Source organism: Balearica regulorum, chromosome 22, assembly GCF_011004875.1.
Source record: "Balearica regulorum gibbericeps isolate bBalReg1 chromosome 22, bBalReg1.pri, whole genome shotgun sequence".
Classification (NCBI taxonomy): Eukaryota; Metazoa; Chordata; class Aves; order Gruiformes; family Gruidae; genus Balearica; species Balearica regulorum.
In genome coordinates, this window is record NC_046205.1 from 4,070,592 (window position 1) to 4,192,487 (window position 121,896).

The following is a 121,896-nucleotide window of genomic DNA, read 5'->3' on the forward strand; positions in this document are numbered from 1 at the left end:
CCCAGGGAGGGTGGGAGCAGCTCTGGGCACCTAGACCTCTGCATGTGATGAGTTTAGGGGAACTCAGGCCATGCCCAGCTGCCTGACGCAGGCAGGGAAGGCTCCCTTGGGGGGATAAGGATGGGACCGGGGGGGCTGGCTCTCCCTGCCCACATGGGGTCTGTCCCCAAGCGATGCCACCACCCCTGCCCTCACCGTCCGTATCAGCCGTAAGGACACCAGCTCCTTGCTGTAGCCGCCCCACTGCCTCCAGTCCCGGTACTCCCCTTCCTCCAGCAGGTACTGGTGGCCGCGGAAGCCCTCCTTCTCGTAGCCGACCCAGCTGTGGCAGAGGCAGATGTGGGCAGTGAGGTCTCCAGAAGGTTTCCACATGCCGGAACACAGGGACATTATCCACGCCTCTCCAGTGCCACCCTCTCCAAGTTACCCGTGGCCATCCCACAGCCTCAGGCAGCTCCTCTGAGCCCTTTCCTGGGAGTGACTGTCACCTTCCCAGCCTGCTCCAGCCGGGATTGCCCACCCTGTGCCACTCACCAGCCGCCCAGGACGTGCAGGGACCCCACAGTGGTCAGCGCCGGCCCGGGCAGGCGCTTCAGGTCATAGACGTCTCGGTTGATGGCGAAGCTGCGGCCCTGGAAACCCGCGGCCTCGTAGATCAGCACCTGGAGACGCGGCAGGGTGAGCACGGTCCCATGGCTGTCCCGGCCCCACGGCCTCCCGGGGTGCTGGCCCAACGCTCACCTGCGGCTCACCGGGTCTCTCCACGACGGGGCAGCCCTGGAAGGAGAAAGACCCCCAGTGAGGCTGCGGTGGCAGGAGGGGACGTCGCTGAGACATCCAATTTCTCCCTTTAAAGCCTGAACTGTTTTTTGGGTCATTTTCATTCAAGAACAAGCTCTTTTGGGCTTTATTTTACCACTTTCCTTCACCACTAACCCACAGGAGCACTTCCCAGAGCCACGCTCAGCACGTTTCCACACCGAGCTCTCACTGATGTGAACCAGGAACCGTCGGGAGATGCTCTCGCCTGTCATGCCAGGGCTGGATACGGCCCCAGCACCACAGTAACCAGTAACGCTCCAGCAACCGGCACTCACCAGCCTAATGGGGTGCATGGAGCAGATAGATGGGTCCTTTGCTCCCCAAGCCTTTAAATTGGGGTACCCGCCAGGCTCCAAAACATAGGGGTCATCATCAAAGAAAGGCTTGGAGTAAACCAGCCACCTGAGGAAGAGGAGGAAAGCATCACGCCCCGCTCCAGCCTATGCTGGAGCCCACCCAGAGCCCACCCGGCCCCACGGTGCCACTCACAAGCCCGAGTGGACGATGATGGAGGCGGCGGCAAGCGCCTGACCCTGCGTGCGGGTGTCCTCGGCCGAGTCGGTGAACTTCAGCTGGGCGCCTTCGCCGTTCTCCTCTGCAAACAGGCTGATCTCAGGGGTGCGGTAATCCTGGCGTGGGGCAGAGCAGTGTTACGGGGGTCCGGCACCCCGGCTTGGCAGGTGCTGGGAAATATGGGGGGGGGGGGGGAACAGGAGGTTCGGGGGGGTCCCTGCACTCACCCGCACCACCCTCTTGAAGGAGCCGATGCGGAAGGGCCGGCTGCCGCGGGTCTGCCCGCTCTGCCCGTACGCCGTCCAGGGGTTGTCGATCTCCACGTCCCCTTCGGCCAGCACGCACTTGCGCCCATGAAACCGCGGCTTCTCGTACATCACCCACCTGGGAGCAGGGCGGGGGGGGAGCAAGGGGGGGAAAATCCTGCTTTTACCCACAGCCCCGCAGCCGTCGGCAGCCTCGGGGCAGAGCGTGGGTGGGGACGTCCTGCCACTGCCGCCGTGCTGGATTGCAGCCGCAGTAATTAGCACTGGCGGGATGGTCACTCCTGAACCCCAGGCTGGGATCCAACCGCCATCCCCAGCACTGAGAGCACGAGAGCCCCAGCTGAGCCCTCCCTCCGCGTCCTCGCCCTGCCGCTGTCCCCTACCCTCCTCGGATGACCCTGATGGAGATGGTGTGTGAGAGTTCCCAGGACGTGGCATCGGGGACATCGCCCCAGATCTCCCGTTTCTGTCCTGCGAAGCCAGCCTCGGAGAAGAGGATGATCTGGGAGAGGGTGACACAGCAGAGAGGTGCTACCATACCACACCGCACTGCACCGCACCGTGTCCCAGCTGGCCAGCCCAGCCCAGCCCCGCCATGCTCCCTGTACCTTGCCAGGTCTCGTGTTGATCTTCTCGAAGCCCTCCTTGTCCTCCTGCTGTGAACACCCAAGGGGACGGGTGCGTGAGGAGCGCAGAGGGACATCGGCTGCACCAGCCATCTCCCCGCAGCCCGAGGATGCCGCAGCCACAGCCTCGCGTCTGGCATCTGCTAATCCCTCCCACTGCCCCGAGCAGCCACACCTCGAGCATTCCTGCACCGCTGAGCATCAGCCTCCCCACCCTCCCTGGGACCCTCCCGTCACCCTCCCTGGGACCCTCCCATCATCCGTGGTGGCACCCTCCCATCACTTGACCTGGTACCCTCCCATCACCCATCCCGGTACCATCCCATCACCCATCCCGGTACCTCCCATCACTCATCCCGGTACCATCCCATCACCCATCCCGGTACCTCCCATCACTCATCCCGGTACCATCCCATCACCCATCCCGGTACCCTCCCATCACCCATCCCAGTACCATCCCATCACCCATCCCGGTACCCTCCCATTGCACCGTGGACTTTCACCCACAGCTTCTCTGATGGGAAGCACAAGCCACATGCTGGGAACAGGGCTCAGATCCCAACCCTGTCCCCACATGCCCAGGACAGAGCATCTCCCCTGGCACTGCGTTGCAGGATTTACTCACCAGGACATCAATGGGGCACAGGACCATGGCACTCTCTGGCTCGTCGGTGACAGGAGGGGTGCCGTCGGGACTTGGGGCTTCCAGCACAGCCATCTCAGGGCCAGGGTGGTCACCAGGGCCCAGCCCATTGTGGTCCCCAGGGGTGGGCGAGCCCATGCCCCCACCGTCCCGGCCGGGCAGCTCAAACGGGGCGGTACTGGGGGAGACGAAGCGGCTGTAGAGCACGCTGTTGTCCAGGCGCGAGTAGGGCTTTCCCTCATCGGCCGTGGCTGCCCGGTGCTCCAAGAAGTGGGAGAGCAGCGCCATGCCCTTGAGGACATTCCCTCGGAAGAGCACGCCCCGTTCGGCAGAGCCCCCGCCCGCCGGTTTGGCCTTTTCCTCTGCTCCCGCCTGCCTCAGTGTCCCCAGGAGCGAGCCCCCATCCGCCCGGTCATCGCTGGCCACGCCGTCCCTGGGCATCCCATGGAGGGTCCCCACCAGCGCCCGCTCATCGGGGCTCAGGTAGGGGTTCTCGATCTCCACCTCCTCCTCGGGGCTTTCCTCCTGCTGCCCCACCGGGCCCCGCGCCAGCAGCTCGTGCAGGGCATGGGGCAGGGAGACGGGGGCCCGGGGGGCCACGCGGTCCTCCTGGATGGGGGGCAGAGCGGCACAGCGGCCCAGCGATGACGGACGGGGCTGGCGCGGGGCCTTGGGCGCCTTCCGCATCTCCGAGGGCTCCATGTTGCGTAGCGTGTCCACGAAGATCTCCATGTCCACCAGCAGCTCGGGATCCTCCTCAGTCATGTCTGGGGGGCTCTCGGCTGGTGGGTCAGGGGCTGGGGGCTCGCTGGGGGGCTCCGGGCTGCTCTCTTGCTCTTGGGCTGTGCCCTGGGGGTCCCCTGTCATCTTGCCCCCCTCCAACTCCACCTCAGCCTTCGGAGATGCTGGTCCTTCAGATGAAGGCTCTGGACCGTTGCTCGCCTGCGAGAAGGGGTTTTCATGGGTGCCGCCAACTCCCGGGGGGCTCTCTGTCCTCGGCGGCGTGGCCGAAATGGCGCTGTCCCCGTCTGCCACGCTTCCCTCTCCCACACCAGCAGGATCAGCCTGGCTGCCGGCATCCTCCAAGGGACACTGCGGGGAGCTGGTTATACTGGTTTGCAGGTCCTCGGGCCTGTCGCCATCTCTTGGGGTTGTGTTTGCCGGCACGGCTTCGGCTTGCGGTGAGCAATTCTGCCCGGGGGATCCCTCGTCCAGGAGCGCGGTGGCCTCTGCGGTGCCCGGCGAGCTCTTGCTGCCTGCCGTAGCCTCAGCGAAGCCGCTGCCATCCTGCCCGTGGCTCTCCCGCTGCGGCGGGGCCGTCGTGGCGCTGGCGGCATCGTGCATCGTGTTTTGGGCTTCCCTTCCCTCGGCCAGCCCCGGCTCAGGCCCGGCTGTGTCCCTGCCCGTCCGCAGCACGGTGACATGCCTGGCCCTGGGCAGGGCAGGGACGCAGCCAGCCTTGGCCGCACACGGGGCACCAGGACCCTCGCCGGGACCCCCCGCAGGGTGCTCGGCAGGTCGGGTGGGGAGGAGGGTGCCGTGCACGTAGCTCTCCCTGTGCACGGGCACCTCATGGGAGGCACCCACCGGCGGGGGGACGCCGGCCACCGCCTTCCCCCTCTCGTCCTGCCGCCGGGGCTTCTGCGCGGGGGAGTAGACCTGCGAGAAGATGGGGCCGTGCGCGGTGAAGTCCTTGAGGAGGTTGACAGAAGACGAACGTTCCCGGTGTGTCAGGGTGGCGGGGCCGGACACCGTCTTCTCCACGATCTCCCTCTCCCAGGCCTGCAGCAGGAGGGAGACGCGGGAGGGACTCCCCTCCCGACCCCGCGTGCTCCCCGTGCTCTCCAGCCGCCGCGACACCAGCGAGACCTTTTGGAAGCGGGACCTGCCCTCGGGCCCTGGAGCACCCGCCGTCGCCTGCTTCATGTTCAGCTCCGCGCTGGAGACGAAGCCCCTGGCCTTGGCATGCCGGAACGGCGAATCCATGCCAGTGGGCTGGGGAGGGGGCTGCCGCGGCCCCGTAGCACCCCGTGCTGCCAGGCTCGTCCCCCACGGCTGCTGCGCTGGGGCTGGCGGAGCTGCGGGGAGAGAAGGAGACCCTGGGAGAGCTGAGCGGAAACCACCCTGCAGGGACCAGCCCTGGACCCTGAGCCGGACCCTAAAACCCCCTGGGCTTCCCTCTGATCCTGTGGGACATTTTGGGGGGGGGGTCCTGTGAGCACAGGAGGTGACCTTGGGGGCTCTCTGCAATTCTCGGGGTGCTCACGTCATCCCGTCCTGGCACGTGCAGGATGTGGGGGGCACCATGGGCCCCTCTGCCTACCTGTGCCAACACTTCTGCATCCACCAGAGATGGTGGGAAGCTCTGCCACGCCGCCGAGGTGGGCTCTGGCAGAGCCCGCTTGGCCGGCACGGAGCAAGTGAGTGTGCAGGATGCGGCCGGGCCATGCCGTGCCCTGAGCCGTGCCGTGCCCCAAGCTGTGGGATGAGTCAGGCGGGCAGCAGGGCTGTGCCGAGTCAGCGAATGCAGCAAACAAACAAGCACAAAAAGCAACAGGGAACCTGCTCTGCGGGGGAAAAGGGCTGGACCGGGGCCGGGGCTGGGGCTGGGGCAGCTGTGGGGTTCGCAGGAGAAGGTGGGGACCTGAGCAGCATCTTCCCGTGACCATTCCCTATTGCTGCTCGGCGAAGGCGGGATGGCGCCGTCCAACCTCTGCAGCCCCATCGGCACAAGAAAATGAGCTGCATTAATCGCCCGGCGCTTGCACCCTGATCCAAGCTGGTACCCAGTACTCGACGCCCGTGCCCTTGTGTTCGGTGCTGCAGGGTGGGCGTCACGGTGGTCCCCAGGGTGCAGGGCAGGGGACAGGGACACCTGCGCCGCCTTGGCTGGGGGGGGGATGCCGGCAGAGGCGTCGCTGTGCCGCGGCTGCGTCCCTGCCCCAGAAGGGTTTTATTGCTGGGTTTGGGTTTGCGAAGCAGCTGACGCAGCAGGTGCCGGGGAGGGAGCCGGAAGCGCGCCGGCATCTCAGCATCTCCCAATTAGGAGCTGTTGGGTGTCATCACCCGGCTACGGGGACAGCAGCAGGGACAGGGCTTTGGGCTCAGCCTGAGGACAGGCTGAGCTTGGGGTGTCCCGGCTGGGGACAGGGACACCTCCCTGCACAGCACCCAGGGCTGGTTTCCCCAGGGGACACCTCAGGAGAGGGACTCATCCTGCACCACCTGGGGCTGGGCTCCCTCCAACGGCTGCAGGTTGGGCTTTACCAGTCCCCAGTGGGGGAGGCTGGGGGCAGGCAGAAAAGCGCCTGGTGCAGGCAGCTGCCTGCCCCTTCTGCCAGCCCGCCATGCGCCCTCCGCGTCTTGCTCTCCCCGGCCCGGCAGGTCTTTCCAGTACAGATAGGAAGAGTTTGTGTCATTTTCCAGGAGGTGATGAGACCTCGTCTGGGACAGCCAGCACCGCTTGAGGCTGGGACCAGCCTGGGCAGGGTCGCACATCTGCATGGGCAAAGCCACAGCTGCATTGGCAAAATGACAGCTGGATCCCCAGGGCCACAGCTGGATCCCCAGGGTCACAGCTGGATCCCCAGGGTCACGGCAACCGCCAGTGGAAGAGGGATGGGTGCACTCAGCAGCGCAGAAGAAAAGCTGCTTAAACGTGCTGGGGACAAGACGGGTGTCAGAGCAAGCGGCCAAGGACAGGGTCAGGCTGGAGGGACCCCCAGCACCCCGAGCCGGGGGCTCTGCGGTGGCACACGGGGACCCCCACGCCAGGGAAGCTCCTGCCAGGGGTGGCGGTGCCAGGCCAGTGCGGTTTGCAGAGGGACGTGGCCCCTCTCTGCCCCGCAGTACTGCCGTCCCGCCGGAGCCGCCTGGCACCTGGTTGCACCCAGGGTTGCTTCAGCGCCGGTTTCTCAAGCGCTTGCTGGCGGTGCCCAGCCCCACCGTGCCCGTGGCCCTGGGGTGGCACCGGGACAGGGACACCAGCTCCGCACAGCACCGGGGTGCTGGGGGCAGGCGGGAGCTGCTGACTCAGCATCACGGCTGCCTCTCACCCAGATTTCCAAAGATGTCCAGGTCTTTCCCATCCCACCCCTGCAGCTGGATCCGGCACCTGGTGCCACCCTGGGCTGCCCGGTGCCCCACCGGCCCTGGGAAAGGAGCTCACCCCAGATTCCTGCTCTGCTCCAGCACCCCATTTTTTCCTAAAATATTTCCTACTGCAACAGTGGGTCAAGGACACAAGGACGTGAGGACACGAGGACACAAGAATAAGACCCTGCAGCCTCCCGGCTGCTCCTGCCAGCCATCCCTGCCCGCCAGGACATGCCGCGCTGGATCCCAGCGGTATTCCCACACCGGGACACCCGTGATTAAACCCCCCTCACCAAGCCAAGCCAACCCGCTTGGCTTGTTTGCTGCTTCCCTTCATCCCAAAGGGTCTCCCAGCACCCAGCCCGGGTCTCCCAGCACCCAAGTGAAAAGCGAAGGTCCCGTTTAATATTCAGAAGAGACAGAGGGGCCAAGGGCAGCGGCTGCGGCTGCCTTTAAGCCGGTCACCACAGATTAAGCCGAGCTTCCAGCCACATTGGGCTGAGCCCCGTTGCCGCGGGGTGAGAACGGACCTGCCGCCTTCAGGAAAATCAAGGATTTGGTTTGGGTGGCTGCTGCGCAGGCTGGGGTTCATGACGAGGGCAGGGGAACCGCCGTCTCCCCTCGCTGCCCCTGCCTCCCCCTTCCCAGCCGTGTGGTGGGCAGCCCTGCGGGGAGGAGGGGGACAGGGGTGGTGGGGAGCCCCGTTGTCTCCCCCAGACTGGGTCATGAGGCCACCAGAGGTGGAGGAGCCCCAGCTCGCTCCGGTGGCTCTGGGGATGCACTTTGGTGGCAGGAGCAGAGTTACAACCCCAGCAGCCCCCCCCAAATTCGGGGACTGAAGGTGAGAGGTGCAGAGCTGGGCTCAGCCCCCACCTCTCAGCCCTGTCCCTCCTCCCTGGCCCGTGCTGATCCCAGGAGAGCAGAGACCCATCCCAGCACCCACCAAGCTGGGGCACGGCTCCAAGCACCGGGCAGCCCCCATGGGTGGCAGCTGGGACGGGAGCACCGGTGCCCTCCAGCTCCCAGCACCGTGAAGCCTCCCTCACCGCCAGCACCCACACAAGCCGGGCCGGCCCAGGCGGCACCCGGAGCCTGGGGGCCCTCACCCTGCAACCCCACGTACCTACCGGCCGAGGGTCCCACCGTGCCGGCTGGGTGACGAGCGGGGTGCCGTGCCGAACGGGGCTGGGGGTGCTGCTCCCTGCACGCCACGGCTGGGCGGACCGGCGGAGTCACCCGCCGAGCACCCAGCCCTTGCTGAGCACCCAGCCCTGAGCACCCAGCCCTGGCGCAGCAGAGGTTTGGCATTCCTCAGGTGCTGACAGCCGGGGAGCCGGTCAGGCTGGTTCCCCAGCACCCAGCTCCTCCGTTTCCTCCGACTCAGCAGCGCCGGGAGGGAGCCCGGCCGGCCTGGGTGACTCTGAGCCCCCTGGACCCCTGCCCGGCCGCCCCCTCCCCACCACCCATCTCGGTGAGGGTGATCGTAACCCCGGAGGGGATCTCAGTGACCAGCTTTGTCACCGCACCTCCAGCCAGCCGAGGCACCGCGTCGGCCGCACTCGGCTGGGCGATGGGGCTGGAGGGGTCCGACACACCGCGGTGAGGGGCTGGGGGTCCCCGGGGCTGTGATTGCACCCGGATTAATTGGCTACGTGGGGTCCTACATGGAGCCCCCAACACTGCAGCACGTTCTCAGGAGGCTCCCAATGCTGGGAGGTGTTGGGAGAGCTGGGGGTCTCGAGGGGCTTTGCGCTGGCTTGGGGATGGAGCGGGGGTCACAGTAGCCCAGGGCCGCTACAGGAGACCTGACCCCGGGGCGCAGAGCCCTTTCCGGGCAGGGCTCGGAGTGACAACAGCAAAGCCAGCACCCGCCCTGTATCCTCGCCCTGCCCTCCCGCTCCGCCCCAGCACCCACGGGTGCCCCGCCATGGTGCCAGCCTCACCCCGGGGCAACCACTCCCGGCTGCCAGCCCAGCCCGGGAGCCTCCTAGGCCACCGCCAGCCCGGTGCGAGTGGCCACAGTTCAGCTCCGGTTGGGGTGCCTGGGGCCACCCAGCTCTGTGTGCCACCGCTCACACACCAGGGAAACTGAGGCACAGCGGAGCTCCCGCCACACCTGGTCAGCAGCGCTGGGGTCCGGCGGGGATGTGGAGCTCACGGCTCGGCCATCTTCCACCCGCCGCCGCGCCGGCTTTACCCGTCCTGGAGAAGTGCCGGGGCACGGCAGGGGCTGGAGCGAGTTGGCCGGACTCTGCCCCGTCCCTCCCCGCCGCAGCCGGCAGGACACGGTTGTGAAAGCCCCGGGAGGAGCTGTGCACTGGTGAGGACACCCGTGGGGGCTGTGTCCCCAACCCCACCTGGGGAAGGGTCTCTGAAGACCCCCTGTGCTGGTCCCCATTGGGGGATCAGCCTGTTGGCCCCCAGAACCAGGGGAGCGGGGGGCTCCGGGGAGCCCTGCCGGCCCCCAGCCCACAGAGCCGCAGTGGCAGGGCACCGAGCCGTGCTGCCTGCTGCCACCGCAGGAACCAGCTCCGGCCCCCACACCCCATGCCCTCCCAAAGGACGACCGTGGTGATGTCCTGGGGACCCCAGGGACCCTCTCCCTCCTCCCTGGGGAGCTGCACCGGGCTGGGGCTGGGCCCTGCCGAGGGCGGGTGAGCTGCAGAGGCAGAAATGTTTATTGAATAAAATCGCGGGAGGGATGCCACTCGCCGGCCCCAACCTTGGCAGCAGGCGAGGACAGCCAGGGCTGTCGTGTCCTTTGGGCATCTGCGAGGTGCTGGGGGTGCTGGCAGGATGCAGGGATGGGTGCTCTGGGGTTGTAGCAGCACCCAGAGGTACTGGAGATGGAGGAGACCCCCCCTCCATGGCACCCCAGACAGAGCCCCGGAAGGGTTCAGCGGCGGCACCAAGCAATGATGGACACGATGGACACGATGGACAGAGCCGTGTCCCCATGGCACCATGGTGGTGGCACACTGGGAGCTCGGGGGGGCACCTGAGATTGGGGGGAGGCTGAGAAATTAAAGCTTTTTCTGTGGAATGGGGGGGTTGTTGCACCCCGGGTGCAGTAACGCTGCAGGGTGGGGGCACGGCCGTGGCCTGGGACGTGGGGCTCGCCGGGAGGGTGCCCTCCCCGAGGGCTTTGGGGACAGGGGGCTGCTCAGCGCTTTGAGGGGACCCTCCTCCGTCCTTGTCCCCAAGGCTGGGGCAGTGCTGATGGAGCTGGGGGTTGCAGTGGATGATGGCGGTGGCTCCTCCTGGCCCTGAGGGTCTGGGGCTGGTGGGCAGCCTCTGCCCGCGCAGCCCCCAGGGCTGTCCCGGCTCAGACAGGCCCTGCCTGGGGACACCGTGACGGGTCCCCATGTCCACCCCTGCCCACCCGGGCAGCCCCTTCCCCACCTTCCCCAGCACGAAGCCTTGCAGCAGCGCCTTAGCCTGGCTGGGCTGGCTCCCTCCTTCCTCCTCATCCTCCTCCTCCTCCAGTCAGCCGGCATCCAGGCTGGAGCACCCACCGGCCGGGGCGAGGCAGCTGCGGGGGCCCAGGGGGTGGGCACCGGCGCTGGTGCAGGCGCCAGTGGAGCTGGAGGTGGATGTGCTGGGAGAAGCGGCTGTGGCACTGGTGGCACTGGAAGGGCTTCTCGCCCGAGTGCAGCCGCAGGTGGGTCTTCAGGTTGCTGCTGCTGCTGAAACGCTTGTGGCACGTCTGCAGGGATGAGGGGACGGGGGGCTCAGGGTGGGTGCTGCACCCTGGTTTGGGACCCCTCACCCGCTCTCCCGGCACCCAGCGGGCACCTACCGGACACTGGTGAGGCTTCTCGCCGGTGTGCACCAGCCGGTGCTTCTGCAGGTGTGCCAGCTGCCTGAAGCGCTTCTGGCAGATGGGGCACTGGAAGGGCCGCTCGCCGCTGTGCACCCTCAGGTGGACCTGCCGGGGGGGGCACAGGGCTACGGGGGGGCACCTGGGGAACCCAGGAGTTTGGGCCGCCCCAGCTGCCCCTTCCTGGGAGCATCCCGCAGCCCCAGGGCACGGCTGGAGCGCAGCGGGGTATATCCACAGCCCATCCCGGAGCTCTTCATGCCGATGGGCACTTTGCTGGGGGCGGGGGAAACTGAGGCACGAGGAGAGGCCCACGACCTGCCTGCACAGCTGGGACGAGCCACCGCTGTCCCTCGTCCCCAGCGTGGGCTGACCCGAGGGAAGCAGGAGGGGTGTGCTGCCGGGCTGGGGTGGGAGACCGAGCGTGGGGCACCCCAAGTACCTTGAGGTTGGAGAGCTGCCCGAAGCTCTTGGCGCAGATGTTGCACTCGTACTTGCTCCTGATAACGTCCTTCCTCAACCGGTACGGCCCGGTGCCGTCAGGCAGCTTGGCCACGCCGTGGCTGGGCATCTCCGGCTGCGGGGCAGAGCGGGGCATCTCCCCCCGCGACGGTGGGCACCCCCCTGCCCCGCAGCCGGGGAAGGGGAAAGGCCCTTGGAGGAGAGGGAGAAATCCCACCGGTGGTTTCAGCAGCCCCGGAGCACCCTGTGCGGGCGGCAGGAGGGTTCCGTACAGCCCCGGCCAGGGCGACAGACGGAGGAGGGCACCGCCGCACCTCTGTGAAGGTGACACCAGGGTCCCCATGTCACCCAGGCGGGTGGGGGGCGGCGAGGGCTGTGGGGCCGGCAGGAGCGGGGGACAGCCGCAGAGAGGGAGGCACAGCTGGGGCAGGAGGAGGGGGCACAGGCTGCCCAGGTGGACCCTCAGCTCCCTGGGCAGTGCGGGGGGCAGTCGGGCCCCCGCTGGCACCGGCTCTGCTTGGCTGAAGAGCTCCTTCCTCCAGCCCCCCGTGCTTCTATGCAGCTCTTCGGCCTCGGCTCTCGTCTCCTCCTCCTCCTCCATGCTGCTGGTGGGAACCTCTTCGGTGCAGAGCGGCCGCGCTGGCGAAGGGGACGTGTCCAGCCCCACGGCGGTCCCGTAGCTGGTGGCCCTGGTGGCATCGGGGTCTGCGGGCAGAGGAGCAGCCAAGGAGTCAGTGGGGAGCCTGGGGGGGTACAGGGGGAGCTTGGGGACCAGGGGCTGGCGGGGGGGGGACCCAACCCAGGCAGGAGCTGCGTCTGCAGGACAGGCAGGAGCACGCGCTGCCAGGCTTGTGGGGCCAGGGGTGCAGGCAGCTGGGGGGGGGGGGGGGGGGCTCTGCTGCCCGGGGGGGTCTGCCGAGCCCTCGGCCCTGGGCAGGAGCCCTTCGGGGGCAGCCGGCAGCTTGGCCCCAGCCCGGTGGGGGACCGGCCACATCCTCGGGACGGGAGGGAGGAGGCAGAGGAGGGCAGGGAGGAAGAGCAGGGGGAGGAAGGAACGCAGGAGGGTCCGAGCAGAGAGCACCATCCCCTTCCCGGCCGCGTCCTTACGGAGCCAGGGGGCCGCGGTGGCGGTGGTGGGTGCCGGTGGGTGCCGGGTGGGTGCCGGTGGGTGCCGGTGGGTGCCGGGGAGCTGGGGGCGGGCGGGGGCCGGGTACAGGCGGCACATCCGGGCGCCGCGGTGGGGGCCGGGGGGTGGCGGGGGTCCCCTCCGGGCAGGGGAGCTGCGGGAAGGGGGGGGACATGAGCAGAGTTATGGGGCCGGACCCTCTGGACATCAGCTCTCTGCACGGGGGGTTGGGTTCAAACCCCAGCCCTGCAGCTCGGCGGTGGTTTTGCAGGGCCCCCCCCTGTCCCCCCCGACCTGCAGAGCAGGTTCTTTAGCTGTCACCATCCTCCCACTGCCCCGCTGTGGTCGTGCCTCAGTTTCCCCCACTGCAGTGGTATGTGGGGAGGGCTGAGCTGTCCCCAGGGCTGCAGTGGGGAGGTCGGGGTGTCCCTGCGGGTGCTTGGAGGTGAGGGGGAGGTTGTGGGGTGACAGAGGACCACGGCGGTGGCAGCACGGTTGGTACTCACCCGCCAGGAGGGCTGACCTTTGGATGTCCCCTTCGGTGTAGATGTCCCCGAGTGGTGACCGGATCCGTGTGTCCTGCAGGATACACTCGCTGCTCCCCATGGCCAGTCTGGGGGGGCACTGGCCAATGTTCAGGAGGGACTGAGGGGTGCTGTGTTGCCTCCTCACCCCATCCCACACCCCCAGACCTGTCAGGCTGAACCCCTCAGCAGGGTGAGGCTGGGGAGCGGGGCAGGACCCCATCCTGGTGGTTCCACTCTGAGGGCGTGCTTGGGGCTGCGTGGAGCCCAGCCACATCCCGGTACCCTGGGGACAACGCTGGCACCCAGCCCCAGTGCCCTAGGGATGGTGCTGGCACCCAGCCGTGGCACCCCAGTATCGACCTCAACCCCAAGCATGAAAAGCCATCGCTGGGGGAAAAAAATGGCATTTACAGTGGTGCTGCCCAAACCCAGGGCCGGGCAGGGAGCAGAGCCAGGGCTGGGGCACATCCAGGCAGGGCAGTGCCCTCGGCTCAGCCCCACTTCCCCAGCCATTGCAAGGCAAACTGGCGTTTTTTTCCCCCCTTAGCTCATTTTTGGGGTAGCTAAACCCAAAGCGGTCAAGCCTAAAGACCAGGTTCGTGGCACAGGCTGGGGAAGCCAAAGCCCAGCGAGCAAAGCCCGGCATCGCCATGGCCTGGCACCGAAGGGCTCTGGTGTCCGTCCCCCCCCCCGCCAGCTGCTGCTGCACCCTGTAAAATGGCAAACGGCGACGGCAACCCTGAGCTGGAGCGATGGGAGCTGGGATCTCCAGGGGACGAGGAGGAAAAAGCAGTGCCAAGAGGGATGCCCACACGTGGGGCCGTGCCCTACAGGGATGTCCTGCAGGGCATGGCAGCGTGGTGGCACCTACCTGCTCCGCTCTGGTGCTGTGGCCGCTGATGAGCCCCGGCCGCCACCATGTTACGGCTCAGCGGCTGCCAGGAGTGTGAACAGGAAACCTCGGCGTTCTGAGGCCTGTGCTAAATTTGGAGAGGCGAGGTGAAGCCTCTTTGCGGGGAGGAAGAGGAGGAGGTGGGACCGGGTTGTGTCTAATAGACACAGCCCCACAGCCAGGGACTCGGTTCCCTCGCCAGGACGTGGCCTGGCACCAGGAGCCCACCCCCAGTGACGCTGCGATGGGGTCCCCCCCCCGGGGCACAAAATCCCCGGGAAAGCAGAGGGATGTCACCGTGTCATCCCCCCCCCGCCCCGGTGCTGAGGGCACTGGAGGCACCGGGAGCTGTGCAGGATGGGGACACAGCAGGGCCCCAAGCCCCACACAGTTGGGCTTTCCTGCCCCGGCCAGGGGTGGCAGAGGTGCCACCGCAGCCCACCACAGGGACAGCGGGACCTCGGCCACCTGCCAGATGGAACCACCGGCCCCAGCTGCACGGGGAGCCTGAAAGAAAGTGTCAGGAGCAGCAGCAGCTTTGGCTGGGGCTGGTCGACAGCCTGAGACCACATGAATGGCTCCCCTTAAACAGAGTGTTAACTCTGAAACCTACTGGTGGCTAACAACAGTCACTGCTTTGAAGAGAAGCACTCGGTGAGTGCACACAGCAGCTCCCGGCTGTGATGGCAGCCCCAGTGGGGACCCTGACCCACGGGGGCTGCTCTGCCTCTGTGGCAGTGGGGAGGGGACGAGTTCCACACCCACTCCAGCACCTCACTGGGGAAGATCAGAAAAAGCCAATTTCTCCTTCTCTGACAGGTTTCACCGGAGCCTCCAGCACCCTTCACAGGGAACGTAGTGGCTTGGGAAACCACATGCAAAACCCAACCAGGTGGGAGGTGGCAGGGGAAGGTTTTGGGGCAGAAACCTCCTTTCACACTGGTTTGCTTCGGGAGGAAAGTTTCCCGTGTGGGGTCCCGCAGCCGCAGCCCTTCCCTGGAGAAGGGGAATGCCGGCAGCTCCTGCCCGGCTGCCCCAGGGCCGCAGCCCTGCTTCCGCGGTGGTACCAGTGGTGGTACCAGTTGAGTCCCCTCGGGAACAGCCCCAGAGACAGAGGGGACACGGAGGGGTCCCCAGCGGCCCTGGGGAACCCAAGGGTGGCTGACCACCCACGCGGGGCCCGGCTGCCCGTCCTTGTGATCCCGGCACAGGAGCAGGATCCAGCGCCTGCATCCCTCCAGCGCCGTGGGCTCCTGCGAGGGGCAGCGATGGGGAGGTCCCGGGAGAAGTGGGGATGGCTGCAATGCGTGTGTGTGTGTGTGTGTGTGTGCGTGCAAGCATGTGCAAGCATGTGTACGTGCCAAACCAGCCAAGCCAGCTGGCTGTGGCTCTGTGGGAAGTGGGAGCACCCTGCCGCGTCCCCCAGCACCGCCAGGGCTGGCTGGGGAGGATTTAGTCAGTGCTGGGGAGGGTCCTCCCCAGGGCAAACCAGTTCCCCAGGCACTGGGGGAACTGGAGGGACACTGGGGCAAGCCCAGGCCTTGAGTCACTATGTGCAAAGGGAGGGACGAGGTACGGGGCAGGCTGCGGGGACAGAGACCGGCTCAGCCGTAGCACCCGGGGAGGAGACACGGGGTTGGGGGGAGCACTTGGGCAGGGGGGGCCTGTAGAGGGGTCCCCGCTGTCACCCTCCCCCCTGGGAGAGGGAAATGGAAAGGTGACAGAGAGAAAGGGAAGGGAAAAGAAAAGTGAGAGGAAGTTGAGAGAGAGGTCGAGACATGAGACCGAAATAGTGCCAGGTTGGTGGCGGGGGCAAGGCAGGGCTGGGACAGGGACGTGTGTCCTGGGACCCCAGAGCACCCCAGTGCCCCGGGGAGGGAGCCGGGGGCTGCAGAGCCTGGAGGGGATGGCAGGGTGCTGGGGGGGGGGTGACAGGGTGCCCACGGTGGGGATGGCAGGGTGCTGGGGGGGGCGATGGGGTGCCCAAGGGGCAGCTGCGTGGGTCTCTGGGTGCGTTACGAGCACCCAGGCGATGGTTAGCAGCCCGCCAGCAGGGAAGGAGCGAGGAGGAAGGGGAGTGCCGGGTGCTGGGGATGGGGAGGTTGAGACAACAAGTCCTCAGGGACCGCAGCGAGATGTCACCACTTCCTTCCTGCCAGCACTTCAAAAAGACAGTGGGCACCACCATCATCCCTGCCTGCACCCTGAACTCACAGCACCCACTCGGTGCTGCTCGGCACCTGAGCATCTCCCCCTCCAAAATTTCACACCTTCCCTTCCTGCCTGCGATGGCTCGAGATAAGCGTCCGTGGTGGCAGCAGCTCACCAGCACACAGCCAGACCTGAGAACTGACCTGCTCGTGCTATGTGTGACCGCACAACCCCCTCATATCCCCCACTCCCCACCCCACACTTTGACCCCCGCAGCACCCAGGGATGTTGCTGGCATCCTGACAGCACCATCCAGTGTCAGTCCCTGGACCATCCATGGAGCCGGGATACCTGGCAGCATAGGGTGCTGGTGGCATCCCCGTGCCCAGGGGTTGGGACAGGGGGTCCCCAAACCCCGCTCCCCGTGCTCCCCCTCGGCCTGTGGTTGCTCTCAGCGGGGGCGGCAGCTGGTGCTTTTCGGAAACAGCCCCCAGCCCTTCACAGTTCTTTCTCGTTTTGCTCAAGTTGGGTTTTCCTGGAAGGGCCTGAGAGCTTAAAGTAACCCGGGGTGTTGATACGAAACGGCTTCGGGTCTGGCCGCCCAGCTGGCACCCGGCGAGGAGAGCGGGGGCTTGCCGAGGTGCACTGAGTGCATCGGGTCTCTGCAGCAGCACATAGAGAGAGGGATGCTCCAACACCACCTGCCCAGGAGAGGCCTTTGCCCGTGTCCCCAGGGCTCTCGAGGCACCTGCGGTGGCAGGGACAGAGCCACCCCAGCCCCTGGGCTCCCTCGGGTGATGCAGGGCTGGGGACTGTCCCTGTGAAGGGGGCTGGCGTGGGGCATCTCCCCGCGGGTGGTCTCAAAGCACCAGAAAGCTGCTGAGCATGAGGCCCATTTTACGGGTAGGAAAACTGAGGCACAGCAGGAGCAGGGACATGAGAAGGGTCCATCTGGGCTGATCCAGACCCATACCACCCCCCCAGGCTGTATTTTTTTTTGGGGGGGAGGGTGTTGAGCCCCTGATGCCCATTTGCACCCATGGGTACACAAGGCTGTAGCGCCTGCAGGCAGAGCTCTCCCCTGGGTGAACCCTGGGTGCCCCCACCCCGTCCCCGTGGGACAGGCACCTGGAGGGTGCTGTTCCAGCCACACCTGCAACGAGTTTCCAGGTCTCAGCTCTGGGAAAAGACCTGAGCACAGAGCGGCGTTGGCCGCAGCTGCTGGCATTTGGGGGTGATGGGCTGTGGAGGTACCAGCCAGCTCGGCTTCCCCGGGGTCACCCTGCCCAGGACTTTGGGTGGGGGGGCCTCTAGCACTCTAAGAAGGAGGAAAACCCCCTTTGCCAGACCACTGGTGAGAGAAGGAAGATGATGCGGGGCAGGCTGATGCTTTGGGAGGTGAGATTCAGCCACAGGAGGAGAGGTTCTGCCTCCTCTCCCCAATGTCCTGCCATGTCCCGCCTGGGCCAGCTCCCCCAAAGCAATTTTCTCTCCCACTGGGTTTGCTGTCAGGGGAACAAGGCTTGAACCAGGGTGGGGGATTTAGGGGGCGAGGAAAGGCTCGTGAGCCCTGATCTGCTGAGGCTGCTGCCTCAGAGGAATATCTCTTTCAGCTATCGATTTCCCTTTATCAGAGAGCAGGAATATGTATGGGGCTGAAATCCTGATCAATCCCTGCTCTGCAGCTGATCGATCAGCTCCTGCCCAAGGGCTTTTATCGAAGGGAGCTGGGGATGCAAAGAGGAGCTGCCGAATTTGGGCACGACCCATCGCTCCAGGCCAAGACTGTCTCCACCCGCCTTTACCCCCTCCTGCCTTACCCAAAAAGCAGCGAAGCCGCGGGGGATCCTGACACCGGGCAGGTCACGCTCCTCACCCTTCCTTTATCAAGCGTCGATACCCGGGGGAGCCCCATCCCCACGCTCCATCCCCACGACAGGGACCCCAGAGCCCCAAAGCTGGAGGCGTGGGGCACCCGCCAACACCCTAAAGCTGGAAAGCAGCCTCAGGGGAGCACTTTTGGGGTGTCTGGAAGGAGGTGCCTGTTAGGACATCTCTTGGGAGCACGCCTGTGTCCCCAGTAGGTTGATGCACCCCCAGCCCTGTGTCCCCAGCACTGGGAGGTGCCGGAGCATCCCTCAATCCTGGCCAGGCTTGTTAGATGCACGGGACAAGCCGGGGGCCGGTGAGGGGGAGGAGCGGGACCGAGGCCTCCGTTATTGATTGCCTCGTAGCCAAAGGTCAGCGGTGAGCGTGCAAGGATGGGGAGGAGGGAGGCGGGTGGCGCTGGGACACGAGGGGATCGCTGCCAGCAGTGGGGCTGTGCGTGGGGGGCACTGAGCCAGCGTACCTGCCTGCCCCGGTATGGTCCCCACCACAGAGCTGCCCGCTAGCCATGGATGCCCCTCGTGCCTCAGTTTCCCTGCCAGCAGATGCAGTGCTCAGCAGCACCCTAGGCTGTGCAGGCAGGGAAGGAGGCGCTGGGGGCTGCAGGGAAGGGAGGTGGAGGTGGGTGCTGGGTTGGGGTGGGGTGGAGGAGGTTTGTGCGTGTCTGTGTGCAGCCAGGAGGGCCGTGTCTGTGGGATGGGCAGGGAATGGGGGATTCAGAGGCTGCTTTTGAGCTGGTGCCTACCTTTCTGGTGGTTAAATGGTGATGGTGACTGTGCTGGGAGATGGTGCTGGAGCCACAGCCCTGATAACACCGTTTCCAGGGCCCTTCAGCTCCCCAGAACCAGCCTCTGATGGGGTCTGCAGCACATTGAGGATACCAGTCACCATCTCTGACAGAGCTGTGACCCACATGCCTGGGTTTTTCACACCCCTGGAGCCTCATCCTGCTGGGCTCAGGACCTGGCTGGAGCCGGGCAGCCCCCAGACAGCACCGCGCTGTCTGCCTGGGGGTTCATGATGCCGGACCACGGGCAGCACCGCCGGCGTTGGGCTTCGGCAGAGCACTGCCTGCCCTCGCCGCGGCCGTGCCGTGAGGGGGAAGATTTACAGGCTGTCAGAGCTGGGGCCAGAGGTCAGCAGGGGTCAGAAAGTCCATTTTAGAGAGGTCACTGTCCACTTCTTTCAATCTAATGAAGCCATTATTTGTGAAAGCGGCCACTTTGCCGGCTATTCCCTTGAAGCCAAGCAGGGCACAGCGACTGGCTCTGAAAGAACAGGAAGGAGTCCCCTTCCCTTTTGCATTTGCCATTCAACAGGCCCCCAAAAAACAAATGCACCACACACAGAAATATGATGCGGGGCCGTCACCGCTGCGGGACTGTGTTGCCAGGGCCGGGGGAGATGAGGTTGGGACGTAAAGCGGCGCTGCCTGGAAGTGCCGTGCTCAGGGTTGTCACTTGGCTGGAAAGTCACTGAGGATGGGCAGAATCGGGGGATGCTGAGAAACTCGCTGCTGAGTTTAAGCAGAGTTAACAGGAAAGCATCTCCAGGAGCTGCTGGTCCCTCTTGTCCATCAGGAAGGGGCTGGCGGGGAGGAAGGTGGTGCACGGTGATGGATTATTTTCTGAAGGATTCATTTTGGAGGAAGCAAGGGCTGATTCCTTGCCACGTTCTTGCCCTGTACCCCCCACGCCTCTGTCCTGTCTGCCCCAGTACACAGTCCCCAGGCCGTGTGTCCACTGGCACTGGGGTGTCCCCTCCAGGGACAGAAGGGACAGAGCGGTTCCCCCGGGGCTGCTCTGCAAACCTTGGCCCCAGCCCTGCCCAGCGCCAGAGGCCCCTTATTCACCACGAGTGGGCTGGGGTCGCTCGTGGGTTTTTATTTTGCTTTCTGTTTTCCAGGGCTGACAGAGAAGCAAAAATGCAGGCAGTTGGCTGTGCCGTCCCCAAATCCCGGGCGGAAGCGGGAAAGGAGACGGGCTGGAAGGAGGGATGAGCCGAGATGAATGGAGCCAAGTGGAGGCGTCTCCCGCAAGTCTTGGGGTCCCCCGTCCCCCCCCCCTTTATTTCCTCTTGCTCCAGTTATCCTGCAAACAAGAGGAGAACGAGAATAAATGCGACCCGCGGACCTGGCCCTCGCTGGCCAGGAGAGGGTGCCAGATGCAGCCCAGCTCCCGCAGCCGCCGGGACGGTCCCGCAGCTGATCCCCACCCGTGGGTACCGGCAGGGAGAGGGAGAGCGTGAAGGCGAGAAAATGTAAACACACACCGTGGTTTCCCTCTTGCCGAGACTGTCCCCAGCCCGGCGTCCCCTCCGCCAGCCCCGTACCCTGCGCTGGGAGCTCTGCAGGCTGCCGGAGCCTGGTCACGAGTGGGAGTGGGGACCCCGGTCTGCGCCCGGGAAGCGCCCAGCCGGACTCTGCTCTCCTGCTGTCGCAGACGAGGGGCTGCTCGTCGGCTTTGGGGACTTGACTGAAGACCGATGTTAAGAAAAAGAGACTAATGGGAGTTTCCTCCCCCGCCCGGTCTATCCCCGTTAAAACGGGCATAAAGATGAGGTGACACCCTATGGGCGTCATGGAACTATTAACGCTGCTGTGTGCGCGTCACGGGCACCTTCTGCTCCACCCGTGCCTCGTGGGACCCTGGTTCACCTGCACTGCGGGAGGTGGCAGAGCCTTGATGGGCCGGGGGGGCAGGCTCGGGGGCAGCTCTGCCCCAGCCCCGGCCGCCTCTTCCCGAAGGCTCACTCGTCTCCCTGCCCTCGGGGTGCCCACGCAGAGAAAAACCACCATCCTCCTCCTCCTCTTCCTCCTCCTTCTCTGTTGTCCCCCCAGACCCGCGGGTGAAAGTCCCGTGGGGCTACTCAGCTTTGCGGGGAAGGGGCAACGCGGAGCACCAGGGTGTGGGGAGCCTCGGTGGCGAGCGGGGTGTGTGCGGGGAAGGAGGAGGAGGAAGGGCAGGAGGAGGAGGAGGAGGAGGAAGGGCAGGAGGAGGAGGAGGAAGGGCAGGAGGAGGAGGAGGAGGACGGGCAGGAGGAAGGCGGCAGCCGCCCAGGACCCTGGACAGGGCGGTTGCCGTTCAGCACCATGGCCAGCGCCGGCGGCGCGGCAGCCACGGGGGTGGCGGAGACCTCGCGCGGGGCTTCCCACGCGGGATTTTGCCGGCAGCGCCGGGCCGGGCCGGGCCGGGGGAGTCACCCCCGGGTGGGACCGCGGCCTCTGGCGTGAGCAGCCGCCGCACGGTGTGTGTCGTCGTGTCCGTCCCCCCCCCCCCCCCCCCCGCTGCTCTCAACGGTACCACGCGAGGCGAATCCCGCGTGGGGGGGCCGCGGTCAGCGCAAACGGACCCTCAGCTCTCCCTGCGGCGGGGGATGAGGGTCACTGCCAGCTCACCCCAATTTGGGGGCCTTGGCGGGCCCCCCCCCACCCTACGCACACCCCACACCGCCCGGGAGGGGCGGCGGGCGGCGCTGTGCCCCCACGGGCCGGGGCGGCAGCGGGGCATTGTCCGCCCGCCGGAAATGGAGCTGCTGGTCACTCGCCCTTTGTCCCCGCCCGGCCCGGGGGGCCACGGGCCCCCGCCCCCGCCGCGCCTCCCCGCCGCCGGCACCGCCTCGGCACCGCTCCCCCCGCCGGCGGGAGGGCAGCCTGTGCCGCCGGGCCAGGGGGGGAAGCACGACACGGGGGAGGGGGGGACACGGCCACGGGAGTTGCGTGTACCTGGGGATTGCACGGCCGCGGCAGTGCACGACCCACTCGCGGGACACGGGATGGGGCTGGAGGCGCGGGAAGACCTCAGTGTCCCGGAAAACCGGCCCTCCCCGCTCCCCAGTGCCTCGGCCCGGTGCCGGTTCCCCCGCCCCGCCGTGTCCCGAGGAACGGGCCGTGGCTCCCAGGTGGCTCCACTCGTGGGGGCAGCTGGGGGGGGGGGGGGGGCGCGGAGTAAACGACGTGGAAACTCCTCTCGGTCCTTGGGGGTCCCACCTCCTCACCCCCCCCCCCGGGGGTCACGTCTTCCCTTGACAGGTGGCCTCGCCCCTAAGTGTGTGGGGGGTCAACCCACCCCCCCCCCCCAAAATCCCTCCCGGAATGTGTCGCTATTACCGGGGGGGTGTTAATTAGGATCACGTGGGGGCGGGATGGCGGAGCGGGGCCCGGCGCCCCCCGGCCCCGCGGGTGGGTCCTGGGGGTTGGGGGGGGGGGGGGGGCGGGGGTGGCGGGGGCTGCTATTGTCTGCGAGAATTTGGGAGCCTTTGAAAAAACCCTCCCGCTCCCTCCCACCCCTATTGTTGGAGTGAAGATGGAGTCAAACCTCTCCCGGCTCCCTCCCGGCGGGGTCTAAGCTGGGGTTTTTGTTGAGGTTTTTTTTTTTTTTTCCTTTTTCCTTTTTTTTTTTTTTTTTTTTTTTTTTTTTTTTTTTTTTTTTTTGGCTGGGCTGATACCCTCAAAGCTGGCCGAGGAGGAGGAGGGAGGAGGAGGCGGTAACAGCCACAACTCGGAATTTGCAAGCGAGTGTCGGGATGGGGTCTGTTTCCAACCAGCAGTTTGCAGGTTAAGTTATATTATTGTCGCAGCCCGCCTCGGCTCCGCGATTATTAATAACGGCGGCAGAGCCCGGCCGGGGGGCGCAGGGGCCCCCCCAGCTCCCGGCCCCCCCCAGCCCCGTTGCACCCCAGCAGCGAGGCCGGGCCCGGCGTGGCCTCGCTCCCCCGCTGCAGCTCCGGGGAGTTCGGGGCGGGGGGGGGGGGGGGGGAATTTTTTTAATTTTTTTTTTTTTTTCCCTACCCCCCCAGCCCCAGGATGAGCCCAGAAGTTTGGGGCTGGTGGCGGCTGCTGGGGTTGTTTGGGAGCGGTGGTGTTGGGGGGGTCCCTGTGCAGTGGAGGGGGGGGATGCTAATGGTAGGGGAGAGACTTTCCCCAGCGTGGCTTGCTGGGGGTAGGGGGATTTCGGGTTGGTATTTTGGGGGAGTTTTCCCCCTTTTTTCTGGTTGTTTTTTTTTTTTTAACTTGACTTTTTTGTTTGGGGCTTTTTTTTTTTTTTTCATTTTTAACGTTTTTGAGGGAACAACGGATTTAGGGCCCCCACCCCACGCACCATCCGGGTTGTGCCGGCAGGAGCCGCCTTCATTTCCCCCCCCCGCTCCTGGGGTGATCCCCACGCACACGTGGAGGCCGAGCTGACCGCTCTGTTTGGAGTGGGTTTTCTGAGGTTTTTTTACCTTTTCCATCCTGGGGAACCCAAGCAAGCTTTGGGGCTCCAGCTGCGGGGGGCTGGGGGGAGGGCAGGGGACCCTCGGCTCCCCCAGCCCCTCGGCTCAGCGGCTCCGTGGGTCTTTCCCCAGGTGCGAAGCCGGGCGAGGAGCCGGCCGGAGACTCGCCCAAGGCTGAGAACGAGTCCCAGCCGCTGCACGGCTCCGGCATCTGTAAGTGGTTCAATGTCCGCATGGGCTTCGGCTTCCTCTCCATGACCGCCAAGGGCGGCGCGACCCTGGACTCGCCCGTCGATGTCTTCGTGCACCAGGTACGGGGGCCGGATCCCGCGTGGGGTCCTGGGGAAGGAAGGGGGTGCAGCCCCTGGCACCCCCTAAGGAGGATGTGAGGCGGGATGAGGACTCCCACGCCGCCTACACGCGAGGTCGTGGCTGCCCCCATCCCAGCTCGGTGTCTTGGGGGAGCCGGAGTCCCCCGGGTTCGTTTCCCCGGGGCGAGGCGGGTGGCGAAGGGCAGGCAGAGCCGCTCGGCCCGAGGAGCCCAGGGCTCCTCTCCGGGGACCGGCCCGTTAAGCTGATCCCCGCGTGATTTCATTTTCCCACCATGGTTCCCTGGGGAGCCCCCCGGGGCCGGATCCAGGGGAGCAGGTGCCTGCGGGACGTGCTGGACCGGGGATGCTGCGCACCCCACGGAGGGACCCGGGGACGAGCTGGTTTCCTCCTGGGAAAAGGATCCTGGGAGCCCTGAGTCAGGCAGGGATGCAGGATTGGGCTTTCCCCAGCCGGTGGCTCATCCTCGGGTGGGGGGTATCTCTGCCCGGGCCCCTTGTTTCGGCTGCGGCTGGCACAAAGGTGCGTGGGGTCGCGTACGTGCTCCTATGGATCCTGTATGGTAGTGACAGTCTCGCGTCTGGATTTGATCCGTACGCACCTCGCTGAATGGGGAAGCCCCGTGGGTGTCGGTGATCCTGCGCCGAGGGAAATCGTGGATTCGGGGCTGTGGCTGCTTGAAACCCCCCAGCTGGTGGGGGAGGATCTGCTGGGGGACCCCATTTAGGAGTTGGGGGAACGGGCTTGGTGCCCAAATGGGAGCCAGTGCTGAGAGGGAGATGTGGGGCTCGGCGCCGGCTTGGATGGAAAGAGGTCTGTGTGATGAGCGTGGCCCGTGCCCCCTTGTCCCGGGAAAGCAGCGGCCCTCAGGGTTGGGGAGCAGAGTGAGCATGAGGAAGGGAGGCACGGGCGTCTCTGGAGCAAACAGAGTGGTTTTGTGGGTATGGTTGGGAGCAGCCGCCCAGGATTGAGCCCAAGGCAGCGTGATGGTGCTGGCTCCGGGGAGCCCCTGGACCAGCCGGCTTCAGTGGCTGCTGCTCTCCATGGGCCCAAATTCCCCCAAACTGGAGACCATCCTGGGGTCTGCTGGCAGGCTGGGGGTGCAGGACTGAGCCCCTGGGCTGTGCACATCTCCTGGGACCTGGGGGTCTCTCACCCCCTGCCCGTGAGGCAGTGGCTGCTCCAGGCAGGGCTACAGTGACTTGGCAAGTGAATGGTGACCAGGGGAGAATTAAATCCCTTTTCCTTCGGCTGCGGTGCGGTGAAAGTGCCTTGGTAGGTGCTACCGTCCCAGGCCGTGGCTGGGTTTCCAGGCGAGGGCTCCAAATTAGTCTGCAAAACCCAAGATCATGGTGCAACGAGTAAGCAAACGGGTCTTTGCATCTCAGTGTAGCACGGTGGGACCCAGTGCCGGTGGGGGGGGAAGCCTCCCGCCTTCCCTCCCTTCTCCCCGAGGTTTATTGCCCCTAGACAGTCTGGTTTCCTGATTGCTCTTGCTCACATTCCTGCAGGAAAAGAGAATTAGCTGGGGTGTCTCTGCCAGGAGCATCCCACCGCCCGGGGAGAGGTGCAGCCTCCCGGCATCCCCCGTTTACCAGGGCCAGGGGAGCCGTGGGGTCCCGTGTGCAGGGTTTGCCGCGTTCGGGAAATAGGGTGAACGCTGGGTAAAAGTGGGTTATTTTGGGTAGCAGAGAGGCAGCGTGTGCGTGTGTGATTCTCCTGCGCAGCGACGGGCAGGGTGCTCCCAGTGCTGGGCTTGGCGTTGCCAGAAGCGAGGTGGCTTTGGGCTGATGTCGAGTCTTTCTCCTCCAGGTCAGGCTTCGCCTCCCGCCCTGCTTACCGGCGGCACAAAGTCGCCGCTGACCTGCACCGAAACAGCTGGGGCTGATGCTGGCGACTCTCCGACTGCGGAGCATCCTGGCACCGGCTCAGCCCCGGGCCCTCCTCGGAGAGGGACCAAACTCACGCTCCCACCCCAGCCCCGATGCTTTCGGGTGGCTTGCGGGGAAACGGGCCCTTCTGCCGATGGTCTCCCCATCCCAGCATCCAGGCGCTTCTGGAGAGCGGGTGCCGACTCTGTTCCCTGGGGAGGGAGTCAGGCCTGGGAGGGCAAAAGGCAGAACTGGCTTGGAAGGATACAGATGGGGCGGGAGGTGCTGGGCTCAGGGTGCTGGGCTCGGGGTGCTGTGCCCGGCGCCCACCACCCACACCACACACAGTACCCCAAACCAACCATTGGGCTTTAACACCCCAGAGCCCCCCGTAGCCCCCTCCCCTCTTCATTTACATATGTGAATGATGACCCACAGGAAGTAATTGTGGGAGAAAGAAGGGAATTGGCCTCTTTAGATCTATTAAATCACTTTATTACAGGAACCAGGTCTGAATGGCCCTTCTCTGCAGGGAGCGCGTCTCCATCTCCCTCTCCCTTTATCTGATCACAAAGAGATTAAAATCTCGGCAGGACAGGAGACTAACAGGGCTCCTCGGGGCTGCCTTTCCCTCGCATTGTGAGCTAAAAATGAGGCATTTGGGTTCAAATGCCTCCCCTGGACACTGGAGATGGATTCATTTGGGGGCTGTGAGGAGACAGTGGGGGATGAAGCACGGAGGAGCAGAGCAGGTCGTCCCGGGGAGGCGAAGGGCTGAGCAGCACCCATGAAAGGGTGGGGGGTCTTGAGGTGGCAGAAATCGGGCTGGTGCTGGGGAAGCCCCCCAAAGCTGCGGTGGTCCCCTGAGGATGCGGCCCCTGGGCTTGCGCCGCGACTCTGGGCATCGTTTACAGGGGTGCGGGGCTGCTGCAGAAGATAACATGGAAAAAGGGAGAGGAGAAAATCTGGGCACCCCATGGCCCCAGGGCTCGGTGCCGCTGGCTGGGGCGGAGGAGCGAGCGCAGCCCAGCAAGGCTGGGGTTTGCAGCCCGGCCCCAAACCTGGCCCAGTAGCCCCGGCTGAGAGCAGAGAGGAAGGGGCTGGGACCCCTGGGAACCGCTGCTCTGCACAGATCGGCTGTGTCTCCCAGCGTTTCTCCAAGCCGACAGGTCTAAATCACTGATAAAAGCAATGTTAGCTGGATTTTTTTGGTTTTTTTTCATGATTTTGGCAAGAAGAGCTTCTGGGCATTGCTGGGACCCCGTGGCTGCTGTGGCCACAGTGTTCGGTGGCATCTTGGTGACGTGGTCCCGGTGTCCTCGCAGGGACAAGGCTGTGCCTGAGGTTAGACCCGCTGGGATGTGGCACTCCTGCCCTGTCCGAGCGCTCAGCGCCATGTGGGCATGGCGGGGAGGGATACGGTCCCCCCCACGGTCCCCTGGGTGCCGCTGTCCCTGGGAGCGTTGCGGGGGGATGACGGTCGGGCAGGCAGGGGCCGGGGCAGACGGGGGTGGTGGCTGCTGCCCAGCCGTGGGTTTTGGCCAAGCCGACCTGGGTTGTTGCCCACCTGCGCTCGTGCCGTCCCCCTGTGTGCGGCCGGGGACGGAGCCAAGACGCGGGCATGATGTGAGCCTTTAAAAAAAAAAAAAAAAAAGCACATGTTTGGAGCAGCTCCATTCCTGAGCACACAGGAGAGCAAAAGCGGGAGCACAGGGGAGGATTTCCCCATTGGGGAGCAGGGTCCCCCCCTGCCTTTCCCTGGGCTGGGGCGCAGGGCAGGAGCGGTCGGGGGGATTTCATCTCTGCCGAGCCGGGGTAGCGGCAAAGGGAAGGGCGAACCTGGTCAGAGCAGCAGTTTGAGTTAGTCCGTGCCTTGGTCCACGATGCCTACAGGGGCGTGGGACGTATTTAATTTCTTGCTTTTTCTGCTTTCTCATGTGCATCGCTCCTGTGTTTGCTCTCTGCAACCCGGGTCACCCAGGAGCGCTGGGTGGGCACCCTGAGGCACCGGCATGGGTGGCTGCAGGACCCGGGAGCACCAGGGTTACGTGTGTCCCTGGGGAAGGAATCTCCTGGGGTGTAGAAACACAGGTCGGCATCCCCACCTTAGGGGTGAGGGGATAGTAGCAAATTCCTTTTCTTTTTTTTTTTTTTTTAATTTTTTAAACAACCGCTGGAATAAAATTGTATCGCACCGCTTGTGCGCCACGTCCTGATGGGAAATAGTGAAAGAGAGCGGCTTTATTCCACCCCTGAAACTCCCTCAAGATGCACACAAAAAAAGCCTCCTGTCTCTGTCTAAAGATTAACTGATGGCTGCAGGCACATCCCTTCCCCCCAGCTCCCCCTTCTCAGCCCCAGGGTGAGGGGCAGGGAGAGAAAACACCCTTAAATGGTCTCTCCCAGATAAAATGGCCCAAATGAATGGGATTGCTCCCGTTAAAGCCCGGGAGGAGGGCTGGGATGGAGCCGCTGGCTTGGCAAGCCCCTGTCCCTGCCACCGCCAGCTCCAGCATTTCTTTTTCCTCGTTTACTTGGTCCTAAGAATAAGTGGGATGAAGCCAAAAATCACTGATGGAAGGTGTGCTGCTGCTGCTCCTGGCCGTGCCCTTGCTTTAATAGGGGAGTATGAAATTAATATGCGGCCGCTGATCCCAATTAGCTGCACCCTGGGAAGCACGGGAGGGTTTGGCACCCTCAGGGTGGGGAAAATACAACTGAAGGAGCTGAAGGTGTGGATTCAGGGCAGGTAGCTGAGGTATTAAACTCCTTGGTGGATACTTTTTTCACCAGAATTAGCATCTAGCATTTCATTTTGCTGGCTTATGGTGGAAAATTAAGAGCAAGCGTAGTTACTTTGGCAGGGAAGTGGCTTTATTTTGGTTTTACTTGAATTGGGGGGAAAAAAAATCCTTGGGGATGTTGCTTTAGATGACAGTAGGGAGAGACCGGAAAGCCCTGGTAATATTTTGTTAAACCCCCTGTGCTCTCCCCATGGGTTCCCATAGGCATCACCATCTTTATCTCCGCACCGAGCCCCCGGAGCTGAGGGAGGACCCTCTTTCCCGAGCAGCACCCGCTGGCTGCTTGCACAGGGGCTGAGCCGCAGGAAGGGACCACGGGGCGATTCCTGCTCCGAGCCGTACGTGCACGAGCCTGAAAATAGCAGCAGCGCAGTCCGCCGGTGCTCGAGCTGCCGGCACCGCTGCGTGCTTGGGAGAGGGAAGGGCTTTGCTCGGGGACGGATCCAGGCGCCGGCCGTGAAGGCGAAGGGACGTTTTCCTGCTGGCGGTGGGGTGCTGAGCTGCGGCACGGGGGCTTGAGTCACCGCTCCGACTTGGCAGGGTCTGACCCTGCCGAAATCTGCTTTGGGGGCTGCTTGGTGTCAGGCGGTGCCCAGCTGAGGGGAGACCTGCGCTGCCGGAACAGGGCTGGGAGCTGGGCTGAGGCTGCCCGGTCCCAGCGGGATTGCGATGGCATCGCTCGGTGGCTGGTGGAGCCGGACCGATGTCGGCCGCGCAGGAATCGCTGATGGGCCAGCCCAGGCTGGGGCACGGGTCAGCCCAAACTGGGCGAGTGTTAGCCCCCGCACACCGGCTTATTCCTGGTGCAGGAGTCGAAGAAAGGGCTGGTCTGCACCGGCTGCACCAAGCCTGAGCGCTGCGGGGCCGGGGGTGGCTGAGGGCTGGGGCTGCTCCCCCAGGGATGGGAATCCCCCTTGGGACGGGCTGTGGTGGGGCGAAGGCGGCTGGGACGCGCGAGGCTCTGCCGGCCACCCTGCACCCCGGTCAGGCTGGCTGCTGCATCGACCGCAGCAGCGTGGGTCTGGCTGGCACAGAACGAGGGATCTGGGGGGGGACAGGGACGCTGCAGCTCTGGGGGACAGAGGCAAATGGGGCAGCACGGTGGCCAGGGTGCCCTGAGCACCGTTATGGGTGCAGGCTGAGCAGAGGCGACCGTAGTTGGGTTACCCCCAGCCTGCGGGCAAAGGTGGGGCGCAGTGACCTCCCTGGGGGCTCAGCAATCCCTGCGCCCAATGCCAGGACCTGCCGGGGGGTCCCATCTTCCCTGGCCCCTGCGGGCTGCTTCCCTTCTCTGGAGTGGGGGAAACTGAGGCACGGGCGTTGGCTGCAGTGGGGTCGGGCTGCCCAAAACACTTTGGGCATGGCCTGGCCATACCCTTGGCACAGCTCAGCGCTGCCACTCACGTTTCCGCAGCCACTCTTAACCCAGCGTCCCAACCCGGCTTGTTTTCCAAGGGATTTGAGTTTAAACGGCTGCAACGCTCCCGCGCTGGTGAGAGGCGAGGTGCAGCGGCCGCTCCGCCCCAGGCCCCTCCGGACACAAAGATGGTTTGATTGAGTGGCCGGGGCTGGCTGGGAATAAACGTCCCCTTGTGTCGCACTGGGGAGGCCGCAGGGACAATGGTGACCCCGGGGCCGGCCGAGCCCCTCCAGGGTCCGGCAGGGTGGGGGTGAACCGGAGCCTGGTGGTTTGGGGAGCAGTGGCTGGATTTGGGGTGTTCCATGGTGTCACCCCTCCGGGTGGGGAAACAGGTCTAATGCTGGGATCTGCGGTGAGGGATTTGCTGGGTGGGAGGAAGAGGAGGGATGAAGGCACCCACGTGCAGGTGGGGAAGGCGCGAGTGTGGGGGGCACCCAGTGCCGAGGGGACGGTGGGCAGTGCTCGGCCGCTCGCGTGCTGCGTCTTTGTCCGCCGTAAATAATTGCGGAGCTGCTGGGGTGCAGGATGGGTGGAAAGGCAGAGAGGTCCTGCCCGTGGCATCGCCCAGTGAGGGGGTACCCAGGGGGCTGCAGAGGGGGGTGAAGTGGCAGCACCTCTGCTGCTGATCCTTGTCCCACCGGTTAACTCTGGACCCTAATGATAACAAGTGCAAGCCTTGCTCTAGGATATGCTTTAAAGCAGTTTTATTATGAGGATGGCAATGCTTTGCGATCCAAGCCCAGGGTCATCCTGCACCCCCCGTACCAAAACCATCCCCCCAAGATGGAACCCTCAGCTCAGCCGTGGGACCCACATCCCAAAACCCCAGCACCCAATGGGCGAGACCCGGCTCTCCCGCAGCGGGCCAGTTGGGCGTGGGGCTGATGCGCGGAGGGGCCGCAGGGGGTCAGAGGGGCCACGGCCATGCCGGCCACCCTTCCTCCCCCCGCCGTGGCCTGGAACTCCTGGAATTTGGGCAGCGGGAGTGCGGCCGCCGCCGGCCCTTTGTTCTCGCTGGCCGGTGGCTCCCGGCCCTGGCCCTCCCCTGCGCTCCCCCTCATCCCCAGCATCCCCGGCTTGCTCCAATCCCCCCCTTCCTCTCTTTATTTTTTTGGGGGGGGGGTGTGTGTGTGGAGGCCTGGGAAGGCTCCGGCTTTGTGTGTGGTGTGGGACAGGGGCTCTGGGCCCCTTCCTTTCAGATGCAGGAGGTATGCAGCTAATTCAATGGGCTGCAGTTTGATTACCTATCTGATAACAGAGGAATGCCAGCAATGTGTGTGTTTTGGGAAGGGGGCAGGGGGGATGCGTAGGGACCACCAGCCACTCTGCAGCTCACATCAAAAGGCTGCAGCGGGGGGAGAGCTGGGGCGCCCCGGCCACTGTCCCCCCCTCCTTCCCCGGGGAGAGGGCGTTTCCTTTGGCCTTTTGGCGGAGGGGGCCGGGGAGGCGGTTGTCATCCTCACCCGCTCCTGGAAAATAAATCGCTTCCCCCGTCATGTTGCAGCAGCTTCTGCCCCAGCCCTCCTCTTCCTTGAAATGGGGGGGAACGGATGGCTCGGGGAGGGGGGGGGAACGAGCTGGACCCCCGGCACTGCCCATGGGTGATGGTGTCCAAGGCATGGGCTGAGCTGGGGGAGGGGGGGAGAGCCCAGCCTGTATGCCGGGGTCCCCCCTGCCATGGCTCGGCTTTGTCCCAAAGCTTGGGGCTGAGCGCCTGGGAGTTTTCATCTCCGCAGTGTAAACACAGCTGGCCAGGCTGGGGCTGTAAACACCCCCGATAAGGATCTCTGGCTCTCGTCCCCCAGCCTCTGGAGCTGCCACGGAGTGATGCTCGGCTCCTCCTTGCCCCCAAAATGCTGTGGCTGCTGCTGGAGTGGGGCAAATTCTCCATCTGTGGCAGCCCCCGTCACCCAAACTGCCTTGCACGGGGATTTGAGGGGACTGGTGGGGCAGCACGCTGGGGATGGGGCAGGGTTGGTGGCCGACCCTGAGGTGCCAAAGCCGAGCCGGGCACCTCCTGTGCTGTGCTGGCAGTTGCTTTGGACACAGAGCTTCTGCTTGGGCAATGCTCAGCACCCTCCTGGTGATACTCAGCGCTTGGGGAAAGCCAAGCTGGGGTTGGGGAGCAGTGTCTGGCCCTTGCGCTGAGCGTGGCAGGGTGCTTGCCAGTGGTAGGTGATGATGGGACTGCTCAGGTCAGCCCTGGATGGGCAGAGGTTGCTGCTGAGACCCTGTCGCGTCCTCCTTGTCATTGGGGACCTTGTAGCTCGTGGTTTGGCTCTTCCTTTTGGGTCCAGGAGTAGGTCAGAAAATGAAGGTTTCTGGCGATCCCACCCAGACCGCCCTGGACCCCGTCCCAGCAGATGAATGGACCAGGTGGGTCCGGGTGACCTGGCCCACCCGGGCCCCAGGGCACAGAAGGGGTGGAAAAGCAGCAGAAAAAGGGGCCTTGAGGGTTGTTCCTCGAGCTCTGCCACGTTCCCACTTCTCGTGTATGCCCATGGACACACGCAGGTCCTGCGAGACCCTGCTGAAACAAATTCACTCCTAAAACCCAACAGCTCCATCTCCTCCTCTCCTAAAAGCAGAGATGCTTTTATGTGGGATGTTTCCATGTGGGTCCTGATGAGAGTTGGGGTCGAAGATGGGAACCGACCATGCCTGCCCATCCCCGGGCAGCGTGTGCACGGAGGCTTGGTGCGGGAAGAATGGGCGGCCGCAGCCCACGTGACGGGAACTCGCTCGGCCATGAATGGGGGAGATGCTCCATTCATAAATGCAGAGTCCTGCTGCAGCCGCGCAGGCGTTGGCGCCGGCTCTGCCGGGAATCCCCAGCCCGCTGGAGCTGCTCCTCCCTCTGCCAGCATATCCCCCTTAACTCCTTGCTCACGCTCGTTTGGGCTCCGCTAATGAAGTCAAGCGAAAGCCCCGCTGGAATCGCTGCCTGGGATGCAGCGGTCCTCTGGCAGAGCAGGCAGCGTTGCTCGTGGCAGCGCTTGCTGGCACGGGGGACAAGACATGTCAGCTGCATTGCCCGGTTCGGCTCCTTAATGATTTTTTTTCTGCTAAAATGGATGGAGCTCATGGAAATGGAGTGGATTTTTCTATCATCTCACAACCCCCCTCCCCAGCCTGGGTCTGAACTCCCAAGTCTGATTGCACAGTGATGACTGATGTGGTAATCCTGGGAGGGACAGGAGATGCTTCCAGCAGTGACAATCCAGGGCCAAACGGCCTCTTAATTAATTATTGGGGACATTTATAGGGCTTGAACTGAGGTGAGCTGCAGTGCAGGGACTCAGGACCAGCAGTGCCAGCTTCCAGCCTCCTGGCCTTGCTGCAGATCCTGCCACGAGCGGGGTTGCACGTGCCTGTGCAAAGCCTCGAGATCCTTTTGCTTTTTTAAAATGATGTTTAGGATGTCCCTGCGAGCATCCCCAGCACAGGGTGTCAGGAGGTGCCGGGGCAGCTCTCGCTCCCCCGGGTGGGGCTGGGTGGGAGAAGGGGACTGTTTCGCAGCACTGAGAGCCAGCATTTTCCAGAAAATGCTGAAATTCAGGGCAGAGCTGACTCTGCTGGCCCTCTCTTGCCAAACCAGTGAGTCCCACTCAACCAGGCGCCTCAGCTCACCGGGGGCTCTGTTTTATCAAATCGGGCTCCAGAGATTTTGGGGAGATGAAGGTGCCCGGCTGAGCTCAGGCCCCTCACAAGGAGCAGGTACAGGGGACGTTGGCAGCTCCGGTGCCACGGGAGGCGTTTGCTGGGCTGGGGCTTGTCGTGTGCCCAGCAAACACCCCGGCTTGGTGCTGACCCCCGTCCTTTCCTTCTGCCCCCCGCCCCCCCCCCCCCCCCCCCCAGAGCAAACTCCACATGGAGGGTTTCCGCAGCCTGAAGGAGGGCGAAGCTGTCGAGTTCACCTTCAAGAAATCATCCAAAGGTTTGGAGTCCATCCGGGTGACCGGCCCGGGGGGCGTCTTCTGCATCGGCAGCGAAAGGAGACCCAAGGGCAAGAGCCTCCAGAAACGCAGATCGAAAGGAGACCGGTAAGGAGCGGCTGGGGCCTGATCCAGGGCAGGGTCTGAGCCCTGCGGGCACCAGGAGCCGCCCAGCACCCTGCCTGCGGCATGGGGACGGGCTCGGGTCCGGTGGGGCGGGCAGCGACCCTTCCTCTGGGAAAGCGGTTTCCTTCGGCGGTTAATGAGTGGCAGATGCAGCTTGGTGGGGAAAGGGCAGCAAACCAGCAGCAAAAGGGCAGAGGTCAGGGACACCCCGGGCGGCCGCTCCCCTCGTCTGGGGGAGCCGCGCTGGGCAGGGGTAATTTTCTTGAAGAGAAACCCTTCCTTGTGGGAAGGAAATGGCCGGACGTCCTGGCAGCATCTCCCATGGTGAGGCTTGGAGCCCTGGGGCAAGCTTCTGGCCAGCCCTTCATCCCCCCTCTCTTCTCCCATCCTCTCCATCCTGGCTGCCCAGGGATGCCGCATCCCAGCTTTCCCTGTGGATGCTGCCTGCCCCACCTGGATGTTCTCGCAAGTGGGTTTTAAAATTGGTCAGAAAGGAATTGGGAAGGAAAAGGAAAGAGAAAAGTGTTGTGGCTGTCCTAGAAGGATGCAGGATCCTAGATGGATGCAGGGGACGCTCCCTCTGCCCACACCACTCTGGTGTGAAGGTGGCACCTGAGGGGACGAGTGCTGCAAGGGTACAGCCGTGAGAGAAGCCACGTTTGAGGTTGTCCCCACACCAATGGCCACAGTCCCTGCAACCCTTCTCCCGGCTGGGGCTGTCAGTCGTCCAAGAGCCTTTTCCTGCTCTGCCACAGCCTTTTGGTCCATAGTGCGTAACCCTGGGTGCAGGGTCTGTAGATGCAGGAGCCAGAGGGGTGGCAGCCCCCGACGACCCTGATTTTTGTCCCTGAGCGCTTGGTTTCGGTGCGGGGGTTTGCTGCCATCTCCTGGGTACCAGCAGCACCACTGAGCCAAACTGGCCGTGCTGGAGCTGGGGCTCTGCAGGGACCAAACCCAGCACCACCACCCACCCCCAAAAAGCCGACCCCACATCCCCTCAGTGGCCAGGCCATTTTAAGCCCAGGTCTGTCTGCAAAGCCAGGTGGGTCCCAGTCACTGCCATGGCAGCTTCCCACCTCGTTTAATTTCTTCTCGAATCTTTCTCCTCACTCCCCCCACCCCCCCCACCTCCGCAGATGCTACAACTGCGGCGGGCTGGACCACCATGCCAAAGAGTGCAAGCTCCCGCCGCAGCCCAAGAAATGCCACTTCTGCCAGAGCATCAGCCACATGGTCGCCAACTGCCCCGCGAAAGCACAGCAGTCCCCCAGCTCCCAGGGAAAGCCTGCCTACTTCCGAGAGGAGGAGGACATGCACAGCTCGGCCCTCCTCCCCGAAACGCGGGAATGATGGCGGGTGGCAGGAAGGGGGGGCTTCCATCGGGATGAAAAGGCTTCGGCAAGGCAACGGGCAGTTGTGGGGGCTTGGAGGAGGGAGGGCAGGGTGAAGGACTGGGGAGGGAAGATGGCAGTGCTAACGGCGGGGGCCTGGTGTCCCTGCATGGACCTTTTCCCCCCTGCTCCCAGCCTGGGGAAAGCCCTGCTTTAATCGGGATGGCTCGTTCCAAAAATAGGGGGAGGCAGCACCTAACACACCTCATCCAGCTAAAAAAAAGCCCCACCATATTTGATTAATCTTTATTCTTTTCCTAAACGAAGCCAGGCAGTAGTGTCTCTGGGAGGAGGAGCAGAGAAGCAACATCTCAGGGAAGAGCTCACGGCTCCATGTTCTCCTGAGCTTCAAACAGGCTCCAGCACAGCCTGGGTGAGCTGTGGGGGACCCGCTCCTACGCCTGCCCCGTCCCTCTCTGCCCCAAGGAGGGAGGGCGAGGGGGGAAGGCTGGCTGCAGAGCACCGGGAAGATGCCCATGGGCCGGCCCCATGGGTCCATCTGCTCCTCGTGGCTTCTCACTTGCAGGTCGGTGCGAGGATTTGCAAGTTTTTTTTCTGTGGTCGTCCCATTGCTGAAAGCAGCGGAGCCCAGATTTGGGCTCGGTCTGGAAGGAAATGGCGTGTTTCTCGTGGCTGGGCTAACGCTCGCCACCTGCTTGTGGGCTTGGAGGAGATCAGGTCAAAAGAAAAACACTTTCCCCCCCCACCCACCCCAAGCCTTCCAAGTGCCAGCCCCGAGAGCACAAGGTGTTTTATGCAGCCAGCTCTTCCCCTCTAAGGCTTCTCCCCGCCTCCAAAATGCAGAGCCAGGGAGCGGGAGGGCTTCACAGCGTGGCAATACTCTGTTAAGTCTTGGGCACCAGACATGGGGCAGAGCCAGCTCCCAGGGATGTTGCTGGCAGCGTTTTCCTCGGAGGCTGTGTATGCAGCCCACCCGGGGCTCATGCAGATCCAACCGTGGCTTGATCCAGACATCCTGGCTCTCCCCACGGGCTCTGGATCAAACCCCCACAGGACAAAAACTTGCCTCTGCTCCTTCTGCCCATCCCAAGCTCCAGAAACCGATGGCTCCTGGGCTCAGCCTCCCCAGGGGCAGAGGAAAAGGGTGTCCCAGGTCGTTAGGGGCTGCTGTCCTCCCTCCCCGCTGGCCCCCCCAAGTCTTGCCTTTATTTATTGGCCCCAGTGGACGGCCCTTGTCCCGGGGCAGCCCCTCCATCCGTGCCGAAGCCAATGCCAAGTGAAACCTGCACTAGGACGTGCGTGAATGACGTATCTTTGGGTTTGTTTGTCGTCTTTGTTTTGGGGTTGGTTTTTTTTGTTTTTTTGTTTTTTTTTTTAATATAAATATTCTGGTTTTGTATTTTTGTATATTTTAATCTTTAAGAGAAAAAAAAAAAAAGAGAGAAAGGACATAATTCCTGCAACTTATTCTCAGGTATTCGAGCAATCTCAGGGATAAAATGCCTCTGTAGCCCAGTGCTGGACAGAGAGGAGGGTTTTTTCTAACAGCACAAAGACGTGATGAAGTTTGCATTGGAAGTGTAGATCTACCTCACTGGATGTTCGCTAGGTGGACTGACGTGTTGCCAAGCTTTTCTGTTGTGGGTTGTTTTTTTTTTTAATATGTTTGGGGCTTGTTTTCTTTTTAACTGTATTTTAATAGAGTCTCTTTCCCTTCCCCACTGGACTGAGGAGGAATTTGGGTCTGTAGATTTGTGTGCAGGGACGGAGAAGCCAGGCAGTGCCACGGGGCAGGGAACAGCTGCTAGAGCCTGTGTCGGCTCCCCAACTCCAGATTTTCTCCCAGCCTGGTGGCTTTTGCGGACTGTCCTCCATTTCTCTCTCCTGTTTACATTCACATGTCCCCTCCCCGTCATCCTGATGGGAATGTTCCAGTCCGCCCTGTGCCCGAGTCCTCCCATTGCCCACGGGTTGGGATGTCGCACAGGCTCCCAGCAGGCTGGTGCCATGTGGTTGGGGGGAGTCAAAAAGCCAGGATAGGGGTCCCAGCCCGTTCAGGGGGACATGGTAAGAGCTGACAGCGGCCAGGGAGGTTGTTGGGAGACGGAGGGTTATCCTTGATCCCCTGCCCTAACCTGCCCTCGAGCAAAGGGCTGGCTGGCTGCCCGTGACATCCTGGGATCAGGGACTTGGTGCCAAGGTGCACCCAAATCCAAGGGAGGTGCAACTGCTCCATCTTTCTTCTCCTTTCCTGGCTATCCCCAAATGCTGGTTCATGGTGGCCAAGGGAAACTCCTCTGGATCCCTGGTTTCGAGGGAAACTCTGGATCCCTGATTTTGGGGCATTAACACTCCACTTTGCAGCCCGGGGGCTGGCTGGAGCCTTCCCAGGGAAGGCATCTCACTGTGCTGGCGTGTCAGGACGTGGGCATGGTTTCTGCTGTTTGTTAGGTAGCGATAGGTTTAGATGTAGAGCGAGGCCGGAACAGACGGGGAGCAGCTACTCTGTCCCTGGGGGGGGGTCTTGCTGAGGCTGCTGGAGCCCAGTGACCCCTCTGAGGGTCACACAGGCACAGAGGGGGACAGAGTGCAGCTCCCCGGCTGTTTGCCTGCCCCCCCCTCCGGTAGTTTTTGTGGTGAGGTGGTGGTTTCTTTTCGGGAGGGTGCGGGGGGAAGGACTTTTAGTTCTTGACTAGCAATGGGATCTATACAAAACTACTTCAGGAAAACCGCTTTTGTCTGAACGGGGTAAATGCAATAGAGCGCACCGGGCTGCGCGTCTAAGCCTGGGCCTCAGTTCTGCTGCCACGTTGCAGAGGGCTGTTGGCCTTCCCCTGGCACCTCGGTTGTGCCAGGGAAACTGCTGCCCCCCCTAATTCTTGTATCTGTCTTCAAGAATCGTGTAGGACCTTTCCCTTCTCACCCCCTGGTTTGATGGTTTGGTGATTTTTTTCTGCTAGATGTCTAGTGTGTGTAAATACCTCTGTAAATCTTTCCATTTTCTCTCAGTATTCTCCTTGATTATTGTTTACAAAAGTAAGAGGGAAAAAAAAAAAAGGAAAAAAAAATAGCCAAAGCATCTAATAGGTTATGGACCAGGGAGACAGGATCTTCTCTGTGTACTCTGCCTTGCAACTCTGTGTGGGGATATGAGCTCTGTAACCATCCCTGTCCTAGGCTAAAGCAAATAGCAAATGACTTAGAGAATCACTCAGGTTTCCCCCGGGGCCAGTGTGGTACCGGGATCCAAGAAAACAGGGATTTTTATCTGTAAAGGGAAACCACGTTGGAGAAGATGGGATTGATTCTCATCTTCTCGTTTTTATTTGCCATTGTGGTTTTTCCCGTATCTTGACAATAATTAACTAAATTGCTGCATCATCACCCACCCTGCCCATGCTCAGCTTGCAGGCGCTGGGCACTATGCATTACGGGACAGTGAATCGCGGGCAGATGAGGCTGCACACTCAGGGCCCTGCTGTAACACGGGAGCGTTTGAATGTATAAGAAAAAGCTGTCCCTTGTGGGAGGGTGTCTCCCCTGGTGCGAAAGCCTTGAGTCACAAGATTGTCTAGGAGGAGACGGAAGAATGTAATCCATGTTTACTGCTAGCAACCAAAGCTTGTTTGTGTCAAACTCGTGAATTTTTATGAAGTAAGTGGGTGGGAGGGAGGGGATAATGGGGTGGCTGTGTGTTGCTCGGGTTACCTGAGCTGCGGTTTCCAAAGAGATTTCCTGCTGGAGTCCCTGCAGCGAGATCCCCAGTTCCTGTTGCTGCAGGTTTTCCCCCCTCCTTTCATTTTTTTTAATTTGTTTTTGTACCAACTATGTAAAATGTGGGTTTTTTTCTTTTCTGGAAAAAAACAAAAAATAAAGACCATGGGCAATGGCTGCTGGTGATGTTCTGTGTGTGGTTACTCTTTTTTTTTTTTTTTTTTTCCCTCCCTGGGGTTGAGAAGCCCAGACCCAAACTAGGTGCTGCCTGTGCAGAAAGGTAGGGAGTGTTGGGAGCTGGGGTACCCCACAGCTCGCAGCCGATAACCAGCCTGGCCGTGCCGCCAGCCCCCCATAACCTGCCTCACCACCAGCCTGCGGCCCCCTCTCCCCATACCCCACCTATGCTCACAGCCCCCCACCCCAGCCCCTCTGACAGCTTGCGGTGACCCGTGAACACCCCGGCTGCACCAGGCCTCCCGCCCAACTCTGGCACGGCCCTGTCAGCCCACAGCCCTCCCCAACCACCCCGGCGCTGCCATCGGCCTGCAGCCCCTCATAACCGCCCCGGCCCTGCCCTGCCAGGCTGCCTCAAAACCAAGCTGACCCCGCCGTCAGCCGCCCCAATACCACAACCCCACCGCTGACCCTGGCCCTTCTAGGCTGCCCGGGAACCGCCCTGGCCCCGCTGCTGGCTCTGGCCCCCCCCGTAACGACCCGGGCCTCGCCGCCCGTCCCCCTCCCTCCCTCCCTCCCTCCCTCACGGAGCCGCCGCTCCGTCGCCTCACACTGCCCTCTGCGCATGCGCGGGATCCACGCCTCTTGCTCCGCCCCGCTGCGCCTGCGCGCACCTCCCACCCTGGGCGCCGGCGGGTGACGCAGGCGGAAGGGCACGTCACCCTCTGCGGGAGGCTGAGGCGGCGCTGCCGGGAGAGGTAACGGGCGGCGGCGGGGCGGGCACCGGGGCCGCTGCTCACCGCACGCACCCGGGGGAGCCCCTCGGGAGTGGGGTGGGGGTGTCTTATTCCACTGGGTCTCTCCCACCGGCGTCCCTCGGTAGCCGCTTCCCTCCCCTCACGGAGCCGGGGGAGGCCTGAGGGACGCCCCGTCCCCACCGTGAGCGGGGAGATCCGGCGGCCGCTTCCCGCCTCCCCCGTGCCTGGCGGGGGAAGGCTGAGGAGAGCCTGTCTCGGGCCTGTCTCACCCAGAGGAGGTGGTTCGGGTGTCCTTCCTCCCCACCCCACCTCTGCGGTGGGTGGCAGCCCGGCTGTGGGGAGGGAGAGCTGCCTCCCGGAGGGAGAGCGCCCGGGGGACCGCGGGCTCTGCTGGGTGCACCCACCCGGCCGGGCGGGAGCGAGTCACGGCCTTTCTGGTGCTCTGTCTCTGCCTTGAAGACAAGGGGCTTCTTTGTGAAGCTTATTTTTGAAGATGAGTGTGTAAAATCGTATGTCAAAGATTGATTGCTGTTTACAGCCAAAGATGGTATTGGAAGAAGGCGTGTTTTCAGCCTGAGCTGTTCAAGGGGAACATTAAGAGCTTTAGTAATGGAGCCCGGGGTTCAGCAGTTCCTTGCCTTAATGTTTTGTGGCTGCATCTGTGGGTAGATATCCCTTCCTGTGGGAAGAGGCAGAGAAGGTCCATAGGGAAAATTAATGCAATCAGTGTAATTTGAATCTGCCTTAGTCCCTAGATGGGTACCAGGTGGTTGGATCTGGACTGTTGCCCCCGCAGCTCTTTCTTCCTGGCTGCCTTGCCCACATTTTTCAGGGTTCCTAGCTGACAGAATTGAATAATAATGTGGAAGTTCAGCAGACTCTTGTATCTTGTTAGCTCAAACCAGATCTTAATATTTGATGTGTGGATAATGTGGTAAAACCCCCAATATTTTTACAGCTCCAGAGGCTAAAGTTCTCTACTCATGAATGAAAAGAAATATCAGTTGGTGACACAAGTGCAGGGTAATTGGTGATGTAGATGGTTGCTTCATTTGAAGGATTTCCAACACAAAAGCATTGAAGGTCAGTTTGCTCTGCTGCCACCCTGTGACTCACCTGGTAGTAGCCCAAATTTTGGGTCTGTGTTAACTCACCAGCTAGTTCAGCTGGAAGACCTAGTAATGGTTTGTTGGTTTTGGTTTGGTGGTGGTGTTTTGTTTTTTGTTTTTTTTTTCTTGCTACCAGCTAATGCAGAATCTATTCTCATGACATACAGCTGGAAAACCCCAGAGCTCGTTTCTGGGCTCCCCCATTGTCTGCTTATTGAAGTACTTGTACAGATGATAAAAAGGGCCTCAAAGCAGCTAGTCAAAGCTCATTTTCCCAAGGTGATCGTTTGTAGCATTGCCTTGGGTTCAAACAGAATCTTCTGTACCTCTAACCCCTTTATTTTCATCTTCCCATTGAAGAAGAAAAGGAGCTCTCAGACATGTCGTGGATCAGAGAAGGAGAGCTGACCATCATAGAGAGATTTTGTGCCAACATCATCAAGGTAAGGAATGAATTTGGTTATCTGGGGTAAAGAATTTGTAGGTTCACCGTGGTCCAGAGTGGAACTGTCTCTGACTGCTCTGTTCTGCAACGATATTGTTGCTAGCAAGGCTGCATATTAATGCTGGCACTGGATGTACATCCCTAAACAGCATTTGAGGATGGAAAATTACTTAAGCTTAGTCTTGCAAATGAGCAGGCCTGTAGGCAGTGCTTGCCAGTAATGAGCTTACACTCCCAGGCTTCCATGTCTTGTGCCCTTGCTGATGAAGGCAGGGCATGGGAAGGAGGAAGAGAAGCAAGATGGTCGGATTAGGAGTCTAAGAAATGAAACTGAGTTTCTGCTGAGTAGAATAAAACCCAACCAGTTCCAGGAAAATTCTGTCCTTGCTCAGCAGAGTCTTGAGACCGATGCTGCTGGATCTGTGCAGACCTAATGAGGTCAGTGGAAAGGAATACTCTTCTTAAAGGGGGGGAAAACTCATGACTTTATTTTCATTTAAGTTAATTATGTCTGTGGAAATGGCCGTGAACTCTGAAATAAAAAATACTCCCGTGACTGCGGAGAGGTAGCTGTGGCAGCGCTGCTCTCTCTCCTGAGTACTACAGTGCTCTGTCATGCAATAGAAATAGGGAGAACAAAGCTGCTTTTCAGTTTAGGCAATTGTCGATACTGACATGCTTTTTAGAGAGGCTAAACTGGGGTTAACAAAGAGGTAATTAGCATCTTACTCTTTCCAGCTCCAGACTTGAAGCTGGGAGATACACACAAATAGGCAGCGCCGCCAGAAACAGCGGGACTAAGCTCTCTGTGATGCAAGAGTGAACAGTCAAGCTGGCACTTCTGGTCTGTTTTGTTTCTCCTTGTTTTCTAGGCAGGTCCAATGCCCAAGCATGTTGCCTTCATCATGGATGGCAATCGCCGTTATGCCCAAAAGTGTCACGTGGAGAGACAGCAGGGGCATTCACAAGGCTTTGATAAGCTGGCACAGGTGTGAAGGATGTTTGCTGCCTTTAAGTTGTGCGTGAAAGCTTGAGCTGTGTTTTCTGCTTGGCTGGTGTATTGTGTTCCTTTTCTTCACTGGAGTCAGGCCTGTGCTTGGAGCTGATGTTAGTCACCAGGGTTCATAGCTTCAGCTCCTCTCTCTCTCTTCCTGTTATCTTGCAGAGTCATTCTAATCAGCTTTTCCCCCTCCCTCTGTTTTACACTCAATTAAAATATCCGCCTTGTAGATCTTGAAGCTTTTAATTCTGTGCAGCAGGTTGAATTTCTTTGAAAAAGTTTTGAAAGGTATGGTATTATGTAATTTATAGTGTTATCTACAAAAAGTGTTCTCCCTGGCTGGATTAGTCCCATATCTGTTGTGGATTCACATCCTTAGATGATGTCCTGTTCTTTAAGATGAATCTGACATTTTCACCGAGTGGATTTCATTGCCAACTCTTGATGGTTGTTTCTTTTGATTCAATCTTAGCATAGTGGGACACAACAGGAAGTTTTTAGCAGAGGAGAAGCTGGGTCTTGCTGACCTGTCTGAGTCTGCTTCTCTGATTTTTTGTTTTCTATTGTATTTTGTCTTCTTGCAGACACTACGGTGGTGCTTAAATCTGGGCATCCGGGAGGTCACTGTTTATGCCTTTAGTATTGAGAACTTTAAACGCTCCAAGGAGGAGGTGGATGGACTAATGGATCTGGCAAGACAGAAATTTAGCCGCCTACTGGAAGAACAGTAAGAACCATCTCGTGCCTGTATCCCACAGGGCGTAACTAAAGCAGAACGTGATTACGAGTTGTTACAGGGATGCTGGAAGTCGTGAAAATGGATTAAATTAAGGATGCCGTTCTCCACCTCCAGCTAGAGATTTGTGTTCAGGGGCTCTGCCTACCTGGATGGGATGTAACAGCTCCTGAGCACGCACAGTTCCCCAGAACGCCAGATTTGTGTCTGTGTCATAGGGCTTACTGTGTGACAATCCAATGCAGCTTTCAGATGAGCCTGGCACAGTTAGAAGTTCCTGCTTAGCGCTGGAGTGCTGGATGCGGACTTTTCATGAAGCATCCAAGCCTTGTCTTACGTTCTGTCATAGAATTCTTGGCAGATCAGAGTTTAGCTCGACAGCTTGCTGTGCGGTAACTTGAGACTTCTACATATGGGCACACGATGTGTTAAGTCACTTGTTGAAGAACTAGTTCACGTATTGCACGTAGATGGAACTAGTACAGATTTGAGTGAGCAGGGAGTGGGGTTGTGGTGCCTTGTTTGGGTATGTTTATTTCCCCATGCCTGACTGGTACAAAGAGTGGTTGAAATAAATTTGAAAGGCAGTGAGGGAATGCAGCTGGAAGAATGGGAGGGAGAGGATAGCATGCCTGCGCTAGTAGAAATTGGGCAGATCAGGGCTATCTGAGCACTGCAGTACGCCGTGATTCAAAGAGACCGTTTCCCTGGTTTCTACCCAATGCGGCCCTTCATCAGGGAGTTTGTACCACCGGGCAGACAGACAGCAGGAACCTGTAAGATCCCGTGGGGTGTCCTGTCTGCTCAGAATAATGCTATGGCAGGAATGGATGATTTCCTGTCTCATCTGACATTCACTCCACCATCCCCACATCCCACCCTCATACATTAATCTTTCCTTACACCAGAATGTAGTTGTGCTACTCTGTGGGTGACCATTAGTCATCTTAATTTTTGATTAGTTATAGGTGGCCAGAGTCTATGGTTGTATTCTGAGTTTTCCATATGGATTTTTAGAACTTGAGGTAGGAATGCTTAACCTACGATTGTTTTCTAGTCCTTTGGGTATGCCTGCACCTCAGGAACTTTTCTGGGGAATGATCAATTTCCCTTTACAGAATGGTTTGGGATGACCAAATCTAAACCAGGTGTCAACACCTGAAAAACATTAGGTCTTTTTGCCTTTTTCAAATTCTTTGTTTTGTTGAAGCTATGCTTGCTACATGCCTGCTGTTTTCATTTGGTGGACGTTGCTCAAGGCAAACACGGCACTTGTGTGGTAGAGTCTGACCTGTTTTCTGTAGTCCTCACTCTTCTTGTTGGGCGTAGGGAGAGCTTGAGGAAGCACGGTGTGTGTATCCGTGTCCTCGGAGACCTGCCACTTCTGCCTGTGGATATTCAGGAGCTGATTGCCCAAGCTGTGCTGGCAACTAGGAACTACAACAAGTAAGTAACACACAGTTCAAAGTAGCTGATACCTCATGCCTTCCTCTTCAACCCAAAGGCTCAGATGTGGCAGACATGATACACCTTTTTTCTTTTTGTCCTACAAGCACACATAACTGTTGTAGATATTTTTCTCTCTGTCATCTCCTGGACCTTCCTTAGGTCAGTCTTTCACATATTTCTCCTCTTTTCAGATGCTTTCTAAATGTCTGCTTTGCATACACATCGAGACATGAAATCAGCAACGCTGTGAGGGAGATGGCCTGGGGGGTGGAACAAGGACTGCTTGAACCCAGGTAACTCTTGTCTTCGCGTGAGGCTTCATAGATGAAGACTGCCTGTCTTACCACCTACACGTTATTAATAACCTCTCAGAAGCCACGTGGCTTTTAAATAGATCTCATTAAACAGTATGACTGGAACAAATGACTTAAAGTTACTATGCAATGTTTGGTTTTTATTATTTCAGTTACCATGGTGATAGATACACAACCAAGACAGAAGAGAAATTAGGTCTGTGTCTTAAGTTTAAATATGAATGCAGATTTTTATGCCACAACTACTGGCTGCTTGGCTGGAAGTCTTAGCTATGAGGTCAAACAACAGATGAATCATGAATACTGAACTGTTCCTCCACCCCGGAGGAGATGGAGTAGTTAGCACTCTGATCTCTGCTCCAGATGGAAGTCCTCACAGTCTGGTTCCACCACTGTATTATGTTTCAAAGAGCATGGGGGGATGCTCTGAGGGCTGAAAAAGCATTTGAAAAATAACCTGTGGAGCAGACAGCAGTGTCCGTCAGAACAAGTTGATGACTGGCTGTAGTACAGCTCCACCACCCTGTTTTAATCTGCAGTCCTGTGTTTATAAAAACCCCCTCAGTAATTCTGATTTAGTAGTGCCACCTCTGTTGGGTCAGGAAAGTGATCTCAATAAGATGCATCTGTCTTTCAGTGACGTGTCTGAATCGTTGCTTGATAAGTGTCTGTACACCAACAACTCCCCTGACCCAGACCTCCTGATTCGAACCTCTGGAGAGGTTCGGTTGAGTGATTTCTTGCTCTGGCAGGTAAAGCCTTTGTTTTCTTCTTAAAATATTCCATCTTTGCATCAGAGAGTGTTCTACTGTCTCCAGGCATGAGCTGACATGAGGGCTCTTAAACTCTCTCTGCCAGGGGTTAGGTAACTTCTTGGATGGACTGAGTGCTGGGGCACCTCAGAGGAACCTGTTTCTTGCAGTTCTGTGCCTAAAGTACCTTGCAGTGCAAGTCTGAAATTGTATCATCCTGAAAACACTTAGTAAGAAATCACAAATTAGTTTGTCTGACAGCACTCAAGGAAATCATGAATTGCTCATCCTTTTGCTCCTCTTCTCACATTTAGGCAATTCCTAATTTTATTGGTAAATTCCTGGCTTTGATTAATTTAACCTGGCAATATGTTTCCTGGGATGAGGAAATCCCAGGAAGGATTTCTAGATTCATGGGAGAGGTGTTTGTCACATGTCAGCTTTGGGTATTGGAGGTGTGACCCTATAACGTACATGTAATGTTCATGCCTGACATCAGTTTCAGAAGTGTATTTGACTTTCGTAATGAAACAAGACCCTGCAAGACAGGTTCTAAGGATGGCAAAGTCAGCATGACTAGATTGCTAAGCTAAAACATAGTAAGTTCTGAACGCATATAAAGTTTGTGTATTTGCAGTTACAGTACCCAAAGCTGCTTCCATCTCTTTTTCTCCTGTGCTAGGCAATATTGACTCGTTTGTAAGCCAAACTTTGCAGGAGAACATTTGAGTCAAGCAGCTTTACTTAAACCTAATGTTTTGTTTTACATGTACCATTTGGAGCCAAAACCCAATTGCCTTTAAGCAACCACATCAAATGTTCCTATTCCAACTTATTTAATTGGCAAGTTCACAGAAGTTGTCTGGCCTGAGTTGTGGTTGCATACCAAGGCATTTCCCTCTCCTCCCTGTATTTTGGGGCACACGTATACCCTGGATGGGTGTCAATGCTGCGAACTTACGTTTTTGCTTGCTCCTCTTGGTGGTGGTCCTGGCAGAGGTGTCTCAGAGGCTGAGCTTGTAGCTGGTGAAGCATTACTGAGGAAGTGAGTGCTCTGTGAGTCTGGCTGGCACGATGCCCCTCTCCCGTGCCATGAATTATGACAGAGGCAGCAGAAGAGAACGTGTGCTTGTGCTCCCGCTCTGCCAGCTCACGTGCCAGAGTATTAGTACAAATTTCCCTTCAGTAGTAATTGTGCGTGGACAGCCCCAAAGTAGGAGGGACGTTGTGCTATTCAGGATGATTCTCTGGTGTCAAGAAAATGTCCTTATGGTTTTTCTGTATGGAATTGACACTAAGATTTTCTATATCATTACAACTCTGAGTCATGCAGAGTCCTTTTAAGTGTTAGATTTTGTAGTAATGGTCATAGGAGCACACTTACCTGAAACTTGGAGGGACTCGATGGCAAAAATAGGCTTTAACTTGAAATTCTTCATCTTTCAGCTCTAGGATATGTTCAGTGCACCACAACTCTTAGATTCATTAAGCAGTTTAAATGCCATGAGTGGGCAGTAAGGAATATCACGAGATGTCATTTGATGAATGGCTTAAATGTCATGTCCTGATCCTCGGTTCATCTGTTATTCCCTTAACTCGGCCTTTAGTAGTCCGGTGTCGCTATTTTAGTTTTGGTGTATGTCTGTAATGCTTAAGCTATTAAAAATACCTCTGTGAAGTATTAGAACATAGCATTAGAAGGAATTCTGCTGGTATTTTTACAGGAATGGATGACTTGTGTCCCAGCATTAAAAACAAATTAGAAAGACTCTACATTGTATCATTTCAAACTCTCCTAGCTGGTACTTATTTTGTTTTCAGTTGAATTTGATAACACAGCCTAGGTAAAAATCTTTGTGGGGAAACTGGCATAGTTTGACCAACAGAGCTGCATCTTGATGACTTTTCCCTCACTAGATGATTAAATTGTTGGTGATCTTGCTTTCTGCAGACATCTCATTCATGCCTGGTGTTTCAGTCAGTCTTGTGGCCCGAATATTCCTTTTGGAACTTGTGTGAGGCTATCCTTCGGTTCCAGATGAACTACAGTGCTTTACAGGTAAGGGAGCCTTAGGGGGATGGAAAGCTGAACACAGCACGTTATCTGCACAGCTGGAGATCAGGTGAGAGCGCAAAGTGGGAACAGAGGAATTGTTCATTTAGTGCGGTTAGTTAAGATCTTGTTTCAGTAGCAGCTAATGCCAGATGTGTGGCTTGTGCTGTATCCATGTGGCTTGGTAGCAGGTGGCCAGACTCCTCTACTTTCAGAAATATCTGAAGTCACCACTGTCTTTACTGCTCATTCCACCAGCTGGAAGTGTCTGTTCCCACTCCTCAGCTGACAGGACAGAACAAACAAGCATTTCTGATATGCTACGGGGTAAAATTGAGTTAAACTCAAACCACTTCATTAGTGGTTTAAGCAAAGACTGCTGAGTACACTCTGGAATGAGCAGGGAGAATTTGCATGCTGTTCCTTTAACTCTGCTATTGTTCTTAGAGCTTTGTAACAAGTGGGTTTAGAGTTTATTTTGTGGGAGCTGAAGTGAGGCTGCCTGAGCTGTGAGACTGTGGACAAGTGGCCTCTTTCCTGTGGGTCAAGATGTGCCTACCAGAGAGACTGTTCCTATTGCTCATTGTCATTGTTCCTCTCCTTTTAGATTTGTTGTTGTGAGCTCTCCCTGACCTGGTTCAGATAAATCTGGCCAAGTTGACCAGATTGCGAAGTCACTACTGTTTTTAAGCAAAACAAGTTTGGGAGCTGGAGCTTGTAGCACAGAGAGAGCAGTAACTGGCAGGAGGAGGACCTCAGTGTGCTGACTCTTAACTTTTACTGTATCTGGTTGCTGAATGTGTCTGTCTCTTAACTGTTAGGGTCTTCTGTTTTTTCAAGCCAGGCATTATATTGCCTTTTTCTGCCTTCAGGGACCTTGCTCACCTTTGAGAGTTGTCAAAGAGATTATAGACGGTTGTGGTTATGGGTGAATTGAATTGAGTGCAGTCACTCTGGAAGCATCCAAATTCTCCACGTCCTTAACATCTTTTATTCCCGTTTCTGCCTCAAGTCTGCCCTTTTCCTACCAGCAATTCATTGTATTAATACAACTGATGGCAATTCACCTTCTGCATGAAGAGGAAAGCAAAAAAAGGCCATAGTGTTTGTCACTGACACTAGCTTTGCCTCTGTCTTGAACAGTAAGGTCACTGCTCTGACTTTGCTCCTAGTGCTAATTTCTGATGGGTAACAAATGCTTCTTCTGTTCCTAGCTAGTCTCATCTTCTCTTAGTTCTTGTCTGTGACTCTGTGTTTGTGCAATGCTACTATCAAGGTTTCTTATCATCCAGATTTGTTCTTTGGTCAGTTTTCTTGCTGTAAGACCCATTTTGCAGTATATAAGGCCACCCTTTTTTCACGGGATGCAGCCCAGTTGTGCAGAAGGGAGGACTTCTCAAAGGAACTGCTGAGATTTAGGAGCTGGTTTTTTGTATCTGGAGCTCTTGGAACAAATTACTTTGGTGGAAGAGTTGCTTGTCAGTCAGAAAGGTGGGGCTAGGGGGTTGACTTGCTGAGAAGTCAGAACATATGACAGCAGCTCTGTCTGCTTTGGGAGAGTGCTGCTGTGCTCGCGACACTGGAGGCAGTTGCAGTGTGGATAGGCAGTTGGATGGCAAGTTTGACAAGGTATAGAAAAAAACCCTTGATTTGGAGGCATTTCACAAAAGATCCTTCCATCACTTCAAACAGCATCACGTTTAACAGCCATCTTCATATTCCAGTTAGCCTGCTGCTCAAGGGAGTCTACTAGCTGGTTGTTGCTCACCGCTTAGTCCCAGGTTGAGCTATAACCATGTACCAAAAGTATGTGGTAGACCGAGGGAGAGAAGGCAGATGTGGGTTGATGGGCCTGCCCTGTGGAAGTGGTCACACTGGGTCTGTTATGGTGAATAGACAGAATTTCACTTTATCCGAGAGTGGAAGTCTTTGGCTGAACAGGCTGATGATCTTTACATTTCAAATAAGCAGAGCTACAGCGGTGGAGTGCTATCAATTCAGTGGGCTTTTTGTAGCTAAGGATATTTCTACTTTCATTCTCAGCCCAACAAAAGCTAATTTACAGTGCCAGAACATAGACTACTGACTTGGGTACAGGGAAAATGTGAAGAGTGAGTCAGGCTCTCAGAATAATTATTTCTTCTTGTTCGTTTGAAAGGCCAGCACTCCCTAAGTGCGTGTGTGTCAGGTTATGTCACAGTGACCAGTTCTACCCTTTTTAAAAATGAAAGCTTAATATTCCTGCAAGCAGATGTGGTTTTGCTGTTGGAGGCTGCAGGCTAGGATATGTGCAATAAGAAGTAATTCAAAAGTGAACTGCAAAAATATTTCAAATACTTGAAGGGTAGGCAAGGGTAGCTACTGCCTTTTCCTTCCTCCTGCCCATCCTGCTGTGTCTCGAGCTGCCAGTACATTATTGGAACACAGGCATTTGGGAATGCTTTTGGTTTTTTGCTGAAGCCAATTAGCTCAATACCTGAGCATCAGCTCAAAGAATTGCCCCATGAATCATTGTTCTGAATCCCCTAAAACCTTTCAGCTGCCATGCGAGTAGGATCAAAGTTTCTGTCATGGCACTGGTGAGGATAGCTTGTGTGCACGTCTGTGGCTTGAAAGTCCTCTTGTATGCTGTTCCTCTCTGATTCTGATATCTGAGGGTTTTTCCACAACCTGTCATGACCTTTATCTATTTTAACTAGGAGTTAATGCTGTGAGCAGACTTGTGTCTTGGGGAGAAGGTCCAGAAGGATATCCCTGTATTATTTTTTTTTATAACCAATCAAGCAGGCTGCCTCAAAGTGGAGGAGGCGTGCTCAGAGCCACCCTTCATTTAACCTGCAGATTGATGGCCGAGCAGAGGCTCGGCTATTTCTTCCTCTGCTGCCTTGCATCTGTACCACGGATGAGCTGAAAGGCCTGGTGAAGTGCTAACGCTCTACTGCTTTTCACTCCAGAAGGCCAGAGACTCCTACATGGAGGAAAGGAGGCGACAACAGATGGAAAGGGATCAGGCTTACGTGACAAAGAAGCTGCAGCAGGAGGGGTTTGCGTCCCACGGAGACTCTCAGCGCCGATGGACACTGTTGCAGAAATGCACCGCCATGCGGGAAGAGAGAATCCAGGGCTTTCTACAGGCACTAGAGCACAAGAGAGTGGACTTCTTTGAAAGATTGTGTATGGTGTCTGCGTGACATAGGTGCTGGGTTGTTCTTGGGAAGAGAATTTTTAACTGTGGTAGAGGGAACAGCTGCTGCCCAGAGGAATTCACTCAGTGTGGTTCTGCAGTGGGGATGCAGGGCTGCTACAGGACTTTACGTCCCCGCTGGCCCTGTCCGAAGGCAGGGACACAGTACTGTGAACCTTTCTAGTTCTGCTGAGGAAGGTAATGCCGTCCTTTTGTCTCGTCTCCCTGCCCCTGATGATGGAGAATACGCATATCTCTGCTGCTTGGTACTTTACAGGCCTGGGTGGGTTTGGTGACAAGAAGTTAACTAAAACGAGCCTCTGGTTCTGTTTGACACCTCATGGATTGGCCCAGGCAAACCAATTCAGTCCTGTTAAATCAGCCTGGATGTGAATTCTTTCCATGGCTTTGCAGTTGTGAATCTTCTGTTGAGATTTCCTCTGCTGTCCCTTAAGGGGAGCCTTGCTTTCTGTAGGGAGAGGATTATTCCTGGTGTAGAAGGGAGCCCTTTGCCAAGCGGTGGGAGAGAGAGTCCCCGCTGCCTACTTCACGATAGCATGTTGTCTTTTCCCCACCTTACGTCAAAACCAGCACAGTATCTGCTCTCATTTTCCAAAGAGCTAAACCAAGGCATTGTCAGCCTTGTTGTAAAGAGAAGAAGGGAAAAAAAAAAAAAAAAAATACTCCAAAGCTTCACCGGGTCCTGTAATCCCTTCTGAGCAGTGTATATGGGGAGGAACCAAATGCCAAAGATCTGATGTTGGAACAGACTGGCTGTGCTTAGGAAAGGCTTCGAGCAGGCAAGGAAAAAGGATTGGTGGGGAATTAACTTCATGGCTTAAAAAAGAAAATATTAGTTAAAACCAGGTGATGGATACAGTATGTCAAATCCTCTGGGACCTCTCTAGAGCTATGACTTAATGTCCTGTTTTCAGGGAATGAGTGGGCTTAGTTCAGGAATACAGTAGCCAAAACCAACCTCTGACCCAGCCAAAATGGCTTAGAAGGGCTACTTAGCTGATTCTGATGGGAGTGGCTGGAGCAGCGGAGGAGTTGTTGTTTGTTCTCTTTTCCATCGGCAGGGAGATGGACTAGCTGATTTCCAAGATTGTTTCCGTCTCTTAATTTCTCCTCGTTTCCGTCCCCACGGTCAAAATAAGAGAAAATGTCTTGATTTTTGTTTCTGATGCAGGTGCAGCAGTATCAGCTATTGCTGTTTTTAAAGTGTTCCTTTTTACCTCCAGGTGAAAACTAGAAAATGCAGATTTAAGAGACTTGTAAGTGCTGCAAACTCAGCACTTTGAATGTGATTGTGAAGAGGATAACTCCATTGTCAAATCGTGAATAAAGCATATTCATACCAAACTTATTTAAAAAATAAGCTGAACATTTAAAAGTATGTAGAACTTCTAAGGTGTGATGAGGTTGGTATCCAGGTCTGATATAATATTGTTTAACCTACGACAGACTCCTCATCTGATTCCTGTTAACTGGAAATTATTGGAAGGCTGTGTTTTTTCTGCAGTCTAGTGTGAGCGATTTGCTGAGAGCCCAAGGCTTGGCCGAATGAAGCTCCGTGCACGAACCTCGTCTTGTGTAAGTAGCAAACAGTAGCTTGGATAAAAACGTGTCGAGGTGATGGGAGCTGTCGACTTTTAAACTTCTTTTGCTGTACTTTATTTTCTCTGTCTTCACATTTCAGGAAGCTGTCTGTGGAAATAGTTTAATCTCCATGAGATGGAGTACTCTCCAGTCTGCTTTGCCAGCCTGATGGGGAGGGTGTCTTCTACCCAAAAATGTACGTTTGCCTTAAAAAAAAAAAAAAAAAAAAAAAAAAAAGGTTTACACTTGTGTTATGATGATACAAGTGACCAAAGTGGTGGTTTTCCACAAAGTAGTATACTAGTACTGTTGCAGGTGTAATAATTGAGGGATCTGGTTTACAAAAGGCTTGGAAGGAAAGTTTTTAATCCCTTTTATAAAAGTCATTGCTGTAGTAGGGGAGGAGAAAAAGCTCTCCAAGCTGTGGAAAAAGGCTTGTGTTAGCTGACAGTTTGTTTATTCCACCTGCATTAGTTATTCTTGTAAAATAGCAACTTTTCCTCTAATCCTTGCCTCATTAGAGGGTGGGCATAACTCCGGGTTTCGGGAGCGCATCTTTTTCCAGTGAATCTTTGTGACAGTTGTGGGAATAGAGCTACAGGCTTCTTCCAGTGAGAATTTAACTTCCTAATTCATGTTTATAGGGTGAGGATGTGGGGGGAAAAAAAAAAATCAGCATGACTGGAAAAATGTGCTCTTCTGGCATTTGAGATCTGAAAAAGCCTGAGAGATTACCTGGGGAGGGAAGAGGGGGCAGTGTGCTCCTTGGGGTGTTTTTCTGGATGAGGTTCAATTAAAAGGTGAAAAGTTCAGGGCGGAATGAAGTGTGTATCTTCTAATTGGATTTGTAGCAAGCAGGCAGTGCCTGTATCCAGGTGTGGGGAAGGAGCCCAACTTTACCAGCTGCTTAGCGTGAGCACCTGTGTGAATAGCTTTAGTCTCAATTTCTTGCATTTTGATTTTTCCTCTTATTTCAGCATTTTCCTTCCTCTCCCTCCCTTCTCTTCAGATATAACCCTCCCTAGCTCCCTTTTTTTTTTTTTTTTTTAAATTATTTTTATTTTACAGGAGAAAGCGCTAACCTTCATTCCGGGACTGCCTCTCCAGCTCGCCGGGCTGAGGGGGGGGATGTTGGGGGGGGGGGGGGGCGGGCAGGGTGCCGGGCAGGGTGCCGTGCTCGCCGCGGCCCCGCGGGAGCGGAGGTGCTGCTGGTGCTGAACGAACAGCTCCGCTCACCTGCGCGCTGCACCGCGCTGCACCGCGCAACCCCGCGCGCCGCGGGGGCGGCTCTGCAGTTCCCCGCGGAGGGATTTGAGGAGAGTGGGGGGCCCTGGAGGGGGGAGGAGCGGCCGCGCTGCCAGGCAGGGCCCGGCGCATTTTGCGTTGCTGTTTTTCTCCTTCCCCCCCCCCCCCCCCCTTTTTTCGGGGGGGGAGGCGCGAGGCCCAGTTGCGCGCGCGCCACCTCCTCAGCGCGCCCCCCCCCCCCCCGCCATCCCCTCCCTCCCCGCCTGGCCCCACCCCACGTGACCCTGACGGACCAATGGGCAGGCGGGGCGGTGGGGATCCGGCTGGAACCGGTTGGGCCGCGTCCGGCTCTATATAAAACTTTATAAACACCCGATTCAAATTAGTGGGGTCGGCAGCCAGCGTAGCCAGCCGGGAGGCAGCCCCGCCGCGCCGCCCGCGCCGCCCAGACAGCCGCTCCGCTCCCTTCTTTCCCTTCCCCCCCCCCCCCTTTCCCTCACCCCCCTCCTCCCCCGCTTCTCGCCGCCGCCCCGGACCGAGCGCGCCCGGTTCCCCCATCCTTCCCCCAACCGTCCCCCCCCCCCCCCCCCCTCCTCCGCCTTCTCCCTCCGCCCCCTCACGCCGCCCAGCCGAGCTCCTCTCTTCCCTCACACATACACATACACACACACAACACGCCCGCACGGAGCCATGCCGAAGAGAAAGGTACGTGGCGCCGCCGGGCCGGGGGAGCGGGCCGTCTCACCGCGCCCCTCTCCGCCGTAAGGGCCTACCTTCCCGCCGCCCCCCCCCCCCCCCCCTTCCCCGCCGCCTTTACCGCCTGTGGAAGGGGGGGCGGGACTAGGCGCTCATTCCCCCTCCTTTCTCTCACACACGTCCCGTCCCGTGTCCCCCCCCCCCCTTCGGGGCGGTAACGGTTGCGAGGTGGCGCGCGAGGCCCCAACGGGTACGGGGGTGGGGGCGGGGCGGCGCGGAGACCGTTACCGGCCGCGCGCGCGGGGGCTTAACGGCCGCGGGGGGCCCTGCGGCGGGGGAGGGGAGGGGAGGGGCGCGCCGAGCGGCGCCGGTCCGATCCGGTTGGTTTTGGCGGGAGGTCGGGGCGAGGAGGAGGAGGAGAGGGGGAGGGGAGCGCCGGTGGGGCGGGAAAGGGCGGGAAGCGGCCGCGCTGCTTTGCCGCCAAAACCGCCGCCCCACGGGGGCAGCCGTGGGCGGGAGCGGGGCCTCCCTGAAGGGGCAGCGCTGCTTTCCCCTCCGCTTCCCCCCTCCCAAACCCCCGGGGAGGTGTCTGCTCCCGCCCCGCTGTGGGGCTTCCGCCCCGGGGGTTTGCCCGGGGATCCGGCGGCGGAGGGGGCTGCCAGCTTGCCTTCCCCCCCCCCCCCCCCACCTCCCCCGGTGCCTCCGGTCCCTTCCCGAATCTCGGTGGCCTCCGAAGCGCTGTCCGCGGCCGGACCGCCCAGCCTGCCGGGCCGAGGCGCGGTGAAGGTCTGGCACCCTCGAGAATGGGTTGAAAACGTTTCCTTTGTGGATGGGGGGGATTACAAATAACGGGTGGTGCGGGTACGGGGCTGAGCGTGCCTCCCGTTAACTCGTCGGTACGGCTTGTGCTTCCCGTCCTAGGCCGAAGGAGATACTAAGGGCGATAAGGCCAAAGTTAAGGATGAGGTAAGAAGTTCAATATTTTGAGAAAGTTGGATCATAAAGTGTTTACGTTGGAAGATGAGGTTTAACTTCATCAAAATAAAGAACTGGGGATGGGCGGGAGGGTTGGTCTTAGTTGATTCTGACTTTTCAAAGTATTAACTGTCTTTTAACCTTTTAACCATGAAAAATCTAACTACTGTTAGCTATTAGTGGTGATTTACATGGGATAGGCTCATGCTTCTTGAGAACGAGAGAAAAGTGAACTAAAAACTTAGTTAGTTTTTAGTTCCCCAGTTAGTTCTGGGATTTTACTACTTTGAAATGAGAGTTATTTTGAGGTTTTTTTCATCACGTTAAATTCAATCCTTTTTCTTTCTAAACAGCCACAACGGAGATCAGCAAGGTTATCTGCTGTGAGTATTCTCTTGTTGAGCAGAGATGTCACGACACCTAATAGTTTTAAGCTTGTGCATTACGTACCGTGTCTGTGTGAGAACCGTAGGTGTTCTGGAGGGACGCGGTGTTGAGTTGAAATTAAGTTACTGGCTTAACGAACTGCCCTATTGTGTTGTGGGAGTGGTAGAATAATTGACAAATCAAGTCCGTGCTTCAATTTCAAACATTTTGATTTTTTTTCCTGAAACCGAACTATTTGGGTTGAATGTTTTTAAAAAGCAGTACGTTTCTCTTAAAGTAATTTGAATAACACAAGGAGGTTTTCTCATTTACAGAAGCCTGCTCCTCCGAAGCCAGAGCCTAAACCGAAAAAGGCAGCTCCAAAGGTAAGTCGTTGTGTCAGTGCTATTATTGAGAGGTAAATGGGTTATGAGGCTTAGGTTTGTCCAGTAATAACTAATAAAACCTTGAGGAACAGCGTATGTCGTGATGAAATTGAGCTGCATCATCGCTTCTATAAAATTACACAGAAAACTTGTGAATTTTACAAAATTTGCATTAAAAAGTAGAGAAGATTCTGCACAGTTGTTGTCAGTCTCTTAAACACACAAACGTTTGTGCGTTGTGTTCTTTTCAGGTCAACGTAAAATGTTGGTTTTTACCATTCTAGTTTTTGGATTCTTGTGGCTTAATGTTGGTAATTGTAACATCATCTTACGTTTACAGAAGAGCGAGAAGTTGCCCAAGGGAAAGAAGGGGAAAGCTGATGCTGGCAAGGAGGGAAACAACCCTGCAGAAAACGGAGATGCCAAAACAGACCAGGTACAACAGTGGCTCTGGCAGCTTGTGTCACATCAGCAATTTATTTTTTTGCCATATCAAACGTAGACGGGTTTAGGCTTGCGCTAATGAAGAGGAATTATTGCTTAATTATTTAGACCTGTTGCTTATGACGCTCGGGACACATCTGCAGATGGAGGGGGGTGTTGGTTGGTAAAGAGTTTGAGTTGTCTGTTTGCCAGTTGGAGGTGCCACGTGACAGCGCTGAAAATGTGTAAAGTTCGCATGTAATAAAGCAAGTTATGGTTGCCTTCCACGGTACTTGAAATGTCAGATTTCAGTTTGTTAAAAACGACGGTGCAGCCCAGATAAGATTTCCTCTGTTCAGAGAACTGCTCGTTAGAAAAATGAGTTATCAGTTGTTTGGTGCAAGTGCGTGGTGTATATTGACTGGTTCCCCTTTTTCTTTTAGGCACAGAAAGCCGAAGGTGCTGGTGAAGCCAAGTAAAATGTGTGAATTTTTGATAACTGTGTACTTCTGGTGACTGTACAGTTTGAAATACTATTTTTTATCAAGTTTTATAACAATGCAGAATTTTGTTTTACTTTTTTTTAAGCTATGTTGTTAGCACACAGACCGCTTCGTTGTTGTGTTGGGGGGAGGGGGGGGGCAGTGGGGACAAATGTCACTTAGTCTATTTCTTGGAACCTAAATTTTAATCAGAAAAGTTTTCCCAGTCCCCCAGATTTTGGAAGAAGGGCCCTTCCTGAATGGAGGAGGAAGGGATTCCTTCATGCCGCACGTCTGTTAAATTCTGTGAAACGCATCAGAGTGAACATCGAAGTTCCCAAGATGCCTGTTGCCGACTTCAAGCCCACAGTTTGTAACGCCCTCTGTATTTCCTTTTGCCTCCTTGTTTGCCTAGAGCCCGTCACTCCGAAATACAGAAAAAACGGCATTTGGGGACTTAACGGCTCTAAATGCATTGTCAAGTGATCTGGACTTCTGTCTAATTTGGGATGTAATGGCTCTGAAAGGAGCTGTATTTCCTCTTTTATATTGTGGATCTTCAGATTAAGAAACCTGCATTTTAATTTTATTTTTTTTTCCTTCTAAAAGTCAGGGTAGGTTTGTGAAGAGTTGTTAAACAACATGCTAAATGTGAAAGTGTCCACCCTCACTCTAAACTTTTCCCTCACGAGTATGAAATGAAGATTCTTCAGTTTTATAGCAACTTTTACGTTTTGGTAGTCCATGAAGGGAGGGGAGTTCGACAGTTGTTGTAAAATGTTGCAGATTGTAGCCCATGTCCTGCCTAAATTACCATGATTGTTTATGAAAAGTACCTTTAATAAAGCTGGATACGGTTTGGCTTGGACTGTTCTTAATGGCTTTCTAATTTCTCTTGCCTTTATTTCATCTCTGATGTGGTTTATGTCTGAAGAATACTTGCTGTGTACGTGTATGCATTTGTATTTAGGCAGCGTTTTGCTAATGGCCAAGAATATGTTTTAAGCGTCTTGAATTAAGATCGTTAATTCAGTCCTAATTCACAAGCGAGATTTCCTTACCTAAAAGCTAGATTGCTGCAGGGTGTTTTGAGACTCCTGGCTTACCAGGAGGCCCAATATGGAGCCTGTAAGTGAATCTACTGAGATAAATTATCTTCGTTACTGTTTAAAAAGTAGTACTATACAAAAAAGGGGAAGAATAGGGCAATCTTACAGTCGCTACAGAGAAAAATAAATTTTGGTAAGCTTTTCTTGGTAGTGAAACCAGAACTAGCTCCGTAAAACTGATTATGTGTTAGATTTCTGCACTGAAGCTTGAATATTGTTGCTTCTGCTAATCAAGTACAGACTTTGCTGTGGTAGTGACTAAGCAGGAAACAAGATTTGTTGAGTAAAAATGCACCATTTTTATAGTCGCTACTTAGACCGTAGAGCAGAGCCAAACCAAAACCCCCAATGTGTAAATGTCTCTTTCGGTAGCTTTCTCAGAGTATTTTTTCCATCTCTGGCCTTTCCTGGGACTCAAGTGTCTGTTCTCGATTAAGTTTGGTGACCTGTTTCAACCTGTGCTGTTTTCAGAGGGAATCCAATGCAAACGAGCAGGGCAGAGGTTCACATAAAGAAATTTTTGGTGTCTAGAGTGCTGGAAGTCTTCTAGAATGGCTGGATGTACAGAAAACAGCCAGTTTAAAGTGGTTTAAAACCAAACTACTTCTTCCATCTTGCATTATAGCTGGTATGCCTTATATTTCCCCTAGCAAATGTAAGAAAAATCACCTTTAATAATCTTGCACGTACCCCACCCAGAAGCAGCCAACAAAATTCCTGACAACTTTGCTGGAGCGACCAAGCAGTAGGATGGAGCTGCTGAAAGGCTGCGGCTTCCCAGAGCTCGGGTCTGCTCTGCCTTGTCCTGCGGAAGAGACTCCGTTGTAGGGAGCAAGAGCGATCGAAGCACCGGAGCGACAGGGCTGGCGGCGGGTTTGAACTCCGATGAATTTTTAGGTGCCGGCGGGAGACGAGCCTCGAGGCTGTGGAGTGGTCTGAGATTCGGTCACAACCTGGGTGACACTGTAGGTGCTCTCCAGGCAACGAAATTGGGATTTCGCCCAATAATAATAATAATTGTCATTACGTTAAAATAATAATAAATGCTTTAAAATCAGAAAATTTGAAATATCCTACCTTGCCTTCGTAGGGCTTTATGTTGTTGGGCTTCTACAAAGAGAATGGGCTGTTCCAAGTGAATCTGGTTTTGAGCTGGTTGCCAACTGGAGCGCTCTGGTGGTCTCTGCAAACATCTCGGTGGTTGGAAGGTCTCTTCATCCCCTAGTCGTAAACTGAAGTACTGCTAATTGCGGGGTTTCCTTTTGTTGAAGAACTGCTTAACTCTTACTTAATCTTTTCAATACCTAGAAGTCTGAACTGCGTGTAGCTGTACAGGGCATTCTTTCCAGCCGAGCAGGAAAATAATTCTTTATGTTTTAACTGCCACGTAAGCTGCTCTGTAGTTACTCCGCCGTGCTATCTTACTGCTAACCGGTGAGCTTCCAAACCTCCTTACATCTCGGATACACCGAATCCGCTGCCCTAATGTCTGTGCCACTTGTTACTTCGTGCTGGTACCACAATACGCTTTGGAAAGTATCGCTGCTTTCATTTTTGCTACAAACCTAGTAGTTTCCTTTATCCTGGTCTGAAACCTACTTGCTGGTCAGAACATCCCCTCTCCTCCATACTTGTAAAAAAAATTTAGAGAAGTTTTTAACACCCCTGGATGATCTGCGTCTTGGTTACGCAAGGGTTCTGCCCGTCTCTACGTATATTCGTTGCTGCAAGACCTGAAACTCTTGCTACGTCTAAGGTGTTTCCCGCTGGATGTGCCCTCGTGCTGGAGTTATTGGCCTGTTGGGCTTGACTTGACATGCAGGGCTCATCTCTTTCTCCTTAAGCAAATAGAGGGTAAGGGATGCTAAAGACAGTAAATCCGACTAATTAGTTCTGTAAATTAAAAGCTAAAGAGCAGGCACTGCTGCGCTGCCATCCACGGATGTTTAGTGGTTAGAAGAGCCACAAATCTGCATCTCCAGCTGCCAGAACGCCTTAAGCTAAAAATAAGGTTTTTTTCTGTTAAATCGTAATCATTTTACATGGAAAATCGTCTCTGTGTATCTGCCAGGAATGTGATTTATGCTGCTGGGTGCATTTAAAAAGCTGGCCTGTCAGGTGGTCTTCACATTAGCATGTGTTTTGTCCTATTTGTTTGAGCTTACAAAAACGAGACCACCAGTGTTCGAGGGAAACAAAACTAACACGGAAAACTTACCCGATGATCTCCTGGATGCAGTAACCTCTGCTTATTTCCCAACTTAGCATCCTATTTTAAAGCAAGCCGAAGAATTGAGAATTAAAAAAAAATCTCCTGGGAACGCACGACACCGCTTCCCTTTTGCAGCTGAAGGTGAGGAAAGGCCACGGGTTGCACTATAGGTGAAAACACAAGTAGTAAATGTAGAGACAAACTACTGTCAGCGCTCGGTTGCATTCCTGGGCTGCGCTCAAGGAATTTGGTTTTCGTCCACTATTCTTCAATACTTCTCAGATGTCGATATCTTGAGGTGATGTTTTGGATGGGAAAGCTGGGATCCTGGGAATGGTCGAACAGCTGCGTCGCTTCATTTTAAGCCGTTACTGTGAAAGCTGCGCTAGGCTGTTAGGCAGCGCTGGGTACGTTGGATGTGTCCCGTACTTAGAATAAGACACGAAAGCTTTTTGTCTTTCTGCTAATTACCCCAGTTCTGAACATTCGCTGTCAATTTACATGATAATTTTTCTTGTTCTGCTGTCTGACACCTTTCCCACCTTCATTTTATCTGTCTTGCAGAAAAACTTGACTTGCACAAGAGACGTACAATGAACCAGAAGCCTGATGCAATATGCCGGAGGAATCTCTTGCTCGGAGCTGCAGCTGCTTATATGCGAAGGGGAACGGTCGCATCCAGGATCCAGAAAGTCGCCACCGAGAGCAGAAAGGCGCGTGAGTGGGTTCAGTGCTCCTCATCAGGCCTTGAAGAAGTAGTTGTGTACCAGTATGGTCTAAATCCAGGGAAAATTGGTTACTATACGGCTAAATTGTTTCACAGTTTATTAATTTCAGCACAAATTGCCTGGGAAATAGACCCAAACTTCTGTTATCGTTTATTTGCCTCTTAATAGGTAAGATGGCTAAGAGTGGCTGAGTTCTTATCGGTGCTGAAACCTTGGGCAGGCTTCCAGCGGAGCCCATGGATGATTCCTGTTTTTCTAATACTTCTCATTTTTGCTGGGGTGTTTAGAACATCTCGATTACTGAGAAGTGATAGAGCAACGTCTCTGGACTCCCCAAAGCAGTGGACTAAGTGACAATTAAACCCCAGAAGAAGTTAATGTGAGCTAATCGCAGGCCAGTGGGTCGCTTACCATAATCCTACAGAACCACCTTTACCCCAACTGTGTTTTTATTTTCAAGTGAAAGTGGATTGTCAGGCTTACAAAAACGTATGAGAACGAGTGAACTTAGATGTGTTGAGAGGATTCTCCGAGAATGACAAACTCCTGTCCCTGTTCCTCCTACTGCAGTGCCCTTGGATTAACAGTTTTGAGTTTCAGGATAATTTACTCCTGCAGCAGTTTTCATCTTGCATTCACAGAGCTCAGTTATATTTGGAAAAAGTGACAGGTACTTCTCCCATCTGCTGAGCCCTGCCACGGGTGGGTATGAAAAGGAACAAGGAAGGAAAATGGACTCAATTTCAGTGAATATTGAGTTGAAGGATCATTTGTGTCAGAAGAATCACCTGCCTCGATGGCACGGGGATTTCATTGTCCCTAAATCATCCCGGATATGGTAATACCATACCCGGGGACTAATATTGCTGACTCTAATTTCTGAGCAATGGGTCCTTATCCTGCAGTTCGTAGAGATGAAATGGAGCTATAGTTAAACTCACAATTTACAATGCGAGTCTGTCCTCGCTGGCGAGGGAGGGGAAGGAGATGGCACAGGGGGAGCTGATCTGAGTAAAGTTTGATTGAGGCTAATGAGGAGCAGATACCGCCTAATAAAGAGCTCTAGTGAGCTGGCGTTAGGAAGACTTCTGATGTGAAAGGCTGGGCTTTTTTTTTTTTAAACTATTTTGACAATCATTTTGGTTTTTAACCATCTCCTTGCAAAGGGAATGTTTAGGGTGCCAGGAAATCTATAGCGTGACAGAAGAAATAGCGACAGAAAACATCAGGGGAAACTTCCGAAATGTGGGGTCTATTAAAACGCATTAAAACCTCCAAACAAGAACATGTTATCGCCTTAGGTGCATAAAACCAGCCTGGAGGAAGTGCTAAGAAAACATAGAAGGAACGGTCCCGCTGCAGATGATCCAGAGGTGCGGCATCTCATCGCTCCACCTTCCAAAGCACCTGCAGGTACTGGAAGACTTTGCATTTTGCGGATACTTATACCCCAAACTTTCTACGTTTCCCCTCCAAAACAGATTTGATAGCGGATTTCATTTTATCTCACTCAATTATCCCACTGAGTTTACTTTTGGATTTTTAATAAATTTCCCTCCAGGCAACAGCTCTTCCCTGCTCTCAAGCTTCTAGGTTGTTGTTGTTGTGTATACAGCAAGAGAGGAATTACTATTAGGTTACTATTAATCTAGATACACTAGGTTACCATTTTAGCATTGCCCAGACAGGAGATCTTGTGTGCCTTTATTCTAATAAAGTGGTATCTCGGTGCTTATTGTTGATGGAAATAAATGTTATCTAAGTAGAACTGAATGTACATATATGAGGGGTTCTTAGTCTAGCCTGAGGACTGATTGTAAACTTAGGCAATTAAATTAGTTTTTCTTGTAATTTCCTTCTTACTGGAGATAATACCAGAGATTGTTACTATGCTGCGGGTGTTTGGTGAATAGGTTTTGTTGGACCGCAGCCTGGTTCGAGATGCCCAGGTTTCCCAGCCACACCATGACCAAATTAGCTTCCTTGTTGGCAAGCCCTGCAGAAATCAAGGAAGGAAAAATTCCATCGATACCGAATTCATTTCTCTTGCAGGGTTGCAAAATTAAGCTGGAGCTAAGGCACGTTGGCAGGGAACGGCTGGATTTGGCAACCTCGCCGTACCTCCACACCACAGCTCAGTGGACTTGGGGATTTGGGTAGCGCTGGTTTAGCTCATTAACCGACCGCTTTGATTAACAGCCTGTTCCTTCCCTTCGCCACACGGTGGTACCAGGAAACACAGAATCGGTGCTTGGGAGCCAATAAATGGCAGGCAGCGTCCAAAGGCAGCACAAGCTGTCTGGGAACAAACTTGGGGGACTGGAGCCCGGTTCGTCGCAATCTAATGTGTGTTATTTGCTTCTAGAGAGCGGGAGAAGCGCTCCTCCAGCAACCTCCATCGCCCTGCTCTTCCGCCGCCTCCGGAGGATCGATAAGCGCCCGAGCAGTGTGAGTCTCCTCTGAGCCTCTCTAATGTATCATACAATCGCAGTATGCAAATGCTTTCCAGTTTTTGTTCCGGTTTTGCTTGAAATCCAGACAGAGTGCTCAATTCATCTTCAGTTTACAGGCGTAGCCGACATCTCACAGGAACCTATCCGTGGTATAGCAGGCCTTTGAACTTAGGCTTCCCAAATTCTATTTTAAGAACCACTGGACCATTCCTTTTCTTCCTCGGGCAGTTATTGCAGCTGCTGTGACACATGGCCTGAACATTTAAGCCTGAACTAGAGCTGCCACTATCCATCTCATCTGTCCTCAACTAGGGAAGGGATACTTTATCTTAAACCCAGATTTAAACAGGTATCATATAAGCCTGGTTAGTTTTAGGCTTGTTGGTACAAACTACTTATATCGGATTTGCTGAATTTTCAACCTGAGATTACAGAATAAATGGTATTGCTCAACGAAATAATAATTTTTTTATTGAAAAGCTTCCTGCGCTTTTTGTCAAGTCTCCTTTTGCTTTTGGATGCCAGTATTCTGAGTCTGCCTGCTTTTTCTCTACAAGCTAAATCTAGGAAATCGAAGTGTAATATTTGCGCTAATTGACAATGCTCCTTAAAAGTCTGAGCAGCGTGATTTTTCTGACGCTGTAAAGCTCTGTGCTCGGTTTGCTAGCCAGCCACTTTGACCAGCGTTGCATTACAGAATCCCATCCTATAACCTGTATTGGGCTGAAGCAATACCATCGATTCCAGAGAGCCGGTTTTCCTCCACCTTTTACATCGTGAAATACCTTACTCGTTGGGTTATCACCTTCTAACACATGCTTTCCATGTTTACCTTTACCGAGGAGCAGTGTGTAAAGCTGGAAAGGAAGCGGCTGCTTCCCAGAGTTGGCGAGATTGCATGCGGAGCACTTGACACCCTCGTGATACTTCCTTGAAGAGGATGCAAAACGGAAAAATGAGTTCCTGGTAAGCCAAACTCATTCCTTTTCTTCAGGTCTCAGTGCCTGCTTGGGGCGGGGATTTATGCATTTATTGGGGCGGGGATTTATGCATTTATTGGGGCGGGGATTTATGCATTTATTGGGGCGGGGATTTATGCATTTATTGGGGCAGGGATTTATGCATTTATTGGGGCAGGGATTTATGCATTTATTGGGGCAGGGATTTATGCATTTATTGGATGAAGTAGGCAAAACACCACCCAGAATTATAGGGAAAAGGTAGAAGGCAGAGATTTCCAGTCGCAAGTATAAATGCTGTGGCATGAAGATGTAGCAAACATTGAAACCAAATGTTTCAGGGACATCTGAGTGTGCACTGTACTGAAAAATATGACGTAGATTTTATTCACATGTCTCCATTAAACAGGCCCCGTCACTACGCCCCACTAGTTCCTAGATAACAAACCTACAGTGATTATTCAGTGATTAGCAAAATGAGCAGACCATGGTTCTTATCCGTTTGCAGGGGAACGCTTTGGGAGTTTGGTTTATTGATTAACTCGGTGCATGAGCAATTTCTATCAGCAAAGCAAGGATGAGCCAGCTTTAAATTGAACTTACAGTTTGGGGTTGGGGGGGATGGGGAATAGGCCACCTTAGCCCGGAATTGGGAATGCTGATGACTCTTTCCTCCTGTCATTCACAGAGGTGGTCGGGCTGGCTGGCCCACGGCTGCCTGAGCGAGCAGACTGAAGTGTACCGGCCCCAGGTAGGTAATATTCCATACGGTGCCTGGCTTGCACACATGAGTAAACAGATTGTTTAAGATAAAACGCCCCAATGTCATCCCAAGGTCCTTCTCACGTGCTGTGTGCTTGGTGCCGGCTCTGTGCGTTCGCTGCCTTTGTGCACCAGAGCGGTGAGAAGTGCAACGATTTATTTTTTGAAATCAAAGGTGTTGGGTTCCTGCCCGGTATGAAGAAACGGTGTCTGAGCAGGTAGCTCATTACACAACCAGACACAGGTGAAGACAGAACTGTGGCTTCTCTGCACTTGTGTGCAGCTAACCCAGCAGCAGTTCCCATGCACAGTTGCCTTACGTAAGTCCCCGTGCAATACCGGGCTTTCCTCGCAAGAGGGATTCTTCCAGCGTCGCCACCTCACCCACGCTCAGGTTCTGCTGATTTTTTTGCATTTCAGACACAGTTCCCCTCTTACACTGGGAGGCAAATAACTCAATTTTCCCCGTGACTGGTGCTAAGAACTGTGCTAAGGACCATAAGAGGTAACTAAGTGATGCTCTGGGTAGGCTGGTTTACCCTGTTCTTGAGCCGGACTGGTTTGCTTTCTGACATAACCCTTTCACTTTACTGAACGATTCATTTCTAAGGCCATAGTGATGCTATTTCAAGCCATCCATTTCTGTCTGTATAGTGATGATATTTCAACCCATCCATTTCCGCCTGTATCCTCTTCCAAAACACTTCTGGCAGCAGGCGAGCTTGTGCCAGAAGTGAGCTGGTGATCCTGTAGAAGGGACTTTTGTCCGTTGGTAATTGACTCCCTTCTTAATTTCCAAGGACTTGGCAAACAGCTGCCAAAAAAACCCTGTTTTCCATCTCTGTTGATCAATATTACCTTTTAACAAGTATATGGTGTTATGAGTGTTAACAGCTAATAGCACTGTGTTTCTTGTACTATTTTAAGGACTGTAGCATACCCCAGAGTCCTTATATTCGAGAGAAGACTTTCAAGTTAAATAACATTACATCAGATGTTATTTATTATCCATTTCCAACACACTGACCCTATTTCCACTGTATCTTATGCTGGCCTGCTGCCACTGGATATTTATCTCCAGCATTATGTTAGTGGATTCTTATGGTTGAGGGGGAAAATGATTCTGCGCAGACTTTAAATAGACGAATAAATAAGATGGCAGGTCTGGCCAGGACTTTCTGAAACCAGGTTGTGAGCAAATACCTGATTTCTCACAGGAAAAGGGTGGAAGGAGTCATTACCTACCATGCAAGTCTCATTTTTGCTGTCACTGAAGTCAGTGGCAAAATTCAAACCACCTTCCAGAGTTGCAACCTTTCGAAATGCTCACTGCCTCTGGCAAAACCTTTATTGATATAAAGCAGCGTGCGCCGAAGCTTTTCTCTGTCTATTGAGTGCCCGTCGCCGAAGTTTTTACGTTGTAGATTGCTTTTCCTCGGTGGCTGGAGACACACGTGCGAGCAGAGACGGGAGGTCCCACCAACGGTGAGGACACGTCCCTTGAGTGCTCTGGGTGCTGGAGGTTTCCCTGCGCATTGAGAAGTCTTTGATTATTTTAAATTTTTTATGTGCTTATTTTATGAATTCTTAAATGTGAATGTTGGGACACGTTTCTTTAGAAAAGATCTTTAGTCCCCAGCGGTACGAACCTTGCATCTGAGCAACGCTGCCCTCCCCTCTTACAGTGACAGAGGAAAGGCACAGCCGCAGCGTAACAAAGAAATGGGTTTGATCACACTGGTGCCCACAAAGTTTAGCGGAAGAAAGATAAAAGTAAGCTTCTTGCTTTTGATCTTCGAAATTATCTTTTCTGAGCAATTCTGGAGTATGACAATGAAATGGCAGCAGCACACAAGAATCAGCAGGTGGATTTTCAGCCCTTGGGGCTGAACTTTTAATGCCTGTACAGGCACTACAGAATAATTCTGAGAGAGGATTTTTCTAGTTGAGGATCAAGTGGTTCCTCCCTCATCAGCAGAGGTGTGAGTCCTCTAGGTTAACTGAACAAGAAATGCACCAAGCCTCTCCTCAGAGAGAGCCAGAAAAGGCCCAGCTGGACGGTCCTTACATTGCTAATATAAACCACGAGTGCCTCTTTTGGAGAGAAGAAGGTCTAAAGAGCAGTCTCTGAGCTCCCTTCCTTTACTCATCATGAAGAAGAGAGGAGGAAAAGAGCAATTTAAAAAGCAGAAACAAAAAGGTCCTCCACCGTTAGCAAATTCTCTTCTGCTGTCAGGTATTGATCCTGTCCCCGGGGGAGCAAGGAGGGAGTATGATGAAACAGTCAAGCAGCAAAGTACTAACCTTGTATTTCTGCACCGGTTTGTGGTGTGCTGAGACATGCAACACTGCAAAATATCTCAGAGCCTCACTAACTCCAGAATCTTTTCTTTTTTTTGTAACGCTGATGAGGGACGGATAGGTTTTCTTTTGCCAGTTAATCGGATTTCTGACATCCCTGAACTTACTGTGCCTTTTATTCACTCCCCAACAAGGAAACCATTGAGCACCACGGACGTGTATCTGTACCTGACCACGCAAGCCGCCTGAGTGATATCTGTGCTGTGGTGCTGCCTCAAGCAGCATCTAAACTAGAGGAAACGAGTGTTGTTAGAAGAAAAGTTGGAGACCTGCTTCTCTCTCCCTGCATGATGAAGACACCTCTTCCCCACACTTCTCTAGAAAATTGTCCTTGTATTATGTCTTCCTGTGTAAAACAATTGGTCATGAGGCCAAAATATTCCCAGTAAGGATTATTTCTCATATTCTGGAAGTTTATTTCTCTGGTTATTTTTGTGATGTGGCTTTTCAAGCCCGGATGTGTGCAACAGCCTCTGTTTTGTAAGACCGAGAAATAAAATACTGCCAGTATATCAGTCTTAAACAAATCAGAAATAAAGTTTGCTTCTTCCCCTAAGAAAAATACTTCACTGGGGTCTTTAGGCTTTTCCTCCGGATTTCTGAAATTCACTTCCAATTTTGAAATTTTTTTGTTGGTTTGTTGGGGGTTTTTTTAACCTTGAATGACGACGTCCCAAACTGTGCAATGGGGTAATTAGGAACACACGATTTGCGTGTGCCCTCTATTAAGCAGGACGAGACTTGTTCAGTTGCGTGACGTAGGCTTGAGACCGCGAACACTGGAATGACATTTTCCTCTCGCCGGAGCTGGGTTTCTGCTGAAATGAGGTTTTGTTTTCCCCTTCCCTGTCTGGAGAAACTGGGACCTCTGCACCTCAGTTTGCTCTGTAAGTAGCACAAAACTAAGGACATCTATTTGTATCCACTTAAAAGCCCCATCACTTGTTTACAAGTTCTTAAACCTAAAAACCCCATAAAAACTGACTGTACTTAGCACTGTTGTTTATTCAGCTTTCTCCCTGGCTAGGGGACAGTGAAAACAGGCCCAGCAGTTTCACTTCTGTTTACAGTTTCTAATAGTTTTCTCTTTCATGTTATCACTCCCTGGCATAGCACTACACTGAAATAAACTACAAACATAGCTGTATGCTAATTAAAAACCAAATGTGCCAGATAACTCGCTCTAAAGAACTTACCACCTGGGCTGCAAACCTGCTTTAAAAATTAAAATTAAAAATAAAGCAATTCCTTGTATTTTATATGTTGGGTTTTTTTTAAAAAAAAAGCCTTTCTCAGGTGTAGTTTGAGCCACACTTGACCTCTCGTTTTTCCTTTTGAAACAGGGAGCTGAAGTCACTGGAGCCCGCCGAGTTCTGCCCGGGTACGTGTGCTAAGGCGACGGCAAGCGCGTGCAGCTGGCAGAGTCCAAGTCCGTGGCAGCTTGTCGTGAATCCAAAAGGCTGAGGGAGAGCAAAGGCCGAATGGGCTGTGAAAACAGCTCCTCTGAGTTCCTAGGAAATAGCTAAAGGTTAGGGCAGCACCACGGGTAATTGGGCAGAGTATTATCAGACTCGCATAGTTCGAATACCGAAAAAGCAAGTCACCTCCCACTCTCCCCTCAGATGATGTTAAAAAGGAGATGTCTGGGTTTGAAACAGATGATTTTCTCCTTTTGTTTGGCTGTCAGGGGTTGTGTCCTGCATAGGAACAGGAGCAGACCACTGCTCGTTTATTTGCATCCAGGAAAGGGAAGGTAACTGATACAGGAGACCGGCAGCGATTGTATCCATGACAACCAGCAGATATGGCCTCGCTGCCTCGCAGATTCCCCATCGCCTCCCCTGCCTTCCCAGGGCACATCCCAGCTCCGAGGCCTCCCTCTCCTCAAGGCACCTCTTGGCCGCAGCTCAGTGTTCCTGCGAGATAGGTGCAAAATTCACTAATTAAGCGCGTTTCCCGGAGCCAACGGCTTAATCGATTCTGCTAGCAAAACTCTTCCCTGGCTTGAGCTGTCTGTGCTTCAGCCGGGGGCTCCCTGGGAGATGTTTCAGAAGAGCCGGTCTGTGGAGGGACGGTATGGTTTACAGTGATACCACGGAGAAGCAGGGTGGGCTTAGCAGACTGATAGTTTGCAGAACCAGCAGGCAAAATGCAATATATTCTGCAAAAGAAAGGCTTTCAGATACGCTAGACACCTTGCACAGCTCGCTGGCATTTCTGAAGGTAGCTTGATGCTCACCTTTGCGGGAAGTACGGGCAGAGGTTAAAGGTGTTTGCTCTATGAAGAAGCCTTTGGTCCGCACAAACCCCGTTTCGGGGGAATGAGAGCTGCCTGGGCCGCGCTCCCCAAGGAGCGATTCATCCCGCTGCCTGCTGTGGTGCGGTTTCTGCATTCCGACCGCTGCCTGGACCTGCCTTGGAAAACTCTGGCATTCGAGGCAGCTGCAATCGCGCACGGTGCTAAGGAACGGAAAGAAATCTGTCGGAAAAGCAAAAAGCAGTTCTGCTGTTAAACGCAGCCAAAGTTTCTCGTTTCCCGGCCCCTGCTTTATATCTGCAATGTGACGTTTGCACCACGCTAAGGAAAAATGTGTCCCTGGGATCAAAACAAGGTGATCTATCATCTCTTCCTTTGTAGCGGCAAAACAAAGCAGAGGAGGCAAGGAAATGAGATGGTGAATTGAGAGCCGGCGATTAGAAGACAGGATGTGAAGTTCAAGTTCTGCCCTGACAACCTATTGAAAACATGACTCAGTTTCCCTATTAGTACAGCGAGGATAACGATGAACTACAGAACTGATTAGTCAATGTTAAAAATACAAAGAGGGTTGCTGTGAGCTCTAATTAAACGACTGTCTTAGCATAAACACAAAGCAGATTACACGATTCTGTAAATTGTAGCAGGCGTTCGGGACTCGGCTTTGCGAGTTCTCGTGCCTGCAAGCTTTTTTGCATTTCCTGGTATGTGTAAAAGCAGCGTAGCATGAAGCAGGCAGTGAAGGAGAGATGCTCCCTGGTAAAAAGAAAGGATGCGGTGAGCTAAGGGAGTTACTGTAGGGTTAGGCGGAGAATCGCTTGGGCAGCTTTTGGTACAATGAGGAAAACTTGGATCTGGTGATGGTGGATAAGGACGATAACGTCCGCTTTGGAAGTGCTTCTCTGGGGATAACTGGCTGAACGAATGTTGTCAGCCTCCCCAAAAAGGAAAAGGTTACAGACCAAAAGCCAGCCAGCTGCAGAGGCAAAACCGTCTGCAATTGTATTTGAGGAGGATTTAATGTTTTTAAAACCAAACTAACCCCACAGCATTTTGAATTTTCACCGAGTGTGCTAGTGACAAAAGGACCATCCAGCTGATCCGGAGTCTCTGTTTGCCGTAGCAGCTCCTCTCCCCAGCCTGCAACTGTCTCAGAAAAATGCCAGTATGTATGTTTTAATTACTGTATTTAGCCATGACACTCACCCAAACAGCAGGCTCTCCAAGGAACAGTGTTTGTACCCTGCTTTCAGGATAGGGGCTGCTTTTTATAGCTGTTCTTTGACTAGGAAACAAACCCTGGGGGAGACCACTACCCCGTTTCTCTTACCCAGACATCCTGCCCTGGACTTACCAGTCATCTCGTGTGCCGCGTTTCACGTTCTGTTAATCAACTGCGATTTAGCATTATCTGGTGGAGGTCACTCTGGTACCAGACAGCTTCTATCAGCAGATGAATTCCTTCTCTTTGGGTCCTGGAGCTGGGGATTGAGAGACCTTAGCTTGTCTACCCAGCACTGCCGCTGAATTAGCTGGGCTTTTTTGGGGGTGTTAATATAATATTGAGGATGCTGTAGAGCCACCTCAGCAAAATCCTCTCCTTTAACAAAAGTAAGCGCAGAGCTGCAGGGAATAGCCATGCACAAGTTGTTTGTGGTCTTCCCAATGTCTTTAATTTGCTGTTTTCTTAAAAGAAGTGGGCAGGATAATTTGGTAGGTTTATTTAGGTGCAGCGGTGCCCGTGGGTTTAAAGCCGTCTTTTTCTTCCAGCCTAAAGAAGTCATTGCTCCACAAAGCTTCGTAATTTCTGGCTTTTGTCAAGTTCACGGTCAGCCTGCCTGTCTCTCTGCCGTGAGATACGAAGGACCTTCTGCACCTCGGTAGACCTGCCAGGGGACGGAAGCAGCAGCGGCGGTTCCTGCCTCCCGTCCCTCACCGAGTTGCAATAGGCCTTGCTCTGCCTTGCAAACGTTCCTCTGGCTGTTCCCACTAACCTTTCACTGGGACCTTGAAAATGAAGATTTGCTTTTCTACTAGGTACTGTACCACCCTATAACTTTTCAACACTTCAAAATTAATTTCTTTTATTCTTAAGATTATTTTTTTTTTTTTACTGCTTATAATAACAGTTGTGACCTTGGAGTCAGAAATTTCCCAGGAGTTAATGACCGGCCTGACTGAGATTACCCCCTCGGTCGCTGCAGGTAACTGCTCAGCACCTCATCCTGCCTGACTTCCATGCCTAACCCTCCTTGGAAGTTGGGAGGCGTTTGGTGGGTCACCTGATGGGGAACGGCCTTTGCGCCTGGCATTACAGCTTAAACATTCCCTGTGGGCTCGTCACCCAGGCGGGAAGCTCCAAGTGCACCAGGATGCGATGTCCAAAGGTTGGGTTCATGGGGCAGGTTACAGAGAGGCATCTCATTTTATTTTCCTTCTAGAAAGGATGTGGAGAGCACTGTCCTACACTCACCTCCCTCTGCGTTCCTACCCCGCACCCATCCGACACGCACGCAGAGCGGAAGGAAAGGGAAATGTGTTTTGCAAACAAATGAAGAAGGTAAATGGGATGCCGGTATTGACATCATCGTGTTATTGATGCCATTTAAAGCAGGTTGCAGCAGCTGGAGGATGGATGTAACCAGACGGCATGCCGTGTACCAGGCAATAAGGGGAAATTACGGACAGCTTTGGAGCTGAATGAATAACTCTCCACAAGATCTGCTTCAGTTTGCTCCGACAGTAAGTGACATGAGTTTAATTGGCTATAACAGGACCTCGCTTAGCACCAGTCGGGTGGATTTGTGTTATTTAATGCCTTCATCTGGGGTTCCAACGCTTCTGGCACGGTGGGGGGCTCCAAGCGCAGGACGTGGAGACAGCAGTTCCCAGGCTTGGCTCAAACACTTGCTGTCAGCTTGGGAATTTTCTACACTCGATTCCCCCACGTGCAGAAAAGATGACAGCTCTAGCCTAAATCACAAGCAGGTCCTGATGATGACTTACAGATTAACTTCAAGTGCTGTGAAGATTTTTCAAAGCGCTGGGCTTTGTCCTAATTTGGCTTTTTCAGAGTTCGCTGCCCTCTCTGAAGAGGTTCTGGGCTAAGGGCTGTACACCCCCAGCTTCCGGGGAGAGCCACCCCCAAACACAAAACCCCAGCTGTATAGGCTTTCACGTAGGCTCGTTAAATATTTCCAGCCACACCTTGATGAAGTCAACCCTTAGCAATGCACCCTTTTAAAAAGATTTTTTTTTTTTTTAAATAATTTTATAATGAAACATGAAAACATGGTGCTTTTGGGATTTGGTAAAATGTGAGTAGAAGGGAACTTTTTCCTGTTTGAGAAACGTAGGAGGTGAGAATTGCCAGGAATTCTGAACACTTGGGCTTAAGGCACCTTCCCCCTGAGGATCTCCAAACACCGCAGAAGGCTGGATGTGGTTTTTTATCCATGTTTTGTAAGGAAGGCTGAGGGGCACTGCAGGTGGTGATGAACAGTGACTCATTGCACATCTCAAACTTGGAATCCGGATTTCCCAGAGCAGTTTCCTGCTTTAAGCAGCAGTTTGAATTGTGTCACCAAGTTTACCGTCACCACCTCTTCTCCTGGTGATGCTGTGCAGCACTGTGTGTACGGTGAGACAACTGGACACTCCTAGAGGGGGAAAAAAGAAAAAAAAGACCCTTCCCAAGGCATGGAAGAGTGGGCCACTCAGTGCCGTGTATTTTTCAGTAGATGTTTGGTGTTGGGGTGTTCTTGGTGCCTTGAGGATTCCCTTGGTAGACATGACCAGGCAGTGACTGCCCCTCTCACCTTGTGCGGAGCGAGCAGCACCCTGCCAGCACTTGCGAGTTCTGTTTGCATCCAAAATTGATCAGGGCAAAATGCCCAGGGAAGGGTGCAGCTGGCAGGGAACCCATCGTCCCTGAGCCCCCCCTGCTACCCACGCAAGCTGCCTGTGGCATCCACGCGCGGCTCGTCATCGTCATCATCATCACCATCATCCCCATCATCATCATCACCATCGTCCCTTAATAAACCCGCTGCACCTCGGGATGGGTTTGCTGAAGGTTCCCCCGCCACGGCAGCACCGCCACCACCTCGGCTTCCCCCGGGAACCCGCCGGGCCCGGACCCCTCCCGCCCCGCAGCTCGGCGGGCGGAGCCGCCCCGCTCCGCCCCGCTCCGCCCCGCTCCGCCCCGCCGCTCCCGGCCCGGCCCGGGGAGCCGGTGCCCAGCTCGGGGCTTCGCTCCGAGCCCAACCGCGCCCTCCGAGCCCCGCGGGGCGCCCCGCCGGCAGCATGCCGCTCGCCCAGCTGGCCGAGCCCTGGCCCAACATGGAGCTGGTGCATCTGGACACGGAGGTGAGCGGGGGCACCGGCCCTTCCCGGCGGGCAGGCGGGGCGGGGGGCTCCGCGCCTTTCCCCCCCCCGACACACACACACCCCCCGGGGGGCTCCGCCGAACAAAGGAGCGTCCGGCCCGGCCTCCCCCCCCCTCCCCTTCCCCGTTCTCCGGCCGGCGGGACCCTCCCTGCCGCGGTGCCCCCCGTCCCTGCGGTTCCCCGGGGAGCGGGGGGGGGGGGGGGGATGGCGGCCCCGGGGGGGTCGCAGCCGGCCGGAGCTGTGAGCGGTGCCGGGGGCCGCCGCCGGCTGCTCCGGGGCTCGGTGTGGGTACGGCGGGGCTCCGGCCGGGCGGGGGCTTCCTGGCCCCGCTGCTGCCCTTGCAGGGTTGGATTTTTTCGGGGAGCGTGAGCAGCGTGCCCCTAAATCTCTTCCCAGACAGAGAGGAAAACGGTCCCTGCGGAAGGCCCGGGGAATAAACGTCTCGGATTTGGGGTCTTTCTCCTCCGGGCTTCCTCGCTATCCGCCTCCCCAGCCCCAGCTGCGCTCGCAGGCCTGTGTTTCAAACTCCGATCGTGGTCCTGCGTCACTTTGCTGAATATCCGCTCTTCCCTTCTGCTTCGCTCTTTTCCTTCTAATTAACACCTCCAAGCCAGATGTGTAGGACGGTGCACAGCGTCTGTCCGCATCTGCAGGCTTGCATCACAGCCATTTCAGAATAAAGGGACAGCTTGTAGCAGTTTTCACCCGTCGCAGAGCAGCCAGCTGAGGCACTGTGCTCTGACACTCTTTAGTTCAACATCTTCTCATCCAAATTGGAAGTAGCAGCTCTCCTGGAGAAACCAGAGCGATGGTGGGGATTTTGTCCCAGGTGTTCACTCAGACCTTGGTGCTTTCCCATCGTTTTGGCTGGATTCGATGCTGTCACGCTCCTCTGTCGTGCCTAGGGATGCCGCGACGGTTAATCGGACAGATTTGCTCTTTCCTATTTAAAATTGCCTCTTAAGAGATTTCTGCTTTGAGCGGAGGCAGCGTTTCACAACGACAGCAGGGGAGATCTGCTGGCGATCGGGAGGCGAGATTGCCTAATTTTCATCGGCCAGATAGGGCACGGCTTCTCCTAGAGCCCCCCTCGTGCAGGTGGGGCGCTGGGTGGAGGGTCCGCTTCCACTGCGGGTGCCAAACAGCTGGCGCGAAGGTGCGGTGGGCTAAGAGCTTCTAAGAGCATCCGCTCTGAAGCATCGCTTGAGTCCTAAGGATGGGTTTGTGCCCGAGGTGGGAGAGGAGGGAAGTCCTGCGGTGACTTGATCGTGATTCCTGAAATCACGCCGTGCGCCCCGAGCCGGGGTGTAGGTTATTGCTGGGAGACAGAGCTTTTTATTTGTGGTTTCTCCCTTCCTAAGTAGGAAGATAGCCTGAAAAGCTAGACAACGCAACTAGACTTGTAATGGGAGGAAACTAATGCCAGTGCCCAGGGCGGTGAATGCCGTGGGCGAGATTCGTTTACTGCTTAATCCCAGGTCTCCAGGTGCCAGGCAGGCGCTGTGTCAGCATCACGGGATCTCTTCTGAGCGGAAACGGCCGGGGGGGTCCGGTGCGTTTGTCAGCCCGAGTCAGCTGTGAAGATCACGGCAGCAGCAAGGACTGTTTTCCCCAGTGCTTTAGAAACGGGTGGGTTCATTGTAAACTGAAACTGGGGGGGGGACGGGACTGCAGCTGGCTTCCGAGCTATCCCCTTCCCCGGCCCACCTTGGCCAGAGCTCTAGGTCAGGGTCAGGAGCGGCTTGCAGGTGGTATTTCTGCAGATGGTGTTTCTACATCTCAGGTTCACAAGTGGGACATTAGCGATTTACCTCCCTTTGTTTTGAGGTGAGCAGGTACGTGCACTTGACTCCGGTGAGGAAAATAACACGGATGCTCTTCACCTCTCAACCTGGCTGCCATCGCCTGGGCCAGGCGTTAGAGGGTTCCAGCAGCGTATCCGCAAACAGCGGAGAGGGACCAGGGCTCGGGGGGGAGTTTTGCACCTTGAGAGGTTAAAATCACCAAGGGCAGGGGCCCAAGGAGAAAGTTTTTACCACTCCTGGCCAAGGTGGCACCACTGAGAAACAGAGGAGACTTTTCTGGAACGCCTGTTACGTAAATTGCCCTGGGATCGCTGCCATCCAGGTTAGAAACCGGCTTCCTCCAACCTTTGCTTTCTGAGTCACGGAGCAGAGGTGCTGTCACCGTGCTGGTGGAGGCATCAGTCCCATTGTCTAAGGGATTTGGGGTTTTTCCACTGCGCTCCGGGAGCGTTGGCCGTCTGCTGCTGGGGACGAGTCACGGCTGGCGCCCCTTGTCCCAGCACACCGGAGCTCAGCCGGGGACACGCGTGGGAGCGGGTGGCAGTGGGAGCTTGAACTGATCCCTTGCAGGAGACGAGTCCCTCTGTCCTGGGGACTGAGCTAGCTTCATAATATTTTTTTTTTTTTCCCCTTCCCCTGTTCTCTCTGCTGCTTATATTATTCAGATATTGCTTACATGGTAGAAAAACCTGGCTGGGGCAGAGTACAAGTGATAGAGAGTGAAGTTGAATGACTTCATCACCGTAGTGATGGATACCGTCATCGGGGCTATGCTTTTCTTTAAACTCTTGTTACACAAACGTACAGCAACACAACTGACGTGGGATTACACCAAACCCAACCACTTCAAGCTAATTCTTTTTGCCTGTATATGTGTATCATCTTTTTATTGAGCAGGAGCTACTCATGAATAACTATCTTTTTCAAGCATCTTAGCTGAACAATGCATAAAACAATGATCAAAAGATAGGGGAGGAAGCCCAGCAACTTTCGTCTCCAATATGCCTTGTGCCTAGACTCCTCGGTCTGTTTGGGCTATGCGAGTTCTTTTGGAGATCTTTAGTCTTGCAGAATCATTTCCTTTCTCTGAACTGCAATAGGCAAGATCCATAAATTCCACTTAATAAAATGTCTCGTCCTTGTGTCAAACTAGCGGAAGCTGTAGGGTGAAGGGTTTCTTTCCTTCTCCTTCCTGCTTGGATGCTTCACGGTTCAGCAAAGTTGGGTGAAAGAGCTTCTCTGGGTACCTGGTACCCTCATGTTGCATGTGGGCATCTCAAAAGTGACTAGTCAAAACCTAGAGGTCCAGAAATAGCAGCAGGCTGCTTTTCTAAGCAGAGCTGTCGATAATCCAGGATGACTTGTCCCGATGGTGCTAACTATAGAGCGCAGCCCTTGATGGCAGCGGGAGTGGGCACAGTCTCGCATGGTCCTGCCAGGGGTGACACTCGTCCTCGTTTCAGATCAGAGCAGCACTGGCCTGTTCTGTAAATTGCTCCCTGTGCTGCGGATTATGTGGAATTAAAGGGATTTAAAATGCAAGATGTCCTAAGATAAATATCTCCCAAGTTCAGCCAGGCTGGCAGTTGTGTAACTGAATACACTTGTTTTCCAGTGTACTTTTCCGCACGCTATTAAGAAAACTTATTAGAGCAGCGTGTGTGCAGAAGAGCTTTTGCGTTCCGTCTCGGGTGCTTTTAGCTGTTGCTCGCCCAGAGGTGCCCTCGCTGCCGGGCTGCCGCTCCACGTGCCCATCAGATTAGCTCTGTAATCCCCGTTTCCGCTCGTCCCAGAGCAGGGCTGGCTGGAAAGCTGCAGGGACAGGCTGCTGCCCCCCCCCCCCCAGCCCCGGTGAGGCTCAGGCCGTTGCCTTCTCGTTAGCCCAAACCCTGCTCTGCCCACCGGTTTGCATCGGCTCCTTGCTGCTCAGGGCACCCAAGGGAAGGAGCTGTGCCCCCCTCCTGCAGCGGGGATTGCCTGGTTGCTGCCTGCGGGGAGATCTTTGGGGTTGCTTTTGGAGTAGGATGTTCAGGAGGCTCCTTTCCAACCCCACGAACAATGTGCTGTAAGAGGGTATCTGGCACGGAGGCAAACACACACGCACTCGCTAACGCGCTCTGCGTGGTATGCAGGGGGAGTGCAGAAATAAACCATTTTAAAGAGGCAAATGTCAAACCGAGAAACCCAGAAACTACTTCAGCTCTACTTACGACGCGGTGAATGGCCGTGTTTTATCTCGGGAGGTGATGAGTCTGTAGCCGTGTATTTCCATCCTGCATGCTTACAAATGGCTCTTGCATTCCGTATGAGGGGATAAGGACTGGTTTTGCTCTGGGATAGAAGGAAAGCACTTGGCTCTACGTTTTGCACTTCTCTCCTTACGCATCTACCTTATCTCAGCTTGAGAACGTGACTCTTTCATCAGGAGCTTCATCCCTCTAAGACCTACATGCCCTGGAAACCTCCCTGGCGTGGACACCGTTCTCTTTCCACGTCCCTTGTGTCCCCAGGTAGGATGGTTTTCTCTCAACAGCAGCGTGCAGGACAGGTGTCCCTCGAGGCAGGGAGCTGATGAAACGCAGCGCTCGAGGTCTGGCAGGTCCGGAGGTACCACCCGGCCTCTCCTAGCTTATACTTGAAGCTGAAGGGTTGGACAGACCCTGCGCTCTCTCGCCACGTGCCAGTCTTCCCAGGGGAGTAAGAGCTTGTCCCGTGCATCACCGCACCCCTCTCCGGATGCACGCCTTGTAGATCTGTTCTCCAGACCATGAGCCAGGCACCGCTTCCCTCTGTCCATCAGGGAAATTGTACTACTTAAGCTGTTTTAGACATAAACAGCCCTCCCCGAGCCACGGTTTTGATTAGCAGTGAGTTATGAATTGTTGATCAGTGATGGCTGAGCCAGTAAACATAAGTGTCTTTCCAAGTCTGGTTATCTTGAGTGCAGTGTCTCCCCCTTCTTTGTGGAGGCTATACATAAACACAAAATCTTACTTCACTTCTCAGCTATTCTTTGTGCTAATGGCACCAAGAGCTCTGTGTAAACATCAGGGCAACGTTCCTCTGGAAGGATTGGCTTGCGTGGTAGTGCTATTGCTTTTTTCAGTCATTGGCTGACAATACGTAGGAACTTAAGCCCAGCTTAAGTTGGTACTAAGGTGAGATACGGAACTTAGAGCGGATCCATGTCAATGTAAGTATCGCAGGGCCAGCGTCTGGCCGAGAGGGAGGTGGTCTTCTCCCCAGCTGGTGCGGTGGTACTCCACGTTGTGGTAGGTCTAAGCTGTTCCGTGAGATGCTGCAAGCAGCACAGGTTGGGCTGAGGTGGGAGCGGAGAGACCTAAAAATGAAGATATATGGAGTCTCTGGACTAACGTCTGTGGATTTGAAAGTATCTGAAAACCAAACTTGTGCTTGAATTTATCTCTTTAGCCTTACACCTTTTGTCGTGAGGTAGCCACAAGCAGGTAGCCAAGCGGGTGAGAACCAGCAGTGATGGTTCCTGCTATGGGAAGCAGGAGAGTGTGAACCTGGAAGCACCCAGTGAATGTTGGAGAAAGCGAGTGCAGCATTAGAGGGAGGTTTACAGTAGCCCAAAGCTCTCTCAAGATCAGCAATTGCAAGTTTTGCTTTGTATTAAAAGGAAGTAAGTTAAATTTGGCCCAAGGGGGGAGAAGGGGTTAGTGAAGTCCTGAGACAGATGCCAGGTTGATGTCCCCTTGCTTCTCCAGGGCAGGAGCTAGCTTCATTTCTGTGAGATTCCTGCAAGGCTCTCAAACCCAGGCATTCAACTAAGAATCTGAGGCTGAAATAGAATTGCACTCCAACTCTTCTCTTGGACCATAACATCTGAAGAGGGATGAATAAATTTGCCTTGTTCTTTCAACGAAATGGAGGCATTCCATGATTTTTTGGAGCCTGAGACTGCAGTGCAAATAGCCGTCAAAGCAAAATCTTCTTGCCCTTGTTTTTCTCCATGGTCTGCAGAAAACCTTTTGTACGTGCTTATCCTGCTCTGAGTGTCCGTGTCTAAGTAAAACCCACCCGCTTCTGCTCCCGCTGGCTTCTCCAGGCACGCTGCTGTGCCGAACCCAATACGTCCCTGGGCCAGTGCAGAGTGTGACCGAGCGGCCCGATGCCGTTCCAGGCAGTTCAGGTCACCCGCTGTGACTTTGTGCAGAGCTCCAGCAGCAGAAGCTGGACTTGCAGGCCAGGGGTGGTCTGGAGCCAAGCAGGTGGTGGGGATTTCCTGCAGCGGTATCAGCTGCGATAGGGTAATAAATAACCGATAAGTGTTCATATTAAAGCCAACGTCATTGCAAAATGGCTGTAAACTGCACTCTAGCGCTGATTTAGTGTCTTCACCTGGTCTCCCCTGCTTGCTTCTTCCAGTAATCCCAGAGAAGCGGTGGAGGGGGTAGCCACGACGTGGGTGCAGGAGGGGTGGGACTCTAGCACCCACCGCCCCGGGGATCCACGCCTGAGGAGCGCAGGGGTGCCGTTCTCCCCACAAGTGATGCTCGGTATATGAGCAGCCCTAATTTCAGCTTGGGGGGAGTGTGGAGAGTTTGAACAAGAGCCTTTTTTTTTTTAAACAAGTGGCTTTTTTCTTAGCAGATAGTGACTCCTAGGTGTATGGGGAGTGTTCGACCATCTCGTACCATGTCTGAAAGTGGCATCCTCCCCTGTTTGTCCTGGATGAAGGGCTCCCAAAGCCAACAGCCTTTGTAAGGGGGTGTAAGGAGCGGTCCCGTGCCTGGCGTGTGCTAATGGCAGGTTCTCTTCCTTTGCAGAATGGGCAAGCTGCTACGGAAGAAGGTGGGAATCCTCCATCCAAGGTAAAAACTCTCTGGGGTTACGTCTTCAAGTGATCCCTGTGAGCTGGGCATGAGCTGACTTGGGGAACGGGTTGGGGATGGCTATTTTTAAATCCTGTAAGCTGCCGCTTCGTAATCTGGGTGAGGGCATGTGGGAGTGTAAGGGACTGGAGTAAGGGAAGAGAAAAGATAACCCCTCTTTTCTTCCTGTCCCTTTGGTCATCCAAACATAGCTGGAAAGTTTCCCAGAGGGCCACATCAGTCCAGCATGCAGGAGGTGGACTGGTGGCCATAGCAGAGGCGTCTTTCGGTGCCGCGTTTACACCCTTCTCCATGTTGTGATCTTGCCAGACGGGATGAGAAATACAAGAGAATTTGGTGGTTTTGGCACAGCTGCCCTTGCTGAGTACCTGGTGTCTGTTTATTCTCTTGCCTTGGTGGGGTTGGGAGAAGCTCCACTTCTGTCAAGTTGCCCTCTGCGTCCCCGTTAACATCAGCCGGGAATGGTAGAGGGAACCGAGCTGCTGTCTTCCGTGTTTTGGACGAGGGTCTTAATCTGCTAGACCTTCTTCAGACACCTAAAGCTCGTCCTGCTCCACACAGGAGCAGCATGATGTTGAAGCACTCGATTTCTCTGATGTGAACCCCCTCCGAGTACGAGATCGAGGACCGATGGTATTAGCATGGGTATTTCCTAGTCGTGCCCGTACTTCTCTGTCCTGCCAGACGCCGTGCGGGGCAGAAGAGCCATTTCAGTGCCTTGAAATCATAAGCCTTTCAGGATTTCCTTTTCTAATACGTACATGTGAAGAATGACACTACATGTTTGATTTGGCTTGGGAGACCTTGCTGAACGGGTTGTCAAGAGCTCGTCCTGCGCCTTACCCTCAGTCAGTGCCCTGTAGCATTTTCTGTCTGAATCATCGTCCGTGCTAAAGGCCATGGGGGCTTATCGTATTGTTTTTCCAGTTGGTTGCTGTCATATTTTTAGTAAAAGACATTTAAACCTAAAAAAACCTGTCTACTTTTCAGCCAGTTCTTTTCCAGGAACTCACGTTGGACTTTAGCATCGCCGTTGCGTCTCAACTACCTGTTCTGCATTTCTGTCCCGCTTGCCGGACTGGCACTTTTTCAGTGGCCTGCAAGAAATCTGGTGTGGGTCAATGAACTTGGGTCAATGAGACTGCGCGCTTCCCTCCCCTGAGAACAGTGGTTTTCCAGTTCTTCGCTGTGCCTGCATCTCTGGCATGGGGAAAAAAAAAAAATAATCTGTCTCTTCTGGTTGGATTCCAGCTGGGCTTCTGAGGCTTGAGACTTTGCCTCTTTCATCTTCAAACACTTGGCTAAACTGTCCTCCTGTAAAAGCAGCCGAAGGATGTTGCTTTAAAAATAATTGAAGATTTTTTTTTTTCTTTGAAGGACATCACTGGGACAAACCCTGGCTGATTCCATCTGTAGATGCAGCCCCACAGAAATATCAGGCGATAGAGGCCAAAAAAGCACCTGGGGTTCTCTTTGCTCCTCTGTGCCTGTCCCTCCGGGGGACGTGGCAGTGAAGTCCCCTCTGCAGCTGGGGGGGCTGGAGCAGAGCAGCGGGCAAGTTGTCCAACATCCCATAGCAGGGAAACAGCAAGAGCCCTGCGCTGCGTGCAGGTGTCCTGCTTTGCACCCCTCCGAGGCGCCGCGGCCAAAATGCCTGCGAGCGGTGTCTGACAATCCCATTTTTGGTAACTTTTGAGCACGTGAAGCCCTGCTCCGCACTCCTGAAATAACCTCGGTCGCCTTTTCCAAGTTTGTACAAGGTACGTTTGCTCCCAGCACAGAGAAATGAAATCCCTCCTATAAACACATACCTTCAACCCCAGGGCAGCCTCTGGCACTCGGAACCAGCTCTGATGGGGGAAGCAGGCAGCGCACTGAGTGTCTATCTATTTTTCTGTTCATTTGGGAGTAGAGGCTGTCAGCAGCAGCTTCTGGCGCTGGCTTTACCTACAATGAGGACTAAAGAAGGAGAAGTAAGTGGCAGTAAACATCTGACGTTGGCTATTCTCAAGTTGAAGGTTGCTCAGGATCCCTGCCGTGCCCTTCTGTTCTAGCTGCGTGTGGAAAGCTGTAAGGGGAAGAGGCACCTTTATTCTAGGTTTGTACTTGCTCTCCTTTTGCGGCTAATTCTGTGATCTCTTCTAAAAATAGCCTGAAGCAGCGACAGCGGCGATTACTCAACACCCACGAAGAAGGGCCGTCCCTCCCCCTGTCCCCGTAAGCGGGATGCTGCCAGAAGTGAAATCGTTATTTGCCTGGGCAATAACCAAAGGCACTTTGCAAAGGAGGAAATCCAAGGAATTCCTCAAAAGAGTTGGGAACTTCGCAGCTGGTAGCGCGAGACTGATGCAGGCTAACGCCTCCGTCATCATCTCTGTGCTGTCGGTGCACATCAGGGTCTTTGGGCATGAAATGCAACGAAATGCTCACGGCAGAGGTAGCGAAGGGATGTTTTGGGCCAGGCTGGCTGTGATCTGGCGCTTTCTAGATGCCTTTGTAGCTCCAACTCAGCTTCTTACTGAGGACAGCCGGCGCATTTCACAACTGCTTGTGGCTTTTATTGCTGTGTGGATTCCCACCTTTCAAGAACAATTGTGGTACGCAAGTCCCTGCAAGCATCGTACCTCGGTGTGTTTATCTGAGTATCTTGGAAATGCCTGCAAGATCCTACAGGTTGGGCAGAGAGCTGTCTGGAGTGTCTGCCTCCCTTTGCACGGTCACAGGGAAAGGAGCCTGGCTCTGCAGTCAGGGCCATCCCAACAGCATTCCTGCTCTGTGGCCATAAGGAATTCCAAGCCAAACCCTCTCCTGACAGCAAGCACAATCTTAGATTGCTCACGCCCGCATCTTTGCTGATCTGGATGTTCCCAGCGTGTCCGTACTGTAAGAGTTTGCAATCTGCCAGGGAATCCTGGCCCCATCCCTAAACCCAAATTGCTAATCCAGCGCTGTATTGGACAGGAGCCTTTGGCAAAGATGGGTACAAGGATGGCTTTTTTGTTTTCCTCTCCTCTTTGGTGGTGATGTTTGACCTCGTTTAAATTTGATGTTGGTTTCAGGATGGCAGCAGCGCGGTTGGTGCAGGGTTTCGGCGCAACGTCTGCAGGATGCTGAACGGAAGAGCCGCTCTTTCCCATTCATGTTGGCGGTGGAGGAGCAGGACCGCAATCCTGCTGTCCCCTGCATTTCAGGGCTCAGGTCTTGCCTGCTTCCTCTTCTACCTGTTTCCTTTGACGTAGCCTGGGCTGACAGAGAGAGCAGCATCTCCCGCGACAGTCGCGGGTTAACCTCAGCGGCGTCCCTGCGGCGGCCGGGAGCGGGGTGGGAGGTCTCTTGCCTTGCTCTCAAAAGCTGCTGTGCCCCAGGGGCTAATCAGCAGCGTTGTGCATTGGTCTCCAGGTGCTGAACCTCGTTCTCTCCTATGTTCTTTAGATTTTAATTGTCAAGTAGGCTGGAGATTGGTCCTTGTTCAGCTGGGGAACGGCAACAGAGGGCTTGAATTCAGTAGAAAAACGGAACCTCGCGTAATTGGGGTTTTACAGCCTGCTCTGCAGCCGGCTTGGCTGAGGGGTGAGCTTGTGCTCCCTGAAGGTGCCAAGTGTGAGGAATTATGCATGAAAGTACAACACCCAATTAGTGAAATCACTTCATAATGAAGAGCAGAGGAGTGGATTCGCAGTGCTGAGCGTGCCCACTCTCTCTCTGGAGGTAACGCTGGCACAGGCTGGGAGCGCTGATCAGCTTGTTCTTGGGTGATAATCACAGTGCGCAATGAAAGCTGGGGAAGTGAATAAGTAACCTCATCCAGCTCCGCTTTGCGCTATAAAAGAGACCTTTGAGACGGGAGCGAGGGCTCGATCTGCTCTGCATGCCAGGCGTGAGGTGCCCCACCTGCTCAGGCTGAGCCTCGCTGTTAGGCACCAAACCGTAGCAGGAATACACTAAAGAGGAAGCCACAGCTCCTTCCCAGACCTGCGTAACTCCTGCTGAACCATCACCGTGTCCTGAGCAGGCAGAGCTTGCACTAAGAGCCTCCCCCACAGCATCTTCAGCAAGGGAAGCTGTAGGCAGGAACCCCGGACACTTCTGGCCAGAGAAATACCTGCATCGCCAGCGTTAACATTGGCTCGTGGTGTTCTGGGTGAAACACCCTGCTGTAACGCTCCAGTGATGACAAAGTACAGTCGCGATCACAGCTCTGAATTGTAATTGTTTGGGATGAGTTGGAGGAAGCGGGGTTGTAACCATCGACCTCGTAGCTGGGAGACGTCAGGCTGCTCCGTGTGGTTCGACAGCTGTCGACCGCTGTTAGAAATAAGGCTGGTTCTTGGTTTTGCTAAACTCTTTGTGCACCTGCTGAGGTACTGGAGCCCTGCAAATGGATGTAGCTGGAGCAGCTTTCCTGCAGGCTGGACTTCGCTGCTGGTGAGGAATCCTGCTCTGACCTCTAATCACGAACTGGGAGTTCTTCATGCTCCTCCGGCGGGATGTAAGAGAGGAAGGCTTGGTGCTGCTCCATCGTGGCATACTGCATTAGTGCTTGCTCAGCGCTCTGGTTTCTAGGAGTACATCTCTCCTTCGCCCAGGCCTCGTGCTGTGCCTCTTGCTGTCGGCTTCACCGTCTGGCAGAACATCCGTTGACCGTTGTCCTGTCTTTGGAGCTGCCTCACTGAGTGCGTAGTAAGAGGGGAGACTTGAAGCACCTTCTCTTTACACTGGGGGAGGAAGAAAGAGTCAGCCCAGACCTGCTGGCCACCAAAGGGGCAAGTCCTGTGTGCCCACCTAGCGTCCAGGCGACCGAGGGCTCTCGTTGCTGAGCGCGCAAACCTCGTTGGCAGAAGACACGGCCAGTGGTGTGATCCTCATCACTGCTGGACACCGCTCTAATCACGGCCCCTTCACACGAAGGGCTTTAAAACAAACAAGTGGGGAGCTCTGCTTTGAAACAGGCCTGGCGCCTTGGCGCAGCTCCTGCCGTTTTCTCCAAGAATTGGAAAGCTGTCGAACGTGGGAAGAGACAGGGACCTCAGCAAATCCCTTCTCTGCCCGCTGCCCCTCTTCCGTTGCTTCCACTCGCTTGGCCAAGAGCATTCCGGCTGCTCTGGTCCCCCAGGGCTCTGCAGCACCTGGGATGACGCGGTGGGAGCAGAACATCTCGAGCAAGGCATGGCGCTGCCTGGAAATCTGCCTTCCCCTCTGCGCCGCAGGGACCGGGCTGCAGCTATGGCCTCTCTCTTAACGTTCGGCTTTTTCAGCCTGTCAGTGGTAAAGCTCTTAGTTTAAACTGGCTGCTCCGTCTTGTCGGTGGAAGTAATCAAGTGGGTTTGGTTTTAATGCGATGCCTGACAGCTGCCTGGCTTGTTCCTGCCGGAGCGTTTGCTCTTCGTCCTTGGCGAGGCCGGGCTATGGTTAACAGCAAGCTTCTGAGCTCTTAAAATAAAAAAAAAAAAAAACAACCAAAAGAAACCAACAAAAAAACCCCAAAAAACCCAACATAAAAACAAATAAATGCCTGTTTGAGGAGCAGAGTCTCTGATGAGCTGCAGACTCTAATGAATAATTGAAGAGGGGTCAGTTTACAGGACTTGCACACGAGGAATGCAGCCGAGTCTGCAGAACTGGCGAGCAGCGCTCCAACAGCCCTCCTGCACGGCGCGCCGCCCCATCCAAACTGCTCCGATTTCTTCTCCTCTTCCATTTCCATCCCTCTCGTGGGTTAATAGAAACTGCCTCAAGCTCTGTCTTCAGAAAGCCTCTTTTACTGGGGGGGGGGGGGGGGGCCGAAAAAAAAAAGTAATCTTTTACTGTATGCTGTACCTGGAGGAAACCTGTGTCATCTGTGTCCCCATCAGAGTTAGAGCCTGCAGCAAAGCCAGGGATCCTGCCAGCCCTCCTCGCCGGGCTTCTCCCGGCCGTCTGAGCTGGGGGGGTGGAGACTTCAGCGATCCCATGTCCTCTTGCAAGTCCTTTGTGGACCCGGGAGGAAGCCTGAGCAAGGCCGGAGCTCTGCTGGCGCTTCCCCGGAGGGATGGAGGAGTCCAGGTGGATGGGGTGGTGGCAGCTCCCTCTGTGCCCGGGACAGCCGCAAAGGGCTGCCACCGAAGAGGACCCTGAAGAGCTCAAACCAAAGAACTTATTCGCGTTTGATTTTTGAAGGGGTCAGAGGGGGCTTGGGTCTCTGGAACATGCCACCCCGGCAACTGGGAGCCGTGCGTCCCCTTGGCGGGGTTTGTTGGAGGGTCGCTGGCTCAGATGCCGATCCGGGACCCTCCCTGCGCACACAAGCAGTCTCTGAAGCTCCTGCAGCTTTACAAGCCTCAGCTTTATTTAGAAGCCAAAGCCTAGTTTTGCCACGAGCAGTAAATCCTTTCCATGGCTCCAGATGAAGCTGCAACAACTTTCCCCCCCCCCCCTCCTCACCGGTTGCACCGTGCTGCCAGCCAGGGGCTGCCACGGGGCTGGGGACCATCCGGGGAGGACAACAGTCCCAGCTACCCCTGAGGATTCCTGCCTGCCCTAGAGCCCTTCTCCTTCATCCGTAGGAAAAACCACTCGCCGTGTGCCTGGGGCCGCCTCTGCGGTGAGGGAGGCAGAGGCATTGCCTCCCAGAAACTCCAGCTGAGCTCAGATGCTCTGAGGCAAAGAGGATTTCCCAACCGCAGCGTGAAATCTGGGTCCTTTCCTCGGCAGTCCTGGAGCACGCAGCCGGGAAATGTCACCCTCATGGCAAACGAGGGCGTTTATCCCTTGTTTGTACTTGAAACCTTGGTCTCAGCAAAGTTTCTGGCGTGGCTCTGGGAATACCGAGCGGACTGCAAACACAACCTTTTTGTGCTCCCGTAAGCGCTCTGAGACGAGGCAGTATTGATTTCCTCGCCGTCAGAGAGGTGTATTTAACCGGACGGCTCAGGCTGGCCTGGTTACCGATCCGTGCAGTGTCCGCTTCCAGAGGGGGAGGCGATGGCTCTGCACCGTCACCGGGCCGGGCGGCGAGCGCCGGGCTGGGGTCAGCGGTGGGCTTTGTGCAGCAGCACCGGGAGGGGAGTCTCTGCATGGATAGAGCGAGGAAATAAAGCTCCTTAAAATAGTATTTTTCATATCTTAGGGGAACAGGACCGAAGATGTTATTGCCAGCATTCAGGGTGACTGTAATTCCCGTGCCGTGATGTTTGGGAAGGGGGTGAATAGCGATCTTCACGTTACGGTCCCGTCCCCGGCACGCAGGGCAGGCGTGTGCCCGCGTCGTGGCTGAGCCGCAGAGGGGGCGGCCGCTGGCTGCCGCCGAATTTTTTTACAAGCGTTAAATGAAAAATTGTGCTTTGCTACGGTGAGAGCTCGTCCTGTACGCTCTCGTGAGGGTGTTGGTAACGCACAGCTCAGGGTGTGTTTTGGACGTGTTGTTTTTTTAACGCTGATAAAGTTCAGAGCCACAATGAAAACGCGACGATCGCTTTTCTCTCGCTGTATCTCGCACGTGTATCCTTTGCGGAGGGCGGGAGACAGCTGGGTTAGTCCACGTACCAAAACCTGGTAGGTACCAAGCAAAGGCTTTACCGTGTCCTGAGACCACTTTTCATGTGTCTTGCAACAAGAAAACTGCCGGCAGCATGTGTGCTGTGGGAGGAGTATGGAATTCCTGCGTTCCTGCGATAGAGAATAGTTTCCACATCCCACGATAACTCCAGGGGCAGCAAACAAGTCTTGGTTCCCATTGTTAAACCGGCGTTATATTTTATAACTCAGTTGGAAAGAGGCTTTCACCTTCTGTACTGAAAGTAGCAAAACTGTATTGTGCCTAGATGGAGGACAGTGCTTTAACGCTGGTTCCTAAGAGTAATATTCTTCATTTAGAAAAGCCTGAGCCGTGGTATCCTGCTTTTACCACCATCAAAGCACGAGTTGATCTAAATTTGCTGAGAGTGAACCTTTCCTCCTTGCTGGAAAACGTTCGTAGGGCTGCAGGAAGGAGAGGCAGTATCCTTTGCACTTTATAAACAGAGACTAATTCTGTAGAAGCTGCATGATTAAGTAGTAGTTCCTTATCTCCTGCCGGTTCAAGGTGTTTTCCTCTCTGGCATCTCATTTCACTGGGCGCAAAGTCCAGCCGGCCGTGAGCGAGCTCCGCGGCAGGCTGCAGTGGCACCGCCGAGCTATCAGAAAGTCTCGGTGGGGTTTGGGAAGATGCTTTGCCTGAGCTTGTATCTTTAGCCCAAACTGCTCATCGTCAGCTGATCCTGGCCAGCTGTGGCTTGTAGTGTCTGGAAAGGGTGGAGAGGTTTTATTTAGTTTTATTTGATTATTTATTTTTTTAAAGAAACTTTCAGGATCTGGTGCCAGAATGCCCCTGGAGAGAGCCAGGAGCAGGGAGGAGACTGGGGAGAGCGAGGGGGATGCCTGTGCCTGAGCCTCCCTACTGTCTCCATCCCACGAGGGACCCGAGCTCTCTGGCGTAAAGCAGATGTTTTGGTCAAATAAGTAACAAGAGACCTAAAAGGATGTCGTGAAGCAGAAGGGCTTGCCTTGCCATCGGAGCTCTGCAGCGTGAGGCCACCTTCTGCCTTCTCCCTTCTCGAGCCTCCGGCTTTGCATGAGAAAACATCTTATCCCGCGACCCCCTTCCCAGATCCCCCTGTTCTAGGGATGCTGAATCTTCCCACAGAGGTGTTTATGAACTGGGTGTTCATGAACTGGGTCCTTTGGGCTCCTGCCCTCCTGTTTCAGAACAGAAACACATTTTGGACATTAAAGATGCTCCGAGTGCCACCTGCTGGAGTGTGCTCAGGGGGAGCGGTGCCCGGGCAGCCAGCCTGGCAGGGACCCCCGGGTGACCCTCTTTGGGGTGACGCAGCCTGGCCCAGAGCTGCAGACACACCGGTACCTGTCACCGCTGTCCCACCACGCTCTGCCGAGACGTCCCGTGCTCTGTCACCGCTGCTCCCCTGCCCGTTGCCGGAGCGTGCTGGCATCTATTTGTGGCCTCCAGGATTTCGCGGTGTTTCCTCCCCGTGACAGCTCCATCCACCTCCACGGAAGGTGGTGTGGGTCACTTTGCTGCACACAAGAGAAGTGAACTTGCTGGTGAGAGAAGGGGCCCGTGAAAAAGGGTGGCACTCCGCTCCATCTGAACACCAAACAGGGTAAAACTGCGCTGTCTTGGTCTGAGTTTTCCCTTTTTAGGGATTTGCTTGTAATCCCCTTTGCGGGGAGCCAAGATCACTGCTCAGAGTGGCAGCAAAGTCCTTCCTAAGGGTGACCAAATTAATTTTGCACTGAGCGTTTGGCTGCCTGTCTGAGTGGAAAGGAATCACCTCAAGGAGGACAGCGTAGTGCTTCTGGGATGCTCAGAGTCACAGGCTTTTGGTTCAGGTCATACGGAGGGAGGCTCCTGGCGTTATCTGTGCCACGATGGAGTCGGTCATTCACTTTTCCCAGCTGCCTTGGCCCCGTAAGAGCCCGTGCGTGAAGGTAGCGACGAGCAGGATTTCGAGATGCCAGTGTTACCGACAGCCTCGCCGTGCAGAGGTCTGACCGCGTGTCCTGGATGTCTTCTCCCTCTCCCCGTTTTTAGTTTGTTTTGTTTTTCAGGAGACCAATAAAACAGTCTGAGATAGCGTAGGGTGAAACGTGCCTCTCGTCCACCGCAGCACTGTTCCCCCTCAGTAATCCCTTCCTGCAAACCTCTAGCAGCAGAGCTCCTGCCAGGAATCCGCCCCCGTCCTTATCCACTTATCGGGAAGTTCCAGTTGCCGAAGTCTCTGGTGCTCCTTAGCTGTGTTTGTAGAAGTGACTTTGTCCAAGACTTCCATCTTCAAAGCCGCCCCGCGGTGGGCCCTGCCTCCCCCCGGCTCTTGCTGCCTCCCGAGGCTTTTGTCTGTCAAAACAGCAAATGCCCTTGTTCAGCGTGAGTTGAAAAGACTAACGAAGCCGCCTCTTTCCCTGCAGATCCTCTTGGATTGCTCTAAGACTCTCCCTCTTCTTTTAAGCTCTGTCCATGACCCCAAGCATTTACACTGTCCCGGTTCTCCCTCCTCCTGCAAAAGCTGTTGCTGATTCTCTGCTGTCTCAGAGGGGCATGGGCACACCTCTTCCCTCCGTCTGCCACCTGCTTTTATAAAAAAACAAACCCAGGACTGAATTCTTCTATAGATTTTCCTCCTCAAAGCGTGGTTGGAACTGACTGAGGAGCTCAAGTGAGAGGTCTCATGTCTTGTCTCCCTGACCTTTTGCAGATCGTGGGCGTGCACGTACTAAGCAAAAGTACCTTTGTCTTATAAAATGCAATAAAATGGTGGTCAGACCTTCGCTTTGAGCAGGCAGCCCTGCAACGACGCTGGAGCGGTGCTGTTTGGGATGATGCTGGAGTGGGAAAAACCAGAGCCCCCAATGTTTCTTACCGGGAAGGGGGGGGCAGCTTGGGGCCGCAGAACTGTGTACGGCCCGGGGAGCGTAGGCTGGGAGTAAACCCGTTGGAACATGTGCGGGAGAACAGGGCAGAGTCTCCTCTTGGGCAAAGAGGTTTTTAAATCTGCTTGAGGTTTCAAATTGTTGGGGTTTTCTTTAATTACTTGTGTGGTACGTGTAAGCGTGAGAGATGGCTTTGGTGTTTAATTGTAGACTACAACCTCGATACTGCAATGCCCACTGAATTAGATGAAGTGAAACTCTTCAATTCTCCCAGGTGGTTTTGTTTTTTGTTTTTTTTTTAACTTTGGCAATTGAATGAAATCGGTACGACCTCACAACATGTTCTGCTTGGCTGGACTTCTGTTTTCAACTTCTCTTCTAAGCCGTAGTGAGTGGCAGACCAGGAAACAACTCCTTTCCTGAATAAACACGGAGTAGCAGCACCTGCTTACTCCGACCCAGCTCTTGCTCTCCCCTCCCTGCCAAACCCCAGCAGCGACACGGGGCGGTGGGGGGGCTGACGCGATGACCACGCCGCGTGCAGGACGTCGCACGTAGCGCAGGTACAGGGTGACATTTTTTAGCTCCCGAGAGGTCCCGGAGCAGTTGCAGAGTTCTCGAGAGATACGTCGCTCGGAGGCCAGGTTTCCTGTGGGGGTAGTTAGCGTCGCCTGCCTTGCTTTCCTGGAAGTCGGTGGATGGCAGCAAAGCGAGTTAAAATCTGCAGCCGCTGATACGACCATCTCGTTGCTGTGGGCAGCACTTCCTCTCGTGTCAAAATGGCTCTGCCTCGAGGCACAGCTCCATCCTCTCTGTCCCGTCTCTCTAAACAGGTCCGGTCCATCTGGACCATCCAGTTCAGGTGCGGGTACCGCGAGCTGAAGCATTTTCGCTTTGCGAGGGTGCCTCTGCTCGGGGAAGAGCGGTGCTGCTCAGCGACGAGCGTCCCACAGGATTTCTCAGCCTGGGGCCAAGTCTGGGGGCTCCCAGGAGCACCGAGGGTGATCTGCCATAGAAGTGCAGACAAAAGGACGTGGTTCTGGCCAGTTCTTTGGTTGCAGATGAGACCAACCGTCAGCCTTGCCCAAATAAGGCCTTTGCAGGACGGCAGGCAGTGGCTGGGGAGGTTTCTTTGCTTTGTTTGTTCCCCTTTTTGTGAACCACCACTTGAAAAAAAAGTTCCAGACAGAGCAGCCTTTGCCTCTCTGCTCTTTACAACGGCAAAAAGCAGACTCGCTTCCCCTGCAAAGCTGCAGCATCTCTCGTTTCCCGTGTATTTCGTGCTCCCCTTCCCAGAGCGGGAGTTGCCGCTCTGCAGAGAGATCATTGCTCTGGAGTAGGCTGCATAAAATAACTTCACGCAGAAGTTCAGGAGTGTGAAGCTCCCCCCTCCTGCGGCCAGCACCCAGGAGCAGCCCGTGCTTTGGGGGGGGTGGGTGGTCTGCACGCTGTCAGACGTCGGCTTCATCCCGTGCTTCCTGGCCAGCAGCTGGGACCTCTGCCGAGCCATCCCGTCGGTCTTGCGGAGGGGGGGGGCACCAGTCCCGCTTCTGAAGCGTATTGACGTGACAGCAGCTGTCTCTCTTCAGGCAGCAGTTCTTCACACCGTCGCCTTCCTGTTTATGAAACCCTCATCCTTCCCTCCCCGATACTGTTCCCAGTGCTCGGTGGGAAGTAACTGGATCCTGGCAGGAGGCAAAGGCACTCCCCGGTTATTCCGATTTCAATCTATAGGGCTAGCCAGTGGCCTGTTGTATGGAGCCGATGGTGGGACTTGCTGGAGCTTAGTCCTACAGTCCCGTCTGCTGTCACAGAGTTGGATTACAGCATCGTTAAACCGGGCACCATTTGTGTCTGGCACCGCTGGATTTGGGGAGCGTCTTTCCTTGGGCTGATGTACCAGCGACAGAAGGTTCACGCAGAGTTTACAGCCGGGTCTTGGCACTTCAGTGCCAGAGTCTGGTCCACTGCTGCTCGGACAGCATCAGCTCGCTTTTCCCAGGACCCAACTTTTTGTTTTTTCAAAACAAGGCCTAGAAGCAACTTAATTCTGCCCTAAAAGCATCAAACTCACCTGGGATGCGTACGGTCATTTGGAACCGTGATGGGGGAAGGCTCTTGCCTCGGCTCAGCCCACCTGGCTCTTGCCCCGAGACCCACAACCTGTCTATTTGCATGCAGCTGCCTGCACCGCAGTTTCCTTTGGTTTATGCTTCTTGCTTTAGATTTATCGCCTTGTATTGGGATCGTTACCTGTTTGGTTGGTTCTGGTCCCTCCTCGTGGGAGCAGAGGCAGCGAAGCAACGGAGGTTTGCACTCTCGCAGCAGCCTTTCCCTCCGTGGCCGTCAACCGCATCTGAAGCGAAGAGCTGATGGCTTCAGCCTCTGACCAAGCCCGAGTGATGGTCTCTGGGTTTAGCAGCTTCAGGGTGGGCCTCTGCCTTGTGAAAAGCCTCAGGAATTCAAAGTGCTGTTTCTAGGGGAGGAGAGGGGCAGGCAGGCTGAGGCAGGACGGGGCAAGGATGCGATTTTTTTGTGCCCATGTTAACACACAGGTCAGAAAACTGATGAGAAGAGAGACCAGACCACGAAGCAGGGTATTGCATCGTTCCGTCTCACGCTGAAGCATGCCTGCCTTCTGCAGCTGCTTTAAGGCCTTGCATGAGCTGTAGCTGCCCAAATGTAAGCTCCAGTTTTTGTGTTTCTCTGCTGCAGAATTGTTTTGAGATCCCTCGTGTCTCCTGCCGCTGAGGATGGAGCGATCTCCCTTGGGAAACGGGCTATGGGAGTGGGGAAGAGCTATCGGGATGCTCCAGGTAGCAGTTTGAACGCTGCAGTCCAGGGCAGCACTAAGCAACTTAACAGCTGCAAAAGTTGCACGGATCTGGAAAGAAGTTCAGCGGGAACTGTGACTTTTTGAAGGTACAGAGTGGGGACAACTAAAGGGATTCTGTAAAACAGCAAAGGACCTCGCAGTGACGCTGGTGAAACATCTTAGGCACCTGTTTTGCATAGATGAAATGCAGATGGCCTTGTGACGGGGACTGGGGGTAAGCACGTGGCTCGCTCTTCTCCTCGCAATCATGGAAACTGGGAGAGAATTGATTCAGAGCCGTAGGGCTGAAGACCTTCTTCCCTCTCCGCTCCCCATGTCTGCACTGCCTGACTTGGCCCATTCCCATCTCCTTCCCGCTCCGGCCCTACGAAGGCATCCCTTGATGTATAAGAGCAGGGGTGCAGAGCAGCGTCGCGGTGCAGGAGCTGAGCCCCGAGCAAGCGGACAGGATTGTGCAATCGTCAGCGTGCAAACCTCGCGGTGGGCCTCGTGGCAGGGTCCCAAAGACCCGATACGGCAGCTGACTCTGACACGGGGCAGGGACTAAACCAGGGAAGGGCGTAGGAGCTGCCTCCTCCTGGCCCCTTCCCTGGAGAGCTGCAATTCAGCTGATCCTACGGGGAGAGAATTTGTGCTGGACTCAGCATTTGTGCTGCTCGGAGCAGGGGCAGCGTAACTACAAGAAAAGCTACAGAGGCTCTCGGTTGCTTATTGCTGCCTTGCGTAGGGTCTGAAATCGCTCTTTCTATGCCTGTTTTCCTGTCTGTGACACGGGGGACTATACTGATCCTCTTGAAAAACCTGCTGAGATTTGCTGATGGAAAGAGCCATGCCTAAGCACCCGTAAAGCCATCCAGTGTTTTCATTCGGCTGCTGGTATTGTGCAGCCATCGCCACACAATGCAATTTCCCCATACGAAACCACAGTTTCCTTTCAGTAAAAACTCCCAAAATACATCCCGGTGACGTAGCTACTACACTCGGGGTTCTCGTGCTGGTCTGGGTGCTGCAAAGTGCTCTAAGTTCAGAAGCCGGCTTGCAAAGTATGGGAGAATAGCAGCCTAACGCTTTGGAGATGCTGAGGCTCCTCTTTCGCAGCAAGCCAAGGATCCAGGAGGCAAGTGTCTAGCTGATAAAATATCTGCTCTGCGTACAGTACTGTGCTCTGTCTCTTCTGCAGGACGCAAGAAGTTGGTGAATCGCCTGACCTTAGAGACCTTATCCAGTTTTAATTAACGACTTCTCTTTTGGAAAAGGCATTTCTGATGGTAAAACTGCTTTCTAAGAAGCCTCTTTCCTAGGTGCTGCCAGAATTTGGGAGTGTTTTGGGACCAGAGCATGTGTTGAAGCAACAGAAATTAAAACAGCTTCTGGTTAGTTGTTGATGAATAGGAAGCGAAATGCCAAAAGCGTAATCTGTTTTAGCTCTTGCAGGTTTTTTTTTTTTTTTTTTCTTGCATTTAGATGTGACTGTCTCAACCAGCAAAGTGACAAAACGCGAGCAAAAACAAACCTGTCTCTTGGCTTCTGGCTTGTAAAATCCTTCCTCAAAAAAGGGAAAAGTAGGAAAGAGGATTTGTATTTTGAACTTGGTGTTGGGGAAAAAAAAAAACCCGCACCCCGTATGTATGTCCCCAGCCTCTGATCTAGGATGACTAAGCCACCCGTGCAGCTCGGAGGCGGCATTGGGAAGTTCAGAAGAAGTTGGCTCCTCCTCTGACTTGAGCGACCTCCTGGGCTCAGACCTGGCCGGTGGCCGGGGGTGTCCTTTTATTTTCCAGGAGCAGCAAATATCATTTCCCAGTGGTGCAGGTGTGTCGGATGGCCTCCCCGGAGGCTGTGGGTGTCAGAAGATGGCTGGTAGCTCACAGGAGCAGTGTCTTGTGGTCGGTAGGGTGGACCTGCAAGAGAGATCCGTGCTTTTGGGAGAGAAATCAGTGCGGCCCCATCCAAGGCAGGGTTTGGTGCCTGCTCGCTGGTCGGAGCTGTGCAGAAGGAGCTGGTGTCCCTGTGGGTGGGTGTGATCCTGGGGGGGGCGGGGGACCGGTGAGGTTTTTGTGATCGCTTTTAGGCGCTCGGGAAGGGGTGTAGTTGTGGCTCTGGTAGACGTGTCAGCCGGCCGCCCCGAGCAGCACCCGCTTCCCACGGCGGCAGCGGGACAGCCACCTTCTCCCAGATCCCAAAGAGATCTCGGCTGCTCCCACAGCAAGGGCAGAGCGATGGACGGGAGGAAGAGGAAGAAGGTGACTGCAGGGGCCCCCTCCGATCTGATTCAGTCCTTCCGGAGCTGAAAATCAGTTAATTCTTAACTCTAATCTCGCTGTTTTCACGCAGCTCCTCCCTTCCCTCAAGGCTTGCTTTTACTTTTCTCGCCTCTCCGTAGCTCCCGTCCTACTTTCGGGTCGCTCTGCCTCGTGCTGCGCCCACCCGGTTGACGTTGCTGGCACCAAAGAGCCCTGCCAGCGCCGCGGGCTCCCTCGTGCTGACCAGTTCCTTGAAAAGACACGAGAGAAGTCACAGCTCGAGTCTCTCTTAGACCCCTTCTGTCGGCAGTCACATGAGTTTTATCTCATCCATGACCAAAGACTTGAACCTCTCGGAGGAAATGTTTCGATTCTGATTTGATTTTGGGGTGGGGTGGGGTGACTTTTCTATTCAGACTTAGCTCCTTCTCTCAAAAACAGACGGAAGAGCGCCTAGATGTGATGATAAATCTATGTACGTTCATTAAAATACAGCAGGCTCGGGGATTGACCTTGCAAAAGCTATCTGACCTTGCAAAAGCTGTCTGACCTTGCAAAAACTTTCTTCTTCCCCTAATTTTGAGATTTGGGGGGCAGAAAGAGCCATAGCCTAGCTGAGGAGCAGTTCTTTTCTGAGCTGCCTTTAAATGCTTCTGCGTCTCTCCCTATAAGGGTTCACAGAATCGCATCTGGCCCCAGAGGCAGCGTAAACTGACATTTTTAATGCTGCTCCGGGACCTGTCAGAGCAGCTGGGCTGGCCCTGCCCTGCCCTCGAGGGATGTGCTGAGTTTTGGTATTTGAGTATGTTCCTCCTTGGTTGCTTTAGAAACGCTGAGCGTGCCCCTGGAGAGAAACCCTCTCTTTGCTGTGGGGTGCCAGATTTCCCCGCAAACCCAGGGCGCCAGTACCGGAACAGACGCTTTTGGGGTTTGTCCAGGTGTAGCCGAGAGTAAACTCTGATGCAGACGTTAATCAACGTGCCAGAAATGAATTCTCTCTCCTCGGCGGTGTCGTTTTCATTATTGGGGAACACGTGTAACCGAGTGCCGGCACCGTGTCCTTCTCCGCTGCCTGTCAGAGTTTATCAAAGCCCTTAAAGGCTCCATCCAGCTCCTCTCCTGGAGCCACCAACACAGCTCAGAATCGCATCCTGAGGAGCAATGTCTGGTGGGACGCTGCCACTGACTGTAAGCAGCTCTAAACAGTCGTGCTAAGCAAGTTTGTTAGGAGAACTTTAGCGGAGTATCACAGTCCCTCTGAGCTGACACTCATTTCTTGTCCCACAGGCAAAATCAGACATCACTTGGATAGAGAAAGACCTCGTGGACTCGGCAGACAAGGTAAGAGCCCGCTGCAGACGTGCACCTCAAGGAGACTCATGCGTTTCATTCGCACTTTATGCCATGACGAGTCGTTCCACGTACGCGAGGGCGTGAGCAAGGACCTCTCTGAAACCCAAACCCTTTCTCGCAGCACGCCCCTACCAGCCCGTCTCAGCTAGGTGGGACTGCTAATACAGAAAACAGCTATTACTCACTTGTTCACATGACATCCTGGACTTGACTTCATCCTCCTCCTCCTTCCTCCCCACACCAACCCCCTTTCCGTGCTGTCATTTATGTCTGCTGTGGCTTTCTGATCTTGTCAGCTTGCTGGGGCAGGGGCTCCAGCGCTTTAGTTGCGTGGACGTACAGTGGTGGTTGGTTTTTTTTTGATTGCTTTCCTGAGGCTCCTCTCCCCGATAACACAACATGCAAAATTGTCTTGGTCGGGACAAGATTTATCAGATCTTGCCGGGCCAACGCGCAGAGAGCTGGCTGGCTGCACCTCCTGCACGGCTTCACTGAGCAACGTAAAGCTTCCTGAGAAGCGGTGATGCTCGTCTTCGGACCGCACACTGTGGCCACGGTTTCTGCTTCGCCGGGGCTGCGGCAGAATGAAGGAGGTGTCGGTGTGAACCGAGTCTCCTGGAGATTTGTGCTCAGCAGCTGCACAGCGCTGGTTTGTGCTGGCATCTGCTCCCAGCTCCTTCGCTTCGGACCTCATCAGCTATTGAGGTTCCCTCTGCGGAGCTGGGACCAGCTGCCTGGCTGGTATTAGGTCATTTGTTTCTTTCGTTATCGGTTCTCAAAGAGCACATTATGGGGGCAGAGGAGGCGAGACAGTCATAAATAGTCTCTCTGGGTCCAGAGCAAGAGCCTCTTTTCATACTCTGCAGTCTCTGGAGCAATTCAGAAATCAACACTGACACAGGGTTATTTCTAGTTGCAAAGGTGCATGGGCGTCTTTTTACTCATTTCAAGGGGTTTCTTTCTTACCTGCGCTCTCTGGGGTCTTGCCGCAGAAAATATCTGTCTGTCCTGCCCCAGTGGAAAGGTCAATGGGGGAAGGAGATGGTAAGGTTTAGTTTTAAAATAAAAAATATCAAGCAGTCGAAATACCTCTTTCCTGTCCCACCAATAAATCTGACAGCAGTGGGTTCAGAAGCTGTCTGCATCAGAAATGCCCTTAAAAATACCTCGTGTGGAACTTCCCGGGGTGGCTCTTAGACAACTCCAGCGTCCAGAGCAAGGACCTTTGTGCAGCAGAAAGCAAACGAAGGACTAGATGCAAATCCTAGTGATGCCAGAGGATTTGCCCGTGGCACTGATGCACCCTGAATCCCATCGCGGGTGACCCCTCATCCCTGTGCCAGTGTGAGAGCAAAGAGATGTGCAGCTTTCCGAGGTGGTGTCTGAGTTCTGGTTCATGAGTTTTTCCTCTTCCTTTTTAAAGAGTAAGTGGCTTCTCAGAATAATCCCCCGTTGTGGAAATACCCCCAAAACTCACAGCCTGACATGAGATTCGTGCAGCACTAGATGGACGTCACTTTAACTAGACCCTGTATGTTTTCTGGCAGGGTCTTGTCTGAACCAGGGAGCCCAAATGTAAATAAGAAGCTATGAATTTATTTTTTTTTTTAAAGCAAAACCAAAAAAAAAACCCAACAAAAACCAGCTCCAACCACAAGCACTGTTGCTGGGGAGTGGGAACGTGAACCTGCCTCCGTGCGACCGAGTCGCTTGTCTCCACTGCGCATCTGCCAGCTGGGGCTTTAACCACCTGTATCTCCTCCATCCGGCAACCTCAAGCGTGGGGCGTCCATGCAGCGCTGCAGGAGCCTCCCCGACCCCCGGGAGCCGGCCGTGCTTCCCCGAGAGCGCGCGGGGACGGCGGTTACTGGGGCTGTGCGATGTTGATCGGGATGGGAGAATGGAGAGGGACCCTAAACTTCCTCGCATCTTCGCGTTCCTCACGCTCTTGCTGCAGAGGAAACATCGAGCGAAGCCCTGCAGCCTGCAGCTGCCTGCCCCCAGCCAGCTCTCCAGCCCGGTCAGTACTGTCGCTTGCTCGCTTTGCTTCACTTGGTGTCGCTGGTTGTTCATCCAGGTGGGCTGATGCTTCAGATGGATGTTTGGAACGGTCTGGTTTGCTTTTCTTTTTCTGGGATAGTTTGCTTAATGGTGCCATTGGAAGAAACTTATCTCGGTGCAAGCAAAGCCTGTTTGTGCTGCAGCTCGGTGGCACGCAGGTGCTTTTGTGCTGGAGACTTGTTCTGGTGTGCTGCTAAACTGGCCGTAGGAGCTGGTCTCCAGAGTCCTAACTGTTGAATTGCAAGTTCTGGGATGAGTCCATGGGAGGAAACCTCCCTTGTGTCAGCAAGATGCCAAATGGCATCTCAGAGCTTTTCTCAGAAAGCTGTCAACAACGTCTCTGCCGATGCCACTTTTGGTCTAGTTGGCATGTCTGTATGTTTGCTGGTGTGGTCTGGCTGGCAGGCTGCGTATGCAAATCGCTGCCTGCCTGGAGATGCAGCTTGGGCTCCTGAAAGCATTTGCAGTTAAATACACTGGGTCTTGCAGTGGGCCAAGGTGAAGAACTCCCACAGCTTGTGGAAATACGTCGCTCTGCAGCTCCTGAAGAGCCGTGGTAGGAGGATGGGTCTAGACGCCTTGGAGGTGGATCTGGGAGTTCATTTGCAATGTTCCTCTCTGCGTAGGTGTGATGCTACGGAGTGAAACATCCATGGTTGTACAAGTGCTGATGCTGTGCAGACTTGGTTTCTCTCTAGTGTTTTCATGAAGATGGTGGGGAGGGAAAGAGCCTACAACTTCCACTGGTCTCATCCCCGGGTCCCTCCCTGGAGGGGTCTCTCCGTGGAGAGCTGAGCAATGTGGAAGGACTAGCAGGAGGAGACCTCTTGGCTGACTCCCGCTCCGGCTCTTGGCCAGAAGTGGGAAGCTGTTCCTGGCAACCGCTGTCTGCCACGGACTAAGCCTCCAAGTGAAACCACAAGTGTAAATTGGCCGATTGAAGCTGGGAGATCATGTGGAACACGAAAACTTCTTGTTACAGGGATTATAAGATCTTTCTTGTCTGTGATCACCGAGACTAGCAAAAGGCAGGATCACACCGGGGGGACCTCCTGCCCTCTCCCCGTGCTCGGGCTGTACGTGCTGCACCGCTGAGAGCGTGGGCTTCTCTGCTCGGTCCTAGTGTCTGAATAATGCAGGATCTTGAGAGAGCAAAGCTACCGCCATGGAAACAAAGCCACTTCCTAGTCTGGAGGAAAGCCAAGCATGAGAGTGGGAAGGGAAGGGTGCTCGGTGCAGGTAGACAACCACATCCGTGGGTGCTTGGCAAGGCCACCCTCCTCAAGAAGATGCTGGGAGGGTGGGGAGTGGGCTGGGGTGCAGAGGAGAGGCAGAGCCTGAAACTTGGTTCCTGTTGTTTTTAAAAGCTGCTTTGATTAGGTGGGTTCCAGCCCAAGTATCTGAATAGTTTTAGAAAACAAAGCGTAACCTTTTTTTCCCCCAAGCTCTGCAAGGGGAAAAATGAAGTAGTAGCTCCCACTTTGTGGCAGCCTCTGATGGCCACATCTGCCCTAGGGTCAGAGAGCAACCGACTTTAATGCCCTTTGGAACATAATTGCTGGCCTTCAGGTCCAAATAGCAACCAGACCACGTCTAACACTGAATAACCTGGGACTGAAGTGCTAAGAAGCCTGGACTTGCCCTTACAAGACGTACAGCCACGAGGGATTGCTGGCCTGAGTAAGATTCACGTCTGTAGAAGTGGGAAGTGGAGTCCAGCCTGCCCTGTGGGCTCTCCCCAGGGGGGGTCACTTGGGAGAGGAGCTGGAACAGGTCAAGCTCAGAGGAGACCGAAGTACAGCTATGCTGTCTAGGTATGATCGAGAGAAGCAGAGGGAAAGGCACGGCTGGAAGACTAGTGGTATAAGACGTCTCTTTATATTTGGGATGCAGACAGAGAGCAGCACAAGGTGGTTCTGTTGAGCCGAACTCTGGGCTTTGTGCACCAGCGGTACAGACAAGGTTTGCTGGGGAAAGGAGGTGTTTCAGCATCACCGCAGGGGCTGGGGCTGTTCTTGAGTGCTGGCCTAGCTTCGTTGGTGAGTTTATTCTAGATACTGCTGATCAAATCTCTTTTTTTTTCTTCTTTATTTTTTTTATCAATAAAAGAATGTGTTTTAAACAAAACATGTGCCAGAGACCTTGGCTTCCCCTCAATCTTCTTGAAGGTTTGAGTCTGTTCAAGCATCATCTGTATGTGCTGAAGATGCACTAAGACTTATGTTGCAGAGTTGCTCAGATTGCTGAGCAGATGGGCTCCAACATGTCTGATTTTTGCCAGCCCTGCCCGTGTTTTGACAACAGTGCCGTATTTTTGTGTTGTGGGATTTTTAGTGGCATAAACACTCCTGGTTTTGCCACCAGTGCCTTAAAAAAGGAAGGTGCTTTTCAAGCACTCTTCTGAAATGCAGTTCAAAGAAACGCAACACCTGCGGAGTGAGGAGCGGAGCCGTGGGGAGAGCGCAGGATATTTAACAAGGCTGCCTGGTGGAAGCCTACCGATGACTTTTTATTCCAGATGTTGAAGCCAGGAGATACCTGTGACAAGCACCAACTTTTATGGTTCTCTCAGATGTGGTCCCTGTGAGTCCGTAGCTACAATCCTTGTTCCTTAATCCGATAAGGGTTGCTTTCCCTTGTTCAGGAGTATATTCCCATCAACCGTGTGTCCCCTTTTTTTCAGGGCGAAGGTGTTGTGAAAGAAATCAACATCACGCACCATGTGAAGGAAGGCTCCGAGAAAGCCGATCCTTCGCAGTTTGAGCTCCTGAAGGTGCTGGGACAGGGCTCTTTTGGCAAGGTGAGTTCAATTTTTCCTGTGCGTCGTGCCACACAAATTATTTTGATGACAAAAGGGACTGTCCCCAACGAAACCACTTTCCTGATTCCCACCAGATCGTGAGAATCTGACTGATGAGCCCACTTAGCAAATGGTTGCTTCTGATTTGAAAGGCAACCGTAGCGATGCCTTCTCCTAATGGGCAGCCTGTACGTCCAAAGCTCCCCTGTAATTCTTTTTTCAGATGATCAGGAGGAAAGTAGTAGTATCCTGCTCGCGAATGCAGGTGTCGCACAGGGCAGAAGGACCTCCTGCAGCTCTCTAGCTGGCTGCCAAGCTGTCAGTTGAATTGAGGGCATGTTCCTCTCTTCTCAGAAACGACGCTGCGTGCCAGGGACTGGTTTTGGCCCCTGTTTACGGTCCAGTTTCCCTTCTGTGAAGGGGGAAGGAAGTAGCCTGTAACTCTTATCTATTTCAATGCGTAAATAATCCAGGTCTCTTACAGACCATCTGCTCGCACATTAAATCAACTTCACGTCAATCAGTTACCAGCACTAACGGTGGGCGCTCGTACAGGACCATGCGCTGTTGCCTGGGCAAATGCAGCAGTGGCTTTCTGCAGAAGAAAGGTGGTGTCTTTGTGAAGCTGCCTAAAACCAGGTAGTTTGGGACATCAGAGAAGGGAAGGAGGTAAAAATCTAGAGAGGATGCAGGACCTGAACAATAAGGGGTTGATCTGGCTGTCAAATCAGCAAGTCACCAGGAGGCTTTGTGGTACGTTGAAGTATCAGTGCTTCAAGTCACGGCTCCCAGGCATCGGCCACAGCCCCACGGTAACTGCAGGAGTGAGCAAGAGGTGTGGAAGATGGGAGAGGAGGAAAGGGCAGTATAAAAGCCTGAGTGCTATAATGGCTGGAGATAGGGAGCGAGAGCAGTCTACCCACAGCACTTTTCCTGAAAAACCTCATGGGGTTTCACCTGGAGAGCTTGAGGTCCATCTTACCAGTCCTGCAGCCAGCCGCTGCTTTAGGGTTACCGTGAGGTTTGCCACTTTGGGAGGCATCCAACTCCTACTGCTAATATTTAGCGCTTGGCTAATGTGGTGCTCTTCTGCCTCAGGTTTTCTTGGTGAGAAAAATTACACCGCCAGACAGCAACCACCTCTATGCCATGAAAGTGCTCAAGAAGGCGACATTGAAAGGTAGGAGGCTCTCGCTGCGATGCTTTTGTCCTCCATGACTTACAGAGCACTGGGGAGATGTCACAGCAGCCACTGCTGGCCGCAGGGTGATCTGGTTGAAAAAGTATCTTTATCTCAGGCAAGAGAAGTATCTTTATCTCAGCCAAACAGCCTCTTTTTCCCTCCCTCTATGGCAAACCCTTGTTGCAGGGCTGGAGGTGGAAAAGATCTGGCTCCAGGTGCCAGGTACTAAAGGACTTAAGGCTGGGGGCAAGGCTGACGCCGGGGTACCGCGTGCCTTTGTGTCTGAGCCGTTCCTCTCTCTTCCCACAGTGCGTGATCGAGTAAGGACAAAGATAGAAAGGGACATCTTGGCTGATGTAAACCATCCCTTTGTGGTGAAACTCCACTACGGTGAGTGCGGAGCTAGTTGGGACGCTGGGAGAGGGGCTGATGCTACCGTAGGCACGCCTGCCGTGAGCAGGTAGATGAGCACGGGGCATCCAGCAGTAGGCTGCTTGGAGGATGCTGAGAGCCTGTCATGGTCCCTAACAGGCTTCTGGAGATACCTGAAATGGAGAGGAGGCCTGGGTCCATCCGTATCCCTCAATGGCCATGCTGCTGTGCAGCCTTCACAATCCCCTTACACAAATCCTCTCTCGGAAAGGTCTTTGGTCCCATTGCTGCTCTGCCCATTGAGTGGGGAGCAGAGCATAGACCAGGAGAAGAGGTTTAAACATCAAATCCTTGGGATTAAAACATTAAATCAGGAGAAATTGAGAAAGCAGAGTTAACTAGTCAATCCAGAGTTTGGCAAGATTAATGCTCTGACTCTGAGGAAGACGAGGTTGGCTTCTTTCCCTGTACCTCTCTCGGGAAAACAGCCCTTTCAGGGGGGCATCGCTGGCTGAAAGGGAACCGACCCCCCGTAAAATGAGGATTTTCGGCAGCGCCAGGGTGCTGCTGGTGAGCTCCCATTCCGACGTCACGGGCAGGCTATCTCATTTACCCCAATTAGCCCTACCTGTGTTTAACCTCGTAACCACGCAGGGCATCTGCATGACTGGAGCCACTGGGATTTAGGTGATTAGCGTAACACCGTGGAGCCTTTCCTCAGCAAAGGGGTCTGATTCCTGCTCTGGCTTGTGTTTCAGCATTCCAGACGGAGGGGAAGCTATATCTCATCTTGGATTTCCTCAGAGGAGGTGACCTTTTCACTCGGCTTTCCAAAGAGGTGAGTATGCTCTGGCATCTTGGTGGGTTGTTGAAGCTCTCAGTTCATCTGGGCTTAATTGTCTGGAGAAGTGATTGACCCTTGCAAAGTCCGTGAGATGGGTGGAAACAACCTCCAACCTGCTGCTAGCCCAGAGCTGGCAACAGGGGAGGATGTCTCGGGAGCCCTGTCCTCTGGCAGAAGAGCAGCAGGTCTTACCTCCGCAGCAGCTTCTGCTGAGCATCACGTTAGGAATGAAAACAAGGCGAGAACCGTGTTCTGCTGCAGTGTTGGCTGGTTGTGCCAGGTGAACATAACCTGGTGAACGTAAATGAAGTGTTTTTTTAAAAACCTGTCTGCTGCTTAGCAACCTGGTTTGGTTTGGGTTGTTGTTGTTTTTTTTTTTTTTGTATTGCTGCTTAACTGATACTTTAGGATGGTGGGTGAAGCCTGGGAAACTTAAGTATGAAAGGGCAGGAGGGAGGAACATGGGTGCGAAAGGTCTTGCCTGGGTGCAGCGGGAACACGTTCAAGCCAGTGTTGTAACCCCAGTGCCTGTCCTCTTCCTCTCCCTTCCTGCAGGTCATGTTCACCGAGGAGGACGTGAAGTTCTACCTAGCGGAGCTGGCTCTGGGGCTCGACCATTTGCACAGCCTGGGAATCATATACAGAGATCTCAAACCAGAGAAGTACGTGCGGCGCAGCTGAGGCGGGGAACAGAGTCCTTCAGTTCAGTCCCAAGCCTGTAGTCAGCAAACGGCGTGCGTGGCCTTCTTCCGCAAAGGCAAAGCTGAATGATGCCCCGAGGCCAGCCAGATGGAAGGCGGCAGTGCCAATCGACAGGGCTCCTGCTCCTCAGCTCAGCAGCTACGGCCAGGAGCGCTGCGGAGGCAGCATGTGTGCACCACATGTCTGAGCAGTAATCCTTGGCAGTCTCCGGGCTCCAGCTTTAAGCAATCGAGAGCCTTCGGAGGGAAAAGGCACCAGGCTGGGCCTCTGCAGAGCCACGTACCAGCCGCGTGACTTGGTTACTCGTACCTGGGGTACGTGGGGGATCAAAAGTGGTGTAACCTGTGTGGATCGTTAGTTCAATGTGAGGTTGAGGGTGTAGAGAGAAGGGAGCTGCTCTTTGTCCCACTCGTGTCTTGGTGATGGAGCTTAAAGCACCGGGGGAAGGGACAGATGACTTCTCCTCTGGATTCTGGGAGCATCTCAGACCAGCCTCTGATGTGTGTGCGTGTTCTCACCAGCCCTTACTGCAGACAGTAACAACTTGTTTTTTTCATCCGTGCTGCAGCATCCTCTTGGACGAAGAGGGGCACATCAAACTCACAGGTAGGCCACTCCACAAAAGCCTTGTGCTCCAGCAAGCTTGGGCCTTGACGTACGGAGCTGCTTCTCTTAGGCCGCTCTGCTCCGTGTGATGGCGCAGAGCACGCGGGTGCATGCTGACAGTTGTTCTCTTACGTAGATTTTGGCTTGAGTAAGGAGGCTATAGACCACGAGAAGAAAGCCTATTCCTTCTGTGGGACAGTGGAGTACATGGCACCAGAAGTTGTGAATCGCCAAGGCCACTCTCACAGTGCTGACTGGTGGTCCTACGGGGTGTTAATGGTACGTACCCAGCCAGCGGGTCTGGAGACCTGGCTTAGCAGCTGCTCCAGCCGTAGCTCTGAAACACCCCGACGTGATGCTGCGTGCCTGGCAGATGTGCTGACCCAGGGGTGTTCTCCAGGCTCCCCGAAAGGGCTCTGTGCAGGCTGTCCGGGCACCCAGCCAGGAGCACGTGTTTCTCGAGGGAGGCAGAGCTCCTGAGGCTGTTGGCCCAGCGAGGGCTGGGGTGTGCGGCCGTGGGGTGTGGGTCTGCGTGGGGGTGTCCGCGTCGGCCCCAGCGCTGGGACGTCGGTGTCCGCGCAGATCTGGTGCCACCGTCTGGTGGTTGCTGAATCCGAGGGCTCCCACAGGAGCGGGCACTGGCTTGAACGTGTTCCCACTGCCAACCTTGCGAACCAAGCTCCTTCTGAGAAAATACGATGTCTGCGATCTTTTTTCGAGCTAGGCTTTTGATCCCTTGCAAGCTTTTCGCTAGCTTTGGCGAGCTCCCAGATGGAGCAATGGGATCTGTGCAACCCTCGGACTTGCTCAGACGTGTGACCTCCCCTTCTTCTCCTTCCCTCCCAGTTTGAAATGCTCACCGGCTCGCTGCCCTTCCAGGGGAAGGATCGTAAGGACACGATGACCCTCATCCTCAAGTAAGAGGAGTTTCTCTCTCATGCATGCATGGGAGGCAAGCTTCTGCTCTTTCGCTGAGCGTGTTGCAATTTGAGGGTTCTCGCAATTTAATGGCATTATTTGGCAAGCGCTTTTGTATCAGCAGTTAGTTTGAAGGGTGCAATGCAAATGCCAAACGGATTATTGTATTTTCGGGGGTGGAGGTGCTGCAGTCCGCTTGTGGGTTGACTTCTTTAAACCTGCAACTGATTGCGTAACTTCCTCTCCAGAGCAAAGCTGGGCATGCCGCAGTTCCTGAGCTGTGAAGCACAGAGCCTCCTGCGAGCCCTTTTCAAAAGGAATCCAGCCAACAGATTAGGTAAGACTTGTTTTGGTTTGTTTCTGAATACACCTGATGCCGCATCGGGGCCTCTCGCATCCTTGCGGGTCAGCAGCGTGTTCACACTCGTACTCGTTTCGTTGCAGCCAGGTTCCCCGTAATGCCTGGCTGCGTCGCGTACACGGTAGCCTTCGCTTTGTCGGTGGTCCTGATTTAATGCCGCGCACCCCCCGGGTGCATCTTTCAGGTTCTGGACCAGATGGGGCAGAAGAGATCAAGCGCCATCCTTTCTACTCCACCATTGACTGGAATGTGAGTATCAGAAATACAAGAGCAAACTTTGACACCGCTCAGCACCAATAATGCAGTTTTGCCGACTGGTCCTGATGCTTGCCCAGCTATGGGAGAGCTACCCGTCCCTGGTTCCGTCTGTTCCAATAATCCTTCCTGAAACTAAAATTCTGTTTGTCACATGAATAACTCTTTCATACCTGAGTTGCCTGTGATCTCACTTTGGTTTGAATTTACTCATCTCTCGACAGTAAGGTGCAGGTTTTAATTGGGGTTTGGCACAACAAGGATTGTCTTGCACAAAGTGGGAAGGACTCAAGGAGACATTTCTGGCAAGGAAATACCTTGTTTTGTACACAGAAGCAGGGCGATAACTAAACTGGCATTTCCCAATTGCTTCTGGCCAACTCCCTACTTTAACACATCATTTAGTTTCTTCCCTGTTTTCCCTTACTTGGTAAAGGATTTGGAAGATCAGTCTTCTAACACTTTCGAGGCACCCGGCAAGCTGCTAGACTGAACCTCCAGCAATGCTAGGAAAGCTTATTTCAAATTTTTGCTTCAAGAAGCAATTTAAAAAGGCTACTTGTGGGAGTGCTGGGATCCAAATGTCCTCCCAGGGCATCTCCTCTGGCTGTCGCTGGGGAGGTATGTGTCGGCAGAGCCCTCATGGGAGTTAGGAGGAGGTGGAAGAGCCTGGCGAGGTAAATACTTTATGGATACCGCTTTTGGACCGGGGCCAAGTTACACAGAGAACATTTTTTTTTTTTCCTTGATGTAATATATGGTAGAAGTTGTAGTATTTCTCCTGTCGGAGCACCTTCGAGCTGTCTTTGTTTTGCAGAAGCTGTACCGCAGGGAAATCAAACCTCCCTTCAAGCCTGCAGTAGGCCAGCCAGATGACACCTTTTATTTTGACACAGAATTTACATCGCGGACACCAAAAGGTTTGTACGAGTTCACGCAAAGCCGAAGTTTCCTGTGTGAAATGATGCTGTAGGGCGTAATAGAGCTTGGTTTGCCTCCTGCTAGTGCTGCAGCTCCAGCTGTAGATATGTGGGGTGTTTCGGGGTAAGCTCGGTGCTGCGTGGTGTAGCTCTAGTCTCGAATCACCTAAAGAGGAGCCGTAGCTCCTGGGCGGTAAGGGGAAGGCTTCTGCTTCCGCAGGGCTAGTCCTCTTCAAGTCGTCTCTCAACTCCCGTTGCAGATTCCCCAGGCATCCCCCCGAGCGCGGGGGCCCATCAGCTCTTCCGAGGCTTCAGTTTCGTGGCGACCGGATTGATGGAGGATGGCAAGGTGAAACCTGCCCAGTCGCCTCTGCATTCAGTGGTACAGGTAAAAAGAGGGGACAGAGGAACAACGGTTCGAAGGTGCAGTAATACTCCAGCGTGGGTCTGCGGGACCTCTGTACCATCTGGAGCAGAGCTAACGGGAAGCCTGAGGCAGTGTCGATCTGTTTGGATTCTTGTATCCTGTTGTTCTTTCATTTCTATTGACTGTCACGTGCAAAGGTCGTCAGGGCAATGCGAGGCTGTCTGCTTCCCTCTCCCCAGGTGGACCCGTGCTAGCGGGAGGTCTGTGTAAATGCCTCTGGGGCGATAGGTGCCACCGAAACGCACCATGCTAGATGCAGACAGTGTCAGCCCACTGACCTATATCTGCCTTGTTCTCTTCTCCTCCCTCTCCCCAGCCGGGAGGAGAAGCTGTGGGATGTAGCAGACAGCAGTCTGTCAGTTTGCTCGGTGTTGCAGTTAACTCACCACGTTGCACAAACCCTTCCCTGAACCCTCCCGGCTCATCAGCTCTCCGCTCTCCTCTTGCAGCAGCTGCACGGCAAGAACATCCAGTTCAACGACGGCTACGTGGTGAAGGAGGCAATCGGCGTCGGCTCCTACTCAGTGTGTAAACGCTGCATTCATAAAGCAACCAACATGGAATACGCAGTCAAGGTCTGAGATTTACCATCTGAACTGAACTCCCCTGTTAGATTTCTGTTCATCCCCCTGATGACCAAAATAACATCCAGGACTGAAATTGCTTTCCCGGCTTGTGTAGGGCCTAAATGGACAATTTCGGTGCCGCTCCGCGTGTAACTGCACAAGCTTTCCTATCTAGGAGTAGCGGGGAAGCAGCGCTCTCCTCTCTCGGGGAGGACAGTACCTCACCTTTCTTTGCAAAGCTTGCTTTGGCTATGTCAGGTCTTAACAAATAAGCCCGGCATAAAACTTTGGAGTTTGGGGACACGGAACTGATGAAGCAACTAGAGAGGGCAGGAACAGGGAGCAGATGTGGTGCAGGATCTCCGCAGGGCTCCAAACACTCAGCTTGTTTGCTTTGTCCTGGCGCCTTTCCCACCCCGTCGTGGCTAATGCTTATCCGTGCTCTTGCAGGTTATCGACAAGAGCAAGCGAGACCCATCGGAGGAAATAGAAATCCTGCTGCGATACGGGCAGCATCCAAACATCATCACCTTGAAAGATGTGAGTGTGACTTGAAAGGCTTCTCCTGTATTTTGGTTTTGGAAGTGCAGACTGGTCTACGGGGGGGGCACAGTGCCGCTCAGTGTATCGCTCTGGGGTGGGGAAGCATCCCCAGATCCCCCTCTGCGTTGCTGATTTCTGTCTGCTTCTTGGTGATTAGAAGTACAAAAGGGAAGCTCTGCGAGCAGGTTTGGGTTAATCCCTCCGTATTTGCTTTGGTAGGTGTATGATGATGGGAAGTACGTGTATCTGGTGACTGAGCTGATGAGGGGAGGGGAGCTGCTGGATAAAATCCTCAGACAGAAATTTTTCTCGGAGAGGGAAGCTAGTTCGGTCCTGCACACGATCTGTAAAACAGTGGAGTATCTGCATTCCCAAGGGGTGAGTACGGTTACTTCTGTTTTCCTGGGAAGCTGTCTGGCATTGCGCTACGCTCCATCTTCCTCCAGGGAGTAACCGTGCCTGTCAGGACTATTATTTCTTGCTGGTGTTGCTGTCTTGGCAAGCCAGAGCAGGGGTCGAGCGTCCTGACGCAGCTTCAGACCTTTGTCTTCCACGGGTATGAGAATGGCACGCTCTTTGCTCCACAGGTGGTTCACAGGGACTTGAAACCCAGTAATATTCTCTACGTGGATGAGTCAGGAAACCCCGAAAGCATTCGCATTTGTGACTTTGGCTTTGCCAAGCAGCTGAGGGCTGAGAACGGCCTTCTCATGACTCCCTGTTACACGGCAAACTTTGTGGCACCCGAGGTAAGCACCTTACTAGCCTGAGACCCGTTGGTAGCTCTCACGTCCCTCCCCTAGCCTGTGCTCTCACTCAGCGCGGGTAGGTCCGTCCCGTTCCTAACTCCAGCCTGCTCTGGCTTATCCTGTCCTGGAATAGGTAATTACAGAAGTACCACTTGTAGTAATGAACAAATAGGGGATCTCAAGTGCAGTCCTCCAACTCGTACTGCGCTCATGGGGGGCTCTGCTTAGGGTAGTGAGACTTTCAAATCCCAGTGGATTTCTAGGCTGCTTCTCTTCCTAATTAACTGACCTGTTAAAAGAGGTGGGATGATTTTCCACTCAGCTGTCTTGGTGCGGAAGAAAGAAGAAGAGCAGGCAGGGTCACTGCACTGGAACGTGGCTACTTTCTCGCTTGTCGTTTTGATGTGCCTGGGGGTTCCTCTGTTCCATGAAACCAAAATCTGATTCGAATCCTGATCTTTAGTCCAAGACTTTGCTGTTCAGTTGGGCTCTAGGAGCTCTGCGTACAGACTGCACGCAGGGGTCGAGCCGCTCTTCACAAGCTGAAGTGAGCTCAACAACAAGAACCAAACACGTTTTGTTGGGTTTTTTTTTTTTTCCTTTGCTTATTCCTTTCAGGTACTAAAACGCCAAGGCTACGACGAGGGCTGCGACATCTGGAGCCTGGGGGTTCTCCTGTATACGATGCTCGCAGGGTAAGCGATGTCTCGCTGGAAGGCACCAGCCAGGGCCGTGACCGCCTTGCTCTCAGACACGCTCTGCGGTGGCGGTTGGACCTCTCCTCGTCGGTCGCTGCTACGTGGAGGCACTCCCTGCTGGGTTACAGGACAGTAAATCAAATCTCTCTTCTCTCCCCAGCTGCACTCCATTTGCAAATGGTCCCAGTGACACTCCGGAGGAGATCCTGACCCGGATAGGCGGGGGGAAGTTCTCTGTCAGGGGAGGCAACTGGGACACGATTTCTGACATGGCCAAGGTACGGTTTGATATTCGTCTGCGTTACGTGACAGGGTCGGGGTCAAGCACAGGCAGCTGCTGTGGGGCAAGGTTAAAGCAGGTTGGGGAGGGAGGGCAGAAGAGAGAGCAAACCGGCAGTGCAGCACATCTCCCCCGCAGCACATCTCCCCCGCAGCAGCTGAGCAGCGTGCCTCTCCCCGCTTTGTTTTAGCTCTGGCTGTGAATATTAGTGTGGAGCACCAACCTCGTGCTTGACCCACGTGGGGTTTGCTGCTATTATATCGCCCAGGCTTACCGAAAACATATTTTATACAAAAGGAGATTGACGTCTGGGGACTTTAAACTTGGCCTCGGAATCTCAATCTTAATTTGGGGGTGGACAGGTGGTATATTTGCATTTAAAGTACGAAATCTTCTAAAGTTTAACTTTCCAAATTGATGCCCTTAGGACCTGGTATCAAAGATGCTTCACATAGATCCTCACCAGCGTCTAACGGCCAAGCAGGTCCTGCAGCATCCGTGGATAACCCAGAAGGACAGCTTACCCCAGAGCCAGCTGAATCACCAGGACGTTCAGCTTGTAAAGGTACAAAAGCTGGTTCCTCACACACCTTGGGCTCTTTGGAAAGCAGCGTCCAGGTGGGGTGATGGCGGTGTGGGCAAAGCAGGATGGAAGGCTGGAGAGGCGTGGGCCAGGGGAGATGTAAAGAAAAAAAGAAAATGCTTCTGGCTGTGTTTGTGGGTCTGGCTACTCTGGTCCCTCATCTTGTAAAGCCATGAGTCTGAAATATCTCTTTCTCCATCTAAATGACTTCTCGTGCCTTCTCTCCAAGGGGGCGATGGCTGCCACGTACTCTGCACTGAACAGCTCCAAGCCAAGCCCCCAGCTGAAGCCCATCGAATCCTCCATTCTGGCACAGAGGCGGGTGAAGAAACTTCCTTCCACCACCCTGTGAAGCTGGGGGGGTCTGCAGCCGCGCGGTGCGGTGCAGTCGCACCGGACTTTGCACAGCTACTGAAGACGGGGCGGGGGGGGCAGGAGGTCTGGCGGTCGATGCCTGCACAGGAGCTTCCTTGAGGACTTCTCAGAAGGCCAAGTGCCTTTCTGTTTCTGAAAGACTGGCTCCTCCTTGTGTGGACTGATCTTTGCTGAGAGAACTTCACTGTAAAACTTTTTCTTGAAGTGTAAATTGTCAATTTTTAAAGACATCTATCTGTGTATATGAGAACTAGAATGTATAACTGATGTCAAGTGGCACTAAAAAGCAGCTCTGATACACCCTTTCCTGTGTAGGGCCAGATATTTGTTGTAGCTGCATCATTTCTTAGAATCAATCCTCTCCAATGCCATTGCAGCTGGAAGACACATAATGTTTGAGGTTTAGGTTTTGGGGTTTTTTCCTCCCTCGAACCTCTGGATGCCCTTCCCAAAGTCGACCCTGCAGACTCCTAGCCAGCAGCACGCGTGTGTGTAAAGGACTTCTCCCCTCCACTTCTCGTACATGTGTGTTCAGAGCGTAAGGTCGATTTTTCAGATTCTGTTTCTTCCCCTCTCCTGCCCTCCCCCAGCCCAGATGGCAGTTCTCTGAACAAAATAAACCCCGGGTTTTCCAAACCCCCCCTTAGATGCTCGGCTGTCCAGAATACCTGCTAGGTTTGGCTCATTCCTTCCCTCTGCCCTCCCATCTTCGCGTTCTCCCCATCACTCCCCGGGGTGTTTGTCACCCGTGCAGTGGGGATGACAAAGGCACCTTCTCCTCGGCAAAGCCGAGGCTTTGGGCTGGCTCTGGCTGCCGCTTTTACCATTTTTGAGTTTCCTTTCCTTCAGCAGGAACCTATGAAACAAACCATCCTTTTTTTTTTTTTTTTTTTATTTAACTCTGGTCTATAGCTGGTAACTCAGGGTTTCTTTCTGAATTGTACAATAAATGTGTCATTCAGTTGATGGTTTTTTACTGACTGACTTTTAGCTGTAGAATTAAGTGACCCCGGTCGTTTCCCCACATCGTACGGGGATAATGATTCTTGCCTGCAAGATCTGCAAAGCTTTTTCATCTGGCCCTGTGATGGGAAAACCAGCAGTGCTGTAGTAGGGCTGCACATTAGACCACCTTCTCTCAGGTGCAATACCTCACTTTGCAGCGGGAAGTAATTAGAACCAGTTATGGAATAAGGCAGTAATCAACAGGAAAAGTGGCAGGCTGCAGGCTGCAGAGGGGAATTTCTTACTCTCAGGATATTTTAGTGCTAATTGAAACCAACACTTGGAGGCAGACTGTGCTAGAAATAAATTCCGACTCATTCTGACTTGCAGAGAATTGCTGGAGCTCCCTGGGTCGGTGGTGGCTGTTTCTCAGGAGGAGCAGGAGAGCTACAAGGACTGCAAAAGGCTCACGTGCTCAAGGATGTGACTGAAGCCAGCAAAGGTTCTCATGTGAATTTCTGCTACTTTTGGCTGATCATGTAATAGGAGGGGAAACTTTGTTTGCTTTTCCCTTTTGCTTAGTCCCAGTTGGCTCTCTAACGGAGAATTCCATTAAAAAAAAAATTCTCTATGCACAGCCCTCCTCCTCTACCCTCATCCAGGCAGGTCCTGTTTTACTCCCCTGAGCAGCCAGCGAGAAATCGAAATAGTCACAGGGGTTTTTTTCTATATTTATTCTAAGTACTGCCCTAGCGTCCAGTGCTGCTGCGAGGAGGAGACCAGCACACACTGGAGCTTCTCACTGGGTTTGCTGCCGACCCCAGCAGAGCTGGATTGAAACTTTTGCTGATAGCTGGGGAGGGGTACGCTCCACCACGCAAAATGCCTTCCTTAAAAATACTTGCTTTCTCCTCTGGCACGATGTTTGCTTTGGTGCCGATGAACCTGCCTTATCTTTCCTACAACTGTGCAGTAACTCTCGTGCCAGTGAAAAGGTGCAAATTTTAGGTACCTGAAACAAATACAATAATTATAAACAGCTTCTTTCTGGAGCTGGGGTGAGTCCCTTTTGGGTGCCGTTGGGATTGAAGCAGGCTCCTCAACAGTTTTTCAGAATATTTCCTACATTGTACTTCAAGGGTGGGGTCTGAAACGGTGGATGGGGTTGGACGTGTCAGTGGTGACCACTCACTGTGAGCCCCTCAACAGTACGGACCGTCAGGATGGGTCGTAAACCAAACGTTCGCCCTGCTTGGGTGGTAGCTGGCTTATCTGTATGAAATTGTAAATGTTTTCAAATATCAGTCAGGAAAAAACGTTACACCCTCTGCTTAATCCTCCCTGTCATGGTGCTGGTGTGAGGTCAACTAGCGACAGCTCGAAGATGCGTAGGACAACCTCTGTGGGCACAGGTTGCTGTGAACTCTGCCTGGCCGTAGCCGATACCCAGAGCGTCAAACCCCTTCGCCTCACCGGGGTCTTCAGAGGAACTTTGGTGCATCTGTAGCTTCTGGGACCTCCATCACTTCGGAGGACAGAGTGAACAAGGGCTACACCTTGCTTTCTGGGTGCTTTTAACCAAGTTGTTTTGAGTGATCCTTCCATAAGTAAAAAGAAGTTTTGAATTTTAGTTCCAAATCAACCAAGTGCTGTTCCTTGTTTTAATTCCAGTGCTCAATAAAAATGGATTTGTTGATTTTTTTCCGTGTATGAGAACTGTAGGTGTTTGTAAGGGGTTGGGTGGGCCCCCTCGTTCCTTTAATGGTATTGTCCTGACAGTATTAAACCTTTGCCAAAATACAGTTGGGACCAACTGCTCACATCTTGACTGAAATTGCATTATTTGAGGGGAAAGTTGGACCTGTGTCAGGCTGGGTCTCTAATGCCTCTTGGGGGGAGCTAGAAGGTCTCCTAGAGAAGGTCCAATGATCTGTTCTCACAAGATTTTGAGGTCATTCAGCTTTAAATTGGGACAAAGAGGATATACAGCTTACCTTTGTCTCAATTTGAAAAGGGACAAAAATGCATTTCACTTTCATACATAAGGAAATCTTTACAAGGAAAACTGCTTTAATAGTCGACTTGACCTTTAAGATTTTGTCCTCTATGTCTATACAAAAGCTCAAGGGAGCAGAAATCTCGGAATCCAGCCTCTAATACCTGAGTCTACCTGGAATTAACCTGTGTGGAAATAGCGTGTTAATCCGTAGACAAGGAACCTGAAAATAATATTGAGCAGCTCTCTTTATATAATACAGCTTCTGTATAAGAAAAGTTAAATTTTCCTATTTGGGGATGTAAATCAGCAACATTTTCTGTTGTAAAAGAGGTTGGCCCAGCTGAGTTTTCCTCCTTCACACTGTGTAAAGTAGTCGTGCCTTCCTCTTAATGATGCGGTACTGACCTCTGCCAAATTAAACAGAGCATAAATAAATGTATTTTGGCCTGATAAATATTCCTATCATGATTATTTAGGCTGTCTTTAAAAGTGTTGGCCAGTAACTTTCTCAGCAATTTTTTTTTTTTTCCCCTTAGTGAAACTTCACCGAGCAACCGCTCTGCTTTTTTAACTTTCCATCCAACGAATGCAAATATCCTCTTCAAATCCCCACCTTCAACTTAGTTCATTTAATTCTTTTTTCCTGCATCTTCTGCCATTTGTGGACAGTGAATTCTGCAGCCGGTGGCCTCCCGGGTGTCACCACCTCCTCGTGGCAGCCACCGCCGCCTTCCCAAGCGCGCGGAGGCTTCGGAAATACTCGGCGACCGCAAGCGTGTTCGACGGTATGTGGGGCGGATGCTGCGCTTTCATGTAATATTCAACAATTTAATCCCTCTTTTAACGCAAAGAAAACATTTGAAATATTTCAAGGTCTTCTTTTGCAAGTACATAGAGGGCTGTGAATAAAACCTTCATTCATGCTATGAAAGCTGGAGGTCCGCTGCCACTCCATTTTCTTGCCTCTGGTTATTAAAACATCAAGCTGTCTTACTACTTAAGCTCAGCTAACTTGCTGCCTTCCTCCTTTTGTGTTACACTGGAACACCTGCCATTAATACTAATTCTACTCTGGAGAGAAACTCCCTTTCAGATATGCTTGTCTGAAAATAAATTGACATGTAAAAGGTCTCTTTTGTCAAGAAGTGCGTGTAAAGTGCCGGGGTAAGAAGCTGATCGCTTACAAAAGGAGCCACTGACTCTCTAAATGATGTGTGGGGAGGGGGTTAGAAACGTTACATACGGAGGGTGATGCTGGAAATGGGCTGACGTGATACGACTAGAGAAGGATCGCGTAGCTGCGTCCTCCGTTTGGTATTAGACTTGAAGATTTTGGGGGGCTTTTCTGTTGAAACCTGTGGCGATAAAACCGCCGCATTGTCTCGAGGTGAATGGCTGGGCTCATTTGGAGAAAACTCACTTTTTTTGAGAAAAAGTGGTGGCGGTAAGAATTCCTCCCTGCTTTTTTTAACACGTGCAACAAAAAGTAATTCACATTGGTGGCGAGTCCTTCGATTTACATGTGTAATGAACTCCAGGGCTCTGTTGTTTTTCCTGGGACAAAAGTTTGTATCGCATTCCACAAGGAAGCAGTAAAAGACTCCTTGGTTAGAGTATTTATTCTGTCGTACAGGCAGCAGTGTGAGACAGCAAAAGGTAAATATTTTTATTTTTAATGGAAAGAACAATTTTCTTTGAGGTCCTTATACCCTGTGGAGTCTGTGGCTCTCTCCTAAGAAAAAGTTTTTAAGTCGGTTCTCTGGGCCAGGCTTTGGAGTGGAATGGCACTGCTTCAAAATCTGCTTCAATACTGAAAAGACGGATGGGGTGCCGTGACTCTGGCTGAAGATTTAAGTTTTGTGGTGTGGACCTGGCTTTCAGCTGCTGCTCACTGGGTTCCTGGGTCTTCTAGCAAAGAAATAATTCACTTCATAATTAAGATCAAGTTGAAATATGTTCAGGGTTTGAAAGAACAGAAGTGAAATGTGCCAATTACACAAAGCTTCTAGATGAGCTGGTGTCATTTCTGGTTTATCAAACAAGTACAAACTCTCCCGTGCTGCTGAGCTCAAATGCTGTCTTATTTTTAAACAGCAGATGGTGTTAGAAACCTGTAACAGGTGGAACCTCTTCAGTTTTATGTGAGAGATCAGAAGTAGCAGCAATTTCTCATTTCCCTAGGAGCAGGTCCTCCACCAGATAAACAGCAAGCTGGCCCTCTACTTGGGTATTTATTACAGAGGGAAATACTTTTGAATCACATATGTTCACAGAAAAGAAAGCCATTCCGGTTTGACTTATTCTGGTTATAATAAAAGGAACCTGGTGATGTTCTCTATAATCCTCTGTTAGCAACTCTTAAAGAGAGATGTAGCGGGAGAAATGAGCTGTGTTGGCTGGTGTGCCTCAAAATCCAGCTCCGATCTGCCATAGTCTATTGGTTTCTTGTCTACGATAATAGCATTTCGCATGCTTAAAGTGTTTTATAAACATTTAATTACTGCAGCATTTGACTCAAAGCCAGGAATCTCTCATTCATCTGCATCTTGCCAGGTTTGTGAAAATGATATTCATATTACAGAATTACAAGAAGGGCTGAGGTCAAACTTCACTTAAAGAACCTTCCGTCAGTGGGGATCTGTGAGCTGCCACATTTGCAAAGTGAATTGCTGCTTCGGCAGTGGAAACAGTGACGTGGGTTTGAATGTCTGTAGATGGGGGGATTTGTCAGTACCCCAGGAGAGGGAGCTGTATTTTAATCATATTAGGGAAACGATATGCTAAATTCTCCTCAGCCTGTGCTGTACGAACCTCTAAGGCAGGCAGGGATTGCAGCTAAGTCTAGACTAGAGCCGTGTTTGATCCCCACTCCCCTACTTGTCCTCTGCTGCCGTAAGCAGTAGGAAAATCATTATTTCTTAAAAGTCGGGGGTTTTTCCCCCACCCACCAAACGACTTATAATTTTAATGTGTCTTCTCCACACCAGTACCCAGGTCTATTTTTTTTTTTTAGAAAGGGTAGAGAAATGTGGGCTTACAGCATGATTTTTCTGCTGTGCCATCGGCACACCGGCAGCCTGCCTTCCTTGGTCAGCTCAGTGTCTCAGCCTGTGGGGAAACTCTCAGTAGTTGTGCCACCAAGTAGAAGGAGCAACTAAAGGTAAAAAAGGTTGTATCGGATTAATAATTTTTATCTAACCATCTGCCTCTTTCACCAGCTCCCTGTTCTGTACAGCAGATTGTTAAATGCAGACAGGGTGTGCAGTAATGGAAATAATTTACTTTCCATAAAAAAAAAAAAAAAAAAAAGTTGTTTTTCGTGGATGCACGCAAATGATCGCTGCTGGTCAGGGCAGGAAACTCAGACGAGAAGTTGTTCCTCCACGAGACACGTATGAGCTGACCTTCATCTCACTGGCTTGGTGAGGGGCTACGCTAAACTATCGTGGAGAAAACCGAGGTCTGCAACTGCTAACAGTCCTGTGTGTTTAGACTTTTCCAGTCTTCACTGTAATTCTGAAGGCATATTGTGAGGCCCCTCTAATAAATGCCATTTTTAATGAGACAGATCCCCAATTTCAAGGCCCCAGATCACGCTCCCTCTCTACTCAGTGAGTTGTGAGCACACGATGAGCAGCGACTCATGGAGTAAAACAGGGCTCCCTTTTCCTGTGCTGTTTAAAGAAGGGGTAGGGAGCTCCTCTGATGTTTCATTAAAGCTGGCTTTTCTCCTGGTGGCAGAGCAGATTTAATCAGACCCGCCTCCTAGTTCCAGCTGCTGGGTTTGAACGCTCTGATCTCTGCACTGGGTGCACGTCTAATTATGGAGGCAATTCCCATGGATACCAAGAATTGTCTGCACTGGTAAAAATGATCCCAGCTGGGAAAAACGGCGAAGGAAAATGTATTGAAAATATTTGGGAAGAGACTTCAAAAGTTTCTGGAAATGTAAGTGAAAAACATTTTGGGTGTTCTTGCACCTCGATGTGCAAATCTTCATCGTTTTAAAACTAAGATACATGTTGTCATTCTGGTTTGCAAGAGCTAATCCAGAGTTGCTGGGTTTTGTGCTGCTGGAGGATTTACCAGCACAGCAACACTGAATTTGCCCCAGCTTGTTACCTGCATCCACTCAGGACGCCTTTCTCACCGTTGTTTTTGTACCCCGCATGGTTCCCTCTGCTCACCTGTACAGCAGAAGCGCGTTTCGAGAAAATGGCCCAGAATTTGTGTTTCCACGAGGGCAACACCCTGGGTGAGGCAGCACGCTCTTCCCGGGGAGACGCCTGCCGAAGGGCTGGTAATTCTGGTTCCATCCACGGTGCCAGTGTATGGGACTTCGGTAAGTCACTCCCCGTTACGCCTCATTCTTCTGAAATGTATGAATTTAAATAACTTCTTTTGGTATAAATAAATATTTGAAGGTCTGCTCAAGGAAAAAGAATACTCCCTGGTTAAAAAAAAGGGGGAAATACCTAGTCGTGCGCTGCTCAGATGTGGAAAATTAAACAAATATGATTTGAAATTATTTTGCTCAGCTGCAAGGCCTTATGTTCAAACTGCATGGGGAAAAAACATATTTTTTTTTTGTTTGACTACACAAATAAGTCTTTTTGAGGGTTGGTGGGGGTTTTTTTGGCTTTGGGTTTGTTTGGAGGTTTTTGGGAACATCCTAATCAACTGCACAATGGTTGTAACTTGTATTTATTTCACTAATTTATCTCCAGCAGGAGCTCAGACACTTTTCAAGATGTTGCTACCTCATATAAACACACAGAATAAGAAAAGCTGCAGTGCTATTAGGTTGGATTTCCATCTCTTTCTCATCCAGGGCACCTGCTCCCCTTTCCCTCCTCCCCCAGCCTTCCCAGCTGTCTGTCTGTCTCATTTATGTCAATTAGAGATTCAGTGCTGCCTGATTTAATTGGCCTGACTTTCCTCTCTAATAGAAACCCAAGTGAAGGCAGGGCAGGCAGCACAGGCAGCGCAGGCAGGGCAGGCAGCTCTCCTGCCTGACCAGGGAAGGAGTCTCTCCGTCTCTCGCAATTGGGAGGGCTAGGGCTTGTTTGCAGAGCGGAGCACAATAACCTGTTTGTTACCATCCGCGATGGAAAGGCTGGTGACCTCCTAACGGGGATGGGACCCAGGCAACGATGTCATTTGAAAACTTAGGGGTATTTCTGAGCAGTTAAGGAATTTGTGCAACCAGTCGCTCACCTCGGGTTGGTTTTTAGTGTGCTGTAAAGGTTTAGATTCGCTGCCTGATCCGGTGTTTCCTCCAGGAGGCTGGCTCCACGTGTGCTCAGGGCAGTGAGCAACACAACTTCCACCGGCCATGGAGTGCTTGTCCTTCCTCCTGAGCCCGAGCCACCCCCAGCAGCACTTAACCATGAGAGGGGTTGACCGAGACCTGGGTTCCACAGGGTTTCCGTGAGAGCCCGACGCTGTCCCCCCTTCAGGCAGCAGACCTGGAAGCAAACCAGCTCAGATGAAATCTTTGCCATCCCTCCGTTCCCCTTCCGACAACTGAATCCCAGGAACCAGCTCTGACCTACTTCTTCTCCCTGGCTCCTCGCTTGCGTCTCCCTGACAAATTACACAGCTCTTCTTCGGTTCTCGGCAGAAATGCGAGTTTCCCAAATAGCTGGCCCGCAGAGGCGTCAATATTAAACAGCAACAGTACCATCTAGTGACTTTGACTTCCAGAGAGCATCATTTGGAAGGGGAAGAGGAAATCTGTGAATTAGAGAGGCCGAGCAAGGTCTCAGATTTGCAAATTCGATCCTATCGCTCAGTTCATTTGGATTGAGGAAACAAATCATGCCGATGCTGCAACAGTTTTTCTTTTAGAGAGCCGTGCTGTGACGCTTCCTTGGGAGACGGTCCCATTTTTAGCAGACTGACTCCCCGCTGAACCCAGCCCTGACCCACGCTCCCTCTGCTGGTAACCAACTAATTGAGTTAATGTGTTCACAACTTCTCGCACACCCACTCGCACGCACGACAGCGAATCCTCGCACGTGTCTGAGAGGAAATTCAGGGCTGCGGTGGTTTCTCTGTCCCAGTAAACGCGCACCTTTTTGCCCTGAGGAGCTGCTACTGAAATCCTAAATTGGATGCGTGAAATAAATAGATACAATTCAATTTACTAAATCAAAAATAGGCCCGAAACTGAGTGTAAAGGGCCCATTCCACACAGATCTGAAATTACATACTCCCCTTCGCAGCCAA

The 121,896-nt window shown here is 54.1% G+C and overlaps 6 protein-coding genes and 1 long non-coding RNA gene across 19 annotated transcripts in view; 5 read left to right on the forward strand and 2 right to left on the reverse strand.

Moving 5' to 3' along the window:
- The window catches only part of CRYBG2 (crystallin beta-gamma domain containing 2), an 8,039-nt gene extending 3,183 nt beyond the window's left edge, over positions 1-4,856 (reverse strand). The window contains exons 1-9 of the mRNA XM_075774075.1: positions 2,853-4,856; positions 2,210-2,257; positions 1,985-2,103; positions 1,563-1,719; positions 1,312-1,451; positions 1,098-1,224; positions 742-777; positions 535-662; positions 196-322 (exon numbers count right to left, since the gene is read on the reverse strand). Coding sequence (XP_075630190.1) covers positions 196-322; positions 535-662; positions 742-777; positions 1,098-1,224; positions 1,312-1,451; positions 1,563-1,719; positions 1,985-2,103; positions 2,210-2,257; positions 2,853-4,856 — 2,886 coding nt within the window. The remainder of the gene's footprint in view (positions 1-195; positions 323-534; positions 663-741; positions 778-1,097; positions 1,225-1,311; positions 1,452-1,562; positions 1,720-1,984; positions 2,104-2,209; positions 2,258-2,852) is intronic.
- Positions 4,857-8,345: 3,489 nt separating this feature from the next.
- ZNF683 (zinc finger protein 683) lies at positions 8,346-13,031 on the reverse strand. The gene is made up of 5 exons (XM_075774279.1): positions 12,880-13,031; positions 11,228-11,952; positions 10,765-10,893; positions 10,481-10,671; positions 8,346-8,541 (listed from the first exon to the last, which is right to left on the reverse strand). The coding sequence occupies exons 1-5, from the start codon at positions 12,977-12,979 to the stop codon at positions 8,346-8,348; spliced, it is 1,341 nt and encodes a 446-aa protein (XP_075630394.1). The 5' UTR covers positions 12,980-13,031.
- Positions 13,032-22,055: 9,024 nt separating this feature from the next.
- LIN28A (lin-28 RNA binding posttranscriptional regulator A) lies at positions 22,056-34,880 on the forward strand. The gene is made up of 4 exons (XM_075774020.1): positions 22,056-22,385; positions 23,177-23,355; positions 33,328-33,512; positions 34,667-34,880. The coding sequence occupies exons 1-4, from the start codon at positions 22,355-22,357 to the stop codon at positions 34,878-34,880; spliced, it is 609 nt and encodes a 202-aa protein (XP_075630135.1). The 5' UTR covers positions 22,056-22,354.
- Positions 34,881-39,401: 4,521 nt separating this feature from the next.
- On the forward strand, positions 39,402-52,381 carry DHDDS (dehydrodolichyl diphosphate synthase subunit). Of its 3 annotated transcripts, XM_075774018.1 has the most exons (10): positions 39,402-39,531; positions 40,490-40,614; positions 41,001-41,083; positions 41,958-42,074; positions 42,670-42,812; positions 44,151-44,267; positions 44,462-44,563; positions 45,222-45,336; positions 47,288-47,395; positions 50,344-51,969. In XM_075774018.1, exons 3-10 carry the CDS (start codon positions 41,021-41,023, stop codon positions 50,578-50,580), a joined length of 1,002 nt encoding a protein of 333 aa, XP_075630133.1. In that variant the 5' UTR covers positions 39,402-39,531; positions 40,490-40,614; positions 41,001-41,020; the 3' UTR covers positions 50,581-51,969. The 3 variants fall into 3 exon arrangements, with proteins under 3 accessions (XP_075630133.1, XP_075630132.1, XP_075630134.1); XM_075774017.1 differs by lacking the exon at positions 40,490-40,614 and having other exon boundaries at positions 39,464-39,531; XM_075774019.1 differs by lacking the exons at positions 39,402-39,531; positions 40,490-40,614; positions 50,344-51,969 and adding an exon at positions 52,099-52,381 and having other exon boundaries at positions 40,813-41,083.
- Positions 52,382-53,746: 1,365 nt separating this feature from the next.
- HMGN2 (high mobility group nucleosomal binding domain 2) lies at positions 53,747-57,621 on the forward strand. Its single transcript, XM_075774022.1, has 6 exons — positions 53,747-54,125; positions 55,038-55,082; positions 55,445-55,474; positions 55,793-55,843; positions 56,184-56,279; positions 56,710-57,621. The coding sequence occupies exons 1-6, from the start codon at positions 54,111-54,113 to the stop codon at positions 56,743-56,745; spliced, it is 273 nt and encodes a 90-aa protein (XP_075630137.1). The 5' UTR covers positions 53,747-54,110; the 3' UTR covers positions 56,746-57,621.
- A 4,140-nt stretch (positions 57,622-61,761) lies between these two features.
- Positions 61,762-68,591, forward strand: LOC142604837 (uncharacterized). 5 transcript variants are annotated; one of them, XR_012838680.1, is made up of 5 exons: positions 61,762-62,210; positions 63,163-63,245; positions 64,099-64,216; positions 64,898-66,744; positions 67,467-68,591. It is a non-coding gene; the product is annotated as an uncharacterized LOC142604837 (long non-coding RNA). The 5 variants fall into 5 exon arrangements; XR_012838682.1 differs by lacking the exon at positions 61,762-62,210 and having other exon boundaries at positions 62,874-63,245; positions 64,898-66,456; positions 66,657-66,744; XR_012838681.1 differs by lacking the exon at positions 61,762-62,210 and having other exon boundaries at positions 62,874-63,245; positions 64,898-64,960; positions 65,045-66,744.
- Positions 68,592-73,788: 5,197 nt separating this feature from the next.
- On the forward strand, positions 73,789-115,374 carry RPS6KA1 (ribosomal protein S6 kinase A1). Of its 7 annotated transcripts, XM_075774015.1 has the most exons (24): positions 73,799-73,957; positions 80,577-80,621; positions 97,413-97,466; positions 102,058-102,122; positions 102,223-102,339; positions 103,438-103,519; positions 103,832-103,912; positions 104,653-104,732; positions 105,294-105,400; positions 106,009-106,046; positions 106,183-106,325; positions 106,893-106,963; positions 107,213-107,301; positions 107,510-107,574; positions 108,398-108,500; positions 108,761-108,888; positions 109,377-109,502; positions 109,944-110,033; positions 110,256-110,414; positions 110,624-110,785; positions 111,404-111,480; positions 111,644-111,761; positions 112,191-112,328; positions 112,576-115,374. In XM_075774015.1, the coding sequence occupies exons 4-24, from the start codon at positions 102,099-102,101 to the stop codon at positions 112,696-112,698; spliced, it is 2,121 nt and encodes a 706-aa protein (XP_075630130.1). In that variant the 5' UTR covers positions 73,799-73,957; positions 80,577-80,621; positions 97,413-97,466; positions 102,058-102,098; the 3' UTR covers positions 112,699-115,374. The 7 variants fall into 7 exon arrangements, with proteins under 7 accessions (XP_075630124.1, XP_075630127.1, XP_075630126.1 ...); XM_075774009.1 differs by lacking the exon at positions 102,058-102,122 and having other exon boundaries at positions 73,789-73,957; XM_075774016.1 differs by lacking the exons at positions 73,799-73,957; positions 102,058-102,122 and adding an exon at positions 78,276-78,293.
- Positions 115,375-121,896: the final 6,522 nt, after the last annotated feature.

Bases quoted from the DNA above. Each gene is read 5' to 3' on its own strand.
- LIN28A (XM_075774020.1), top strand. From the start codon at position 22,355: ATGGGGTCTGTTTCCAACCAGCAGTTTGCAG. The intron at 23,356-33,327 runs GTACGGGGGCCG...CCCCCCCCCCAG, and splicing joins TCGATGTCTTCGTGCACCAG to AGCAAACTCCACATGGAGGG. The intron at 33,513-34,666 runs GTAAGGAGCGGC...CCACCTCCGCAG, and splicing joins CGCAGATCGAAAGGAGACCG to ATGCTACAACTGCGGCGGGC.
- HMGN2 (XM_075774022.1), top strand. The intron at 55,083-55,444 runs GTAAGAAGTTCA...CTTTCTAAACAG, and splicing joins AGGCCAAAGTTAAGGATGAG to CCACAACGGAGATCAGCAAG. The intron at 55,844-56,183 runs GTAAGTCGTTGT...TTACGTTTACAG, and splicing joins CGAAAAAGGCAGCTCCAAAG to AAGAGCGAGAAGTTGCCCAA.
- DHDDS (XM_075774018.1), top strand. From the start codon at position 41,021: ATGTCGTGGATCAGAGAAGGAGAGCTGACCATCATAGAGAGATTTTGT. The intron at 42,813-44,150 runs GTAAGAACCATC...TGTTGGGCGTAG, and splicing joins AGCCGCCTACTGGAAGAACA to GGAGAGCTTGAGGAAGCACG. The intron at 44,268-44,461 runs GTAAGTAACACA...TCCTCTTTTCAG, and splicing joins GCAACTAGGAACTACAACAA to ATGCTTTCTAAATGTCTGCT.
- ZNF683 (XM_075774279.1), bottom strand. From the start codon at position 12,979: ATGGGGAGCAGCGAGTGTATCCTGCAGGACACACGGATCCGGTCACCA. The intron at 11,953-12,879 runs GTGAGTACCAAC...CTCTGCCCGCAG, and splicing joins AAGGTCAGCCCTCCTGGCGG to ACCCCGATGCCACCAGGGCC. The intron at 8,542-10,480 runs GTGGGTGCTCCA...GGACCCCTCCAG, and splicing joins CAGCTGCCTCGCCCCGGCCG to CCCCATCGCCCAGCCGAGTG.
- RPS6KA1 (XM_075774009.1), top strand. From the start codon at position 73,895: ATGCCGCTCGCCCAGCTGGCCGAGCCCTGGCCCAACATGGAGCTGGTG. The intron at 108,501-108,760 runs GTTTGTACGAGT...CTCCCGTTGCAG, and splicing joins TACATCGCGGACACCAAAAG to ATTCCCCAGGCATCCCCCCG. The intron at 112,329-112,575 runs GTACAAAAGCTG...CTTCTCTCCAAG, and splicing joins AGGACGTTCAGCTTGTAAAG to GGGGCGATGGCTGCCACGTA.